Source organism: Tauraco erythrolophus, chromosome 1 (assembly GCF_009769465.1).
Source record: "Tauraco erythrolophus isolate bTauEry1 chromosome 1, bTauEry1.pri, whole genome shotgun sequence".
NCBI classification, from domain to species: Eukaryota; Metazoa; Chordata; class Aves; order Musophagiformes; family Musophagidae; genus Tauraco; species Tauraco erythrolophus.
Genome location: NC_141465.1, coordinates 88362169 through 88506347, shown reverse-complemented (window position 1 = coordinate 88506347; position 144179 = coordinate 88362169). Strand labels below are relative to the sequence as shown.

General features: G+C 39.1%; 2 protein-coding genes across 4 annotated transcripts; both read left to right on the top strand.

Moving 5' to 3' along the window:
• Positions 1-29068: 29068 nt before the first annotated feature.
• Positions 29069-75416, top strand: SCEL (sciellin). Its single transcript, XM_086616048.1, has 17 exons — positions 29069-29111; positions 32812-32929; positions 33577-33639; positions 33934-34005; positions 40248-40316; positions 42254-42319; positions 43569-43634; positions 45801-45833; positions 46727-46798; positions 59310-59369; positions 60929-60985; positions 62267-62326; positions 63790-63879; positions 65960-66034; positions 67363-67471; positions 70353-70455; positions 75319-75416. Exons 1-17 carry the CDS (start codon positions 29069-29071, stop codon positions 75414-75416), a joined length of 1254 nt encoding a protein of 417 aa, XP_086472174.1.
• Positions 75417-84224: 8808 nt separating this feature from the next.
• Positions 84225-142271, top strand: SLAIN1 (SLAIN family member 1). 3 transcript variants are annotated; one of them, XM_086611538.1, is made up of 8 exons: positions 84225-84712; positions 87924-88063; positions 117953-118102; positions 120012-120161; positions 122390-122728; positions 132831-132995; positions 134731-135028; positions 142196-142271. In XM_086611538.1, exons 1-8 carry the CDS (start codon positions 84225-84227, stop codon positions 142269-142271), a joined length of 1806 nt encoding a protein of 601 aa, XP_086467664.1. The 3 variants fall into 3 exon arrangements, with proteins under 3 accessions (XP_086467664.1, XP_086467671.1, XP_086467680.1); XM_086611545.1 differs by lacking the exon at positions 117953-118102; XM_086611554.1 differs by lacking the exons at positions 84225-84712; positions 87924-88063; positions 117953-118102; positions 122390-122728 and having other exon boundaries at positions 120101-120161.
• Positions 142272-144179: the final 1908 nt, after the last annotated feature.

The following is a 144179-nucleotide window of genomic DNA, read 5'->3' as shown; positions in this document are numbered from 1 at the left end:
CCTGGATGTCTTATCGTGACCTCGTGTGGTTGGACCAGCATTGCTGTTGTGCAGCTCAGTTCTGCTTTGTGGTTCCCAATGAAGTGCTACATCATTCCTCCTTATTTCTGTGGGCTTTTACTACGGTTGCATTCTGCATATGGATTTTTCTGGAGCCAAGTCTTCCACAGTCAACACAATATCTAAAAGATGGCTATCGTCCAAAGCTAAATATCATTTCAGTTCTTTTTCTTGAACTGAAAAATTTTAGGATTATAACAAAGAGGATCTCATGACTGGGTTTTACAAAGGAGTAAAATTAGGGCGACTTTTCTAGCTGTGCTTTTTTATTGTATAAGCATGAAGTGAATGAAAGAAAAGCTTAAATTTCTATTTTCAGTGTTTGATTTTTTCAGAATCTATGACAAGAAAATGACAGCAAAAAAACCATCTCAGTCTAAGTATATGTTCAACAAAAAGTTTTGCAAAACTGCAAAAGCAATATAGAAAAATTGCTACATGTCTAATTCAGGTACTAATTTTCACTGAAATACTTGAGCAACAATCAATAGAAATGTATCTGAGCACTCTGAATACATGTATCCCAAAATTTAAAGCAAGTCAGCAAAGAAAGAAAATAAAGTCAAGTTTAAGAATTCTAGAGTGAATGTTTTCTTTTCTTCTTGTGTGCAAGAAACTAGAATGACAGAGGTCCCCAATCAAACGAAGCAGGTTTAAGCTGCTGTTTTCTCCCTTCTGGGATTTCAGTCGTGGGTTTTGGAGAAAGATCTTTCATTTGTTGTGCCAAAGATTCGATAACAGGTCTTATTTTCATTGCTCTATTTCCACCTAGTGCTCAAACTGCATATTGCACTAAGTTGTAAGTATGTTCTAGAATCGATAACTGTAATTAGTATCGGCCTCAGTTTTGAGGGAATCTGTGTTAAAAATAAGCAAATAGATATAGTAATATTAAATATGTCTTTTACAATAAAAATATTTTCAGTAGCTCCCAGACTCGAAACTGTCAAGTATATACTTTGCTGCATGATCTGTTCAGAAAGACGACTATCAGTTCTTTGGTTTAAATGTTGGAATCCCTCTTGTGGATGTAACTTTTGTTAACAACTTCAGTTCTGTTGTTAACTGAAGACGAATGAATATGAAGAAAAAGGGCACATCATGGTCACCGGGGGGCATTCACTACTCTCACAGGAAAGTGCGTGCTTATGATGAATTCTAGAAGGGGGTAGCTAAACCACCTGGAAGTTTCAAGGTGGACTCATCCAGACCATCTTTCCCCAGGTATCTCAAGCCATAAAGTGCCTTTCACACTTTATAGCAACCATAACATTTTAGTAACAGAACTAGAGGCTTCAAAAACTCAATTGTGCTGCAGGAAGAAAAAGGAGAGATTTTATGCTGAAGTTTATTTTTTTCAGGTGGCTGAGTAGAGCATAGCTAGAAGACATGACTTGTTGATCTACCTTGTGAAGGTAGAAGGTTTATGGACAGATACAAGTATACATAGACAGTATAGTGATGTTTTAAATCTCTTTCGTGTTCTAGGACAATATAAACTGGTCTAATACTTTGTAATGTGCTATATATGCCTATGAAAATTTAAAAAATACTGGTATTGCAAATCTTAAACAGCACTTCGTACAACACAAGTATGTCAATAACTTTGATACCTATAAGATGCATTTATTCTTGCATTTTTGTAGCAAAATCTAGATGCAGCTATTCTGTTTATTTACCTGTTCTTGCAACTAGTACAAAATACCTAAATGACTCTTAGTTGCACCACAGGCACCATTTGAAAAACGCAGGATGGTTATTTCTCCGAGCATCTGACGTGTAGGGAGATAGAACCTCCAGTCTTCAGAATTTGTAGTTTGGACATTTCCTCAGGCTTCAGCTCCTGCTTTTCTCTTGTTCTCTCTCTTTGAGCACATGCCAAATGTAAATGCAATAATGCCCAGACTAAGAACATGCAGTGTCCTTCACTCAGGACAGTGTACTAACTACTGGTTTATTAGATAGGAGGTAGCACAACGATGGCCATCTTCTTTTCCTGGATACAAGCACAGTACCAACCATTTCATGAATGAAAAAGCATGTCATGAACTATGAATAAAACAGGGGAGACCCCTTGTCACTGCATCAGCTGTGGACACATTTGTCGTGTAATAAAACATCTTCAGCAAGTCTGTTTTTAGAAGGGCCTGGCACTGATCACTGGGCTAGGTAAGCCCTAGAAACACATGTTGCACCAAACTCCTTTCAAGTCTTCATCACGAGAGTATCACCTCTGGATACTGCTTGCCCAGTTTAGACACCAGGCAGACACCAATTTGCTTGCTGCAAACCAGACAGATCACTACACAGAGGCATATATGTATCTGGCTGGAGAACTCCAAATACAATGACCTGCCTATGGAATTCACATTTTTCTACAGATAGGCAACAGATGGGCTGAGGTTTTTGAAGTTACAGCTTTGGATTTAAATTTCATTTTACATGACAATTTGTTTAACCTTTCAAAAGACTATGTGCATAGGCCTTTATAGGTAAGCGGTTGTCTAGCAGAACCTCCTTGCTAAAATACTGGATTATATTTACCACTGTGAGCATTACTGTGAACTCTGAGCTATAGAATGGCTCAAGACTAGACCAGTTTCTATTATCCAACCTTTTTGCCTGAATAATAAAAACATTATTTGCATTCAAATTCTTCTTATTTGTGATTTTAAAGGGGATTACATGGGGAGGGGGAAGTAAACATCACTACTTGGTTATATTCTCTGCTGTTGCCTGAAAGCCCTGTTCCTGAAAGAGAGCTTCCTCCATTGAAGCATTGATTTACTTCAGTTTGAGTCCTAAAATCATGTGGCAGGAGATGTAAATGAAGGAAGGGAGGATCACTGTGGATGTAGCTTTGCACTACAGAAAGTGGCCTCTGAAGAAGGCAGGGTCTGTATGTGGGGTCTATGGGCAAGTCCCACCCATCTTGGACCAGCTGCTCTTGTTTGGGACTGTGGTAAGGTGAGAGGCTGTTTTATTATCCATAGTTACCCCATCAGATGAAGACAATCTGAGTTGTTACGTTATTTTAGGCAGATTGGGAAAGACACAATGTCCTCCCAAGGGGACAGTAGCAGGACTTTGTTACAGGAAGAAAAAAAAAAGTAGTGCAGTGTCTTAAGCCAACTATAAACTAGTGCAAGCAGAATAAACGATTTTTTGAAAGTATGGGAAGCCTCAAGACTACCTGACATAATTAAAATTAATGTATTCACCTCTAAGTAATTATTTGTAATAATATGTGTAGTATTTCTTACCCTATCATCCTTCAAGGAACTGCTCTTGGCAAAATAAAAACAGATTTTCTTGGAGGATTGTATTTATGTAAATACTTAATAGATTGTGATTAAACTAAACTAGCACTATGTATACTCTTCAGCCTTGTGTATATTGTCCTGTCCTGTGATCTTTGGGCTAATAAGTATCTGGATGAAAATATTTATGTTTTTTGAGAGAGAATGTGGAAAATGAAATCAATTATTACAGTTAAAAGTGACGGAGAACCCAACTTTGATTTTTGTAACATTTCAATGCCAACGTCATGTTTTGAATCACTCTTTGCTATTGTGAAGGCTGGTAGAAAGAAGGGCACTTCTGCTTTTAGTGCTTTCCATTACAGAGATATGGGAACACTAGATCAGACCTGCACACCATCCAGGGCAGTAATTTGTTTCTGACAGAGCTCAGAGGCAGATGCCTCAGAGAAAGGTGCAAGGACCTGCAGTCAGAAGTAAGGGCACTGCTCACGCTCTAGCATGAAGATAATAAATCTGTTCATACAGCTTGAGCAGCCTGGTGAAGACTCATCTTGTGGTGCCAGAAATAATGAACAAACCCTCCACAGATTTTTCTGTCTACTGTACTCAGTGATTCTGAAATATAGCAGAAGGTCTCAAATCTGATCCTTCCTTGAAGCTTCGGTGTAACAAAATGTAATAGCTGCTGTGACTTGGAGACACCAAACAGGGCTGGGAGGCAGAGGCAGCAATAGTTAGGGCAGACCCCAGCCCAAGACCCATAGCAATTCACACCTGGACTTGCCTAAGCACGTGTACCAAAACTCCCTATCTGCTGATAAAGTACTATCTTTATTTTGGTAAAGTACTCTTCTTTATTTTCACAAAATTTTTACTAGTCATCTCTGTTGCAAAAGAAGAATGATAAAAATCAGATTCTTCCTTGTATCTGTGACATCGGAGTAATCTACCTCATTGCGTTTGGTGCTGTTTTGTGAGGATTTTAAAACTTGCATCTGTCCTTAGTCTTAGTCCTGAGTTTCTCCCTGGATTTATAAGGAGAACTTATAGAGGTCTCAACAAGAACATAGATAAGTTCAGAGAAGGTCAGACACACCCAGCGGATGCAATGAGGTGTCTGCCACTTACACTGGTATGCAAAGCTCTGAGTCAGGCTGTCTCTGCCTGCCTTAAATGATGCATGGAGTGAGAGACCCCTGAGTATGGAGCTGTCTGAAATTCCCTTTCCCTTTGTGCAGTGGGACCTAGGAGTCCTATGACCATGAACCCTAGGAGTTTGCGCAGACCTAGGAGTGGTCAATACAAAAATACCAAGGGCAGGGGGTGTCTTACACCTGGCTTGCAGGTGCCCTATTCCGAGCTCTGGACATCTGGAACCAGAGCAGATGGGTGTCCACCATCGTTACTTCAAAGTACTGACTAAGGACCACTCCATTAAACATGAATTGAGAGGAAAGTAATACATGGGACACGCGGCTACCTTGTGTTCAGAGATTCTGCATGAGCAGCCCCGGGGTCAGAGCTGGGACTCCTCCTGTCTATATTGCACACTGCCCATGACAACTAAGGAGAAAGCTTGTCATCTGGAACATTAATTTTGTACATGACCATATTTAAGTGCAGTAAACTAATATTTATTTTTTACAAACATGAAATTTACTGAGGAGTTAAAATATATAAAGTAGTGGTTAAAGTTTCCCTCATCTGTACGCTATCTATGATGTCTGCTTCTACTGTGTGGTTATGTATTTGCCTGAATGCATGTTCGGTACTTGTTGAATAAATCAAAGTTGTTACGTATTTTACCTTTCGTAGTACTGCTGCTTATGAGATACTGTGCCTGTGTATTCAGATTAGCTTGGATGTTCATCACAGAGTAACACTTTTAAACCACAACAAGTGCTTACACAAAACCGCAAGTGATTAAATGCTGTTTGACTCAGTGGGACCATTGCAATGCAATATGCCTATTTATTACGTTCATCTCTTTTGCTTCTAATACAAATTTATATTTACATTTAAAGAGCCTCCTGTATCTGAATTTCAGTTTTTGGACTTGTACTATTCTTTATTTTTGCAAACTTTTTAGTAGTCATCTGTGTTGCAACAGAAGAATGGAAATAAATCAGTATGGTTTAGTAATTACAATAAATTAATTAGAAAGCAGAAGTGGAGTTCGTTTACATTTAATTGACTTTATAATTGTAGAGTTGTCAGTGTACAGGTGATTACCTCCTTCCTTCTTGTTCATTATTAAATGAAGAGCTCAAGGAAGCCCTTAATCTTTTCTACCTACCATGCTTGTCAGAGATGGGATGTGGCAAGAATAGGAGAAAAAGAGAAAGGAAACAGGTTAGCACTGTCCTATGAAAATAAAATTCACGTAATTACAGCGTGAGTATGGGCTGCTTTTCAAAGTTATGAATTCTGGCTTGGTCTTCCCTTTGGGGAAGTGGCAATTTATATAGTGTATGTACAGCTTAGGGAGAAGAGAAGTTGTCACTCATCTTAAGAAGAAGGAAGGTCTATGCTTTATATGGTTGAAATCACTAGTGATGTACCCCAGGGCTTAATACTGGGGCCAGTACTGTTCATCATCTTCATTAATGACCCGGACAAAGGAGCAGAGTGCACTTTCAACAGGTTCACAGATGATACAAAACTGGGTGGATTAGTTGATGTGCCAGATGGTTGTGCCACCATTCAGAGGGATCTTGACAAGCTGGAGAGCAGGGCAGAGAGAAATCTCATCAACTTCAACAAGGGTAAAGGCAAAGTCTTACATCTCGAGAGGAATAACACCAGGCACCAGTATATGCTGGGGGCCCACTGGCTGGAAAGTGGCTTTGCTGAGAAGGTCCTTAGAGTGAAGTTATCCAGGAGCTGGACAACAAGATGACCATGAGCCAGCAATGCACCCTCATGGCAAAAAAGCCTAGCAGTCTCCTGGGCTACGTCAGTAAGACCATTGCCAGCAGGTCAAGGGAGGTGATCTTCTCTTCAGCACTGGTGAGGTCGCATCTGGAATACTGTGCCCAGTTCCAGACTACCTGGTAAAAGAAAGATATGGATTTACTAGAGCAAGTCCAATGCAGGGCCACAAAGATGATTAAGTGACTGGACCATGTTTCATATGAGGAGAGACTGAGAGAGCTAGGACTCTTCAGCGTGGAGAAGATAAGGCTCAGGGGGATGTCATCAAGGGAGGGAATGAAGAAGAAGCAACCAGACTCTTCTCAGTAGTTCCCACTGACAGGAAAAGAGGCATTGAACATGAATTAAAAATCAGGAAATCCGTCTGAACACAGCAAAACATTTCTTTACTGTGGCAGTGGTCAAGCACTGTAGCAGATTGTCCAGAGAGGTTGTGGAGACTCCATCGTTGCAGGTATTCAAAGCCCAACTGGACACTATCCCAGGCACTATACTCTAGCTGATCATGCTTGAGCAGGGGCATAGGACTACATGATCTGAAAAGGTCCATTCCAACCTCATCAATCATGAATTCTGTGATTCTGTGATTCTGTGATTATATGAACTAATTCTATTATTAGATTGAACTTTGTGTTGTGGGTTAACCTCAGTATGCAGTTAAACACCACACAGCTGCTTGCTCACTTCCTCCATGGTGGGATGGGAGAGAGAATCTGAAGGGTAAAAGTAAGAAACTTCATGGATTGAGATAAATAGATAAGCAAAAGCTGCATGCACAAGCAAAGCAAAATAAGGAATTCATTCACAGCTTCCCATTGGCAGGCAGGTGTTCAGCCATCGCCGGGAAAGTAGGGCTCCATCACATGTAACGGTTACTTGGGAAGGCAAAAAACATAACTCCTAATATCTCTCCTTCCTCCTTTCTCCCAGGTTTTACTGCTGAGCATGAGATCACATGATATGAAATATCTCTTTGGTCAATTGAGGTCAGTTGTTCCAGCTGTGTTCCTTTCCAGCTTCTTGTACACCCCCAGCCTACTCACTTGTGGAGCCTTGACGCTGTGTAAGCACTGTTCAGCAATAGCTTAAAGCTCTCTGTGTTATCAACACTCTTTGGTTCACAAATCCAAAACATAGCACCATACGAGCTACTGTGAATAAAATTAACTTTCTCCCAGCCAAAACAAGTATAATCTGTCTTCAATGGCAGTAGTGGAGAACCATGAAAAATATCTCTTTTTATCTTTTGAGTTGTTGACTACTTTGGAGATCAGATGACTTGCTTAATATCTACAGTGATAATGATTGTTGTCACTAAAATCCCATCCTCAAGTTTTCCCTTCCCAGTAGTGCCTGAAAGGTATCAAAGACCACTAATATGAAAACAAACGTTGAGATCAGAAAAAGTTCTTCCATGCAGAAAAGAAGATGTATGGGTAATAATTGGCAAATTACCCTATTACCCAATTATGTTTCTAATAGCTTTTCCTTTATATGTATGTGTAGAGATTTGAGTAAGATGTGGTTTGTAGATGAGAGGAAAGCTAACTTAGCACTTCAAGAACCGTAGGACATACTCTGAAAGGCCATAGATGGTTCCTTCTAAGAGTTGGCAAGTCCTTTCAATTAAAATCCTGGGGAGACTTCTCTTGTACTAAAAAACCTGTAGCTTTTAGGGCAGGGAAAATACTCTAGTGAAGGGATATCACTGGTAACAATAAGACTGAAGTCTTAACACAGAAGTTAAAATACTGATTTTGAGGTGTGAACTGTCCTTTTGCTTCAGTAGTTGCTAAATTAAGATGCTAGCTTTAAGAGCTGGTTTCCTGATTGGTGTAAACCACCTAAGAGCACACTACGACTATGGGGTAGTCTTGCTCTACCCTACATCTTTCTTTTCTTGCTGTATGCTTTACTTCAGTTCTTTTGATTATGAGACCTACAGTGAATAGGATCGGTTTACTGACCTGATTGAGGCAATCTAAGGGACTAGATGGAGAATATGGCCAAAGGCAGGACAGGGGAAGCAGACGTGTTCTTTTTGGTGGGAATGTGGTAATAGATCAGCTTAAACTGATAATGAAACCACACCTCTGATGTTCACTGCAAACCCTATTGTCAACATCCGTTTATTGGATCACCGCGCTGAACAGTTAGATAAGTAAGAGAGATCCTGATTCATAACAATCTCTGTGGTGTTTCCTGAAGGAGTAGTCTCTGTTGTTACACCTTTGACTGTTTAGGAGGCTGACCTTGCAAAACTCTGAGAAAAATTGTATTAAGAGCCTCTAACTGAACTTGCTCTTCTGCACGAACCTCTAGGGCTGCTTGTTTGTGCCACTGTCTTCAACCCCCTGAACTCCCTTGTTTGCAGCAGAGGAACTATCCTTCCTTATCCTGTATGTTTGCCTTTATTTGCTCCTTCTGCAGCATAACTCAGATGTTTATCTGCCCCAATCGCAAGCCATGTGGAAGGAATAGTTGACATGCCACGCATTGTTCATGACATAGTTCTCATGCAACATCACTGCTCATCCTGTCTCGTCATTTGACTGCAGCTTTTCTAAAATGTAAGATTTCTGGGGAAAGAGTTGTTCTATTTTTTACATAAACATTTCTGTCACTGCTTAAAAACCAGCAGGAAACAATCTTCATATACAAGGATACAGTTCTCAAAATCCCACGTGAGCACAGCTCGGTAGGATTTGCATTGTCAGTATATGAGAGCAGACTGCTATTTGACCTTCTAGATCCTTTTCTGCTTGCTTCCATTTTCTCTTTGCCATCTTCCTCCTCCATTTTTATTTCAGCTCCTCTTCAGCTACTTTGCTACCTACTTCCAAATTTTGATCTCCATCTGCTCTGCTTTTCCGAACAGTGGCACTTGCAAGTCACATCCCCACTCTGCTCTTTTCATGGATTAAGTTTTGATCTGCCTAACAATGATTTTTGTGTGTGTCATGGTACACTATTATTACCTTTGGAATGGGGGATTTAAAACATGTATTTTCTCACATGACTACATACTGAACCTTTTGGTGCTCAATGTTTCTATTATACAGAATGTTGCATAGAACTGTAAGAAATATAGTATAAAGCCATGGGAGAGATCCAAAATCTAACATATTTACCAGCTGGAGGAAGAAAAGTGGTTTAAAAATGTTCCCTTGACAGTAGGGTTGAATCCTTCCAAACAAAGACTTCAGCATTATTTGCAATAGTGGCAGGCTGAAGTTTGTATATACGTTGTGCTCTGCTAATGCTATTCGTCCATACTAAGCAAGGGATTGAAATGGATATTCCAGTCATCTCTTGTGAAATCCATTTAAGAAAGATTGTTCTCATTTTCAGTTAGAATTATCCTTACTTCCAGTAAGATACCCAGAAGGAGAAAATACTGAGTAACTCTCCAAGGCTCAAAGCCAATGCTATGTGTAAAAAAGTTTTTAAATTATGTCCATTTTCCGTGCAAGACTTCTGAGAAACAAGAAAATTCAGGTTCAAAATCATGTGACTTTTGCCAAGGTTCCTGGGAACTTGCAGCCCAGACTTTGGACTGGGGTATTTCAGACCTTAAAGTGGTGGCCCCGGCAACACTAGCAAATAGCTCTAAGTGGAGAACAGTTTGATTCGAGTGTTGCTTGTCCTCAACACAGCTGTTTTCACAGAAAACTGCAAGAGGTTACTGGCTGAACTCAATAGTATGGGAATTCTGTTCTCCAAGGAGTGCAAAGAACAGCAGTGCTGGCAGTTTCATTTCTCGACTCATGGAAAAAAAAAAAAAAAAAAAAGAAAAAAGAAAAAAAGACAGAAAGAGCAATCAGTGTGACACCTAACTGTTACACTGGATTTTGTGGTATCACTTAACTAGAGAGGCAGGGTGCAGCTCAGTTGTTTGTAACCACAGAAACAGAAAATGTTATTTGGAAGGAAGGAGGAAGTACACCAAATCTACTATGTCTCAAACCTGACAAGGTCTCTTTAAAATGTTCTTAAACCTGTTTAACACACCCCTACTTTTCACCACTCCCTGGGAACATGCACCTCTTATAGCAACTTGTAAATCAAGAAAAACCAAACCCAGTAATTTAGTCTCCAGAGTGCGGTGGCTATTTTCACACACCCAACCTGGCTGTATAATTAAGACACAACACAGCTTACTAACTTGAAGCTTTCTGCCTCAGCCTAAAATGAGTTTATCACTACGAGTTGAAAAGTTTCAATATTCTGGAGCAGAATTGTGTATTTCAAACTGAAAATTAAGGAAAGATAAAAAATTCAAAGATTGTGGTTTACGCAAAATATTATGGAGGTCCTGCTCACAGGTTCACAGAAGATGCCAAACTTCATTTATAGTGGTTCATCTGCAGCTCAGGGATCTGAACAGAGTGAATACAGTTACCTACAACTAAAGCAACTAAACTCCAAAATTCAAATCTTACTGTTGCTATAGCTAGAGGGTTCAAATTCAGAAAGATCTGACATATTCCTTCTAAAAATAGAAGAAATATTTCCATTGTACCTATAAATGAAAGGGATGGAACTGTGAGGAAAGTACAATGTTTTTTTGGTTTCTCTCTCTCTTCTTGTCTTGCAATTTCACTGTGGGTCAGACTCCCACACAGCCAGATTGCAGTTTTCTTGTTACATTTTCTCTGCAAGTGACCACAGTGCAGTAGGGGAGCTGTTTTCTACAATGCATCTCAGGACATGCAGTTTGTTTGAGAATGAGACAAATTTTGATGTAGTATAGATGTGGTACTGGTGAGGCTGCAGAATGAGCTTTGGAACTTGTATGTTGGCCAGACACAGAAAAAAAAAAATCTGCGTGCTTGTTTCATTTTCCTTTTAATTTGGCAAGAAGTCATTCCTTTCTGCAAGAGCAAACATTTTATTTGAAATCCTGCCATTATATGGGATTCATCTGACATGTCTAGATGTTTACAGTGTAGATATCTACGTCTGACTTGTCATCTTAGGTTCCCTTTCAGGACAGCGGAGAGAAATAGCAACTTCTAGAGCCCAATGCTCTGACCTACTTTAGCCATCTACATTAGAGCGAGATGAATTACATTAGGGGTATCTTGACTGACAAATGTAGAGGTAGGAGTGTAGCTTTTGAAGTAGCCTAGCTTTTTTGTTAAATAAGGCCTGTGATGGAAAGTCTCGCCCAGCTCTGAAGAAACAAGTGTTTGAAAAGAGCTGTCACCTGTTGGCTTCTCTTTTCATTGAGCAGAATTCAGATTATTTACTTAGACGATAACTGGTATTTCGTTTTCTTAAGCTAATAGTCTGCACAAGGATCCAGAGCAGCCCACACTTGAAATTACTGGGTTCTTCATGGTGTGATCCTATAGCGCTGTGGCAGGATCTGGAACTTCAGGAACTGATCTGGGACTCTATGATTACATTCAGATAATTATAATAATTCTGTACTGACTCTTTCCCTTGTAATATCACCCAAACTAGTTTGAAATCTTCCTGCTATAAAGCCTAGGCTTGTTTTCACGGTGCTTTAAAAGAGCAACAAAAAAAAAAAAAAGAAAAAACTTTCAGCCCGATTCTTTGTGTACTGAACATTAAACTCATGTAAAAGATCGTTTCTGACAATTATTATTTCCAAAGTACTCACAGCTTTCTAAACAATTATTCAGAAGAATATAATTTACTTGGAATAAAAGGGAAGGAGCCGTTGATATTTAAAATGTGCTAACTTCCTCACCATTGTAACAGTGTATTGGCCAGTTTATGTCAAAGCACAAGTATTTTCTAAAGGCAAGAGAGCTCAGTTGTTTCCTCAGCTTCTCAGCCCATGAAGTCCTGTTTGCAGGACTTGTTAATTTAGGAAACGTATTCTCCTTTCTTTCATATAGTTCTGTTTGTGATTGAAATCTGTACCCGAAATTTATTCCTTGGAATATACACGGAAATGCCATTAATCCTTCTATTTCTCTGGACAAGGAAGGACAATGACATAGCTGAATTGTTCTCCAGAGAAGCTGAGAGAGGAGCGTGGAGGGAAGATGCCACTTTCTATTTCACTCTCGCAGATGACCTACATTTCAACACATATCATAAATCTGTCTTGCTATTTTACCCGTTATTTGAACAGATGAGGAATTTTATTTGACCGCAAAGGTATTTATGAGTAAGGAAAGGGTCTGAAACATGTGCTGACAAAATATAGTGCTCTCCATATTTACATATATACGTACTCTCCACATTTGTCATGTAGCTAGAGAAGAAATTCAGTCTGAAGAAACTAAAATGACAATGCTGAATAACTCTCAGCTGAGGGGCTGAATGACAGCCCCTTCACTAAGGGGACTGGTTTATTTTAATACCTACAACATCAATATTCTACAAAAATTTGGTATCACCTTGATTGTATTGCTAATTGTTTACATCAACATCAAAGAGTTAGGAAAAAATGTGAATGCAATTTTAGTTCTGTGTCTTATAAAAATTTTGACCATAGGGGCATAAAATAGGAGTGGCAGTCCTTGCATTTCATAAACTGTTGGAAACACAGCTTTCTGCAGCAAGGACCTACCATAGATACTATAGGAAGTAACACTTCTTTTTCTTTCCTTTCTTTTTTTTTTTTTCTTCCTACTAGCTTAATTTTGATGCCAAATAGCTTTTGTACTGGGGAAGAATTGAAATACACCTTTCTCATACTGTTTGTGATTTTTTTAGACCACTTATACCTCCTTTCAGATATCCCTTCCCCACACTAAAACGGTCTTAGCTGATGCATTTGTTTCTTGTGTGGAGAAGTAATCTTGTAACTTTAATAATCTTTTTTTTGTCCTACTCCAAACCTTTCTGATTCAACTCCATCCTTTCTGATTCCCATTTTTGGATGCTGTCTTTTTCTGCAGTTATTGATTTTGGAATGCATTTTCTAACAACTTTTCTACAGGAAGTCATTCTGTGCTAACTATAACATAGCCAGCATCTTCCAGGAATGAGGAAAAAACCTACTTTTTTACCATGCTCATATTCATCTTTGATGTGGATAGAGAACATTTGTCTGGCATGCATAGCAGTTGTGTGCTGATAACACCAGTGCAGAACTCACCTTTCAAATGAAGATTTCATTATATAGGAGGGATATTGGTTCACATCTTTTTTATTGGTATAAAATTTCCATATGGGTTTTCAAATGACAATCAAGCTCTCAATCAACTAATTTGATCCAAATAGTAAAAGAAAGAATCATCATTACAAGGGAAAAAACTGCTTTGCCCTAGCAGATAACCCCTGCACAATATCAGGACAAGGACAGAAAACCAATCTATCAGATAAGTGTAATTTGAAGTTCCTCATATGGATATCATTTTATGAGGCAGATACATCTCCTTATCTGCCCCATATAAAGAACACCCTGGAGGGGTTGTCTCCTATGTATTTACAGTGCCCATGACCAATTAATTGCTATAAGAAAATTTCAGATAGGGATCAGGAAGACACTTTCTTTCCCTTAGCATCTGCCCCTCTAACATCTTTTAACAAGATGGCTTTCCCTGAGATCAGCACTCTTGGTTCTTTCCCAGAGCTCTCCCAGTGAGGATTTTTAGGAGATAGGATTATTATGAAGTCATCCTTATTCTTTAATGAAAAAAGCACATCTAATCATAATACTCACACTCCCACTACTATTGGTCAGGGTCTGATTTTCATTTCTTTAGCCACCTATGTGAATGTTTTTTGCTAATTCAGATGACAGTAAAACATTAACAAATAAGCTATTTATCAATAGCATAAACTACAAAACTGGTTACAGCCATTCAGCTGGTACCACACGTCATTTATCTTAACCAGAATTTCAGCACAATTTTCCTTAGATAACTGATTTTATCAGTAACTTTGTGTTCTTTAGCTAAGGTGGAAATGGCAGTGGTGCAAGATCAAGATGCACAAGTTCAGCATACTATAGACCAGACTTTCAGGGACTTCTGTAAGATATTTCACTCTTTTGCAGAGTAGAGAGGTATTTAAATTGTGGGAAGATCGGGCCCACTAACATTAAAGATTGTGTATCTCCACGAAATGTTCTGGCACCTGTTATGACTAGCATTTTTCTCTGTCAAGTGATTTTAGAAAGGAAAACAGAAGACACTGCTCAGCCATTTTCTGTAGCAACTATGAGCAGTGAAAAGGTTTAGACATTTTGCATACTATTCATAGCAATTTTTTCTTCCTTCTTTAGTTTATGAACTTCGCCACACCTTTTGGGAGAACAATGGGCTGCCAAATACATCTGCATTGTCACTAAGGTTTTCTTAGCATTTAAAAAATGCGTATGAAAAAGCTCTGACAGTGCTCCTTCCTGTACTCAGGAAGGTGTGGTTGAACAACCGGACTGCATACCTTACACTAACCAGCTGAAAGGTCTTCCCCAGGAAAGGCAACTTGCAACAGCAGTACACAATGTAAGCTGGGCTGGCAAAGGTTAATCCACAAAACATGACATTATCCTTGGTGCATTCTGGTGTTTCATATCAGACTTACTGAAAAGTCGTACTCGCTTTAACAGTAACATAATCTAGTGAAAGTGGCTTTAAGTTGTTCTGCCTCTGCACAACAGCTGTCGCTACATATCACAGAATTACACCTCTCTCTATCTATTTCAATCACCAAAGTAATAAAATTCTGAAAAGTACAATACAAATAGAAAAAGGAGAATTCCATATATGATATCTAAATATTCATTTAGACAATGGTGGGGTCAATATGATCACCTTCTATGATGGGGTGACCCGCCTGGCTGACGAGGGAAGGGCTGTGGATGTAGTTTTCCTTGATCTCAGTAAAGCCTTTGATACAGTTTCTCATAGTGTTCTGGTTGAGAAACTGATAACTGCTGGCCTGGATAGGCACACCCTCCTTTGGGTTAAAAACTGGCTGGATGGCCGGGCCCAAAGAGTGGTGGTAAATGGGGCTAAATGCGGCTGGAGGCTGGTCATCAGCAGGGTTCCCCAGGGCTCAGTGCTGGGTCCAGTTCTGTTTAACATCTTTGTCAATGACCTGGATGAGGGGATTGAATGTACCCTCAGTAAATTTGCGGACGACACCAAGCTGGGAGGCTGTGTCGATCTGCTCGAGGGTAGGGAGGCCCTTCAGAGGGATTTGAACAGACTGGATCGTTGGGCTGAGGCCAATGGCATGAGCTTTAATAAGGCCAAGTGCAGAGTCCTTCACTTGGGGTATAAAAACCCCAAGCATCGCTATAGGCTCGGGGAAGAGTGGCTGGAGAGCTGCCTGGCGGAGAAGGACCTGGGGGTCTTGGTTGACTACCGGCTTGATATGAGCCAGCAGTGTGCCCAGGTGGCCAAAAAAGGCCAATGGGATACTGGCGTGTATCAAGAATAGTGTAACCAGCAGGAGCAGGGAAGTGATCCTGCCCCTGTACTCGGCACTGGTGAGGACGCACCTGGAATATTGTGTCCAGTTTTGGGCCCCTCGCTTTAAGAGAGATATTGAGCTCCTGGAGCGAGTCCAAAGAAGGGCGACTAAACTGGTCAAGGGGCTGGAAAATAAAACTTATGAGGAGCGGCTAAGGGAGTTGGGGCTGTTTAGCCTGGAGAAGAGGAGGCTGAGGGAGACCTGATTACAGCCTACAAATACTTGAGAAGGGATGTTGGGGAGGTAGGGAAGGGCTCTTTACATTAGTGATGGGTGATAGAACAAGAGGAAATGGGTATAAGCTTAGTCAGGGGAGATTCAGGTTGGATGTTAGGAAGTATTTCTTCTCTGAAAGGGTTGTCAGCCACTGGAATAGGCTGCCCAGGGAGGTGGTTGAGTCCCCATCCCCGGATGTGTTTAAGAATAGGGTGGATGATCTACTTAGGGTTATGGTTTAATGGGGATTAGGGATGGTTGGACTCGATGATCTCTAAGGTCTTTTCCAACCTAGAAATCTATGAAATCTATGAAATATCCATATGCCATAGCAAAAGTGCTGTAGCAAGGGCTATTGTGCTGTTGCAAAACAGCTATTGCAATAGCAACAGTTAATCTCTCTCGAGTGAATATTTAAACATTAGAAAGATTGAAAAACTGTGGTAATTGTGTTCTCTCTCACAAAAAATATCTTATAACTTAGTTGCTAAGGTATTCTCCTGGTAAAAATGGGCTGCTGTCAAAAGGAGGAATAATTTGAACCTGGGTTTAGCCTTAGGCTGACTTTTCCAATTGGTAGGCTGTTACTTTCTCATCCTGTCCTTTGAGAGCATTAGGCATTCTTGGAGATGAGCCTTGTGTGTGGATTAGGCAGAGGAATTCTGATTTTCTGAGTACCAAGGGAGGAATAAAGTTGTTAAAAAGGACCCCAGGTGCTTGGCACTGCCAGTAGTTGACCTTTGCAAGGCTGCCCAGGACATTGCTTATCTAGCTTTAAGACCTGCGTCTTAGTCTGAGCTAGCACGACCATAGAGAAAGGGAGTTTCCTTTTCACATCAGATCAGTAGTTTAGTTTATTTTGAGATGTCTGTCTAGGAGCAGGAGGACCAGAATCTTCAGGGGAAAGTTACAGAAAACCCATGAGAGTCTAATGATAGAGTAATCTGCCCTTGGAAAGAAACCATACTCCTTATTTCTTCCTCTCGTTTCTGTTGCAGTCATGAATGCTACTGTGATTCACGTAACCATTTCAAGTCTGGTTCTGAGTCATATATACCTCTTAGTAAGGGTGTACCCATAGGCAATATGTTCCCTTGGTTAATTATTTTGACCAGGGATGAAAAGTACCTCTTTACATAGAGGTAGCACTATTCCCAAGCATTCTCTTATTTTATGTAGGGCTGAACTGGGAATTAAGGGAGGAGTAGTCCTTGTGTTAGTCACCTTCAAGAAGAAGGTGTCACCCTACGCATGAGCACCACTTCCTTTTCTATGTTAAGTAGTATTACATTTGCTGCACTGAATTCTTTTTTCCCTAAATGACTCTTCTCCTTTTGACTTTACCTGTTAGAACTGCTGGCTACATATGTACATGTTCTCAGACCAAGCTTAAGCAAGAAAAATGTGCTGGTGCAACCCACCTCCCAAATAAACATTACATTAACTAGCTGTGTCTGCCTGCTAAATTCTGCCTGGCAGCTGGCCATCATCCACTGCCGACACCAATCTGTATGTTTTAGAGTGTTTAGGTTTAGTCATCTTTTGACATGAGTTATATCGAACACAATTCACTCCAGAAAAATCGGGTCCAATGACTAGGACCATACTGGTTAACTAAGGACAGGTAGGATCTGGGCTTGAGCAATATCCTATGTTCATCCGTGCCATTATCATGCACACACCTTGACACAGTTTTGTTCCTGCCAATTAGAGATCTCTGCAAAAAAAACTGGACACGGATCTCTCCAGTACAAGCCCGAGGCTGTTTTCAACAGGAGTGTGGATGAGGCAGCATAGTTCTTTTTGGAAAGCAAGTTTATTGGTATCAGTGCAAACCATGCTGTGCCACTTGCCCTCAGGCCAGAGATTGGGCTTTGGTATGTTTAACTTAATAGGATAAACGTAGCTGTCTTTTGGACACACCAATAATAATAATAGCATCTGCTAACCTGGAAGACAATTTATTTACAAATCCTACCTGGAAGGTCTAAAGTATTAAAGAACCTTTCTTTTGGAGGACTGCATGTATGAAAAAAAATGTATTCAGTGATATATTCCTCCCTTTTTGGGAGGAGTCACAGGATGGTATTTGTCCAGAAAATTGCCTGCGGAGTCATTGCTCATTCCCATCTCTCTCTTGTGAATCTCCACAAAAGCTCAGTAGGCCTAAGCTACATTATGGTATTTTCATATGATGACCGTCTTATAAACCTTAATAACGATGTGGGGGTAGCACAATATTTTGTAGTGCGTTTTGTACTTAAAAAGGGAAATTCAACAAAAATTGTCAGAAAAATAATGTAGGGAAAATGCATCTTACTAGCAGTCAAGGGACATAGACTTTGTAGAAAAGTATAAATTAAAGCTAAGTACACAGAACACAACCGTCTCAGAACTGGGGAAGCACAATAATGTATTGCCCCTGTAGGGTGCTACATACATTTGACTTTAATAACACTAAATAAGCCATTCTGATGGCATTTCTGAACTAGTTATGTTCACTTTTCTCCCAGTGCTACTCTGTTTTAAAACAACCTCCTAAAAAAACAACTCCTACTGGCAGTTTCTTAGAAGGCATTTAAAGAATTCTTTGGATGACAAATAAGCCTAAGCCTCCATTGTTGATGAGATATTCAAAATGAGCTTGCTAGAAATGGCCTCCAAAATATGCTAGCTGTCTAAGCAGCAAGAGATAGTGTCCTCTGATTACTAATCAGTGATGTATCCTATTGCTTGTTACTAATAATTAATAAGAAGAGTTAATGTAGGGAGGAATTCTAAGACATTTCCTGTTTTCTCTCATAAATCGTGTCAGGCCATGCACTCTGCTAATAATAATAATAATATTATTATTATATGATAGTAAAGCAAACTATCAGAATTATTTCGGTGGAGTTATATCCCATTATATCAGCTGAGGATGTGACCATTTATGTTTGTATGTATTTTTCAGGCAAGTTCGTCTTTTTTCTTGAGAAAATAGAAAGCAAAAGTAGAGTATTTACCCACCTCCCAACAAGCAGATTACATATACATTATGGTGATAGGTAGATAGGAAATTAGTTACTGTCATCACCAAAGCACTTTACTGTTTGAACAAGAGCAAAAATCCTTCAGCTCTGACAAATTAATAGTAAAGTATGGCCCAATGTGGTGATTAGGTAAATTACATCCTTCGATTAAAAGACCTTGGTGAACAGTACAGAGGCATATACTCGCTTGCATTTTTTGCATTGCTCTTTTTCGACATTGCTGAAAAATCTGTGTCCAGAATACTATCTGTCTGTGCTACAACTGGAGAATTTTCTTGTGAAGAAGAAAGGGAATATGGGAGATGTATTTCTAATTGTGATACAGCCTGAGTAATTAAATTTCACTGAGTAATTAAATTTCACTGTATCTATATTTCTGTCCCTCCTTCAATTAATTAAGGACCTTAAACCAGAGAATGAAAGCAAAACTGTTCTCTAAACCTGACTGCAGAACAATTCACACAACCTGGGGATGGCTGGATTTGTGATACGACTTGTTTATACTGAGATCCAGAGGCAAGGTTTGAGTTCCTCTGAATTTCTGAAAGCTGAATTTTTTCAGAGTAAGGGAAGTTTGTTCATGGGAAATAGTTATGGATCACTTTCACTGCTTGTACCGAAAACTTTCAATTCTTAATACATGACACTGCATCCTATATTCTTTATTGTTTATTCAATGGATACAATACTTATATGTGATTATCATAGAGAAAATCTGACAGAATGATTAGCAGTTAAGTTGGATTTGCTTTAATCTGAAAAAAAAAGTGGGTTTTTTTTTATTTTTCCAGCTTTGAAATATTAAGTAATCAGCATAGTTAACATTAAAAATTCACCATCCATTGAATCTACTTCTTGTTGCAGGTCAGTCAACAAAAGATAGCTGGCCTGCTTTATTCTTAACGTGAGGTCAGTACCATTGTTGGAATTTCTTACATGTATGTATTTTCCTGTAGAGAGTCTATTCTGTTGTGCCAGCTCCTCAAGATTTTGCAAGGATTGTCTTAGAATAAGCTTCTGGCTTATTTTGAGTAGCAGAACTGGCTTGCTGTGCCCATAGTTTCTTCTCTATGTTCAGAGGCTATAAATATAGGAAAACATCAATTTAATTTCTCCAGACTGTATTGGTGCATCTCCATTTGTGTTTCTCAAACATTTGGGCTAAGGAAGGCAGCGCTGTGAGACAGGTTAAGCTTGTCTGATTTACTAGCAGAAGTCTTCTGGTTGAACGTATGAATGTAAAATATTAACAAATTAATGTCATCTAGCACCTGAACGGTGAAAGAAAAATGCTTCAAAACAAAAAGATATTCCTAGTCTCAGGTGTTGTTATTATAAATCAAAGCTATATGCCCATTTCAACTCAAGGCATATGTAGATTTTTTTTTAAGATAATTCTCATTGTGCATTGCTTATGAGGAAAGACATCTGTTTCATTTGGGAGGCAAGTGTGTTAAAACTGTAAAATTGCAATATATCTGAAAAGAGATGCATTCACAAAATTTTCTTCTTGATTGTAAAAAGATACATACAGTACGGTGTACCTGAACATGCCGGGACTGATATAAGTATTTTTCACTTTCAGAAACCCGGAAGACGAGATGTACACAGTTCAGAAATGTTTGCTTGTTTGTATTCATTAATTCTGAGACTTGTGGTAGTTCTTAGTTTATACTTGGCATTTTCTTGTCTGCTGCTCTGCTTCATCAGCTGCATTTCATCAGATATAACCCGTGTTTAGACAATAGCTTCATGCTACTAAGTACCAAGCCTATGAAGAGGTAACCATCAGCAAAAGTAAGGACTATAAATAGCTAAGGAGGCATGTACTAAGCTCATTTCTGTCAGAGTTTGCTTTTTTGTGCTGAAAGAAATTCTTCATTTTCACAAAAGACAACAGGACTAAGAGTTACTTAAAATCTTGTATAACCACAACTTTCATATCTCATTGCAAAAGCTCCCCAAATATAAAATAAGCGTGGGCTGTGTAAGATACTTTAAAAACAGACTCTGTATCTTAAACAGAACCATAGGGTCATATACAGCATTCCTATAAGGAAGTTTATGTTCCTTGATACTGTATTTATTAATAGCAAGGCAGTTCTTAGTCTACAGAGAAAGATATTGCAGCCATTGTAAAGGAAAAAAAAAATGAAAAGAAGTGAAGGCAGTATCTTCTTTCTGTTTATTACTGGCGGTACTGAAGGAGAATGCAAATGTGCACAGATAAGAGAGACTTGCAACAAGATCTCATGTGGGAGGGTTTTCCCCCACAGATCTTTTACCTCTGCCCACATACTCAAAGAGCACAAATACTTAATGCGTATCAGATTCCAGCGTGTGTTCCCCACATTACACTTCTGCAGAATTTTCCTTTGAGGAAATATAATGTTTCTTCCTGTTCACCTGTGTAAATACCCGAAACCCCCTATCTGAGAGGTAGCCCTGTAACTCTGCAACATATATTTCTGTGGAAAGTCCAAATGAGCGTAGTATATTCCTCCAAGTAATTGCTTCGTTTTCTGTTTCAAAGTCTGTGAAAGCATTTCTTTTGGTGAAACCCAGCCCTACTGCACTTGAAAAGTACAGCAAGTACAAAAGTATAACAGCTCACCAGTGCTTTTAATTGATCTGGTATTTCTACAAGGTGCCACCCTTTTCCACACCTCCTACCTCCTCCTTAAGTGACTCAGCCTCTGAAGGAGAAATCTCTTGACTTTTCAGACAGCTGGATGGGGAACGACAGTTCAGCTCTCTGTCTGCTTTGATTGTACCTCACTTCCAGGTATCTCCAGGTTGACTTATCACACTGAGCCGTGCCAGGACACTCACTTCTACCATACCTAGGTAAGAGAATTTACTTTTCTGGTTTCATATATCATGTGTGGAAAGTCCTACATTTTCAGATGTTTTGTGATGTCTTAGTGTCCATCTAAGAATTCCACTTCAAAGGATCTAATTTTCAAGAAGTGTGGAGAACTTGACTATGAAAACCCAGCTCTTACAGTGTCTCAGTTTAGATATTGAGATTCCCTGGACCTCTCTGAAAACTTCTCTGGACCGAACTATCTTAATTATTTCATTCTATACATCATATTGCTAATTGAGTACATAGGATGGTAAACTCATTGTTCAGACTACTTTTCATGAATAGCTTTTTTAATGTCATTTTTTGCTTTTTGTTTTGTTGTTTCTTTATTCTTTGGAATTCTTGTCTAAAATTAAAGAGTATTAAAATCTCATTTACCTGAATTTCCTTCAAGCATATGATTTTGGAAAAAAAATTAGCAACTTAGGGTTGCTTTCATTCCACCTTTGCAAAAGGTATAGCAAAAATATCCATTCTGCTTTGATAAAATGACTTATCTGTACCATGAACTAAACTGATGTATAAACAGGAAGGGTTCTTCATTAAAAGTCTAGCAAAGTGAAAGGAAATCGTTGAATAAAAAAAAATAAAATTATCATCCCACTTCTACACTCTATTAAAAAAAAAGCTATTTAAAACTGCTCATGTATTTCTAATTTGAAAACACATACAAATTTGGGTTCTCATTTAGCAGCTGATTTTACATTAGTGACAGTTCCAAAGTTTAATTTCTTTCAAAACAGAATCTCCTCCACCCACATCCTGAAAAACCAGTTTCGAGAGCTCTTTCTGCTACAAACAGATGAATGATTTCTGTCATACATTCATGTGTTCTCTAGTCCTACCTTGCCTGTTCTAACCTTGCCTGCTTTCTCTTGCAGGCACATAAACATGTTATTCTTATTCTCTGTGAGGGTTGTTACCAATTCTGTGGCCTAAACTGTATGGCAAAATACTCATTTAAACATAATGTATTATTGCCATAAGTTTACAAATATATTATATGACTATTGCTCTGATACTCTTGAAAAAGAAATTCATTCTAGTAACATGTTTTTGTTGTTCTTTAATATCTGTAAAATAAATGTAGTTATTTTTACACGTAGTTCTCAGTAAAAGGACAAAAAGATGAACTAGTTGCCAAATGAAGAGAACCATATTTATAATTTTGAAGAACATAAATGATACTCAAATATCTATTTGTTAAGCCCTGACCGCACACTTGGTACTGTGCTGAGTTAGCAACACCATTCTTCTTTCTATTTCATGTCCTGACCTCCAATCTTGAGCTACGATAGTGGATACTGGTGACAATTTTGTAGGGAAGAAAGTGCAGCACCAGTTACACATACAGATCTGCACCTGACGGAGTGGACTTTTAAAGCTATTTAGGAGATCATAGGTTTGGAAATGTGAAGGACGGCACAGCTTTGGGTGACTCCAGCTGTGATGGTGGTTTGAAAAGGAGCCTTTATCTGTGATCAAGAAGTGAAGTCATGTCTAGAAATACAAATTCTTATTTAAGTTCAAGTATAGGTAGCCAGGTCTGACAGCACAGTCACAGCCCTTCTGATATTTGAGAGGGAGAAATTATGGATGTAGAGAACATAAAAATTGGTGTTGACTTCCATATCAGCAAGATTTCACCTCACACACATACGGATGTCTATCGAGAAGAACAACTATAATGATGTGTCTTCCCAGTGCCTTATTTCTAAGGCCTGGAGATCTTTATTCTGTCTCAAGTCAGAATCACTTTAATCAGTTGCTTGCTCACACATCTAGGTCTTACTATATTCAAGAGCAATGACGGAGGAAATAACAAAGTCAGCTTGACCTGACTTGAAAGATCTTAACTGAAGGAAATACTGTAGTGTGCTTTGAAACTGTGATTAAGTGGAATCAAATGTTTTTTGTTTAAAATATCATGTTTATATCACATAAATGAGAGATAAGCCATGTAGTATAGAATTAACATTAACAGTTCCAATGGAAAAAGAAAAAAAAGAAATGAAGTAAAACTGAAGTAAGCCTTCATCTTATTCGCTCACCAATAGTTATTCTATTAAAAATTTCTCCTGGGCTGCAGTGAAAGCAAGCAAACCACAAAGGATGTGGAAAATCAGTTTTATTATTAGATTTATTATTTATTATTTATTATTATTTATTATTAGATTTCTATTGGAATAATTCTAAAATTCTAAAATTTTGAACTTTGATTACTCACAAGACGCTGAATGTTCAGTTTACATCAGAGCAGAAAAGTCCTTCAAGAGGAAGAACTTTTGGTGGAAAGTTTCAGATTTAGGATAAGGAAAGAACAAAATATCTGTTTGTTTTCTTTTTCAAATGGCAGATATTAGACATTTTTGAAAAGCTGGAACGTTAGGGATGCGTAGCAACAGCAGTCAGCAAGCTGTGACTGTGTAGAGCCATGTATAAGAAACTTGTTTGTTCTGGATGGCATTTTATGTGGACACGCCAAGCTCAGTGGCTTCTCTACAATCCAGGCTGCTTTAGCAACGCAGCACAAGAAGTCGGAAGACAGGAAAATTCTTAAATTTTTTGTTTTAAACTAGTTGCTAATCTACAATTTTTTGTATCACCCATTTCATTAATAATAGTAGGAACTTTGATATTTTAGGCATTCACATTTGGCAATGCTTTATATGAAAAACTTCAGTGTAAAAACAAATGTTTCGACTTTTCAGAGAAGAAGGTGTACCTCCCTCGACACTTCCTCAACATCTACTATGTTGAATTACTCATTACGTAGTGAGACAATATGCACTACCTCTAAGCTGTGGAAAGAAATATTGTTTATTAAAAGCAAAATACATATAATCTGAATATTTATAAATAAGGTCTTAGTCACTGTCGTTGCTACAAGCTAAAGAACAAAGACTTTTTTTGATTGTAAGTAGTTCAGTCTGACGTGAAAAACATGATTCTTACAGGAAATGTTTGTATTATTTTTAGGTATTTTTTTAAATACAGCAATACATATATGTGAAATCTAATTAGATGGAAAGCTACAGCCAAGAATAGAAGGAAGGAAGGCAAGAGAACTCTGTGTTGGAAGAATGGGTGTGTTCAGACCAGCTGAAAAATAGAAGGTCTAGCTTTGAGAATTTAAGCCAGGCCTGAGGTCTTCTGTCGATCAGTCACTGCAGGATGTGGAAAGAAGATGTAGAAGTGTGAACATGACTATTTGTGATAAAAATAGAATTGGATATCTGTGCTGCTTTCTGAATAACTTGATACCAGCTTGGAGGGGCATTTGACTTTCCCTGAAGTCATGTCTGAAGTTTTTTCTGAATTTCTTTGGGACTGTATTCAGATTTCAAAAAAAATGGGTGAGGGTCTGAATCCAGGATTGGCATGTCTTAAAACTTTTTGGGAACTGCTTATTGGACTGGCTGGGGCAGTTTTAATTTTCTTTTAAAGTTTCCTGACGCTGTTTTTAAATTCAAATTACACTGGAGCTGCATTCCTGTTTGTTTTTGTTTTGCATTCCAGCTGAGTTGTTCTGCTTCAGTGGTTGACATCTTATTAAGAATGCCTGAACATAATTTGCTACTATGCTATAGAAGTCTATAACTTCTCTTTCTCACAATTTCATTTACAAAGTTAAAAACTGGTTTTTTTTCCTCTTTTTTTAACTGAAAATAAACAGTTCACTGACCTGTGGGAACAATGTGATGGTTCCAAATCTTTATGAGCTGAAGTTTTTAAGCTAATGTGATCTTCCCAGTCTCCAATCCATTCCCCTTTCCACATACACAGATACACACATGCACACGCTTAGTTCACAATAGCGAAGGCTGAGAAAAAAAAGCTTTGATAAGTTGCATTCTGCCTCTTTATGCAAGATTCTTCTCATTTCCAAGATCTTGAAATTTAAATCTTAATGCGATTATTCTTGTCTATGCTAGAGATTAAAACATGAGTTTTTTTAAAAAAATTGCATTTAAAATGTTAATGGAGTAATCTTCGATACATAACTTAAAAGTTCTGAAGCAAGAAGTGAACCTTGAGGACAAAATGGCAGTATTCTCTAAGACTAAAATGCCTAGGTTTAAAATTCCAGAATACCTGGCACATTTTCAGTGCTGACTGTAAAAGGGAGTGTGCCTATTTCTTGTATTCATTTATGCATACTACTTTCAGGTTTGGAGACTAGGTAGTAGTTTATTCTGGCTGCCGTACATATGTGCAAGAGAAATATTGTTTTACCCTAAAAACATTTAAAAAAGAATATAGAACAAGAGACAAAACACTTTCAATTAAATGAGGGAGGATGAAAGAAACACGCTTGCTCTGGGCTGATTTTAGTTCTTTGCTGGAATTTCTTTTGTCATGCATGGATACAAATGAGAGTTGCAAGCCTGCTTTCCAGTTGCTTTTCAGGGTCTCAGTATCATAGAATCATAGAATGATTTGGGTTGGAAGGGACCTTAAATACTACCTCGTTTCAATCCCCCTGCCATGGGCAGGGACACCTCCCACTAGATCAGGTTGCTCAAAGCCTCATCCAACCTGGCCTTGAACACCTCCAGGGATGGAGCATCCACAGCCTCTCTGGACAACCTCTTCCACTGCCTCACCCCCCTCAGAGTGAAGAATTTCTTCCTTAGATCTAGTCAAAATCTCCCCTCTTTCAGTTTAAAGCTATTGCCCCTTGTCGTGTCACTACATGCCCTTGTAAAAAGTCCCTCTCCAGCTTTCCTGTAGGCCCCCTTTAAGTACTGGAAGGTTGCAATAACGTGACCCCGGAGCCTTCTCTCCTCCAGGCTGAACAGCCCCAACTCTCTCAGCCTGTCTTCATAGCAGAGGTGTTCCAGCCCTTGGATCATATTCGCAGCCCTCTTCTGGACCCGCTCCAGCAGCTCCATGTTCTTCTTGTGTTGGGGACTCCAGAGCTGAACGCAGTACTCCAAGTGGGATCTCATTACTGCATTTATAGTTATTCTGTAGATTTTAAAGACAAGCCTCAAAATGTATGGATTTTTTACTTTGAAGTTAATTTATATTTCAGAACAAATGTCTGAGACTTTCTTGTTTATTTTAAACAAAGGTATACAATACTTTCTTGCCAGTTCTGTAAAGAATTTCAGTTCCCATCATGGAAAGGAAGACTATAGTATATCATGAAGTCTACATAGCTGTCTTTTGCTATTTTTAATGAGAAATATTTAAATTGCAAAATATATATTTTTAACAAGATATTCTAAGCCACAGAATGACCATATTTGGTTTAATTTCCACAAAAGAAGGCTCTGTTTTCAAGGTTTTATGATTCACTTCTCTTAGGAAACGGCTTTAAAAGTCTTTATTAGAAAATAAATCCAAGTTCCTTCTGTACAAAACTACTGCTTTTTCTCCAGCTGAAGAAGTGCCAGCACTCATTGCTTGTGAAATCCACTGAAATGTCAAGCTTCCCATTATTCAGGGACTGACCAAAATAAAGACCAGTATCAGATGTCCAGCTGTTGCTAAGCTGAAAGCATAAATAAATCAGTCCTCCCTATCAGCTTGTGACAGTTCAGGAAAATCTACAGCAAGATTGGTTATTATCTAAAACTGATTGCTTGATAACCTACCTGAACAGTTTCTAGGCAAATCAATGCTTATCTGCTTAAAACCTTTTATCAGTAATTTTGAAAGCTATTTTATAACCTATTGTAAAATAAATAAGGCTCACCATAGCCCTGTGCATATTTTTATTGGGTGGGAACCAGATTCAGCAGTCACATGTTTTCTACACACACCATGCCAACACATGCTTGATACCAACAACTAAGCCTAAAAAAAAAGGCGTATGGATCAGAGCCTTGCAATCAACATGCTAGAATTTTAAACTCCTGTAAACATTTGGAATTTCAAACTGGGTAAGATACATGCGGATTTTTGGACTTCAATATTATTTTTGTATTTATATCTGTACTTTATGAAAATAACTGTATCTGCTTATGTCCAGATTTTGGTTTCCTGCTTTCTTTTCTGGGTAATCATAAGCTCTTGTAGCAATAGTCTGGCAGTAAAAACACAGAAAACAAAAACCTGCTCTAAGTGCAATTCATTGTGGCATCAACTAGTTTTATATGCTTCATTGTCAGCATTACTTTTAGCATTTTTGCTAAGTTTTTGCCAAAATTAAACATCTTCAGCTTCCGTCACTAAAGAAACAGCCACAGGCTTTGGTCTCTTAGTCCGCTCTATCTTAGGTGAGTGAGAATACACTCTACATCTGCAAAAAAGAGGACAAGTATGTCACTCAGATAACTGGGAATGTTTTTCGTTTTTAACAACTGCTTCTGTTATAAAAACTGTTTTCTGGTGCTTTTATAAATTTCAGCAGCCTGACCAGAAGAGCTGGTTGGGAGCTTTCCAATTTAACATTGCTTTCTTGGAAAATGTTGCTTTTCAAAAAGGAATCCGTTTGCTTAAGAGGGTCAGTTTTGTACACACTCTGTAGTCAATGTCAGGATTGCTTTTTCTTTTTTTTTACTTAAGAGGGAATTTTGTGTCATTATGTGTCATTATGTGTCACTTGATGCTTTCTCTAGAAAAGCTGATACGGAAAATCCAGTTTCAAAGCATAACATGAAATCTTTTGAGTAGCTCAACATCCAAATAATTATTATTTTTTAAAAACTCAGAAGTCTTGGAGGCTCATTTTTTAACTTTATTTGAGATAAGGGAAGAAGTCAGTGACTGGTAAACTGCTGCAGGGCAGAATCCCTTCTATCCCAGACCCTCACGTAAGCTGCAGAGCAGAAGAACCACCCCTGTCCCAGACCCCACGTTGGCTGCAGGGCACTGGAGCTGCGAGACCCGTCGGCGGGACTGGGTGAGCCCACATGGGCTCTAGGCACCGCTCAGAGCCACAGGCTTATCTCCTCTTCCCATTAAGTTAATTGCCTTACCCCATTCTTCATTACTCTCTTTTCCTCCGAAGGCTCTCACCACCCTGCACGTTCTTAGGGAAGGAGCTCCCAAGAAGGAAAAGGAGGGAGAAGCGGTGTGACAGGGCAGGAATACACACAGTCATCACCGGAGAGGGAAAACCCACCACCGCGCCTGAGGTTCAGTTCAAAGGGGGCTGCAGCCAGCGCTAAGTCATTCCACCCTATTGGACTAAACCTGAGCGAGGAGGTGACCAGAGTGGTAAATGAACTTAAACCATCTTCGGGTCTGATTGTTAATCTCACCGCCAACTCTCTTTTTTTTTTTTCATGTTTTCTTTTAGATTCCCACAGAAGGACACCCCACTGAACGAAATGTCGGCTTTCGGCACACGAAAACAGTCGCCCAGTCGAAGCGGTAACACCGAGTCTCCCTCATTTTCTGCTCTCGGGTGCACCGCAGCAGATGCGCGGCGGGAGCACGGTGGTGCCGGGCAGCGCGGTGCAGTGTGGGGGTCAGCCGGGTGGTGCGGCGCAGGATGGCAGCTTCCCCTACCGGGGCCGGCGGCTGCTGCGGGAAGCCCACGGGAGCACGGTGGCGGGGAGGGCAGTGGGCAGACAGGGCATCCATCCCCTCAGCGTTGTTGCTTTGGCTCGCTCAGGGAAAAGGAGGAGAAATTGCAGAAAATTAGAACTGGGGGAGGGAGGGAAAAGCTCTTTGATCGCTGACAGCTGCGATGGTTTGTTCCTCTGGAAGGACAAAACGTGATGAGGGCTGGAGTTGGCTTTCTATGCAGAGGAGTGACCGAAGCCAAACTGGAAACACAATGAAATTTTCCGTTTCCCTTGAACTTGCAAAATACTTCTAAAGACTTAAGGGTTCTTAGGCACATGAGGAGCTGGTTCGGGTGGGACAGGCGAGGCCTAAGCACACCGAAACGGGTGCAGCCATGGTGGGGGTCAGCTTGTCTCTTCCATGTTGAGAACATGAAGTTTTTATTGCCAAAATAAGAAAGGGACATGGCCTACTTGCCTGTGCTCATGTGACATGAACTGCTGTATCAGAGCTATGTTTAATTGTTTAATTGAAACCTGGGAGACAATTCATTAGACTAGAAATGAATACTCTTCAGCAAAGGCAAGGCCTCACACATCAGCAAATTGCTCTTGATGTTTCTTGAAAAGAAAACAACATATATTCCTTGACTATCTTTACAGGATATTTTTATTTTTTTTTACTTTTTTACACTGAGCAGTTAAGAAAACCATGATTCCTGTGAAATCCAAGTGATTTTTGAGTAGGTGATTAAGAGTTTTCCTAAAATTCTATTGGAAAAAAGCCAATATTGTATATGCAAGGTTAATTTTAATAGTTGGATAGCTACTGAGTATTTCTTGAATATAAAGAAATACATATATTATGTTTGTGACATTGAAGAGTTTTTCTTCAAGATTCAGAGGAGGTTACGGCTGACAGTAGAGCACAGATTAAAATGTATTGCAGATAGTTGAAAGCATCTTTGGCTAAAATGATTAGTATGAAAGGAATGCTGGAATCATTTCCACTCCTTTAGTTGCCATCAGCTATCCTTGCTGTAGAGAAGTTTTATCTCTGGAATGTACATACTTGAACTCACATTCTTCCTACTTTCAAAAATTAACTTTTTTTTTTTTTCAATGCAAATGATTGTGCCAAATTAAAAATAAGAAAATATTTATGATAATGGGAATGTACAGGTTTTGCTATTGGATCTTCATTCAAATACTTGATTACTGAATTTGCAAATTCTTTTTCTATGTATATATGTTCATCCAAGTCCCTTTTACATCCCAGTCATTTGCTAGCATTATCAGTGTATTCAAAACAGTAAATATTTAGAGCAAATGCACTTTATATAGTCTTGTTTGCTAATTACAACTATCTCCATTGACGGTGACTATGAGACAATGCTATTGTTTAAACTGATGGAGGTCCTTCCTCTTTTCAGTTTGCAAAATATCTATTTTAATAGATATTTTAATGAACCACTGGAGCTATGCAGACGAGCCTGGGATGTCTTCATTTTTTGAAATGTTTAAGGTCAAGTTTTCATAAATATTTTTAAGATAAAAACTAGCTCAATTGGCAGTGAACAGGCTGATGGAGAAAGCATGAAGTGAGGATAGATGACTTTTTGTTCTTAATCTATGATGATTGTCAGCACATTCTTAGAAATCTCATCTTTGATGTGCCTGTTCATTTCTTAATGATTTCAAAGGGCTGCTTTTATGCTGCTCAAAAAAAGACAGCCAAACTTTGACATCAGGGCCAAGAGACAGCAACACACATCCATGCTATCACAGCCATGCTTCTTAAATGTCACCTCTCTAGCAGCTCAGTCTTGGAGAGAGCTAGTCCAACATGGAGTCAGAGAATGTTTGGAACTAGGCAAATATGAATGATGAGTCCAGTCCTTTAATTCCTTCAAGGGCCTTCTTTTATTTAATGGTATGAACATACCTACAGTGAATTGCAAGAGATAAGAGCAGACAGTTTGGGTTACAGTCAGATATATGTTTTTAGACTGAATTTTATCTTTGTACTGTAGTGTTTTTCTTTCATGGGAAAAAGGTATTTTAAAAGTCAGTCTTGGCCATTGTCACTTAAATATTTTGGTGCTTTATTATGATTTGATCTTCCATTCACTGTAGCTATTTGTCATTTTTCGTGTTATCACTACAGCTGAAGTTCTTGGATTAAAAGCAAGAGCTACATTTTCTTATAAATCACAGCAGAATGCCAAAACAGAGCTCTGGCAAATGACATGATGCTAACTGCATGTATCTTCTGTGAAGTATGGTCTTTGCATACACAATATTTAAGGTCAAATGTCCTCACTGAACACCAGATAATGTTGTCTCCTGAAATCTGGTGGTGTTGAACTCCTTTTGTGTGGGTGCTCAGAGAGTGAGGAATTCATGGAGAAAATAATGAAGGTTTCTAACTCAGTATTCTTCATCAGTCAGTTCGTTTATTAATTGGTTACTATCGACAAAGGTTTTACATATTTAATTTTCCACCTTCTCTTGTCTGGGAAAGTTTGAGGCAAGTATCGTAATTAAAATAGGGAGCTCTACTTGGCTCAACTTCTAGTCTTCCATTTTAAAGCGGAAAGTTCAAATGGCACAACAATATTCTCCTTCACCTCAAACAGGTTGATGATAGGTGTGAAGAAAAAGAATCGAGAACACTGGACAATAGTCATTAAATATTTTTGCTTGCTTCTAAGTCAAACCCCTCCTAAAGGGAAACCAAATGAGATAAACATCAGCTTTCTAATACAGCGAGGCATATATTTTCTCACAAATCAATAGAACATCACATTGTTAGTTCTTCCATATACTAAATATCAGCATTGTTGGGCAAATATATTTTAAGTTGTTTTTTAAAATAAGGTTTCCATATTCGTACAAGGTGTGAGTGGGCATGTCTGTCCCTCCCAATAACCTTTGAAACCATACACCAATTTAGTCAAATCTGACCTAAAGATACAGGCCTTAAAGGTATTGCTTTCATTAAAAGTTCAGTAAAACTAGGTAGCTGGTTAGAAAAGAGACTTTATTCATACAGTCTGTGAGGAAAAATCTTCAGACAAAGTCTGACTCTTTGGAGAAACCTGAAAATCCACACATGTTGGACTGGATGTAGGTGGAGGACCATATGATCATCTCAAGATTAGCTTTCGTTTGAAATTTACATCCTGCCACACATCTACAAATACAAAAAAACACAGACAACACCCCAGGAAATAGGATTCATTAGTTTGGCTTTACTGGAATTCCTATTTTATGTATATCTCATGATTCCTTTATCACATCTGTGATTACATTAAAAATATTCCAAGTTGTTTCATATTAAGGATGAAACTGAATTTAGCTTGGTGAACTGGGCTTCTGCAGTCCCATCAGGTTGAAGGGATCAAGCCACAAACTTTTCAAGGAAATGATCTGTGCACGAGCAACAGCTGAAGAATCGATCTGTGCTAAACTTTTCGTATTTCAGCCTTTCTAATAGTGTTTTAAGCTCACAAAGTTATCCTGTATGTTCATTCTCAAGACATGTTTCTCTGCCTTTGCAGATAATAAGAGCCCCTCTGTTGCAATCAAAAGTAGACAACAGGCTACTCATGATATTAATAAACGACGGACTCTTTTGCAAGATAACAGCTGGATAAAGAAGAGGCCTGAAGAGGAAAGGTAAGAAAGCTATGAAATACATTTCTTCTGTATTTAGTTCAGTATCCTATGTACATTTTCTTGGAGTGTCTACTTTTTCATGAATGGTATCAACCAGAGTTACATAAATTTCAACAAATAACTATTATTTGCTTATCTTGATGAGGTATTGATTGCCTTTTGGAAGTATTAGTCGGCTGGACTTTCACTTTCATTGGGGCTTTTGACTGCTGAGCATTTAATGAGATGTCTCTGGCTTCTGCTCAACCAGAAAAATCCTACACTTCATATATTTAGATTGCAAGTCTACAATCTGACTTTTTCTTTTCACAAGCATGAAGACGATAAATCTTGACAAGTTCTTTTAAGGAGCTTAAGTCAGAATCAGTTAACATTTACTGTATTGCAAACTGTGACTTGTATTGTAGTAGAAATCCCATCTTGAGACCAGGCCCTCGTTATTTGGTCCATGAACAGCATGTAGGAAGAGATAGTTATTGCTCCAAAATGTCTGGAGTCATCTAATGCAGAGATCTGTCACTGGTGTGGTTACAGTGGTAGTGGACAGCTGTGAAATGTGATCAAGGACAGAAATATTTTGCCAAGAAACAATTTTCTATTTTTAATATTCAGATTTTAACTAACCATTGTCTTTCTTTTGCTTGAAGTGCTGATGAAAACTATGGAAGGGCTGTGCTCAACCAATACAAATCCCAAGATAGCCTGCACAGGTACAGTGGGGTATCTGAACACCTTTCTGATGATATTTCAGAAAAAAAAAAAAAGTAAACTGTATTCTGATTGTACCAAGAGCTTTCTTTGTTCAATTTTAGTCTATACGTATTTCCACTGTAAATCTGACTTTGATTTCAATAATTATTAAGTTGATGATTGCAATAGATGCAGAGTTGGATGGTTTGAAATCCTGTATGATACCTTATTTCAAGACTTATATATTGCTTTATTGGTGATGAGTTGTTTAATAGAAACAGTGACCAAAGTCACATTTCTAACGTTTTTTATAGCAGTAACACAAACGAAAAGGAAGATCAGAAAGCTGTACTTGGACGATACAGGTCTGACACTACCTTGGACAGGTAGGGCTTTTTTCTGAATGCATTGTATTTTGTGATTCTCATACCTGTGAGAGGTCTTAAAAATGAAAGCATGAATGAAATCAGTGGTGGTTTTTTTTTTTTTTAAATTTTGTTATTTACTAAGCATCTGAGTAGAAGACTTTGAATGATTTTTGCATGAATTGTCAATGAGACAAATGGAAATGTGATTTGATAAAAGTTTCTTTTGACATCTTACTCTTCTTTTTCGGTATCAATTTCTGTGTATTCTTGTCCTCATAAATTTAAGTATCTCTGCACAGATGATATCCACTCCTCCCCATTTTCCTGCTTTTTAAATAATAAATCAAAGTCCTATCTCCAGTAGTTAAGCACAATGTGGCTAAACCCCTAGTTCTTTGCAAATCCTTGCTGCCACTTCATACCACAGTCAGTACAAATAGAAGAATCACATGCTTATCATACAAGTGCTTAATTTGAATGTCCTTTTCAGGGTTGACCTCTGTTGAGTTAAGACATGACTATGCCTGTGTTTGCAGATTCTTTCTGCGTCGCACCTTGAAAATTCAGCCCCCGTTAACGTCTGGTATCCACAATGTTCTAAGGCTATGAGTACCAGCACTTAAATGCACACTGTGGAAAAAGTGCACTTGTTTGGGTCTTAGCACTGTGTAATTTTGTTTGATGATCCCTACTTCTGCTGTAAGAAAAACAAAAAAGTTATGTAAAATGTACCTTCTCCATAGACGTCTAGAATAGAATAGGCTACAGAGCTGGGTGATATCCCCTCTCCATCAATTGTTTTACTGGTGAATCCTGCTGTATTTGTTCACACCTCAGGAGGAAGACATTCTATAGCTTCCATTTACCTATTGCTCTTCTCTGTATCTTTTCTATTTCCATATCAGCCTTTTTGATCTAGGGGTCTAAATCTCCATGCAAATATTTAAGATGGGAGCACACCTTGTGTGTGTGTGTATATATATATAGGAGTACAACAACAGCTTCTGGTTCATTTGCTATTCCTTTCCTTGTACTTTATAAAATCGAATTTGCTCTTTTGAGTGCTGCTAAGAATCGAGCTTTCATTTTCATAACATTATCTATACAACTCTAAGACCTCTTTCTTGAGTGATAATAGCTAGATCAGAGATTAATTTTTTTTCTTGGCAGGCCTTACTTTGCATCTAAGAAAAGTGAATGTCATCTGCCATTTTAGAAACCTAAAATGTTAGCAGATCACTTCTGAAAGCCTTGCCAATCAGCATTTGTTTTGACTATCATGACTTAGTGTCATTGGCAAGCAGCATCATCTCATTCTCCTTCTTTTCCAAATAATTCATGAACGTATGGAAAAGTACAGGTCTTGTACAAATCCCTTCCTCCACTCTGAAAAATGGTCATTTATTCCAAACCTTTGCTTCCTACTTTTTAACCAGTTATTTATGCATGAATGGACCTTCTCTATTACCATATAGAAGATGAGTTTATGGAAGAGTTTTTAAAGACAATTTCTACAAAGCTCTTTGGAAATTCCAGTAGAATATTTCACACTCATTGACTTCAAAACAATTTCTAGGGCTTGATTTTCATACTCGTAAGCCCTAACTACTTATTTAGAAGTGATAGGACAATTCCAGTTTCTGCAGCATTGCGGAACAGTGTTATCCTTTTGTGTGGACACATCGCTATCTATCTATGACTTTCTGCTTTATGCCGAGATAATAAGAATTATTTTAGATTGCAAGCTGTCATGGGTTAGGCTGCTCCGGCAACCAAACCCTACACAGTCACTCACTCACCCTCTCCCAGCCCCAGAGATGAGGGAGAGAATTAAAGGAGAAATGGGAAACCCGTGGGTTGAGATAAGAACAATTTAATACAGATGATTTAATACACAGTGTAGATGCTCACCACCCCCTCGTATGCGAAGCCCGTCTCGTCCCGAAGCTGCAATTCTGGACAAACACAAGGCCCCGAAATAGAGAAGGGGAGAGAGAGAGAGAGTACTCCGAGAGTGGGAGTACTGGGAGAGAGAGAGAAAAAAAAAAAAGGCAATAGAGCAAAAGCACAGAAGTGCTAAAGAGTAAAAGTGGCAAGAGAGCAAAAGCAGCGAAAGAGCAAAAGCGGCAAAAGAGCCAAAGCGCAAAAAGCCCTTCTTTCCAGCTGCCCCTCACCTTTATACTGGGCATGATGCTGCATGATATGGAATACTAATTGGCCAGTTTGGCCCTCAATCTGTTCCACCACAAATCACAAGGGGAATCGTGGCCCCCTTGTCCCGGCTATGCTCCCCTCTTATCCCGCCGTGCCTCTGCACTCCAGCCAGAACATGGCGCACTGAGAAGTCCTTGGAGTCTCACTTCCAACCACAAACATCAGCTTGCTATCAACATTCTTCTCAGAGCAAGCCTCTGAGTAAAACCAAAACACGGAGCTCTTCTAGCTGCTAAAAAGAAGAGCTAACACTGTCCCAGCTGAAACCAGGACACAAGCTGACTGATTCCGTGTTCTCATATACACAAATATCCAACATAAAGGGTTCTTAATATGCAACAGATGACAGAGAATACAAAGAAAGGATTATTAGGATTATTATTAGGATTATTAGGTGTGAATATACATTTCTGATAACTAATGCAGAATATGTCCATAAATGGAGTCATGATGGTTCCATTTTGAAATGATTGCAGTGAAGAAACTGCAGTCAAGTTGTGTATTTTTCCTCATTCATCACTGGTCTTCTCAAAACTGTGGAATATAGCCATTTCAAGATTAATTTGTGCACACCCATTGCCAGCAGGCACTTCTGTAAGGGTGGACCACGTGTTCTGCATCTCCTCAAACTTGCAACCTAAGGCATAAAAGGGTGTGGATGTATTTTCTATTAGCACCTTTTTGTAGCCTGTAGTCAAATTAGTCCTGCATCCTGTGGAGGATGTTCTCCACCAGGTACAATTCCCTTATTTTCTTATAAATGATTTCTGGCAAGCAAAACCATAGTACAGAATTCTCTGAGCTTAGAATGGACCAATTCGCAGAACTGCTATATTATTTAACCGCCTGTGTAAAAAAGGAACATTCTTTTTTTTTTTTCTGTTCAAAACTAAAATGCAGAGTTGAAAAATGGAGCATGTTTTTGGATTATAGAATAAAATCTCAAGGACTGCTCCTAGTATGACAGTTTTTGAGAAGAATGACCTTGGTATTGGAGACGTCTCTGAGCTGTTTATAGAGTTATTGTAAGTCATGACATCTGTATGGAAAATAATTTTTGTCTAGCTAAGATGCTGTAAAATGGTAGTCTTGAATCCTGCAGAAGATCTGTAGGACTTAGCAGTTTTCAAGCCAGAGATCGGAACATCTTTCCACATTTCTACTTTGTATCTCTTCTGACCATGACTCTAATATTCCAAAAGACAAGTATTTAAAGAATCTGGATCTATCTGGATGAATGTCTCATCAATAGCTGGTTTTCAAAACAGCAAAATAGTCACTGAAGTTCCAATTGGAATTTTAAGAGTATAAGAGTAATTTTGAGTTCCTCATTGCATGTGTAAATGTGACAGTGAAAACATATCTAAAAGCCATTTTAAGTACAGCTTTTTGCTTCCTAGATACTGCCATATCCGTGTTCAAAGAAGGAGTTTGATATGAATTTTGCCTAACCCAGTATCTACAAAATTTGAACATCAGTTTCAGTATTAAGGACCCGAGAGTGGTGTTGGAGATGACTACATGCAATTGCACCATTGGCTTCAAGCATAAGAAAATACTAAACAGAGTTAAGCTGTTAACAGAAACCCATACCCTGATGGCAGTAGGTGCACACATACGTGTACCAGCATGTAGATCTACACGTTGTAACTCAAACAACAATTGGATTGTGCAGATGATCACAAATACCTTTCTAGATGGGAGGAAAAAATTTATTTATCCATTTATTTCTCTCTTATTATTAACAACTAAATAAATATTTGACAAAAGATGGAGAGACGTTAAAAATCAGACAATGACAATGAAAATTACATTGCTATTTTACCCAGTATTAAGTGCCACTAAGTCCAGAATAGCTTGCAGGCAGAATAAATCCTGATTGCATTTATAGCAATCGGATCTGAAGAGAAGGGACTGAAGCAAACAAGACACTTTCATTGTTGCTTTATTAATCATGTAATCCTTTGGAATGGTATGAATTATTAGAAAAGGAACTGAGAGCAAACCAGAAACCACTGTTCAGTTGTGGTGTGAACCTGTTTTGCACATCTCGAACATTGCATGTAGTGTTTCACTCATGTGAAGAAACTACAATAGAACCAGAAAAATATAAAGAGGAAGGTGAGAAACGATGGTCAAAGGGATGGAATAGCTTTCATATGTGGAACGTCTGAAGAGACAAAATTGCCTCAGCTTGGAAAAGTGTGTTATAAGGAAAGTGAGTAAGGAAAGAATATTTTCTGTTTGCTACACTGTAAGAATGAAGAGATACTGTATGAAATGTTTAGTTAATGATTTAAAGAAAAAAAAGAGGGAAAAATAAAGAAAGAAAGGAAGGAAGGAAGAAAGAAAGGAAGAAAGAAAGGAAGGAAGGAAAGAAGAAAGAAAAAGAAAGAAAGGAAAAAAGAAAGGAAGAAAGGAAGAAAGAAAAGAAGAAAGAAAGAACACTTATTTTCCCCTTATCACATATATTCCTTGTAGGAATCACTGCCACAAGATATTGTGGAGGCTAGAAATTTAAATTAGGTCAGAAAAACATTAGATGGGTACATGGATAATTGATCCAAAAGTGTCTGTTGGAGACAGCATTCTGGGTGCCAACAGAGGGTATTTTTCAACCACTGCTTATCAGAAGCTGAAAAGTTACACAGGAGGAGTTAACATTAAACTTACCTTTCTTCTTTCACTTTTTTCAGAGCTTCTGGAGTAGGATGCCAGATGAACCTTTTAAGTCTTTAAAATGAGCAAATACAAAACTACTTAAAGTATTGTGCTAAAATTTTGAAAATACATAATGAAATGCGAAAGAAATGCTGGTTCATTGGATAGCTGTGAATTAGAAGAAATGTTTGGATGTTTGCATCCACAGTAATGCTCGCGAGTTTAGTGAGACCTCTAGTGATCTTCCGAGTAACTGTAACTGCTGGTCACAGTCACAGGCTGCCCGTGATACGAGACAGTTATTTGCACAATTAATTTAAAATTTGAAAAAGGCACAGAGCAGATTGTGTCCCAGAGCTTCCTTGAAGGCTTTTCATTAAATACAACAGTGTTCTGTCATACTTGGCTGAAGGCAGGTTACAAAATGTTTTGTACATATTAGATTTTAGTTCTAGGATCAATTATTTTGTACCTATAGCTTCAGTTTCTAGATGGGAATAGATAACTAAAATTAAGTAATTTCTGTATGTAAGTAAGTTGTAGCTCAAAATATGTTTCAGCTGTTTTAGCCAAATATTTCAGATAACCTCTCAACTTAGTATTTGTAATCTATTTCAATGTACACCACTTTATCTTTGAACTTTTTGGAGTTCCCTGGTTCTTATTAAAGGGTATTCCATATATGGGAAGAAAGTTGAAATAAAATAAGTACTTAAGCTGTTTCAGGCACGATAGCTGCATGGTGCTTTCTGTGAAAATTTGGAAGAGTTTTAGGCAATAACTGTGGAATCCATACAGGGCTTGAAAAATCACATGGTTGTTTCTTAGCGTAAATTTCATGGCTTAATAAAACCAATTCAACCACAAATAATCTAACTTCTTTGACAGATGCTATTCCTTTAGGTCACTACTATGCTTTATCAGGGATTATACACCAGATTATTTTCAAATCACAGTGATCTCTAAAAGCTGTAAAGAAAACGAGACTCTTGCATCTCTCAAGGGATGGTGAGGGAGAGAAAAAGGAAATGGTTTGCATACTGCTTGACTGAAAAACCTTGCTTTCTTTCTAATATTCTAATCTAATTCAAAGGAGTTGTAGTAAATTAACTGTTAACGAGGATGAAGTTTGATACAGTATATCAATTCATGTTTGAAAGTAAACTTTTAAATGTTTTTTTTTCCGTGAGCTACTTAGTATATTCAGATATTAATGCACTAAATTTATAATAATTCAGCTTCTGTTCTATACTTATTTTGATACTGGGGAATTTCTGATCTGTACACAGGGCAAAGTAATACTCTATCTTTTAATTTCATGCAAGTGTGTTTTTTAAAAAAAGATCTAGAGTGTGAGTTAGAAATAATTTCTGTGTTTCTTACAGAATTCCAGCCAGAAGTGATACTGATAAAATAAATAAGTCTCCAACTCTGAATAATAAGCAAAGCAATAGGTATGAGTTTTGGAAACTTTATCCTCTAAGTATTATGCATTATAATTTATCATGTATCGTGTATCATTTATCATGTATTATCACCTAATAATGTTATCTAAGTGTTATTATAACGTATAACTTTTGGTTACAGGTACATACCAAGAATATATTATATAGAGAAATAATTTGCGTGGTATATGGCCTAATAGTAGGCTTCATTTCACCACCTGACATCTGGAATGCAGACATTTATATCTGGATATATTCTTTAGAATAAGAGAAATTTTCCTTAGAAATGCCTATTTCTCCACATAGATTGAAAGAAAGACCAGTTCAGATTACACGGTTACTCAGCATAGCAATTATTTAAGAAACACAATGCTTTAAATAAGAAAAAGAAAGAATAAGAGTGTTCTGAAAACAGTTTAGTGTATGTTCTAGACTTCTACATTTCTCTGCATGAATTCTGCCAAATATGATACATATGTCTGAGGAAAATCTACATGAAAAAATTCTGATTAAGTTTTTCAGTGGAAATTGCCAATGGAAAACTTGAGTACCAAAACATAAAAAATACTTTTTTTTTGATAGACAGGTTAACTGATTTTTCCAATGGAAAGCAAACAGAAAATACATGATTTATTTGAAAGCTTTTCTTTTGTCAGAAGGTCAGTCTTTTGTTTAAAACAGGTTGAAACCAATTTCCAATTTAAATCAACTTAGGACAGTATCTTTGACATGCTATAAAAAATTTATTATTCAGAGATGGACCCTTCATATATGTAATATGACTACACAACACTGAATATTTAATTTCTAAAGAACTTACAGCTCTTACCTACTTGAAATTTTTACTTAAAAAATGAAAGTCAAAACAGCTCAGCCACCGTACTTATTAATGTAAAGGGACAAGTATATCACTTTGTGCCTTCATCGATGTCAGTAATGCTCTATCAGTAATAAATTACACTGAATGGAGTTGCTAGAGAAGACTGAGCACAGCAATTAAATGTCATCTTGCAAAGTGTTGAAATATGATTCTGATGAGCAAATGAGTATCCTGGCATTTAAAGTTCAAGTGAGGTCATTCTTTTAAATTATGATTTTGTACCATTATGTTGTACGTCATGGTGATGATGACACATGAAACATCATATAAATTGGATTTTACATTATTTTGTCCAGAGATGATTTTTTAATAGACTTACCATGAATTTTGAAGTGGGACTTAAGTGAGACTTAAACGGTATATACTTTTTCCTGCCAGAGAGCAATAAAATGATTTGTAAAGCTCTGTTCTTTGGTTATTCTCGTTACATTAAGAATTGCAGAGGACAAGAAAATAACTTGTTCATGAACTATTTGAGAAAAACAACTAGCTTGGGATTTATATAGTTAGGAGTATGAGGAATACTGGCTCCTTTTACAGGCATATCAAAAAACAGAGCAGCATTGACATAATTGAATAAGTAACCAGGCACGGTTGAATTACACTTTAAGCAACCTGGTCTAGTGGAAGGTGTCCCTGCCCATGGCAGGGATGTTGGAACTAGATGATCTTTATGTCCCTTCCAACCTAAACCATTCTATGATTCTGTGGTTCTATGAAACATAAAATTTAAAGTATGAAAAATAAATATATTAATATTTTAGTGGTTGCAGACTGAAGTGTAGGTACAGAAGTCAAGATTTTAAGAAGTCAGTAATTACTTTGGATATCAAGTAAAACCACATCTGTTCTCTAAGCATCAGAATACCTTAAGGTACCCCAAATCTTGTACCTTTTGAGGTATTTCCAAAATTTCAGCTGCCATATACAAACATAGTCATACCACTTACCATACACAGTTGTATCAACCTGATAGCAGAAATATGATTTCTTATTATTGGTTTTTTTTGTTTGAAATGATACGTATTGAAGAATAATGGATTAATTAAGTATATTTCCTTAACAGACAATCTTGGACTCCTAATGCGTCATCCACAAAGACTGCTGAGACTTCTCCAATCAAGAAAAAAAGGTATTCGTTACCACCATTGCTTGATTGCCAGAGGGTATATAGCAGTTTATTAAACTTCATTAATGTATCATAATTACATACAAAAAATTACCAATTCTCTCCTTTAGCATGCTCTAACTCCTCAGCAAGCTTCAAGAATTCATCTTTTACATGCTATGACTTTTTCCATGGGAGTACTTTGTTGCAAGGTTGTCTCCATAGAGCCAGTTTTGCGATCGCAGTGGACACAGCACAGTAGATGCCAATTCTTCACCGCAGCCCTTAACTCAGCTAGCGTGTGCCTTTTCACTGTCTAAATTTCACAGAATCATAGAATCATAGAATTTAAAGCATTGTAGCTCACTGTGATTGTGACCAGCTGAAATCTGCGATGCCAAACCTTACCCTGTGCTGTTGCCGTACATAAGAACCACACTAAGATTTTCTGCAAGAAAAATTTTTATTTCAGATAGTAGTATCTGGGCAAGAGAAAAAACAGGGTGTAGAACAAAGAAAGAACTACGCTTTTAATCTAAAATGTACTGCTGTGAGAGCCATATTTTAATGTGTACTTCCCAGACACAAATTCTGCCTGTTTGTAATTTTTTTTCTGTATTTCAAGAGTAAAAATTGTGATCAGTAGAATTATGAAATTAGAAATTAAAATTCATCATTTTCATATTAAGACCCCTACTTGTTCAGGGAAAGTTTATGGTGGTTTCAGCCCAGTAGCTCTCTTAAGGTTTTTTGAAGACGTGAAAGGCCATCACGGAATTGCACTGGTTATGGTGCAGTTGCTTCTTCCTTACAAACAATTGCTGGATTGACAGATTGGAGGGGAAAAAAAAGAAAAAAAAAAAAAAGAAGAATTGAAAGTGCTTGTAGTGTTTCTGTGACCTCGAATATCAGTCTGAATGTGCTTCTTGGGTTGATACTTGACACCCTTTCCTTTGTGCATTCTATCTAGTTGTCCTCGCCATGAATGATCCATTTATTTGTACCATTCACATTGCAGAAAAGACCACCCAGAGGCAGAGAATACATTTTTGGCAACAATAATTAAAATTACCACATTATTTCCAATTAGATTCACTTGTCTGAAAAAAAAATGTTTTAAAATGTATCTCTATGCAGTATTTCAAAATACTAATAGTTTAAGAAAAGTTCCAGGTATTTCTGCATCACTTCTGATATTCTAACATTCATAGTACGCTGTTCAGCCACATAGCATTAAATTAATACTCAAAAATTTATTTGTTAACACTGACAGGCAATCTTGGATGCCTCCCTCAGTTTCAAGTAGTAAGACCACGACAGAAACAGCTGAAACCAAATGGTAAGTACTGATGATCGCTAATTGTTTCCTAATTCTTGGCTAGAGCTGATTTTGAGAGTGATCCAACAGGGCAATTCTTTGAGGGACTGAGTTCGACAAGTAAGATGACATGGGAAGAGAAAGCAGCCCATGCCCAAAAACCCATTCAGGCTCCTAGCACCTTGATGCCCAGCATTGACTGAGGTCTGGCTACGTGAAGTGCCAGCATCTTGAGGTTACATAAGTGCTCCCAAAATTTTTCTACAATGCTTCTATGCTTTCTTCATAGTTTTACTTCGGACTGCTCCAGTTAGCTCTCCACTGGACAAATCTGCTGTAGAGCTCCTAACCATGAGGGCAGGAATCTATTCGTGCCATATGGTCTGACAGCCAGGGGCTAACCATGGGCCCTTTTGGTTAACCGTGTAGACAAAACCTCAAGATCTGCTTAGTCAGCTCTCAGTAAGGTATCCAAGAAACTGTTAGAAGAAAAGCTCAGGCTAAAGTTACTTGCAGATGAATGTTTAACGTTTATTTCTTAAGTTTATTTTGCTTTCTGGCAGATCAGAAAGAGAACAGAGAATATTTCCTGTGCTCTCATCTAAAAGCAGAATATGGATGGTTTAAAACATTAATAAACGAACTTTCATTATATTCTTCACTTAGGTCTCCTATTAGCTGCAGCATGGCCTTGTGCTTCCCTAGTTTTAATCTGGGAAACTTCCAACATGAGTCTCATGCGTATCAATGATTATAATGTCTTCATTTCTGTTCATTTAATCTGTTCTATTCATTTCTGTTTCATTTAATTCCCATCATTGATACGCATGAGACTCATGTTGGAAGAAATGAAACAGAAATGAAGAGATACATTGTCGTATTAGGTATAATTCCTTGGTAGACCATTGACTAGGGAGTTTATGGAATCTCTGTCATTGGAAGACTCTAAGACAAATCTTTAAAACCAAGTTTAGCAATTATTTTTAATCTTATTCTGTATTTGCTACTGTCCATCTGTTTGGCAAAGATTCAAAGTCACTCACCATCCAGCAGAAAGAGAGCTCCTAGATGCTAAAGTTTATTTTCTTTTAAGTCAGTGCTTCCTAGGTATTTTTAATATGTCGACTGTGATGAATTTATCTGGCTTCATTTCAATATCTCATTATGATCACGGTAATTTTGAAAGCATAGGATAAGATGCATCTTCTAAAAGGCATCTGCTCAGCTTCCAACAAAATCCTGGGATTTCTATGTCCTTCTCAACACTAATTATTCAGTTACTCCTCTAGTCTCATAGTCTGGAAAAGACAGAAATACAGGCATATTCTTTATGAAGCTTTCATGACCCTTCCTGGATCATCCAACAACGATGTCACCAAGGACAGTTGGTTAAACAGTGATGGGCATTAAATGATTAATTTATCTTTTAAAAGTGCTTTGAAGATGTGAAAGCTATTTCAAATTTTGAATATTACTATAACTAATAATAGTCACCAAAGGCAAACCCTTTACACACTTGTGAATTTCAGGAAATAAAGCGCTATGCATAGATGCTAATAACCACAGTTTTAAAAGGTCACTATCAGTCTAAAACATGAGTCGAGAAAAGAGCTACGTGTTTTCTTCAAACATGAGAATGGCCAATCGTTCTGCTATCCTCAGGAAAGAAGTTCAACAATCATCGGTTTGTGAGTTTTTTGGTCAGGTTTTATTATTTACTTACTTTTTCTGATTCTGAGACCTGATTCTAGCCTTCTATAGACAATCATGACATGCAAACTTCTAGAGAGCTTTGCCTCAGTTCCAAGCTGATTAAGCACACTTTACAGAACACTGAAAAAAAATTGCAATTGAAGCTAAGAATGTAAGCAGCTCACTGTAAAAGAGTTTTTTGGTTGTGAATTGTATGCTGAAAACAAAACACTATTGATCAGAGTGATTGACTGGAGAATGTTAATTGAAGAATGATTGCCTTGGTAACAGACAAAGGATATGATTAGAATATAGTATTATGCTACTTAGGTTGAACATGTTATGTTCTACATTAAGAAACAAAGAAAACTACACTCTTAGAAGCAAGGAAAAGTAAAATTAATTGCTGATGATTGATCTAAAATCCTGCAAAATGCTTCAATATTAGCATTTCACTATTTGGTTTCTGAAATGTTTACCCTTTTCTTTCCCTAGGACTGCTTCAGAAAATTCAGAGGCTCCAACAACGTATGTCTTGTTTACTTTGCTTCTTAGTAGATTCAGAAATACAATACACTCCTGTGCATAAACCCTGATTATTATTTTACATTTACTTATAATAGAAAGACTGTATAATTTATCTGGGAGGGTTCCTCCATAGTCAATGTCACAGAAGAGCATGAAGAAGGCTTCCTTCCTTGTTGAAATGTAATTATTTTCACATAGCATATAACATTTAATTGGATGCTTATTCAAATTGAAAAACCAACTGTAACTGCATAAAAAAATCAAAAACTGCTTCACAATTTTAGTTCCACATTTTTATATGTTGGTAATGCAAATACTCCTTTACATTAAACTAATGCTCTGAAGAGAGCATAATAAGAGAACGTGAGCAAAGTGAAGAATAAGAAAGCAGTAAATCAAAAAGCTACGCACATGCAAAGGCCTGTAACAGAAGGCATTAACATAAGATGAACTGACGTAAAGTACTTTAAATTTATTTGAGTGTCTGCAAAAGCTGCTCTAATTTTAGAAAATAAATTTCTTAAATTAATTCATTAATTAAATGTGCATTTCATGTGGCCTAAATTAGGAAAAGATTACTTAATCAACCTGTGATTTCATGGCTTATAATTAAGACAGCTACAAAATTTGTCATGGTATAGTTGCCATCCTAATAGAAAGATTCTCTAAAGAGGCATGTTACTCTCATATCCAACTGTATCACTCACCTTCTTCCTTTCTTATCATTTGTTATTATTTTAGTATTCCCATAATGACCAATCTGTTCACACAAATAAGTAAAAATAGGAAAGTGTGATTGTTTACTTATTTAGCTGTTAACCCATTTAAATGACATAATGTGTTTCCAAATATCTTCTAGCGCAGTAAGTATGTCTTCACCATTCATATTGTAGGGCTACCCTTTCATCAGAACAGGTGACCTCGCAGAAATTAAAGACTGCTGTGGATGATCAAGCTACGGCAAGGTAACATAAGCAGATATAATCAAAACAGTGTTTTGATAAACATTGATCAATGCGATATTAAGTACTCAATTTGTTTGATTTCCATATTTGATAGCTCATTTAGACGTGGTTGGTGTGTGATAAATGCAGCATTTATCTAGTCCTAACGGTTGGCCTAGAAGTACCAATTTACAAAAGTTCCATCTCATTGACTTGCTAAGTTATTTCAGATGTTTCATTTTTAATTCTTTCAGTCTGTCTAGCCTGCATCTTAAAAAGCAGCATATAGATAGTTGCTGCAAATGATTGGAAATAGATGAATTGAACTAGTATGGAATATATAGTATATTTTCTTCCGTCTTCAGTAAATTGTGGGAGAGGTAATACCTACACACTACTTTGTATATATAAAAAAAACCCAACTTGTGCATTGTAGTGTTAACATTTTAAATAGTAAAGACCGAACATAGACTGTTTAGTGGGACAAAATTAGTATATTTAAACAGATGGACTTGTTCTTGTGGTATGAGTTAGATGGCATATGTAATAATGTATCTTGGAAAGAGTACAGAATACCATTAAAACTACTGGTGGAAAAGACATAGTAATTTGTTGGGTTTTTTTAACTTAAAATTCCAGCAAATTCTAAGGTTCTCTACTGATGGAGACGTTACATTTTTCAAAACAATCGATCAACAATAACCATGCAACAAACTTGACTTTGTGACCTTGACCAGAATAAAATGCCTGAATATGCAATTAAAAAGTGAGTGAATTAGAAACAGATTTCTAGATATGCACTGAGAATTACAGCAGCTCATTTTGCAGTTTTTACCCGGAAATATGAAATCATGCTAAGACTAATGTTAGTTTAAAAGAGCTGATTTTATTTAATTTGATTCCTAACGTATGTTTTTTTGAGGTCTGAATCATAGAATCATAAATGGTTTGGGTTGGAAGGGACCTTATTGATCATCTAGTTCCAACCCCCCTGCTATGGTCAGGGACACCTTCCACTACATCAGGTTGCTCAAAGCCTCATCCAACCCGGCCTTGAACAATTCCAGAGACGAGGCATCCACAACTCCTCCAGGCAACCTGTTTCAGTGTTTCAACAACCTTATTGTAAAAAATTTCTTCCTTATGTCTAATCTAAATCTACTGAAGCCACAGTCTATGTTATTTTGAATCATGCCCCCTTCCTCCAAAGCCCCCAGTATGTAAAAACAGTACAGAATAATTTAAGAAAAATATCCAAAATATATCTCACAATGTAATCCCTAGGAAATCCCTGCTGACAAATGTGGGAGATGTTAGAGAATTAAATACGCCACTGCATTAACTAGGGAAGTCACAGGCATTCTTCACTCCTAAAGGCTTGTTAAGGTCTTTCTTACTTAATCCCCACCCTCAATCAATTCACATTCATCATTCCCCAGTGGCTCTCATTACCATATCAAGCTTTGTATTCCCATCCCTCCATTGGTGGAGAGCTGGAGGAATATTTTACTGGTCTACAAGTTTCTATGGTAACATTGCACTGCTACAGCTATTTGTGTCAGTATATAAACTATAATCTGTAGCCTGTAATCTTAGTGGGCAAAATTCAGCCCTCTGTGCTACTGCTATAATTCCTTTACATTTGGCTGGTGCTTCAGATGTCATCCATCTGCTGCTGATGTGTCAGCTTCACAAAACTACAGATTTTTGTTAAATTTACGCTAACCAAATATGCATTAAGCAGCTGTCAGCAGAAGTGCCTTTTTTCTATTAAAGACATCATATAAATACTACACTTTAGGCAAAAATGATTGTGCCATGCAGAGAAAGTAAACAGCTATATGAAAAGTATTTCTAGTAATACCGACGTTATTAGAATAATATTTTTCTCTTACATCCTTTAATTTCCTATATTTTTATTTAGAATGGAAAGATTTTTCAGGTCATGCTTTTTAAAGTCATACTTAATTGACTATTTGTCTTTTACTCAGGATTCTGATAGGGATGTTAAAGGAATAACGAATTCATTTCAGTATAAATTAAGTGGAAAATGGCAATTGGTTTTCTATCAAACTGATCAGAGATACAAGGAAAATCTTTTGGAACGGATTTACCTGTTGAAAAAGTTGTCAGATGCTTTCTCTTTTGGCTAAAGGCATAAGCTTCACTGTGTACTGTTCCATGCAAGGCCTAAGCCTGATTCTGTTAATATAAAAAGCAATTTTTGCATTGTTTTCAGGCACAATAGTCAGATGTAGCATCCCTCTTAAAACACAGAGCATACAACAATACATATAGCATATCTGGAGGCATGGCCAGAATAGACTATTTCAGTTGGAATGAAGGGACCTACAGTGATCATCTAGTCCAAGTGCCTGAGCACTTCAGCTCTGAGGAGAAGTTAAAGCATGTTGCTAAGGGCATTGTCCAAATGCCTCTTAAATAGTGACAGGCTCGGGGCAACCATCACCTGTCTAGAAAGCCTATTCCAGTGTTTGACTACCCTCTTGTTAGGAAATGCTGCCTAATGTCCAGTCTAAACCTCTCCTGGTGCAGCTTTGAACTGTTCCCACGCGCCCTATTACTGGGTACCAGGGAGAAAAGACTAGCACTTCCTTCTCCCTTTTCCCTCCTCAGGAAGCTGTAGAGAGCGATAAGGTCATCCCTCAGCCTCCTTTTCTCCAAACTAGACAAGCCCAAAGTCCTCAGACATTCCTCATAGGACACTCCTTCCAGCCCCTTCAGCTTTCATGCCCTCCTCTGGATGCATTCAAGTATCTCAACATCCTTTTTAAATTGCAAGGCCCAGAACTGCACATAGTATTCAAGGTGAGGCCACACCAAGGCTGAGTACAGCGGGACAATCACCTCTTTTGACCCACTGGTTATGCTGTGTTTGATGCACCCCAGGACATAGTTTGCTCTCTTGGCTGCCAGGGCACACTGCTGACTCCTAGTGAGCCCGCTGTCAACCAGCACCCCCAGATCCCTTTCTGCAGGGCTGCTCTCCAGCCACTCCTCTCCCAATTTATACTTGTGAATGGCATAACTCTGTCCTAGGTGCAGAATCCAGCATTTGGTCGTGTTAAATTTCATCCCACTAATCATAGCCCAATGCTTAAATCTATGTAGATCCCTCTGCAAGGCCTCCTATCCCTCAAGAGAGTCAACAGCACCTGCCAGTTGAGTATCATCAGCAAACTTGCTAATGATTCATTTAACTCCTGCATCCAGATTGTTGATAAATATATTGAACAGAACTGGCCCTAGAGTTGAACCTGAGGAACACTGCTGGTGAGCAGACACCAGCCAGATGTAGCCCCATTCACTACAACCCTTTGAGCTCTGCCCTGCAGCCAGTTCTTCATCCATCCTTCAACGCTCTGGGGTGAATCCCACCAGGCCCCATGGACTTACAGATGTTCAGCTGATACAGCTGGTCCCTTACAATTTCAGTGTCCATTAATGTTAGGGTATCTACAGGTTCCCGAGACAACATAAATAAGTAGGCTAGGATGCAGAAAAAGTAAAGATAACCACCATCTAATAATTGCGTATTTTTCACAGCATAATAGGTCTTCCTCAAATCGGGTCTCTTGGTATGTTGGAAATGCAGCAGTGTATGAGCACTGCACCGGATACATACAGAGGCATTTTTCTGATTTACTCAATGGGTGTTTTATTAATTTCTTATCAAGCTCTTTTTGTGGTTTATGTCCATTTCAGTGGAGATCCAGAATTCTTACTCTGCTTTTTCCCATTACAGAATTGTAGCAACCATTAAATGTAGGTGTTTAAAAAACTGCTTTTTTATATAGAAGCACATTCTGTGGGCAATTTTAACCCACTTCAAACATCTCAAGGGTGTTTAACATAGCTTTAGTCAATCTTTCATTAATGATTACAGTTAGGAAGCAAAAATGTGTATTTCTATAAAATGCTTTTATATGAGGTTCATTTGTATTCAACTACGTTGTTTCCTTGCATATTATTTATACAGAAAGTATTTGGCACAGTGGGCCACATTTACCAGTGCAGCAACAAAGGTATTACCACCAAAAGATGCCGAGTAATCAGAAAGCCATATTTCCAACAGTTCATAAATTGTAGAAGTAATGAATTTATTTTTTATTTTGCATAGATATATCAGAATTGTGTTGGACGTATTTGAGGACAAGCTTTTGAAGTGACAGTAACAGGAGCTATATATGAACTTAGAAAGAGTTCACTCAGCTCTTAAAGCATCCATAGTGAGATTGTAGGCTACCAGTGAATGACTATGAGTCTGTAGAGGCATAGGGCATATGGTAGAAACTTATACATAAACATGTTTTTTGGTATGTCATCAAGAACAGAGTTAGGTTGAAGAAAATATTTCAGCTGTGTATTTGTATTTATGGGTAAGAGAAGCAATTTCTAGGGTACAGAGACAAGGAACTAGAATATTTTTCTAACATAATTAAGCAGATACTATATTCTTGGCTCTTTACCCTGAGTATTAGTTCTGTACAGAGTTTTCCTATACTGTACTGGGTAATTCACAATAATTAGTCCTGAGAGATAGTAGCAAATTTAGATGATTCTGTAAATATATTTGTGTTACGCACTTTTTAAATGATCTTCCTGTTTGACCCAGGATGTGTTACCTGTTTTCATTTTAAGAGATCATGAAAGAACAACACGTTAATTACCTGTACTCTTTTAACAAGGAAGCATTTTCCTGTGTCTGTCAACATTTGACAACTTTGAAGAGTAAAAGAAAAGAAGATAAGAGGTTTTTTCCAAAGTATTTTAAAAATATGAGTAAATTGGTATCAGCTTAGAACTTTCCAACTCAAGGGAATTAAATCATGTCAGGTCTCCCAGATGAACATTTACTGGTAAAAGTTGTATTGTTAGAGAGCTGCAAAGAGCACAAAACTGAGACAACACGTGCATTTTGAGGCATTGGCCAATTATGTGTTCCCATTACATGAAAAAGAGAAATCTGCTCTATGGAGAGAGACAGGCAGTTCCAAACAGTCACTAGAAACATCCTAGCGAATTATCTTAGGTTGGATTAAGGTCACCAAATGACAAAATTAATGACAAATTAAAGTGACTAAATGACCAAAATTAGAAGGCATGACTCCCACACCAGGTATTCCCATGTGACTTTTCCATTGTGATGTCTTTTGTATTTTCTTTCACTTTTTATAGACTATATAATGCTTCAGGAGACCTCTAAAATCTTCTGGAGGACACTTGTATCACTCAAAAAGTGTTGGAAGCAAGGATACTAAAACAGAACTTACGTAGGCACACCCATAATTCAGTAGTCATAACTGCAGCGAGATCTTGCTTTGGCTACAATGACAATTTTTTCCTCACGGTAACATGAAATGACTTTAAACTTTCTAAATTGTTTTTGATAATACAAATAAATACAGCCATTTTTGATGATATATTTTTACATTTCAGCAGAAGGCAAAAATATTAATTTACTTTAGTGACAGGAACCTTCTGCCTCCCAATTCTGACAGATTTGGCATTCAGTGGAATGCTGGTTTACAGCTTTTCTGCGTGTTGATATAAATGATTCGCTATTGCAGAGCTTATGTGAAAATATCCAAGCCCATTATTCCTAACTGAAAAGTTAATACAGTGTTTACAGGGTCATACATATCCTCCAAGCAAAACTGAGTAAGTTGTTGTCCTTTCTTCAGTGATCTTTCCCAGTCCACTTCCTATAAAACATTTTGATCAACAGCTTCTTCCTCTGTATTTAACTCCAAAATCCTCCGGGCTAAGCATTACACTGGTTTTGGCACAGTATAAATTGGCTTTCATAGTTGACTGCAGAGCTCTTCTGTTCCCTGATCCTTGGCTATTATTGATGAAAGGTCTGAATGAGGGCTCCTGGCACTGATCAGTGAGCATAGCGGTGTGGAAGGAAATGCACCCAGCTTCAGAACAAATGCCACTCTTTTCTCAAAGAACTTCTTTATTCATTCTCAGTTATACATGACAAAATCTGATATAGGGACAGTAAAGCAGCCATGGATGGCAGATCAAAATTCAGACAGACCCATAATGTTAAGAGATGCTTGACATAATACATTCTAGACCAACCCTTTTAGTTCAGATTTGAAAGGGCCAGTTGGCAACGTTTTTTTTTGTCTTCTTTTGTGCTGACATGACTAGGTCAGAAATGTCCTCAAGGTTTTAGCCAGACTTGGTTAGTGTGGTGTCTGCATATTCAATCATGTCAGAAGAAAAAGCTGTTCATCAGAATGCTTTGTAGGAGGACAACATGGAGAGATCACTGAAGAAAGGACAATAGGTGCAACTTGTTTGATATCACATTTAGAAATATTATATTATCTATTAATCTAAATATTATATAAATATTAATCTATTAGAGATAGAGGGTAATCTCAGTAGTTTCTATAATCTTGCTCAGGGCTTTTAATCAGAAAGCACATGGAGATCTATTAAAGATACTGTGTGTGACTCCCTTAATAGACCTGTCTGCTGCTGATGGTGATGACAGAGTAGATGTGAAAGCTCACTGGGTATCCTGGGGTTTGACAAGAAGTGTCCCACTGGTTAAAGACACTACAGTCCTTTCGTTTTCTGGTGCATAAAACAGCACCTACAATACTGGTGCTTGGGTATTAGGTGAACTGTTTGTGTATCAGCAAAAGGGGATGATGAAATTCTAGGCAACAAGGCAAGAATGCCTTCAGGAATTAGAGACATCTGGAACTAGAAATAGGCTCAGCAAACCTTTTATAGGTTAAGTAAGCATTCACTGAATGACTAGGAAGTTGTGGTCACATACTCTCCTACCTGATAGTTGAGGTTCAAGAGCATGGCTGGGGTCTGTTTAAAATTTCTTTTCTCACTCTTTCCCACACATGTCCAGGATCAAATTCAATTTGGCCTCAGCATAAGAACAGTCAGAATAATGTGATCAAATTTTTTAAAATTTATTTTTGATGATTGTTCTCCTCATTACCTTCAGAATTGAAAATACAAACATTAGAAAGGTTTTCACTACTGTCATCAAACAACCAATGACATCACTAAAGCTCTTTTTGTAGGTATGGTTCACATTTCCTATTTCTATGCCATTTGAAAGTTTATCTGAGTGTTTGCAGGATAAAAATACCTCAACTATTAGCTGTGCTTGAACGTCTGGATGAGATTCATTTGTGTTTTCCTTTTTGATGGTGATCTGACTTGTCACCAGTTAAACCAGAATTACAGAGCTATTATCCACTGAAATAAGTGAGATTCACAAACATGTCTGACAGAGCAGAAGGACTGAAAAGTATTAGAGCTTTATCTCAAGCGAACTGAGTTAGTAATCAAACGCAGACTGAAAGTCAAAGTAAAATGTAGGCAATTCAATTTTCCCTAAGTTTTTAATATAGAGCATAAAAGGGAAAAAATATCATACTTTGTGATTACATCACACATTCTTTTTTTATGCTTTTAAAGGTGAATTACTTAATATATCTATAGGCCTTTTGTGCATTAAATCAAGGAAGACATTAGATACTTAACATTTATAAAATAAGATAAACCAAAAGAGAATTGTTTTCCAAATGAAGAAACTTTTGCTGATATTGATTCAGGGTCAGAGATATCAAGCTTTTGAAACTTAGCTAACTTCTGGAGAGCTTGTTACACAAGCTCTAAATAATTTCCCTTTAGTTTCTGTCTGAGAGGCATAGAGGTCCAATATATGGCAGAATAGAAGCATCTGGTTAAACTAAGTCACAAATTTTGCGTGCAGCCTGCCTTGACAGTTTTTCCTAAACCTATTTTGCTTATCTTCTCTGCTAGTCTTTTATTCTGCTGGAGTCTCTTCATTAGTTGTCAATTTTCTAATCCTATTTTACACAAGCAGCTAGAAGCAAAATAGCAGACAGCAGCAGCAAAATCCATGGTTAACAAGTTTATAGCATGAGGCCCACAGTGGCCCTGTTGCACAAAGGTTTTTCTGCCCTTCAGAGTGGGGCTTTCTTGTACATTCATAGTGCTATTTTAAGCATTTTTCTGCAAGAGGATGTTAAAGACAGAATGGATTTTTTTTCTGGAGGTGGTCGCTTACAAAGGGAAAAGTAAAGTAATCGATAGAGTTGTCTTCCATACTTCAATGATGACAACAAGCACACCTAGATCTTAATCTAAGTCTTAATGTTTTCATTTTATAATAAATTCATTAATTTTGTCAATACTTGATCCTTTTGTACAAAACACGATACATAATCCTCTGTACTGCTGTTCCAAGTATTTTTATACAGGAATACAAAAATACATATTTGTTATCCTAGTTAGGTGTTCCTAAAAAAATCCAGTCGCGTCCTGAGGCTGCATCGAAATATTTCATCTTCTTGAATTTACAAGCAAAGAATATGTTCTTCTCCTGGCAGGCTGTCTAACCTACCTCTTTCTCATCCATTTTGAAAAACATTCACCCTAGGCAAAATGTTCACGGTGACGTAATGGCTGTCTCTGAAAATACTATGCTTGGAGGTGGCATCCTTTGGAACGACCTATGAAAAATGTCAGCATCTATTACAAGCCACCTACCATATTTGAAAGATATTTCCCCAAGTTTGTCTAAAGCACTTTGTGTAGAGGTTTTATGCTGCTGTTTTCCATCATCATCTATATTTTAAAAAATTGTTGGCAAATTTAAGAATTATGAATTCAATTCAGCCAGCCTTGGACACTGAAATAATTTATTTTTTCAAATGACAGTTATACCTGCAACTGGAAAGACTTCTCCACAACAGTCTTTCACTTCATGTGATATTCTGATATTCAAGGAGCTTCTTTAATATATGAATATATAGGTTAGTCTCTTCCCCACTTTAATACTTAAGATCTATTTTAAAATTATTAGAAAAGCTATAAATTGTGTTGCTGAATTTTAGCATGCTAACTCTTAAACGAAACCTAAACTGAAATTCTGTTTAGACTCTATATTGCACATCCACTCTAATTTTAAATATGAGACTGCCTTATGCTGTGATATCAACACTGATGCCCACTGTGTGCTATTGCTAAAGTAAACGTAGCTTTGCTAACAGTGAGAGATTTAAAATATCAGCAAAAGTATAGAAGTATGCCCTGAACCTAATCAGATAAATTCTGATTTATCCACTATGTCCTGTAGCTTGCCCTACTTTATATTTTATCCTTTTATAAACAATAGCTCTCAAACTTTAACTTTAGTTGCTAATAACCTGGACTGTGCTTGAACCAGTAGCTTGAAGGTGCATATCCTATGACCTCTCCTTTGCACTAGCCAGTCACCTCAAGGCAAAGAACTGGTAAGACGTCACCCCCGATGACTCGCTGCCGTCATGTCAAGCAGATGTTTCATGAGGATGAAAGTTTGAGAAGCGTTACCAGTGCAACAGAGTAATATCTTCCAGGGGTTATGTTTTACAGAAGTTTGGTGCCATAGGAACCATAAACCGTAGCTGAACAGGTCAGTCAGCACGTATTTCTGTGCTGTAATCTGCAGCTACAACTGTTTCTGTTCACTCATTAGGACTCTTTGGTGTCAGTGTTCTATAAATCAGGCTGCTAGTTGACAAGGTGTGCACGTGCAGCCTAGACTTTTGTTCCTGTTGCTACTGTCACTTCAGACAGCGAGGAAAATCTTCCTTGCAAGCCAGTCAGTGCATCGTGATAGCAATGATTCTGTCAAAGCACTGAAAATAATCTATGAGGAGGTAAAAAAACCCTGTTGGCTGCAAAGTCATGATGATTTAAAGTCTACAGCAGGGAACAAACTCATCTGTCTTTCAAGTTGCACCAAGGATTAATATGGGCCAGTAAATACATTTCTGAAGGAATGGGACTTAAATTATTGGACATTTGTAAATCTATTCCTTTTTTTTTTCATTATTTCCAAATAGGCAGTAGGTCAAGATTGAACTATTTTGATAACTGCTCTTTTTTTGTTTGAAAACTGTGCAAAATGAGTGGAGCAATTTAAGGTAAAGCAAATCAGAAGTTACCTAGGAAGAGTGTTAAAGTACATGTGGAAACTTAAAAAGATGATGTTTTAAAGCCAGAATCTTTCCTGCTGATCTTGAGGGAGTTTCTTCCTTCCCTGTCGACAGAAAAATATTACCTACAACAAGAACAGGTATATAAGTGATATAACTCCCCGGTATTCCACAATCAATTTCTATAGTATTATTCATTTAATTATGTAGTATTTGATAAAAAACATTATGATACTTTAACAATTCTTACAAAGATTGAAACAAAAAGATCTAGTATTTGGGCCTTGTTGTGGGAGCATATTTAAGCTGCATAGTATTTGATTATTTTTACAGGAAGCTGTCTTCAGTTAATTTCTCTGATTTTGAAAGAACATTAAAAAATAGGAAATTGAAAATTATGAAAAAGTGAATATGGTATTTTATATCTATACTGTGAGTAAAAATTTGAAACATATCTGTTTTACTGAGCTAAGTCTCATAAAAAGCATATTGGCATCTGGTCCTTCGAATGCTTATATTCCTTTGAAAATCAAACGTAGGAGCGTACCGGCCCGCAGGGCACAGCTTCGCTACTGTCACAGCCTTCATGTTGCTCCACGCTGTGAAAGTCAGCAGAAGCAAGCAGAAAGGCTACTGATAACCCTGCTGAGTAAACTGCATATAATCCCATGATTGCAGCCAGAATGAGCAAGAGTCTCGAATCTCCTGCCTCTGAGTTTTGGGTGAACGTGCAACACAGAGGCTGATGTATATGTGAAGGTTGCATAGCATATAAAGATCACAGCTGAGGTAGTTGCAATTGCAAAGCTTCAGTAGGCTTTATAGAAGACTTGAGATGCATATTTTAAATACCCCTAAGAATGTAAAGGAATGGAGGATGCAGGAGACAAATAATTATGTATATTTTACTCAAGCCAGACACATGCACAGCTGGAGGTTTTTTCTTAATAAAAATTGTGAAAACATAAGTTAAAAAAGTAACTACCTGAGGTCTTATTAGCCTTATTATCATTCTAAGTTTCTACCTCCAAGTACTGAGGAAGCAATTTGCGATCAGTTCACAAAGGAAAGGGTATTTTTGGATAACTGCAAGACTCCAGTTTCTGGAGGAAAACTGTGAAAAGTGTGAAATCTGTTATAGTATAAATATAATTTGCAAAAGCATATAACATGTAGATTTCTCATTTATTAATGACTGGTATGGAACTCCAGTTAACCAGCAGCAGACTCTCCTTGAATTGAACTGGTTTTGTTTCATTCTTAAACAAACTGAGATCTTGATAATCTCAACAAAGGAAGACCAAGAGCTGACAAATATGACCAAGAAGAAATCTGAAAAGGTTGTCTTTATCTTTCACTGAGATGTTGTTTCATGACAGAACTGTTCAGAATGAATGTCAGTAATGAGACATATGGAACATTGTTGACTACCAGGTTTTAGCACAGGTCCTACAGGGGAGCACTGTCATACTTATTGTGGGGCATCATTTTTTTCCCATGACTTTCTTTTTAAGAGTCAATTTTTCATTTTTTTGTAGTGAGTTAAAGTTAGTAGACGGTAACTTTTTAAGTAAAGTTGCTGCAGATTTTTCAATAGAGGATTTTGCAGGTGGAAATTGCATTTTCATGGAAATGAAGTGTTTTATAGAAACGTTGACACCAGTGCCATCCTTTGAAGGAAAATAAAGGCAGTCAAAGCAACACCCATGTTTTGACTTGACACTAATAAATGTTCCACTCAAAGAGTATAAAAGATACTGATTTACATTTTTATTGTAATAGTTATGTTACATTAATATATATAAAATGTTTGATGTTATTATATTGAAAAAAGAAAATTAAATAACTGACAAGATCTAATTCTAGGAAGATTTTTTTTTCCTTACATCAAATAATAATAGTATATCACATCCTATCTCTTTCATGGAAGTTCAAGATCCAGTGGATGTTACTAGTTCTCAGTGTCCCTCAATTTAAACATGAAATTTCTTGTGAGAAAGTAGAGTTTAATTGGGAAGGAGCTGGTCCAGACAGCCTACCAAATAGACTACTGGACTTTTTGACTGATTTGCCAGAAAGACTTAGTCTATAATTACTTTTTAGGTCAGAAGTTGTTCATGCACATATCAGGAATACTTGGCTGATTGTATTAGGTGGTAAAGATTCTTACTATATGTTAGAAGTCAGGCACTCTTTGAAGTTGTCCATGATGCATGCTCAGAAGGAATTATCCTTTTTAACAGAAGGTTAGATCTTGCTGTTTCCAAAACGTAATTTGGTCCTCTTATTCCAGGAAGAGTGTGTGATTATGTGCATACGGGGTCCATATGGCTGTATCTTTGAATATCTTTGAATTACTAAAATGATGTATGCTTTGAACTTTTAATCAGTTTAATTTTGTCTTTCATAAAGAATACGTCAATTATAATTTCTTTTTAAGTGAGTATTTAATTTGGCTAATTGACAGCTGGTTATACTAATTGTCATTTGATCTGGTTTTTGTTCTGTCTCTGAAGGAACCAAGATCTCGATAACCTCATCAAAGTCAATCCAAGTTCTTTCACAAGTGACAAGGAGTAAGTCTTCAAAGCTTCTCAGGCCCTGCTTTTCTAAGGCAGTGAGTAGTTTGTAACTATGAGAATGTCAGGAAAGGTAATGTTGCAAATCTGTAAAATGTGTATAGATTAAAAAGTGGCATTCCTATACAGAATGATAAAAATAAAAAAATACAGATTAATTAACTGGCACGTGCACTATCAGATGAACTTCTACGGCAAGCTTCCATACATGCCTTATATGCTTCCTCAATAAAACTATTAAAGAAATATTCTAATATAGTTAGAGAAGGGGCATTAAACAAAATATTGTAGAACTCATGGATGAGAAGTGTTGCCCCAAAAAGGTGTAACAAAGCATTTCAGTCAGCAAGGATAGTGATCCATAAAGAACAGTTGAACTTACATTATTGAACAGCAGAAACACACAGTTGGTGTGTTTGAGGCCAAGTTTCTTGTGTTCTGTAACTAGCCCTTCAGCACACAGAAAGGGAGGAACTGCCAAGGTACTGTGCTAGTAAGAGCTATGTAATATCTGTCACACCTAACACCGAAATTCTACAGATGACTTCAAGAATGATGTTCTAAACAGGAGCAGCACATAAATGCTGCCAACATATCATCATGTTTTACAGCTGATAATCTCACATATATTAATACATACTCACATATATATATACGCACTTAGCACTAAACTGTAAGTTGAGTATGATTTCTTTGCAAATTTTAATTTACAGAGAATTTATTAGGATGTGACTTTGACACACTACTAAATTTCAGGAGGCATCCAGAGTTCTAAGATTAATAAGCCTATTACGGATTGAAATGGCCAAGTTTTCAGTTTCACAGAGCTAACTCTTTTGCTTTTGCTCTCTATTTCTACCTAAAGACAAACAGGGTTTTTTGCCTTAGTTAGAGTGGTTTTCATGCCATTCTCTAATTCACTGAACCATATTAAAGTAATTAAAAATAAAAAATCCAGAAGAAAAAATAGTCACTAGTTTAACTGTATTTATGAAATTAAAAAAAATTATATTTCTTATATGTTAACTTTGTGAGTCTTCGGATGTCTACATAAGTACAGACATAGTCAATGCTTTAATTGTTAACTATGATGACACAGAGAGGTAATTTCTTGTCATTCTAGAAGCAGAAGTATGTAGACAATTTGACATATTTTTAGGTGTCATCTTAAAAAGTAGAAGTTTCTTAGTTTAAATAAAAACTAGTTGGAAATTAATAATGTAAACAAGGATTAAGTGCTGGAGCCTGTAAATTAATACTAAATACTTTGAAAAGTTCATGTTTCTCCTTCACTGTCTTCACTGGCAAAGAAGAATCTTAAACTATGGCATTAATATGATTAAACAAAGCCTTTTTATTTTCTTGGCTGTACTAGACAATCTTTTTTGTGTAATTGTAGAGGATTTTACCTTGCTAATGGAAAATTTTAAACATATTTTCTTATTATGGTCAATGATATAAGAGTTTGAAAATTCTGAACATAAATTTAATCAACAATACACTTTTCTCCCTCATAGGGAGAGCATTTTAACAGTTGTATTTCTTTTTTGTTTCAGAGGAAAAGACCTTGAAGATTTTGCTGAAATAAATACTGCTAGTCAGAAAAATCAGAGGCAAGGCTGTGATGATCTTTCCCTTATATACTTATGAAATGCTTGTGGTTGGCTAGATACTAGTATTGATAAGTTCTGTTCTGTAAAGATTATTAGAGGTGTCAAAATTAGTATTTTTATTTCATTTAAATCATAGAATTTAAACTTTTAAAAATTCCTCATTAAATACAGGCTAGTAAATATAAATAATCCAGTGTGGAAGAATCGCAGGTAATTCTTGACTTTATCTTATTGGAACTCTATATAGTCCATAAATGACCATCAATGTTCTTTAAATTAATGTGAAATGCTCCACCAAACTAAAAACTGTCCTTTAAATAAAAAAGAGGAGTGCCATAAATAAAAATTTTTTTAAATCCTCTTTTTTTTAGTATCATTCTCCATTTTCTCATAAGAACAAGTGTGGCCTTTTTTCAATCTTAAATAATTCTTAAATGGATAACATTATTATTATTTTTAATTATGGACCATTTAATACAAAATATTAATACAAAATATTAATACAAAATCAGCTTTTTCACAGTCAGTTACTAGCTACTAGTATAGATGTGATCATATGGTCCTAGAGATCATATACAGTCCTAGATAACAGTAGTTGTAAGAGGATATACCAACAAAGCAAATAACATACTTTGACAGCCATTGCTCATGGTATCGATGTCTGCATTGAATGAAATGATGTTATCAAATTAAAATGACAGAGCCATAGCCAGTTTAGAAGATGTAGGCAGGCTCTTCACCTGTAACATGGCAACAAAATGAGACACGGGGTCACAAATTGAAATAAGAGAGATTCAGACTGAATGTAAGGAGGACAGTCCAGCAGTGGAGCAGGTTGCCTGGAGAGGTTGTGCCATCTCTGTCCTTGGAAGTTTTTGAGATCCAACTAGAAAAAGTCCTGAGCAACCCGGTCTGACCTCAGATCTGGCCCTGCTTTGAGCAGAAGGTAGACTAGAGACCTCCTGATGTCCCTGAATTCCAACTTGAATTATCCTAAAATACTATAATGGACTTAGCATTTTTGAGTAGTTTGTCATTCTTTTGTAGTGTCACACTGGAAAGAAACTGAAAAACATTGAGGTTTGAATTGTTAATTCTTACTTTATAATTAACTAAATACTTATGATATGAAACAACTGTGATACATACTCAGTATAGTCAAGAATCCTTGTGAAATGTGTATAAATATTTAATCTTCAACATAAATAATTAAACTCATTTAATATGTTTAGGCTGAATCAAATAATTTGATTAATTCTAAGGTCTTTCTCTCTTTCACAGAGATGAGGACCTTGGTGATCACACTGAAGTAAAGTCTGCTGATGACCAAAGTAAAAAGCGGTGAGACTCAATTCATAGTTCTCTATAAAATTTAAGAGCTAATATCAAGACTTGTAGTTGTTTAGTGTGATACCAGAAAACGTTAATTCCTAATAAAAGCAAACAGAATTTGCGTAACTTAAGTAAGATATCTGTATTACTCTAAAACGTGCCCGATCAACCAAATATAACAATACAGCTGCATGCATTTTGAAAATAAGTAATGACTCAAACCTATAATCTGTTGTCATGAGTGAAAATGCCCGGTGACAAGATCCTCATAAGTATTTTTGTGCTTATCTAGGCATTTTGTGAACTCAGCCGTTAGCATCTCAAAGAAATATAAGTAAATGCATTCATAGTTTAAAAGATTCACTGCTACTAGGTTTCATTATCTGGAAAAACCAAGACCCATTTTGGTCAATTAAAATGAAGTTATTATTATGTTTTTAGATACCATCCTGAGTCTTCCATTTAGTTGTCTATCTAAGTGAAGGGGAAGAACTCAGCTATCTGTATACACAAGTACTTCTGCTATTTTTTAATATAAAATATTTTTATCCTAGCAGTCTCACTCAGCACTCTGATCAGAGAAGCATACAGTGAATGTATATGGTGAATGGGTTTCTCTTTTCCTTCTGAAAGGGGGCCTGCCAGATTAGGAGTCTAGCACAATAGAGGGTGCTGCTTCATGCAGCATGCCGTGCATATAAAACAGTGACCAGCTCTGAGCAAGGTTCGCTTAGCAAAGCTTCGGATCTTGGCAAGCTCCCTGAAATAAATCAAGCTGCAGACCAAACATCCAGATTTAAGGCTTATAATCATCACGTTGTTTCAGAATGCAACCTTTGGCAGAACCAAACAAGAGCAGCCTTTGTCTGAGCTGCTTTGTAAAATCATCAAAAACATTATTAGCACTTATTCCTTAAATCCTATAATTTGTCTGACAAGGTTTGTTTTTGTGTTTGGTTGCACGTCATGTTTGTGGCAGGAAAAACTGCAGGAGATAAGGTTTCTTTTGCTTGAATGGTAATCCTGCTTTTTGAAATAAGAGTCTATATATCTATTTAAGTGATCATTTCAAATAAAACCAAAACTTTAGTATGTCAAAAAAAAAGAAAATTGAGAACTAAAGTATCATGAAAACAAGAATAAAACAATATAGAATTCTGCCAAGAAAACGCAGAATGCTAGCAACCACTGAGACATTACTGCACAGTTGAAAACCTCAGTGGGCACTTTGAGGAAACAGAGTTCAATTAAAGCTAGATGAAGTTTTTGATATTAATATATTTACCAGCATAAACCAGAGGGCAGGGATTCCGTTTAATAACAGTAAGAAAAAGATTAACTTCTTTTATGTGCTGTTACTAGCCCAAGCTTCTACGTTTATGTCTGTAAGTGTAACTGAAAGCTGTGTAGCTAAAAATGATTTCTGAAAAGTGATTGTTTTCTTGTTGTGTTTTGTTGTTGATTTTTTTTAGGATAACTAAGCAAACATATGAAAATCCTCCAAGGGCTCAAAATAATCTCCCAGAAACAAACTACTCCAGTGACAGTGAAAGAAAGACCAGGTACCGTGGACAATGAATTGAGGATGATAATGTCTGAAGTGCCATTTCTTGAGGGGAAAAAAAAAAAAAAAAAACAACCAAACCATCTTTATGTAAGAAATTCCAGGGATATTTAGAAACCTCACACTGGTCTCTGGAAATCATGCCAGCCCCCTTGCGAACTCTGCTTCCAGGATCCCCTGAACAGAAATCCGCAAAGCATAGCTCCAGCGCACAGAGCACAAGACGTACCCTGCGTAGTTCTAGAGATGTAGCTGAGGCATAAAATTTAGGAGAGTAGTTAAGCCAAAATTCTTATATAATCAATAGAGTAAAGGCATTTCCTGCATATTAGACACACCATGCTCTCAGGGAGCTTATTTCTTTATGAGGCTATAAGGAAAACATTATGCTCTTCACTCAAGTGACTTGTTAAGTTCCTAAAACTATATGGGATGAATCTGAACCCATGTACCATCTCATCCCAGTCACTGAAACTATAACTTTTTGAACAGGTATAAAATATTTTTAAAACCAATGCTCTTGTAATACTCTTGCTCTAGCAGGATTCTGTCTTTACAAGCACATATATTGCAAATCTGAGTGAAAAATATGATATAGGGGTATTTAATAGAATAAAGTAAGCTCCAGGTCTGTTGGTAACAGGAAATCATTGAAATAAAGGAAGCAACGTGTTTTTCTTCACAGTCAAAATGTTTTTTCAAGAAATATGATAAGAAAAACAAGCACGAACAAGCCCATACTTTATAGGAATAGAGAAGTGATATTCCTATGCCACTCTTCACTACAGTAAGAAGCCTTAGGCACTAGCACCATCAATATACTCCACCCTGTGACATGTGTTGTCCATACGTCTATCTTGGTTGGGGCAAAATAGCCAGAAAAAGTCTTTCAAAAGTTTCTCACTCAGCTTCAGTTTTCTTTCCTACTTAGTAAGCTTACTTTCATCTTGCCTGAAATGTAAATGGAGCACTGAGTGTTCATTTGAAGAGATAATTTCTCCGTGGTGAGCAAACCCAGGTTTGCCACATTACTATTAAATAACGAGCATATTGTTATGTTCTATGAAACATAAACAAAACATTTATCATTTAAGCTTCCCAGTAATTGTGCAATTTTAATACATTTCTGATGTTGCACAGAGATCAAATGAAACATGTACACATTACAAAATACAAGTATGTAGAGAAATGTATCTGGACCGTGTAACACCTTGCACATGTCTGTTACGAGTCTGTTACACTTTCCCTGAAAATAAGACATGTTCTGCAAATACACATGATTATAAAAAAATTGCTAAATATAGCAATTTAGCATTGCTAAATATAATTTGATAGTGACATGAAACATGTAATAATTACCATATAGCTTATGAATTTCTGGAGGAATAGGATAAATAAATCAGTTCAGAAATGTTCAAAACACGTATGGCAACATGACTTCTTCAGCTGCCACATACATGCTTATCCCTTCCATGCAAACAAAACTGACAGGTAATCAACCAAAACTGGGACTGATAAAAAAAGAAGATTTAACTTCCCTAATAGTTAAATTCAGTATATTCCTTCCTACTCTGATTCAAGGAACAATACAGTTGGTGTAGTGAACACAAATCACGCACTGAACAGCCTGTCTTATAAAGATCCTCACTATAATTCCAGGCACAAGTTGTAATTTTGTTTGGCTGTTTGACAGCTCTTTGAGGACTAATGAAAGAAGGGGGGAAAAGGGGGAAAAATGCGGTCCTGATACGTATCATTTGGGCTGGGATATCAGCGCAGGTAAACTCAATACCATCTTGTAGGTTTTGCTCAACGTGCTTGTGGATTTAATTTTGAAATGTTGAAGAATCATTCAACAACAGGACACAGTCTAAAGACCCTATATTTTTAATTTATGCTTTTTTATTTTATATATTTTTCTCGATGGTTGTGAAAATACAGAAAAAGAACTCATCACCAAATATTATTTTTTACAAGCATGTTACATTGGTTTAATTCACATATTATCATCAGTGTAGTGAAACCTTTAAAAATAAAGAGTACTGTTTAGTGATTGGTATGCACTCACTGCTTCACAGCAAATCATCGTACGGTGCCTATGAAGAGAATATAACTGGAAATACTATCAAAACTGTTTACTCTACTTCTGATCGGTAAGTACACATTAATAACATCGTAGAGTATCAAAGGGCACAGACATTCTGCATAGGCGTTCAACTATTCAGACAAAAGAGAGCAGTGGAAGTCACCATTAGGCTCGTCAGGCAGCTTTTCATGCAGAGCTGCCTTTCAGTGGGATCTTGCCATCAAATCATTACCACAGTTCAGCAGCCTAATGTTATGTTAGGCTTGTCACAGCTGACATTTTAAAGTATCTATAGAAACAATAGCCAATGCCTTAAGTGAAAGAGTTGGCTTTGTGATTCTGTAGGTTTCTACCTCAGGCAGCTGCATTACTCTGCAAAATTTCCTTCCTTTGTGAGAATGGTGTCTGTAATGACCAACTTTGTGTACAGGTGTGGAGGAATAGGTTCACACGACCGTGCTCTTAAAAACTTAAAATTTTCACACCGATTAAGATATTCCCTAATATAAGAAGGATATTTGCTCAATCAGAAATATCTTACATCATGGGAAAAATAAATTAAATGTGCCCACTATTTTCAGTTCAGATAATTTGGACAGTCCCATTACTTGGAAATACTGAATCAGAAAAATTTGTATTCTTTCCAATGTAAGTATAAGGAACTCTGGGAATGGTTTATCATTGAGTACAATGGTACAATGGTGCAATGGTTTATCATTGAGTGGAAAGGAGCAAGATCAGTTGATTTTGTAGTGCAAAACCACCAACAGTTGTGTCTAGAGAAAGTACAGATTGATGTCACATAAGAATGCAAAAAGAGCTGAGAAAATTTTAAAAAATATTATTGTTATGAATACCAGGTAGGCTGTTCTATACATGTGTTGACTGTAACTGCCATAAAAGTAGGATTTCTGTCTGCAGTGCAGAAAATCAAAAATGTTTTCGGGCATTTCCACAACATAGAGAAGAATTCTATATCAAACTGATCAAGTGACGGCAGTTTAAATTCAACTATCAATTTACTTTTGTGATTAAAACACTAAAATCATTACCTTCCACTTCCTCCCCGTTTAGTACACACGCTCCCACACATTCAGCAGCTTAATACAGTCTCATTGCTATTTGAAATCCTTAAGTTCACCAAAGACGACCATTCTTTCTATCGAGGTATTTTTGCTACTTGACAATTATGCTCAGCAATTTGCCCATCACAGCAGCACGTATATTACACCTGTCAACTGGAATGCAGGGAATATACACGACACTTTTCCATACAGGGCCATTGTACAGTATACAAATGCCTTTCCCGCGTAGCACACTAAGTTTATCAATTTTCCCCTTGCGATTTCAGTGGTAGCTCTTTTTCTGACAGCTGATGTTATATTATATACACAGGAGTATAATTGGAAAAGATATATGTACATACTGCAGAAAGCCCTTGGGCATAGATGCCAAAATGATCTTAGATGCCTTGCAAATTTGCTGTCATTCAACTTGCTTCAAGGTAAGAAAATTTCACCTGCTACTAAGAAATATAACCTAAATGTAATACCTGCATTATATTAAACATACAATAAGAGACTATTTAGGCCTTAGGTCTTCCGCACCTGGGAGAAGAGGAAGGCTTGCTCACTGGAGGAGAAAATTCAAATAGGAAATTCTAGTCCCTCTCTCTCAGCCCTACACAATCTCTTCCTCTTTCTTTCCATCTCTCCCTCTCCCTCTTTCCCTCCTCTCACTCTCCCTGCCTCTCCTGCTCTCTCGCAATCACAAGGAGGATAAAGGATGCAGTGGAACGTATCCTGAATGTCCTGCTCATTTATAAGCCTTCAGTTATACAGGCTTCCAGTCTGATATAGTGAATTATATCTTACTTACGCCTTCTTCATATTGTAAAATTTTATTATATTTCTTTTTTTATGAAGTTTTGTAGATGTTCTTGATTAGGTGACATCTAAAACTATGGCTCGTGCAGAAGCCACACTCAAAGGTATTAGTAAGAGGTATTTAAGCCATAGAGGTGAAATCATTTTACCCACTGGTGTCAAAGATTTGGTTAAAATTCGGGTCTTATGGATAGTTTCTAATGTAGGATAAAACAGTGTTGAAATTGGATATGTCTTTGCCTCAGTCTTATTTATTAAAAATTATGTAAAAAATTTTTTCTTGTTTCCAGTAAGAATGAAAGCACAGAATACATTTTTTTTTTTTTTGCCTGTCATTCCAAAGCCTAAGTCTCGGCCCAAAATTTGCTCTTAAACTTTTCTCAGAGTATGCCCACCAGTGCTCAGCCCCCTGATCTGTTTTCTTTCTGCCTCATTTGTCTTAATTCTGCTTGCATCTCCACACAGAGTTTGTTGTTCTAACAAACAATACTCGGCAAAATAACCGCATTAGCATAGCTCGTTTTTCTGCCCAGTCTTGCATATCTTTTGCTTATGCTTCTGACAGCAGTTCTTTTACCTAGTTATTGCATGAAAAGTAACCCAAACCAGAATACAGCGGCAAGATGGTACTTAACATGTATGAAGTTACATAGGGTTTTTGTCTCATATGGACTTTCTGAGCTCTGTGAGCACTAGAAATGCAATTTTGTCCATGGAAATTACTATGTAATACTTCCTCAAATCTGTTATTGCAAGTAAATACAAACTCTGGTTTGCTTCCATTCTTTTTTAGATGAATCAACCCACATAAAGAGGAATGGTTTTTTATGCAGTTAGGAGTGTTAATATGTTGGTATCGGCTGAATTAGCTGTTAAATATTTAAGCTTATTTTTTAAATTATATTGGTTTTGCTACCTATTCCCAAGTGGGGACCAGTCTAGTCAGCAAAATTCAGCTTAAGTTTTATGTAACCACACATTTATGAAAGCATTGGCAAAAAATTAAAGAATTAATGTAAGTCTGTGGTTCATGCTTGTAGTTATGTATTTAGCTAAGTAGTGCAATTTCTCATCATTAATATTCATTTAGCTCCTTGCAAATACCCTGTATCCATTAGAGATTTGCATGTAGCTGACAGCAGTATATGGTCTTTGTTTCCTTGTAAAGGAAAGTTCTGTGAGTAAACAATCGAAACTGTAGGGTTTTTTCTCTGTATAAAATGCTAACTAATCTTGGTGATCAAAGCTTGGAAAATATGTCCATCCTTTTGCTGATTTATACAAGGCAACATAAAACAAGTGAAGAGAGCAGACTGTTTTAATAGTACCTTAATACTAGCAGCTTATGTAGAAAAGATATAGAAAAAACATAGTTCTGTAAAACGGGGAAAAAAAAGTTCTCTAGGACTCTAACACATTATACTAATCAATACTGAGGGCTCATTTTCAATTCATACTAGCTCTAATGAGCATGTGTAACATAAGGCAATTGTATATTGTCTGGACCTTGGATCTAATAATTCACAGTGCCTTCAAGTCCATGGCATTGACACCACAAAATTTCTTTACTCATTTAGCTGCAAAGGGATGTTCTGAGTAAGACTGTTAGTTTCTAATTTTAATAAAGACTTTCAATCCAAATTTATCTAAATAGACAGCCATTCTGAAAATTATGGAAATGCTTACAGCCCTCTGGGATGGCTGGCAATTTGGTTACTTAATTGCACATAAAAGTAATGCTGATTTTAATTTATGAGAGGATAAAATATCCAAAGATATCAGAATTTGCCATTCTTTTATTAGGTTGCAAAAAAAGGGATGATCTGGGTGTCAAGATTCTGGTTTATAGATCAAACTGCTTTGCTCACTGTAGGCTTTCCTTGTGATCTTGGGAAGTCAGCCTCCGTGTGTCTCTATGTATTTTCCTATGTGAAACATGGGAGATACTTCTCTGTCTCAAAAGTTACCTTTTTGAGAAATTTGTAAAAGTAGTGTCTAGATTACGCAATAATGGGAGACATATTTAATGGTTAAGATAAAGTATTATAAAAACATTTTTAAATAAGCAGGTTTAGATCCTTTGAGATCTACTCTGAGTTGGATGATTCTGATCATGATTCTTCTATTCAATGAAGAAACAAAAGAATCTCAAAAGTGCGATTCATCTTATTTTAGAATAAATTTCTAAGCTGAGACAGAGAAATTATACTTTGGAAATGTCAGGGGAAGGAAGGGGTCAGTGAGTATGAAGAGAACTTAGGCAAACAGTATAGACTTAGATATCTGATTTTTAGATGTCTAAAGGTGAGATATTCAGATGTCTAATTTAATGTTCATGAAAACTACACTTTCAGAGTTCATATTTGATGATATTGCAGTACTCATAACCTCTGTTCTGGTCTGGGATTGCTTACTCCCTAAAGGACAACATACTGGGAATGAATATTAGAGAAGGGTTTTGTTTTATTTTTTCTTGTTACTTTTACGTGTGTGTTTAAGTGTGAAGTATGCAAAAGACCACTGGAAGATCTGAAAGCAGGAGACAGCATTTGGATTTACAGACAAACTGTGCATTGTGAGCCTTGCTATTCCAAAGTTAAAGGTAAGATGCAAGATGTATTATATTGAACATAAGAAAAACAATGTAGAGAACTTCATTCAAATAACTTCAAGGTATTACAACACTGTTATTGCTTTTGCTCATTTGTGTGTGCTTAAACCTTTATAAATATTTCGTTCAGTAAGACTGGGTTGCTTAGGATGATATCCAGCCCCAGGCCCCAGACACAATAATTATTCTGTACCTGTGAGGGAAGTCATTTAAGGTCTCATTGTAGAGTCTTACCTGTGCAGTCAATGGAGACACCTATAGTGAGGCAATGGCATCTTGCCCTGAAAGTCACAAGAATAAATTGCAAGACCATCTCAGAATCAGTTTGTTCTATTGAAGTAAATAAGCCAGGGTTCAGAGATATCTTCGCCTAATGTAGTCGTTGTCACCAATGAAGAGAAGATACAAAATCTATTAAATCATAATGAAAATATTATACCATGAGTACCATTCTTACCCTTGTCAGAAGCATAGTGAGTAAACAAATAGGCAAGGCAGTGAAGAATGAAGTTTTTTTTAATCAATTTTTCTAGAAGTCGCTAGATTTTAAGTCTTCTCTGTTCACAGCAATTATTAACTCACACTACTATAAATCAGCACCTCACTACCAAATAAAGACAAATGGAAACGTAGTCGAAATGTTCTGATAAGCTGGTGCTCAGCCATGTACTTCTGAGATACAACCATGTTAACTGAAATTATATTAATCCTTTTTTTTAATGCTTATTATTATGTGTTATTATGCTATTGCAAAATTTGATGGGAAGAGTGAATTTTACAATTAATCAGATTATAAAATTAATAAGGCATTGTGACAATTATAAAACTATAAAAAGACATACTAAGGTTCTGTATATTAAGCATTATAAATTGACATATCCTATTTCAGCAAATGAAAAGATGGGACAGTCAGACTTCAGCAGATTTTCTAAAAAAATAAATTGCTTTAAAATTTCCTTATGTGACATCTAAAGAATATTGATTTGCTTGGCATTTCTGATCAATCTTTTCTCTCTTGCAGAAAAATGGATCTACTAATTTTGACATTCTGAAGGCATCATAAAGAAGTCCCACTAGTGTTTAGTTAAGTGTATTGGCCTGTTAGTTCAAACCACTATGGAAAATGATTAATTTTTTATTGCTAGTAACAAATACTTTAAATGCAGTCCTACTGCATGGTTCCCAAAGGAATCAATTTCATGAGAATTCAGATGCTTTTTCGTACATACATTCCAGGAAGCACACCAAGATATCGTTCAGTATATTTGTCAGATCTGTGAAACTGCTAAACTGTATGTAAAACTAGACAAAAATTTTTAGAGAGTTTTAATTAAAAGTATCCCACTCCATGTTTGTAACTCTCATAACTATTGTACTACTAATTTTTTTTAAGAAGTGCACACTTAATAGTTGCCATGAAATCATGAAATACGTACTTTGCATGACATTATATTGTTGTATTTATCTTTCCTACTTTATTAGGCTGACTATCTCAACACCCTGGATGGATTCATCTTGCCTAAATTTAAACACCTACAGTGCGGACATCTACTTCTAAGTTACTTGATCTGTTCTGTCTTTATAGTCATATGGAGAAGTAGACATTTTTAGGAAGTTATTCAACTGGTCAGACTCCAAACATCTATTTTACCATGACGTTAACCATGCTCTGAATGTACATCTCACTTTCCATGGTTTGCAAAGGAATCTGAAGTGAATAGTTCAGATTTCTAGACATCTACATTAGGCCAGATAAACTCCTTCCTTCAAGACTACAGTGAAAGCATTTTTGTTTTTCCTTTTGGACAGCACATGTGTATTAAAGCATAGAAAATGAAAGAAGAGTTCATGTTTTGTTATACTATGTTTCCACAACACTCAATAGCTACCTGCCTTATTTGCCTAAAATAATAAATAGTTCAGTAGTTTACTGGACAAACAAAGGTGTTGATTACGAGTCTTTGCCATGATATGTTTTAGATTGTGGTTATCCAGAACTAATTCTTCTCCCTTGCATCTCAGCTTAAAAGGATTTCTTGGACACGACCATGACAGAGTTAGTGTTCTTGGAGGCTTTCTTGGAGGCTGCTAGATCTGAGCAGGAGCTTAGGAGGGTGAAAGGTGCCAAAGACATAGATGAATACTAGACTTGTTGAACTGCTATCCCAGCCAAACTTTCTCTCCTCGTCTGCACGTTTAGTAGTGGAGACAGGAGGTATGGATGTCTGTGTAATTTAAACCATTAGGCCTGCAGCTGAATAATGATGTAATCTGTCTTGCCTGGCTTAAAGGATGTTCAGACTGATACGCAAAGGAGCCATGAAACAGTAGATACTTTGTTTTGTTAATTTTATGAAAATTTCTTATAACTTAATGGCAGTAGCTTCAATAAACCTGTTATTATAGATATTTTTTTATGGTGTGTGTCTCTTGCTGATGACATATTCTAGTTAAATTACACTTGTTATTACCCTGTGCTTCACCAGGAAACAGCGAGACTTGCACAACAGGTAGAGAAAAGTAGTGTTGAAATTTTAATGTTGGGGTCACAAATTTGGTCCCGTTCAGAGGCCAACAGTTACTGCCAAGGCTCAGTTACAATGAAAGATGTTAGGTGTTAATTTCAGCCAGCACTTTAGAATCCAGGACTTCCTAGTGTTTGAGGGGATGAGAGATTTTAGTTCACTCCACTAGAGACCAGGAGGAAACTCTGGATGGAAATATCTGCTACTTAAATGCTCACTGACAAAGAAGTAGCAATAAGAAACAACAAATAATAATTCTGTGCTCATTAATTCATCCTTGCTGAACTGCCCTGGTAATTTTGCCATGTGTTTTTTTTTTGTTATTTTTAATTATATGTTGTAAGTTTACTGAAAAGAAACACCAGTTTTGTGATGCTTCATATTTACCATATAAAAGCCGGTACGGCAGTACTCATTAAAAAAAATCATATTAACATCTCAATACCAATGTATCAAAACTTAATTGTTTTTTGTCCTTTTTGCATATAATTAACATGTGGTGGTTTATTTCTCTTTGACTACTGCTTCCATGAAACAATCTAAATGAAGAGTTTGCTGGCAGCTGTTTTAATGAACGCGTTATCTTCAATAATGCATTAAATTAGACTGAAAAGCTGTATTGAGAGATGATGTACTAAATTATGTGGGGGTTTGTGATTCATCAGGCCCATTTTTTCAGTGTGTAATGGATACGTTGTTTTACAAAGCTGGGGCATAGCTCTACAGGGGGGAGAATCAAGCAATAAGAGGAAAGGAATGAAATAATGCATGTAACACATTGATGCATTTAAATGTGTCGATGGCTTCAAAGCTACTGCTATTTACAAGAACAAGGAATGTCACAAGAACAGCTTTGCTGTATTAATATATTCTGTGGTATCCTGCGGAGGTTCTTACAGACCTCTCAGTCTGAGCATCCCCTCCCTAGCACTGCTTGACACAAGGTGACAAACATCCAAAACGTTGTTCTCTCATCCTCTTCCTCTTTAAAGAAACAGTCTTCCAGTACCTGAAGAGGGCCTACAAGAAGGCTGGAGAGGGACTTTTTACAAGGGTATATAGTCATAGGACAAGGGGCAATGGCTTTAAACTGAAAGAGGGTGGATTTTGATTAGATATAAGGAAGAAATTCTTCATTCTCAGGGTGGTGAGGCACTGGAACAAGTTGCCCAGAGATGATGTGGATGCCCCGTCCCTGGAAGTGTTCAAGGCCAGGTTGGATGAGGCTTTGAGCAACCTGATCTAGTGGAAGGTGTCACCGCTCATGGCAGGGGGGTTGGAACTAGATGATCTTTGAGGTCCCTTCCAACCCAAACCATTCTATGGTTCTATGATTCTATGATCTCTGTGAGTCTGACAAGACATGCCCTCCATTACTTCAGAGACTCCTTAGCTAGGGTTGTAGAGAACTGGCCAACATCAAAGGGGCCTTGCTTCTATTCAGTAGGTCAGCTCTTTTCCTTGCTCCTTGGTATAGAGATGCGTGTCATGTTGGGATAGTTTCCTGTGTTCAGTTTATTTGCTCAGAACATATATAGGTCAGAGCTCTGCTACTCCGCTTGCCTTCCCTGATTTTAACATAATCCTCTTGTCTAGAATGGAAAGTATCCACTTTCTGAGTTGGTTTTGCTTTCTGATCATACTTGCATGTTGGTCACTGTAGCTATTCTGTTACACCAGAGCGTGGTTTTAGCTTCCAGTCAAATTGGTATGAGCTGAGAGGGAGAAGTGTAGCCTCTTTTTCTTCCTTCTGCTGCACCAAACCACTTGATTTTTCTTCACAGCAGTATAACAGCAGAGACATCCTTCATTCCAAAAAGATAAAGACATTCGATACTTAGGTAGGTTTGATGTGCTGGAGTCTGAAATCGTTGACCAAAATAGCTCTGTTTAGCTGCTTAACAGACGTAGAATCATTGAGGTCTTAAACTCATGAGATATTTCCTTCTTTGACTTCAAAGACCTACTGTCCTATTTTGTGCTTTGCCTGGTCTGAGCAACTCAGCTCTAATTTCCTGCATCAGTAAAACCGGGACTTAGAACCCTTCCTTGCATTTCAGGGAGAAGAATCTGCAGATATCTCAGAACATGTCTGGCACACAGTGCTAAGATCAGACCTCCTCAAAAATTTCTTGGTAACTACTGCCTTTTAAAATCATGGGATGGTGATCTCTCTGAACAGGTCACTGGCCTAGAAAGTAGGAGGGCCAAGTTCAATTTCTTTCCCAACAGATCTATGTTTTAATCAAGTGGTGTAACACAATGGAACAGATTCATCTAAAAGAGATGTCTCCATTAATGTTTTTGGGATGTTCCCTGACCTGTGCAGGGTGGATCTTCATGGCTCATGGACCACAGGACAGCTGCACTGCCTGTACGTTTGCCATCTATGTGCCTATTGACTCCTCAGGAATAAATGCTGAATAAAAATTATAGACAGTCCCTGGAGCAAAGATCAGATCCTGGAATGTCTCCATCTCGTCTGAGTGTTCTAATTCATAACTAAAAGCAGTTTGAATGATTCTCTGTTTATCTCTGTTAATGCCATGTTCCTTTTTAGCAACATTAGAGGAGCTGTCTGCACTAGATTTGGCAGGAGCAGGATGGCGAGGGAGTGGAAGTGTGGGGTTTTTCATGTGAGAATACTAGAAATATCTTCTATGATGATCTCTTCTTAGTATCTTATTTGTCTTTCTGGTCTCTGAGCTCTTTTAGACAAGGAATCCCTCTGTTTGTGCAGTGCCCAGCATACCAGTGGCCTCTGGGTGGTACTGCTGTATCTGTGTAACTGGCCAAAGAAAAAATCAGATTTTACCTCCCTTTCCAAGCAAGCTACTTGTAAATTTACTATTTTCATGGAGTTTTTATAACTCTGCCAGTTATAAATTGACAGCTACAGTCTCATAGCCTGTGCCAAGACTTAAAACTAGTTGGTTATGTCCTGTTAGAGTCAATATCGGAGTATAATCATGCCAAAAGCACTTGTCTGAGTCTTGGCATTGCTGTGCAGTCATCAGACATACGTTTAGGGAGCTTTTGACAGCTATTGTGGTGAAAACAATAGGCAGCCAACATTTTAAAACTACCTACTCAGGAAAAAAAAAAAAAGGAAACAATCATTTCTGGAAAGAAAATGCAAAGTTTTTCTGGCCTTCAAGTAGTTTTTCCTAATGGGGAAAAAAAAAATTACTGTTCATATGTCAAACTACCCAAAAGAAGCAGAAAAAGGAGAAAATATTATGAAAAAGATGAAAGTATTATGCAAAGAAGCCAATTAAGGACAAGTAGAATCAGTGATTTTGAAAACTGAGCATAGGAATTTAAAAAGGAATAGTGTTGCCATAAATAATGGTGCCATTGAAATCAATAGTCAAATTTGACTGTAAGATGAATTTTCCAGAAAACGGTCTATCTTCATATCTTTTGGTTCCTCTATGGAGTTTCCACCCATGTAACTTTAAATTACGCTATTCTTGAGTGTACTTCAAATCTTAACATTAGGAATGGGAACCCCGCCAGCCGCACTTGTAGCGTTACAATCTTAAACAGTCAAATATTTAAAATGCTAATATTTGGAAAATCTACAAAAGTCTACCGTTGATAACGCATTCGAACATTGCTTCTATCCTTTTACCAAAGTAACAGAAAAGTGAAAGTAGCAGAAAAGCCCTTTGTAGTAAAATAAGTTTTCTCACAACAAAATTCTCCATGGGAGCAAGCGTTCCAGTTTTGACATGAACGACATCTGTGTCAAAAAGCTGGAGGAGGAAAACAGGGAAGGAGCAGTATTTTTTCTGCCTCTTCCACTCGAGTGTGAGACATCCCAGATACTCAGTCAGAGGAGAGCACATGCTTTGAGAACTCCACTTTCTGGTTTTTAACTCGGAGATCAGCAGGACTGTTTAAAAACTCCCCTGCCTTCTAATTCAGAATCAGGATCTCCTCAATAGGAACATGAACAGAAGCAGGATAATGGAGGTAGGAGGGACTTTTGCTTCTCAATTTTCGTTCTTCAATAAAAAAATTGGAACAAACACAAGGAAAAGATCTAGCTATGAATATGCTCTTTTTGGTAATATCACAATTCACACGTCCTTCATCAATCCAGTGAGTGTACTCAAAAAAATGCCTTTGCTGCATCACATTTCTCCTATTTCCAGATTGTCCCAGAAAGGACGGATAATAGAGCAGCTCTCCTCCAGCCTTGGAGGTGTGTCTGACACCCATCATACACCTGCAGAATGCACAAAAGAGACCTAGAGCAGGAAAGACTGATCAATCCATCGCTGCCCAGACCCAGGAGACCTGGGCATGGCAGGAGGAATGGCAAAGGTTTTTATGCTGATCTAATGACCTGTTGCAGGAAAGATCTCAAGTACTCTGCAAGTTATACAGTACATGGATGAGAGGGTCTGGAAAACAAGTTTGGATTTAGGTTTTCTAACTGTACCTAAATTCCCTTCCAGGTATCTTTGCCATCTACTGGATCTTTTGTGATTAAGTGGATTACAGATAGTGCAAGGACAAGTTTTTGCATGTTAGGCTTTTTTTTTTTACATCCCAATGGGAAAAAAGAAATCACAAAAATAAATTACATGGGCATTTCTGGGTATTCAGCAAAGATTTTTGCTCGATCAAACTGAACTTGGATGAAAGTTTGGGTACTTATTTTTTGAAACCATTCCCCATCTGAAAATTTAAGACGCGAGCTTTGCCGCAAGAAAAACCTTCCAAGCAACTGCAAACTTGCCATGCTCTTTTGACATTCCTTCAAGCATGGTATCAGTGCCGTTCAGATGTGCCTTCTCAAAAAAAGTATTCACTGCTGGCCTGAGGGGTTTTTGCAATATTTATTTTTTCCTAGATACGTCACATAACCAATGCACAGCATATCACTGTTTAGTTTTTTAACATGGTAGCTTCTAAACCATTTTACAGTATCATAAAGCATTCAGCCTGTTGGTCCATACTTAACGAAAATGTTGCAAACTGTAAAAAACACTTAGTTATCCATCTGATGGAGTTGCTAACATCAATAGCAAATTCTTTTCCACTTTATTGCAAAGCTGCTGAATTTCTTGGATCTGCTTTTCCAAACACATCAGATAGAAAAAACTAAAGATGACAGAAGACCAAATGAAAAAGAAAAAAAAATGACCAGAATTAGTTGAACCCTCCAGTATATTAATGTCATCATGAAATAAGGCATTTTTCCTGTGTCAATGGCCACTGCTCCTTGAAGATAAATCAAGCTGAAACCAGGAGTCTTGGCAAAATATATGTCATGGATTTTCAGTCTCTTGGACAGAAGCTGTACTTCTGTCATTACGATCTCCAGCATTTTACATTCAAGCAGCCCAGCTGCTATTTCAAAACCTTTACTCTAACATTATCAGCTCATTTATTAACAATCCTGAACTCTACATCTGCCCTTCTACTTTCTTCTTATTCATCAGTGGTGAGGTTCTGGGAACCAAATTATATTCTCAAATATACATGTGTACTGGAGACAATGCAAATGTTCAAGCTTCTTTGAAAGCATAATTAGTCTTTGTTCTTGATGAAGACTCACTAGAAAGAAACAACTCATCCTGAAAGCTTCAGGCCTGATGCTTTCTGACGGAAGGAAGGGAAGGGAAGGGAAGGGAAGGGAAGGGAAGGGAAGGGAAGGGAAGGGAAGGGAAGGGAAGGGAAGGGAAGGGAAGGGAAGGGAAGGGAAGGGAAGGGAAGGGAAGGGAAGGGAAGGGAAGGGAAGGGAAGGGAAGGGAAGGGAAGGGAAGGGAAGGGAAGGGAAGGGAAGGGAAGGGAAGGGAAGGGAAGGGAAGGGAAGGGAAGGGAAGGGAAGGGAAGGGAAGGGAAGGGAAGGGAAGGGAAGGGAAGGGAAGGGAAGGGAAGGGAAGGGAAGGGAAGGGAAGGGAAGGGAAGGGAAGGGAAGGGAAGGGAAGGGAAGGGAAGGGAAGGGAAGGGGTTAATGCATTTGGAAGCCAGAGTGATTGATATGGAATTGATGAGTCAAAATAGAATAACAAACCATTAAATTAAAACTGTCATCTATAGTCTAAGAGACTCTAAGCTTAATGCACAGACAATATCTTTGGATACTATCAACACTGGTTTTCTGGAGCAACTGGGGCTCACAGAAAATGATGAAATTTTGGATTTGATCCTATAAAAAATCTACTCTAATAGTGATCATACTATGTACTATGTACATCGAAGATGTACTTCAATTTAATATTAATTCAATAAGGAAAAAGCCAGAAGGCATCATAGTAGTTTAAAAAAGGAAATTGTATAAAAAGGAGAAAGCCAATTAGCAGGAAATTAGCAACAGCTAGGAAGTAAAAACATTTGCAAGAGACATTGAGAATGAAGAATCTATGATGTAACTCCAGGAAAATGTTTAACCACTCAAATATTTCAGAACAAATTTCTAAATCTAACAGTAACAAATTGCTAGGACCAGGTACTATCTGTGCAAAAACTCTGCAGCAGCTGAAGTGTCACATTGTTGAACTTGTCACAGACATTTACCCTATCATTCAAAGCAGGCTTGGTGCCAGACAAATTGGAAGCATCGGCTGGGGCATCAGTCTTGAAAAAACAGGAAAGCTGCTCTGAGGAACTACATTTCAGTTAGTCTGATTTTCTATCAAGCCAATTTGTACAAATTACAATAAATAACAGAATACAGAGGCATCTGGATATGTATGATATATTGGAGGAGAGTCCATATAGCTTTTTTAAAGCAAGGAATGTTCATGAATATATGAGCGTTTCTGAAGGAGTCAACAGGCTTTTGGTTAAGCTGATTTCTTTCACTGAGTGTATTTGATTCACAAGAATTTTGTGTCAGAGTCTTTCTCTAAGGTATCACGATGAAAGAAGACATGAAGTATTAATAAAAAGAAAACAATGGGTTAGAAAATTCAGTTTTCATTATGGAGGGTGACATGAAGCAACGGGAGGCTCAACCCGACTCCTGTAGGGGCAAGGCTACATAAATTAGGGCTTGTCAGCTTGGAAGAGAAGTGACTGAGTTTTATAAAGTCATGAATGACAAAGAGAAGCTGAACAGACAGTGATTAATCATTCTGTCTTTCTCAGAAAACCAGAATTAAGGGATACCCAATTAAATTACTAGGCAGCAGATTTAAAGTAGATAATAGGAAGTAGTTTTTCTTACAATACATAATGAAATTGCAGTGCTAATTGCCACAGGGTGTTGTAGAGTCCTAATGTTTAAATGGTTTTAAAATAGGGCTCAGCAAATGTAATATTATCACACATTGGTGACTATCAAAAATAAATGGTCCAGATGTCTCAATTCGGTGATTTCTGAAAACTGGAGAAAATCTCTCAATATTTGTCTTGTTTCCAGGATAGCTGCCTTAGGAAGCTACTATCAGGCTTTGTTAAAGACAGAATACTGGATTAGACGGACTTCTGCTGGCATGGTAGTGGGTCTATTTTTATAAAACTACTTTCACAGGCATTTTTCAGGCTGGAACTGCACTTTAAAATAATCTCACCAGACTTGGAGTTTACTGTCCGTGCTCTGACCTTATTGTAACATATCTTTTGTACAGCCCAGACTGGATCACTGCAATTAATTCTTTACTGGCTTGCCTGCCTGAAAGGCAGGTCCAGCCTGCAGCTATTGCAGCATGAAGCAACAGACATTAACAGAGAAGAGCAGATGGGATTTGTAGACTTCCTCCTTCTTTGTTCTCTGCATTGGGAGCCTCTTAGTAACTACATTGATTCAGAAATTTCTACTATAGGATACCATGTAAGTAGCATCCTATAACAGGTCTCTACTGATTTAGGGCATATAATTTCTCAGGTCCAGGAATAACAGGTTTCATGGGCACGTTAGGATGTTTGGGGTTGACATTAAGCACGTTTTATTAATCCCTTGAAAAAAAGAAATGGAACCATCAAGTCTTCTTTGTGGTTTGTAAAGAGCTTATGAAGTTCTGGGTTGAACAAACTCATCAGCTAGTGTTAGGATACTGAATGGAGCTCATTAACAATTTATTAGTAATATCAATACTGGGAGGAGAATAATTTATGTTTAGAAAACCAAACAATTAGATCAAATATTTTAATGACTAAGATGTTCAAACCATTTTTGCAGAAGACCAGCAGGCCAGCACAAAGACCATGAGACACTGTGTTCATGAACACACATTTCATGTGTCAGCATCACTACGTAAAGGTACATTGCTAGTGAAATTACGAGTTAGTGAAATTACATATACATTTAAAATAGAGAAACAAATACAACACAGTGAAATGCATTTTTACCCTCTACTGGATCCACCTGTCCCAGGAAATGTCTGGAAAAAAGACAGGGTCTCTCACACTGACTGCGAGCATGGTAGTTAAAGAGTGTGCAAGTTTAAGCTGTTTTCTGCTCACGCTGCTGGATGGAAATTGGGCTCAAAACAGTCCCATACAAGGAAGAGCCAACCTTCTGGACGGTTTTATTGGGGATAAGATGTAACAAGCCTGATCCTGTCTGTGATCAGTTGATCTGACCGGTCTGGAAAAGCTTTTGAACCCCTACTAAGGCCCAGACTCAGTCCTAAGCTTTTTCTCCTTGGTAACTCAGCCCAAACAAGTGTCTGCATGCAACATTTGCACAGGCAGCACACACAGCAGAAGGCAGTTGAAAACTTGCAACTACTTTTACTTATAACTGAGGACAAGCATTTCCATGACTCTTAACATCCTGTGCCACGCTGTGCCATGCTGTCGTGTGTCTCCAAACGTTTCTGCCGATGTATTTCCAAACTAACGTCTGCATTAGATTTTTTTTATTGATGAAATATCCTGACCATGGTGTCATGTTCCTATCCTGGCAATCGAAAAAATCAGATACCCGTTTCCTGTTTTTTTGTTGGTACACTAAACAATTTTTCCTAGTGTAAAAAGTAATTCCATTTTGAATCCCTTTTGAGTATTTCCTCTGTCTAATTGCATCACCCAGCACTGACATTACCATAAACTTCTCCTTCAGTTTTTTTCATTGTATATTACTGATGTCTAATAAACTCTATATAACGTACACTGCTAATTATCTTTTTTATCACTTTACAATCTTACTAGATTAGCATATGGATTTCTAAGAATTAAGGCTAGTACCATTATTAGTGATAACAACCTGAGATATATGCCTTTTGCTCAGGGCTAAACATGTAGAAACTCAATTCTTCTTTTACTTCTGGGAATAAAGATTAAAGCTATCTGTAGCAGCAAAAACTGGATTATGTTACACTGATGACACATGGCAGAATTGGGGCCAGACGTTTTCTACACTTTCAACATTTTTCCACTTCTTTCTTCCAAAGAGACAGAGGAGACCAAACAAAAGTTTGAGATTAAGCGCTATCTGGTTGCAATCCAGTACACCAGGGGCTACATTTATTCTCTTCAGTGATAAAGGTTATGCTATTTGGAAGTCAGCGCTTTGTGCTGTGCTGTATCTTCCTTTCCAGCCATTCTTGTAGTACCAGTTGTTATTATTTGCGCTGCAGGAGTGCTTAAAAGACTGATAAGCAAGAGCGACCTTGCCCTACACATGTGCAGAGGAGTTTCCAGTACCTAAAGGGGGCCTACAAGAAAGCTGGAGAGGGGCTTTTGCCAAGGGTGTGTAGTGATGCGACAAGGGGCAATGGATTTAAACTGAAAGAGGGGAGATTCAGATTAGATATAAGCAAGAAATTTTTTACAATGAGGATGGCGAAACACTGGAACAGGTTACGCAGGAGCTGCGGATGCCCCATCCCTGCAAGTGTTCAAGGCCAGGCTGGATGAGGCTTTGAGCTACCTGATCTAGTGGAACGTGTCCCTGTTCGTGGAAGGGGGTTGGAACTAGGTGATCTTTAAGGTCCCTTCTAACCCAAACCATTCTATGATTCTATAAACAAGAGAGGAAACTGTGACAGGCTGGATGACTTCAAAGTTGAGTTATGCCCTGCACAGAGAACTGGTGCCTGTGCCTCCTTACATAAGCAACCTGAGACACGTGACGAAGCACCATGAAGGCAGCGGTGGCTGTTATTGCTACTACTCCGTCCATAGCTGATGCTCAAGAATTGGGTAGCGACCAACTCATAGCTATAGTTCATGGCTGCCTGAGCAACTTACACACTTCCTGGAGATTCTTTCCCTATTTCGTATCAAAGCTTAAGGAGACTTCAGGCTGGTAACTTAGGAGGTTGTCCCCTGTAATTGTAGCCAGGGAAAATGATCGCAACGAGGGTTGTGTGATGGCTGAGCTGCCTTGGGCAACAAGGAATTTCTGCTCACCTTCCAGGCGAGAGGAAGGGACGCAAGCAATGGTTTCTTTCAGTAACGGGCAATGAAGGACAATGTAAAACCACTACCATGAGTGAACGCTATTCATCTCTCAAGCAAAGACTCGAAAGTTACAAACCCATCTATGTATCTGGACTGTGTCAAAGGAAGTCCTTTTAATAACAAGGGCATCTTTCATCTCAGGGATTCTCCTATACATAAACAATTCTGTAGTTTTCTACTACGCTTGGTTCAGCCTTCTTGCTTCACCAGCAACGCGTCCTCAAAAATGAATCAAAACTCCTAGGATCAGCACGTTTCAAACCCTCAAACGCCTGCTTTCGGCTGAATTCGTCCCTTTCAAGCCCAACAAAGCCTCTATTTGTGATCCCCATTCCCATCACACTTTCCATCTGCATAATCACAACCCCGACACCACCAGGCTCTAATTACACGGCTCACGAGAGGAGCGGCGTCCTGGGCCACCTCCAACCCGCGGGTGGGGGGAAAGCACCTTTGTTCAAAGGCCGGCGCTGAGGCGGCCCCGCCGCCCCCCGGGGGGCTCCCCGCGGAGCTCCCCGCCGCGGCGGCCCCCGCCGCCCTTCCCCCGGGCGGCTGGCGGGGGAGCCGAGCGGCTCTTTGTTCCCGCCGTGTGCGTGTGCGCGGCTCTCCGGCTGCCGGAGTGGGAGGGGATCCCACCCGCGTCCTCGTCGCCGCTGACGGGAGGCGCAAGAGCGGCGGCGGAGCGGGGGCGGGCGGCGCAGCGCAGCGCAGCGCAGGGCCGGGCCCCCAGCGAGGCGAGCGGCGCTCCCCGGCGCTCCCGCCTCCCCGCCGCCCGCGGGGGCCGGGCGCTGCCCTCCGGCGGCGCGGCGGAGCAGGTGCCGCGGCCGGCGGTGGCGGCGGCGGCGGGCCGGTAGGGAAGCAGGCAGGATGGAGGCTGCCTTGCTGAAGCCGGCGATGATGGCGGAGGTGAAGGGGAGCGGCGCCGGCCCCGCCGTCAGCGCCGAGCTGGAGGTGAAGAAGCTGCAGGAGCTGGTGCGCAAGCTGGAGAAGCAAAACGAGCAGCTCCGGAGCCGCGCCGCCGCCGCCGCGGTGGCCGCCGGCCCGCCCAGCCCGCACCTGCTGCTGGCCCCGCCGCCGGCCGCCGCCGTGCTGCGCCCCGCCAGCCCCCCCTCCGCGGCGGGCGGCGGCGGCGGGGCCGCTCCGTGCATGCCCAGCCCGGTGCCCACCTTGCTGTGCCCTGCCGCGCTGGGCCCGCCGGAGCCCCTCGCCTATTTCAAGCCCTCGCCCGGCCTGCCAGCGGCCGGCGGAGCGGGGCACGAAGCCGGCGGCGGTCCGGGCGCGGCGGCCACGGTGCTGGACGAAGTGGCGGTGCTGGAGCTGGAGGACGGCTGCTGCGGACAGGACGAGGATACATGGTACATGCGGCTCGGCCCTGCCCCGCCCCGCCCCGCCCCGGCCCGGCTGTGCCCCCCGGACCCAGGTGTCCGTCGCCCCCCGGTCCCTGGTCGGGCTGGCGGCCCCCGCCGCCTCCCGCAGCGCCCACCCCGCTGATGCTCTCCGGGCTCTGATTAGCATTAGCCCCCAAATCCGCTTGATCTCGTTCTGCTTAAACTTAAATCTGCTTTTTTTTTTTTTCTTTCTTTCCTAAAACGTGGCATCAGTGCGGTTAACCCTACCGACGGACGGGGCCTGTGTCCGGGATGGGGTTCAGGTGGGGGCTTTACCCCCCATCCCCCAAATCTGCCGAGGGGGTCGCGCTCTCGGCTGGGGATTTGTGCTCGTTTTCTGCTTGGAGGAAGATCGTCTCTCATTAATTTCAGATCTCAGCCTAGTTTCAGCCTCCTGTTTACATAAGGAATTAAAAATAGCGGAATTGTTCCGGGAAAGCCTTTATCTGAGCAGCGCTGCCTCCCCATCCTAAAATCTCGGCCCAATTGTCTCTCATCTTCAGGGATTTGGGAGGGCTTTTGTCTTTTAGACATTGATCTAAATGGTTGGTTGTGTATCTTACGCACCCGTGTAGCTCCAAAAGGCACGGTTGGGTGCTAGTAAATTGAATAAAGCAGAAATGAATAGGAGATGAATACGGCAGAAAGAAAATCGACCTAGAGGAATGATTGCAGTCACTTAAATAGATATTATAGACTAGAGATGTAAATAAATAAGTGAGCCTGGTGCCTCAAAACTTGTCTCGGCAACGTGGACGAACATCGCAGGGACACTGCTGAAATACTATGGAAATCATTGGCTGCATAACCGTGTTAAACATAATTGATGCTCAACTGCTTTAAAGCGTCAGTAATAAAATATAGATTATCTATATTTAAATAACTGTTTTAAGTATCTGTCAAAGCTTCAACCTAGTTTTTTGTGTGGTTAGTTTTTAAATCGAGCTGAAGTTTAAGTCAGCTGAGAATAAAATACAGTCTAACGCAGCTGAGATGCATTTAAACATCCTTATTTTTGGTAGAGGAGAAAGGATTTTAAAAATTGATCTAAATATCATCAGTATTTCTCGAATGCTGGTTGTGTGTACTTCATGGTACAAATAATACCATGCTGCAGTTTCGGAAAATTGATTTTGAGAATCGTCAACAAATTGTACGGAAATTTTTGTCAGTGTTGTTTCATTGTGTACCGTTAGTCTGCGCAGGGCTCTTTTGGGGTTGTCAATCCAGACTTGAATCATATTTTACATCGGTCCTAAGCCCTAACTTTCCTTCACGTTAAGGAATATAAAATTTGTTTGATCCTATCCTGTTAAACAAAACGTTTTCCCTGTTTACGTTTCAGGATGGGAGAAAGTCATCACGATTTTATGTGGCTTAGTAAAATTTCCTATTTGATTTTTCCCCCTGGAAGCAATCCTAAATGCTTTTTGGGGGCCAAAACTTCACTCACAGACTTTATGTGGCCACAGGAAGAATTTCATGACAGGGATTTGTTAACAGATTTATTCCACAAAGAGTGAGTTGGTTTAGCTGTTGCATGTTTTTAGTTCAAGGCTAAATCTCTGTCATTGTCCATGAAAGGTCAGCTATGTGATGCCAGCTGCTTGGGGCTTTTTTGTAATGTCAGTCTTTAAAGAAAACTGCTATTTGAAAAGCCAAAGACCAATGCAAGTTGTTGATTAGTAATTTTAACCCTTAAATACCTCTGTGGGTTTTTTTTTTAACTGCAGTTACAAAAAAAAACGTAGAATTAGCATCATTGCAGACAAGTCAGACTTCTTTTTGCTGTTCAGCTTTTTACACAAACGTCAGTCAGATGTTTGTCTTTTGAAGCACTTCTGCAGGTTGACAAGAAAGCGGAAAGCTTTTATGTTTTTTTCTTTGTTTGTTTTTCTTAGTATCATTTTTTTAAATGTGTAGCTGAGCACCACTCCTCTCAGAGAAATTCAATAGTTGATCTCTGCTGGGATTGCCAAGAGAGATAGCAGTCGCAGTGAGGAGGGTGTTTATTCCTTGTGAGCTGGATAGATAGTGCTGGTTGACCACAGGAAAAAAAAAAACAAGAAAAACAACATTGAGCAGACACTGGGGAACAGTTGCTCTCAGCGGACTTGGGTAACTGTTGGGCCAAAACCTTGAAAGTGAAAGGCGTCTACCTGTCATTTTTATTATTGTTTATTTTTTGGCTTGCCTTTTGCACCCCGTGGGTGCAGGCCAGATTCCTTTGCATCCCGTGGAGCATTTTGCTGGAGCCTGAGAATCTGCCTCTGACTGCCTGTGGCCCCGTCGATCAGAAGCAGTGAGGCCAAGGAGCTGCGAGCCGTCTCCGACAGCCAAGAATAGTTTCATTCCCGGGAGATTTGTGCTCTCCCAGGTGAACTGGCGTCTGCTTGTGTCCACTAATCCGTAAAGGCAGCAGCAGCAATGGGGATCCAGTGTCAAGAATTTCCCCATGAAATCTGCTTTGATACCTGTCTTCCTAATGTGCTTTCCAGCTGATTAGTTGCCTACTCTTGTCTGACGATAATGCATGTACACTAGCTTTTCTGGCTGTTTTTTTTTTTTTTCTCTGCTGGAATTGAGTATCGAAATTGGATTTTCATTGTTTCTCAGCAAATGTTTTCTAGTCTTTAAAGATCTGACGTACAAGCTTTGGTTCATCTGTGTGAAGATACTGTATATGAAAATTAAATTATAATCAGTACTCTGATAAGTTGATTAAATTGTTATAGGTAAAAGTGAAATAGATAACAGTGAAGTGATTTAAATGTAAAATCAAATACTGAAATTATCTAATCTACAGTAAAGATAAATATAAAGTGGAAAACTGAAAGCAGCTTTGGCGCGTGTACAGCACCTAATGCATTTGAACTTTGGGCACTGCTGAAATTCAGACAGTCGTAAGGAGGAGATGGAAGATTTTTATGAGAAATCTACTCAAACTTTGTTTTGATGTGCCAGACCTTTACAGTTCGTATTGTGCCACATGCTTTTCTGAGGAGAGAAGAAGGAAACTAATCTAAACTCTTCTACTTCGGGATATCTTTTGTTATTTGATATCACATTTCAGGGCTTTGCACTGTCGTAAGGTATTAATGGGCAGGAAAATGAGAATACAGAAGTAAACTTTTAAGTACTGCGTATCTTGCTGATATTTGTGTGTATTTTGGTTAAGGTTGTACGTCTTGCCTACCAAGACTCTCACTTCTCAAGAGAAATCACTGAGTCCTCTGCAGTGGTGCAGACGTGTTCTGGATCATCCAAGTCCTGAGATAGAGGCTGCAAAACGTTCCCTGTGCTTTAGGTTGGAACAAGGTAACCTTATTCTTTGAATTTCTTTGCGAATAAGTTGCTGGTTTTGGTCTGGCAATTTTGCTCGTCTTTCGTGTTTTTCACTCTTTAGCAAGCTTTACAAATGGCAGACAATGCAGTTTTTTCCTATGTATGCAAGTCTTCCTCCGCTACGTAAATACTAACAATTGTTTGAATTTTTTTTTCTGATCATGCATTTTTGAAAGTGTTCTCCTCCTTTGTTATCTTTTTATTCCTCTGCATAACTCGTGTCTTTCAAACTTGGCAGTTGTCATCTGTTGCTTAAAATAGTGGACCTCTTGACAAGAAAACTTTGATGCTAACTTTACTGTTGGTATCTCTATTGAGATTTGAAAAATTGGTTTGTTTTTTTTGTAATGTCAAAATTATCACAGGGCTAAAAATTTTTAAAGGCATATTTGACCACACCTAATGTGGTATCAGGACTTATACTAAGTATAGGACAGACCAAGAAGAGCTGTAACTTGACTGCTAGCACTGCTTCGTTGGACTTTCGGTAGTTTCGAGTACTGGGGTCAATCCGATGGCTGCATGGTCAAGTGAACCTGTAGAGTTATATCTGGGTGTGCTGAATTTTGTTCTAAATAAGTATCAGCCAGCATGTTTTTACTTTTTTACCATCTAGGGTCCCATTAAGATTGTAGTAAGTGTTGTAGAAGACAGTGGTTAAGGTAGCATGTTATCTTAAGTCTTATAACTCACTAGGAAAGAAGCAGCAAATGAACAATATAGGAAAACGAGGGGAGAAGGAAATAAAGCTAATGACATTATCAGCATATGGTTGTATAAGGTATCTACAGCCATCGTTAAAAGAGATTGAGCGTGTTCCGATATACTTGAAGGATATGGGTAGCTGTGGATTAGTCTTATCCAAAATCAGTCATTTAACTGAATCAGTCTCTGAAGGCTTCTGTCTCTTTGCATTGACTAATGATTATTGTTCTAGTTATATTCAGTTGAGCTTGTTTGCCTAAAATTAGGTGGGCCAAACTGAGGTTCCTATGTTGGCGATCATCCCAACTAGCTTTAGGGTAGAATTTGGCTCATGGTTTGGACACCTGAGTTCGAGAGTCTGTAATGTGAGCTGAGTATCTGTGTTTGGCAGTCAATGGGAGCTTTGTCCATAGAGTCAGAGGAACCTGGGGAACTACTCAGGTGATGAGGTGTAAGTATTGGCCTTAGGATGAAGTCAATAGCTCTCTTGAGTCCACTGACAGCAGTGGGTGCTTGGCACTCAACTCCAATGTGGTCACCTGAAGGTATGTCTGTGTGGTGTAGGGCGTCCCAGTCTGGAGCTGAGTCCTGGTGTAGAAACTCCATTTAGATTACCACACACAGGCATCTGGTGCCAGTTGAGATGGCCTCGGTTACCCTGTCTGACCTCCAGCTTCCACTCAGGATGGATACAGACCTTCCATAGGTCCTGTGCCCTATCTGCTATTACTTTAATGATACCTTGGCCTACCAAGGGCCTCTCAAATGGGCCAGCGCATCTCAATATGGGCAACTAAGTCTAGTCCATAATCTTACTGTAGAAGCATGCAAGAGGAGTGTGTGACCCATTTTCCCCTTACAAGGCGTTGTCTAAATTTAATAGGCAGTAAAGACATTAGAAAGGCAAATTTATTGTTTCAAATTTAAATTACTCTATGGTTATCAGTTCAATCTCTCTCTGTGCAGAAGTCACAGCGAGTGATGTATGTCACAGGGTTATGTTGATAATGAGTTGCTTTGATCCATACATTCTGCTCATGGTGATGGGTTCATGAGTTTTCTCTATAGAAAGTTTCTGAGAAATTATATGCCACATGTAAAACCCATTATGGGAGCAGTATGTTCAAGGAGAGGATGGACTCGTGTTTCTACTGCAACAGTTCTGTGCTAAAATTGTTTTAATTAATAATTCAATTAGACTTGATTAACTCTTATATTTCCACAGATTTTTTTTTTTTATCATCTATACCTTTACAAAGAATATGTAATGAGCAAGTGTCATATTTCTTACCCTAGTTTTGTAGAAGTGGGTTTCACAATATTTATTTCTTCCTCAGTTTTTAAACCAGATGTGCAATTTGTGTAAGAATCTAATAATTCTCTTTTAAAGTACAACAAACTTCCTGTAATCTGACTTCCCTGGGTTTGTTTTGCAATCCACTCAAATCAGGAGATATGAGTATAAATATATTACACATAATTTTATCCTAATTTTAAAAGTGACTCAGTAAGAATGGCGTCTTCTTTTCTGGTACTAACGTTTCAGACTTTGTACTTGTAAATTGAACAGCATTTTCCCCCTTTAGCCATATGCTTTGAAAGGGAAATTTACAGGGATTTTGAATTCTAGTCGTGCCTTTTCTATCTGGCAGGGAGTCAATAGTAACACTGATGTACTTGAGGATTATTAAATATGTAGTCAAAAAACATTTATAATGTACCAACCTGTGATTTCTGAAATGGCTTATAGGTAGAATTCTCTTAGAAATTTTGTCCATGGTGCATTAACCAAAAATTAATCCATCTTAGATTGTCATAGCTCTTTAGGCACTATAGTGCGCATAGAAATAAAAAGCAGTAAAAATTGATTTTTGTCTGCAAAGTCAGCATATCTGAATGAATGCACGCAGAGAGAAGAGCTGTGAGCCAAAAGAAGTAAAATTTTGTCGTCAGGCTGGGTTTTTTTGACTTTTGACTAATTCCTACCCTCTTCTATGATTTTTAAATCTGTGCTCATTTATTTCTGCTCATGTCATTTTTCTTATTACATTATATCCTTATTTTCATAAAAGTATTCATTTGTTGTCTGAAATGGCATGGCGTTAGGGTAGCTCATCACAAGGCCTAAAGGTCTTGTGAGAGACTTCTGCCAAAGCAATCCTAGGTGATGAAATAATACAGTGACTACTTGGTATTTCAGTCTAGAGAGTCACTCAGATGATGCTAGTTTACTTTTCACCTTGTGCTCACCAGCCTGTTTCTTTTCTAGTGAAAAAATATCTGTTTTCATCTTGGCATAAATCTTAAAGGATGTAAGCCCAGTGTTGGTCTCCAGCAGGTGGTGGCTCTGTGAACCACTGTGAGAACTTAGACAGGCTTCTCAGCGTTCCTCTGGTCCACCATTAAGTAGGTAAAGCTTATATCTAGTCTGTAATGAACAAGGCTTATTACAAGCCCTGTTTCTGTGGATTAAGCATGCTAGCTTTAAGGAGGATGAAAGTTCAACGTAACCTCCTAAGAGAAGATCTTTACTTGGAATTGTTCCTGTTTTCTGTGAGCAATTCTAGTGCTGAGCTAATATTTGTTTGTGGTTTGTTTGTTTTTTTTCTTTTTTCCTCTGTGGCCTGACCTGGATCACTTCTGTCTTTTTGCTCTTCTTCAGTCGTCTTTTGTTTGAAACCTTTCTGTTTTCTTTATAGCACTTCTCTATCTACTGTAGGCTCAGTTCCCTCTCCCTTTGGTTTTTAATCTTGCCATCTATTTTATTTCTTTAGATTCATTCAAATCAACAGGGCCACTTCACAGTCTTAACAGTTCGGTGGAGCTTCTTCTGTATTTTCTTGTTAGTACTTGGAGGTGTTGGGACATGTCAGTATTAAGCCCAACAAGCAGAGAGATGCGATGTGTAAACTTCTTTGCTCGTGCAGATGGGTATAACTCTTCCGAAATCGATGAGATGGTGTTGATTGACGCCCTGTCAGAAGATAACCTTATATAGCTTCACTTCTGTAAAATATGGTGGAGAGGGCGAGTGGATAAACTGAGGAGTTAAGAGGCTTAGCGAAGAGTCAGTCTGTAGGAGCTCAGCTTTTATGCAAGCCTTCAAAGCGTATCTCGTCCAATTCAGCCTTCCAGACAGAAAATTCCTCTTTCTTGGAGAATATGAAATGTTGGCTAGATTCAGCATTTGGCTTGAATGAGAAATTTGACTCAGAAATGCTGCTTCAGATGTTTAAAAGAGTAGGTAACAGAAGTTTGTAACTTTTGCAATTGGCTGTAGTAATTTATGTTTTAAGATTAAACTCTGCTTTGTTTCTTAAAACGAGTAATGTGCTTCAGGATGAATGCTGTTATGTCACCAGTGGATGGTAAGGTGTTTTGTGTAACAGATCCACTGTAGTTTCTCTCCAGTTGCCTATGATTTCACAAAACCCAAGAATCTCAACAGTGAAATTTTAGCTTTTATTGTGCTGGATCTAGTGTCACATGTCAATTAAGTTTGATGTTCAAACATATAACATACCCAGACGAAAAACTAGGGGAGGGGAGGAAACCCAACCCAACCAAACCAATTTAATTTGACAGTACTATATTCTTTTTACCTGTAAAAAAAATAAATCTTACAGCTAGTAGAGCCCCAGGCAGAAGGTTTTACCTGGATGTGGAACTTGTTGCTTACATAGAAAGAATCTAGGTTCTGTCCTATTCTCCTAATTCTCTTCCACTTCCCAAAGGTTCATAGTGAAGTAATGTAGTTTGGAGTCTTTAAGATATAAAATACATGGCATCAACTGTTAAGAATTGCTGTCATAGAGACCTTCTACGCTGTAGTCTGTTAACAGCAGAAGCAAACAGAAAATACTGTAAATGGATGAAAGCTTTTGTTTTGTGTGCTGGAGCTGGATGCAATGGTGCACCCAGTGCAAGGCGGGATTTTTTTATTATTCCAAAATTGGTTTAAGTTTACTTTGCATTATTATGATGCATCAGAGATGTATGTTTTGGCACTCAGGACTGGATTAATAAAATTTAATACAGCTTTCTCATCCTTATTTTTCATATGTAATGGAGATTAAAGTTTTATGTAAAATGCTTTTGGGGTAGCAAGTGATAGCGTGCTGAAGCTACGAGATGATTGGGTTGTTGCTGCCAACATAAATAATAAAATTTCTAAAGCTCTAGAAGGAATAAAAGACATGGCACGACTGATTTGGTTCCTTTCTGCATGTGTTTGTGACAGTAAAAGGAGGTGAGCAACTGTAACTTATATCAGCATCTGAGCACCTTTCAGGGAATGTGACATCTCAGAGGAGAGAATGCATAGCAGTCTTCTGCTGCAGTACGAGCTTAGTGCTTGGATCACACATATATGTGCACAGGAATTATTTCCTATTAGAATTCACTTATTTGAAGTAACCTATTGTAACAGCTGCATGGTTTGAAGCAGTTCTTAGAGGTCTTGCAAATGCTGATATCACTGGATTTTCTAACACAGCTGCTGAGGATGATTTGTATATTTCAATGGGGAAAAACTCAGGTTTTATATTCTACTTAGAAGCGTGTGCTCGCACTTCAAACAGACTATTTCTCTCTAGCACTACAACAGTTTTACTTTGCAACTACACTTCAAGATAGAAGTGTTTGACTGAAAACCCTTATGGCAACAAATGCACAGAACATCAGACACTTCAGTTTTTATTCACTTCACAGAGATCCCTGGCCTTTTTAATAGGACTCTTAGATACGATTTCTACCTTTTATTACATTATAATACGCATACCATTTAAGAAATTAATTTTATATTTGGGCATTTATTGATTGTGCAACTCATAATTAAATATTTTCTTAGAATTGGTTATCATGATTACAAGAAGATGCTGAATTTGCAATCCAAAGGTGTCGGTTCCTACCTCAGTTGAGAAGATACTCATCCTGTTTTAGAATATAAATATTTTACTAATCCACACTAGCTACTGAGCTAGGATTATCAGCTAATCATGAGTGGTAGAAAAGCTAGAAACACTGTCAAATTTTATGTGAGGATTTCAATAGGCTTATTTAAAACAAGAGAGTAATTTACGCTTGTAATATAGTCTCAAAGTCTGTAATGCAACATATGTCTAAAAGCAATAGCAGTAGCATCAGCCCTGACAGATGTGCTAAAAATACAGGCACAATTAGTGTTATTCAGCAGAGTACCAATCACTGGTTTTGTTTCCAAAGTACACAACTACTTTCTTGGTTTTTTTTTTTAATTTATATTTTTTTATGGAAAAGAGGATATCTTCAAAACTGGGCTGTTCTAGAAGCTGTCATTTCATTTTGGCTCCTGATAGTCTATGCGTATTACTCATTGCTTGCTAGTCCCCAAATTATTGTTGCAGCTTTTGTCTTTGTATTCTGACTTTCTTTCGCTGCCTGTTTTTGGTGTCTGCAGAAGGGAGCTGGGTAAAATATTTCAGAATGTAGACGAGCTTCCCCCACGTGGTATATAGAAGTAGCACTGCATCTTTGTATAAATGTTTATTTCTATATTTTTTTACTTTCAGTGGGTGCTTTCGTTCTTGTCTTGATAGCATTGCATCTTTTGGGAAGCTTTTGTTCAGGATGTTTTATGTCATGACCCCTAAGTATCTTTTGAGAGTTGATTACTTCTGGAACATAGTCCACAGTCCTGTAAATAGTCTGTATAGGCTTTGTTCTTAGCAGCTGACATCGCATTTTAATCTATTAGAAAGAGGTTTGATTATCTGCAGTTGCTTTAGCATATCTCTGCTCATGTTTTGTGGAAATCTAACATTTACAACAGTAACTTGTTTTTTACGTAGGCATTGTGCAAAAATTCTTGTAGTACCCTAAAACTTTTTTGACTCTACCCGATAATGAAGTGTATTCAGTAATCTCTAATCTGAACGCTTGTGAGCACAGGCATGCACAGATTTGCTTGATCTTTTTATGTTGCAAGACAGAAGATACGTTAGTACAAACGATAGAGACATAGGAGTTTAGGAAAATAAAATTCCTGAGTGTGTTATATAATTTTTCTTCAATGAGCCTCCCCTAAAATACTATTTTCTGAATTTTATTTCTAGAATGAGACTTATTTGTAAAATTTGTAATTACAGAAAATGCTTTCTTGTGGAATGTTCACTTTAGTGAGGTCTCTAAGCCATTCTTAAAGTCTTTGAATGTGGCTTGATCAAACACTGTAATGAAATGATTAATTAAAAGCTTCACACTTCTGAGGAGACTGGGTGAGGATAAGTTGCTTTTGTCAGCAAACCTAGGTAATTCTTGTTCCGAAACGCATTTGCAGCAATTTAAAGATTACATTTTTACTGATTTTAAAGAATCAAAAGAAAATAAGTCACAAAACATACATCAATATGTTCTTGAATATTTATTTTATGATTGAAGTATTTGGCTATGAGATGTTACGAAAAACTGGTATGAGATAACAATTGATTTTTTTAAAGTGACGCTGAGCTGATAGCTTAGATTTTATTTATTTATTTCATTGTTTTGTTTATTTTAGGTAATTTTAAAATTTATTTATTTATTTTATTGTGTTGCCACAATAAAAAAGTCACGTAAACTAAACCGAAAGATGTATTGGGTCACGTTCACTGGTGAGATTGGACCACCATTACCGCTTCTATAATGTAAAGTACGTGTAAACCAAGTCTACACAGCTGGCTGAGCTGAGCTTAAACCCACGTTGTAACACCAGAGAAATCTGTACAATAACACCATTTTGGGATAGCTTTTTTCCTGAAAGCAGATGGCTGATGACTGAACATACTCAACCCTGTGTGACCCCCTACCACAGAGGGGCATTGCAAATGCGTTCTGACTTGGAACAAAAAAGTTTTCCCACTTTTGGGAAGAAAGCCAGCTTCTCTTGTGTTCACTTGTCTTCCCCCATTATGTAGTACGAATGTTGATCTTGCTACCTGTGCTGTATGAATTCAAGGGGAGATGACTCGTACCTTGAAATGCAGGTTTCCAAAATGGTTACACATAGAGGTAAAGTTCACTGACGTTGGTGAAGATGTCCTCATGCAGACAGATAAATTCCACTGTCAGAGCTGATGAGTTGTATCCTCTGCTGCGTAGATCAGTTAATTTCTCTTTGTGCTTAGTTTTATCTGCAGCTGCTGGAGGACAGATTGTTTCTAACTAAGTATGATACGGATTCGTAACTAGAGAGCTCTTTTTGGTACTAAAGGTTATGAATAATTTCACCCAACTTTAGTAATTTAAGTTAGGTAACGGGAAAAACTACCTGTCTGTTGACTCTGAAGAAGCCAAAGAGCAATTCATCCAACCTGTCTTACTCCATTCTTAAGAAGTTGTCTAAACAGAGTCTAGAGATACTAATTTCTCTCCACTAGTTAGAAAAAACTTTGGAGTACTTGGCATCGGAAGGGATTAGATGGCAATATTCCTTTACTTTTAATAAATCTTGAATACCCTCTGCGTTTTTGCAGGAATAGCCCTGATACCTTTCATTCAGAGATGGTTTCTCCTTGTCTCCTCTTTCTTCAGTCCTGGCACTTCAGACCTTGCTCATAATCATTTGTTTAGATGCCTAAGTTCAGTCTTCAGAATGGGGACAGGTAGGACGCTTGGGTTGGATTTTTTTGGTGTTTTCACATACTAGTAGCTGATGTGAATCTTTCTGTGATAGGCACAAAAATAGCCACTGGTGAAATAGTCGATGTGAATACTATAATATGTGTCTGATAGTCTTAACTGAGATACATGGGATATTACTTTGTCTTGCATCTGAATCACAGAGGAAAATCTGAGTGATTGAATCTCCCTTGGAAATATTTTATTTTTGGTGTCTCAGGTACCAGAGCCAGACATGGAACTGTTTCTGTTATGTGTGACTGTAAGTACCTTGTAACAAATGCCTGAGACCCAAGGATGTGAATTCATAGAACCTGAATGGCCCAGATTTATTCCACCTAATTTTAGGCATGTGTCTGATATACTTAATTTAACAGCACAATCACTTTGACTGTGATTCATTTACCTTAACAAGGGTGCTAAGTGTAATTTGACATGGTCTTGGGTCGAGATACCTTGATGGGGCAGACCTGCGCAACAGCCTCACTTAACTGGACCAGCTGGAGCACCTCAAATGTCACTACACTCTGGTTTTAGAGAACTGAATCATGCCCCTGCTGTTTTGTGCTGAAGGGTGGGCTCTGCTCCATACTGTAGGTGTTTAAATGTTTAGAGTGGCCAAATCTGGTGGACTTCAAGATGCAAGGAACCGCGCTGATCTGTTTCTCCAGAGCTGAAGTTCTGGGAGTCTCAGACCCAGGAGATTCCTCTTTTCCAGTCCACTAGATGTGAGGCTGCTGCAGTTCCCTATTCCCTTGTCCAGCCAGTTGTAAGACTGAGTCTTGCTAACGGATCTCATACCTGTAGTTGTGCATACGGAGCCATGTGAGTCCAGACCTATGGTCCCTCCAGCATTGGACCCCAGAGCCCCACTCTCTGGTAGCTGACCCCTAGATCCATTGTCCCTACGGTATCCAGCCCCCAAACCTCTGGTCCTATTTGCTGGCTAGTCTGACTTCATGTTTGTTGGCATCTCACGTGCGTACTCATATGGACTTCTGTTAGCTGGCCTAGACCTGAGTCCCTTCAGCATCCAGCTTATAGCTCTGTAGTCGCTTAATAGCAGGTTCCCAGAACTTGTGTCCTGTTCACTGACTGGCGTGGTTTGAAGTTTCCTGGAATCTCTCACACACACGTGTTTGTGCACTCACACACGGCACAGAGAACACCCTTTGTGCAGAAGAATAGAGACTGATCAGGTGCAGGGCTGGCTCACACCAATGGCCTGACCAGCAGTGTGTTTGCACATGGCCAACTACTCTCATCCCCTTCTCCCATTTTCCATGCATGTTCCTTACCCATTCGTCATGATTCCTCACTTTCTTTGCCCTTATCTCCTCCTGAACAAGCGACCTGACTCTAATTCCTTTTCCCCATTGATCCCAGTTTTGCTACGTCTGTACCCAGATTTGGTATTTCTGGTACTGTTACTCAGGTCATCTCTGCCTTACATGGTGTCACAGACGGGGTTACCAAGATGCTGCTGAGCAGGATGCTGCTCCTCGAAGATCCCTGGTGCTCCCTTTCAGCTGCCTGTGATGTTCAGCTGTTTCTTATGTAGCCCCCCTCAGCCCCCCATGAGACCCGGCCATCCCTCACTCACTGTCAGTCACTTTTGGTAGTTTCACAATTTATTCCTTGTTATGTTGAGCAACATCTCGTGTCGGTCTGTAGTTCCTCATGTTGCATCCAGTTACCTCCACCTCCGACCAAGGAGGACAAGCCATCTCTTGGCATACTTTCACACAAGCAGTGTTTAAATTTGTGTTACAGCCAATAGAAAGACAGGGCTAGGTTTGATTGTCCATGTGTAAGGCAGATAGAGCTGTAGATCTCCATTGACTGTGGTGTGTAGTGATAGGACAAGAGGCAAGGGTTTTAAACTGAAAGAGGGTGGATTTTGATTAGATATAGGGAAGAAATTGTTCTACAAGGAGAGTGGTGAGGCACTGGGACAGGTTGTCCAGAGGAGTTGTGGATGCCCCATCTCTGGAGGTGTTCAAGGCCAGGTTGGATGAGGCTTTGAGCAACCTGATCTAGTGGAAAGTGTCCCTGTCTATAGCAGGACAGTTGGAACTAGATGATCTTTGAGGTTCCTTCCAACACAAACCATTCTATGATTCTATGACTACTGTCAGAGCTTAGGTGCAAAACTTACTTGTGGATGTCGTAGACACTCAGAAGAAATATCTACAGGATAGCGATGAATGCCTGAAACAATTCTATGACAGAAGGTTGATTGCTTTTTCTTCTTAGGGATATATGTGTTCATGTCTTGCAATTTTTAGTAAACATTGTTTTTTACTGGTAATGAAATTACATTAATCTCTTAGATGATACAGGTATTATTATGCAGGTGACTTTAATATGTAACCTGTTAATTTGAAGGAATTATTTTGAGAGTTTTGGAAGGAAAATTCATAATTGTTTTCTAATTAATTCTGGATGTAGAATCATAGAATCATAGAATGGTTAGGGCTGGAAGGGACCTTCAAAGGTCATCTAGTCCAACCCCCCTGCAAGGAACAGGGATATCTCCAACTAGATCAGGTTGCTCAGGGCCCTGTCCAACCTGGCCTTGAACGTCTCCAGGGATGGAGCATCCACCACCTCTCTGGGCAACCTGTTCCAGTGTTCTACCACTCTCATAGTAAAAAATTTTTTCCTAATATCCAACCTGAACCTACCTCCCTCTATTTTAAAACCATTACCCCTTGTCCTATCATAACTGGCCCTCCTGAACAGCCTCTCCCCATCTTTCCTGTAGGCCCCCTTGAGGTACTGGAAGACCGCTATAAGGTCACCCCGTAGCTTCAGGCCAAGGTTTTTCATGTGTCAGATAGCAGTATGTATCCATTATTTTGTCTTTTCCATTTAAGTTTGCTATTTGCACGTGAAGAAATTCAGTATGCACTTTATATTGATGCTATCATGTCATTGAAAAGTTATCAGCACACAAGGAAAGTGAGTTGTGCAAGATAACTTGCACTTGCATGTTTTTAGCACGTGAACAGACTTTTAAGTAGCATCAACTGCTCATCACTTCTTTTAAAGTCACTTGAAAGCCATGTGAAGATTTGTGTTGGAAATGAAAGTCAGCTGTTAGAGCTAGAGGCTCTCATTTGGTTTATCCTTCAGGAGTGGCTTGTATAATGTAATTCCAATTTCGTTAGGCTCAAGGTACTACCACAGTATAGCCATAGTAAAAGAGCAGGATTGAGTATTAAGTCTTAAGAATTTGCATCTGACTGGTAGCATATCTTTTTTCTTCTTTCTTTTTTTTTTTTTTTAATTTTAGAGTTATTTGGCACTTGATGTATTTGTGGTTTTTGGCTTCAGACAATTTTTTCTTCATAACGTATTTTAAGCCTGTTATGGGTGCAAGGGAGGATTTTGTGGCCAGTAGTGTGTGGGTGGTAGCAACTTAGTCATCTGTTGTGGCATTGCCTGCAAACACAGAGGACTGGGCTCAGCATCCTAACACCTTAAGGTCCTTTCTTCCTAGAAGTCCACCACATCCCTCGAGTAGCTCTGTGAAACACTAGCAAACTTTCTCCATGGTCCTTTTTCCTTCTTCCCAACCCATAGGGTAGGTGGGGGAGAGAGCGATTTGTAGGCCAGCATGAAATAGGGCAGGATGGAGTGATGGATGGAATCACTGCTTCAGCCTGTGCCTCCATGGTGTCACCAGTTTTCTTTTTTGTCATTTCTGCTTTATGTGTCGCAGTTATGTAGCCAAAGTCAAGAGTGCCTCATGGTTGTTTCATAACATCTTTTGAAACGCTGGGTGTGAGATACTTCACTGTAATCACAAAGGGATCTTTATTTATAAATAAAAAAATAAATTTCAGTTTGTAAGTAGGCACATATGTTGTTGTTGTGTTGGACTTAGTCCAAAAAAGACTTTATTATTTTTGGCCTATGTGGGTGCTGATAAATCTGAGATAATTACTTGGAAGAAACAAAACGGTTTTTATGGAGAAGCTTGAAGAAACATCTCAAACTTTGTTGTCCAAGCCCATTTCTGCTTACTGTGGTCATGATAGGTTCTGGTTGGTGGTGGAAATACTTAAAAGATACTGGAGAGTGCTTTTTGTCCTGAAAAGTTAAGATGTGGGCAGAAGGATGTTGCAGCAGTGTTGTAATTGTATTGATGGTGCCACTGCAACTTATGTGCTTTGACTCTTGTCTCTTGTGCCATTCTCATGCTTTCGCTGTTGTACTGTACTCTTAGTTGATAACTTCGTGCTCCTCTCTCCTTATCTGTCAATTGTACCTGTGCTACTTGTTTGCGAGGAGCAAGGATTGCCTCTTATGAAATGCTTGTACAGTTCTTGCTGCCGTGAAGGTACCTCTGGGGTGAGGTACTAGCAACATGGAGTTTACTTAGGCAGACTCTCGAGGTGTTTGAAATCACCTCAGGGGAGCTTAAATTTAGGAATGTTCTCTGAGTTAATGCCAGGACAAATCAGTCTTTCTCTAGGGAGTCTGAAGAAACTCATCTACTTAAGCTAAAAATTGTCATTGCAGAAGCCCTGACCTCCATGACAATAATAATAATGGTAGTGGCATCTATATCAAACATCTATATGTCATTTTGCCCATTTTCCTAGAAGTAACTATTTGGTTAGTACTTCTTAATTTAACTTTAGGTTGGTGTTGAACCTTAATTCTACACGAGGATACGTATTCTGAAGACTTTATTATATTTGGCAGTCACTTAAACCTCTATCAGAACGTTTCTTAATCCTGAACTTTCATGATTTTTTTCCCTGTTTGGAGTTTTAGAAGTATGAAAATCCTATTTTACAGTATCTTTTATTTTTGAACGGTTTTGTAACTTTTCTCTGCTTCGGGTAATAGTGTTAACACTTTCTCATAATAAGCATGTAACTGTGGCACCTGCTATTTTTATCCAAAAGCCACAGGGATCCTGGAGGGTAAGTGCTGCTTTTGACCTTGATTTGAGGCTGACTTTTAGCTTTTCCAATCTGATTCGATATAGGCAGTGGTTGTACTAGTCCAAAGAAAAAGGAGTGTGGCATCTTGGAATAGGGTCAAGAGTCAGGAACTATAGACAGAGAAGCTCTCTTGCAAAACCTTACTGCCAGAGGTTTGACCTGTGAATAAATATAGCAAGTAGATACAGTCATAGGGGGAAATATAATGTGTTTATGTGTATTTCTTGGATGCAGGGGAAATTCAGGACTAACCAGTAAGGTTAGAAAAAATGCAGTTTAAAGTTAATGTTGGAATTATCTTTTTTGTATTATGATAAATGATCAAGAGAGTTATATCCCAACAGACACATATATTTGAATTCCACCTGGTATGTAATTATTATCCTATACTGTTAGGAGAAGGATGGGAAATTGTCCCACTTTGAGTCTGTTATTTACAGAATCAATCCCTTACCCTTTAGGCTTACCTCCCTTGCAGATGGTAATGTACAAAAGAAAAAAGAAGTATGTATGCTATCATAAATTTTAAATTTAGGAAATGTAATTAACCATATTTTTCCTCCAGCCGCCTGTTCTCCTGGTGAAAAACTTACATCTTTGATTCAAATTGTTGCTAGCATATCTGCTTAGCAGTATAGTACATGTCCACTTGGGAGAACTGTCGTACGTCCTGCGTGGCATGTGGAAATGAAATTCTCCTTTATTAACTGAAGCAAAACCCTAGCTACCTTCTCTGAAGTAGTGCATTAACCACTGGATAATAGGATTATTTTTTTTTTCTGTTTTTCCTCAAGTCCAATGAATAGACTAGAGGAATAGGACACCTTCAGCAAAATAGCATGAGAGCACCTTGTGTAGTAGCTGAGCTCTCATCTGCGAGGGAAGTTGAACTAATACCTGTTCTTTAAATCAAGCAGAGAAGGGTTTAAGTAGCCTTGCTCCTCATCCTAGAGGAATCCCCTAAGTGTGGATTTACAGAGTGAAAGGGTGAAAGCACCCTTCATCTTCCTCCACTTTGTGAATGGCAGCTGAGCCCTTCTTGAAATCTATATTAAAAAATCTGGTTTATCCTCTAAAATCATTGTTTCAACATGGTGGGCTTTTTAAAAATAAATTTGTTTACACTGTGGTTGAATGTTTGCCCTAGTTATTACATATTTGTGAAGAGGTTTAATTGATGTGATTTTATTTTTTCTTTTTTTTTTTTTTTTTTTTTGGAATGGCACTTTTACTGCTGTTTCCTCCCATCTTTTATTGAACTCCTGAGACCAAAGCTGCAGAAAGAGAGGCTGTCCAGTGGAGTTCTGTGGCACTGCTGTGAATGCAATGACTCAGCTCCTGTACTGAATGCACAGGAAGATAAATACGATGGCACTGACAATCTTAGACCTACCAATACAAAGACACAAAGACTGAAGAGATCACAAAGCAGCTGTTGTTCTCTAAGGGATGAAAACAGCATTTCCAAAAGAGTGGATGCACTGCTATCATTGGGCTTTTAAAACTGCTTTTGGCTGATTAAACTAGAGATGTCTAACATACAGTTGCAAGAGATTAGAGACATTTATTTCTGCACAAAAAAAGCCCTATTAGGTTAACTGGTTTTGAAAACTGGTCTCCTCCTTAGATTGAAGTGAAGAAAATACACAAAACCTTACTGTTCTGCTATGTAGAAAGCAGCTTGCTGACAAGATAAAAGCATCTCATGTTCTTAGTAGCCTTGATATACAGGCCCACAGAAGACCTCACCCCTCCTTGTTGTGTTATCAAAACAGAAGTGGACCTTAAGAGTTGATCCTGTCAATGTATACAACCTGTCGACACCATGCAGAGGCATGTCAAAGAGTCTAGCTCCAATACATCCACACACTGCAGTGCAGTGCCGCGTGGATAATATACATCAGCCGCATGGATAATATACAATCCCCTAAGTGTGAACTCACAGAGTGAAAGGGTGAAAGCACCCTTCATCTTCCTCCACTTGGATCCAACTTTAATGAATGTCATGATACTCCTTGTATTTCAACTTTCAGGTCACATTTTCTCTAGCTACCATATATGTCTCTCTGTGTGTTAAAAATGCTGTAAGTGCTTTGAAGTTAAGGTTCATACTACTACATTTAAGCCATCTTAAACCTCAGGCTTGAAATCAGGGACTAGTTGAAAAAACGAGACATCTCCAGAGCATAAGATCTGTCTTCCTTCAGTGACAGGGAGGGACAGAGAGAATCATGGTTGGTTAAGTAGAACGGGAGGTCAAATATGAACATTGAGTACTAGTTGAGGTGAATACAGACCACAGAGTTTATTGAAGAGGAGGAGGTGCTGCATTTTGCAAAATGTTCTTCCTCCATGTTGTGGTTTTAGGCTGATCCAGCAACTAAAACTCACACAGTCTCTCCTTCTCCAATAAAGTAGAGAGGAGAGAAAAAAAAAAACAAAAGGACTGAGGGTTGAGGCAAGAACAGAGGGAGCACCCACCAACCATGGTCCTGGGCAAAACAGGCAGCGCTTTTCTCAAAGCAAAACAGTTTATTAATGATTACTTAGAAGGACAAAGGGAAATAAAAACCGATTACTTGAGAGGACAGAAAGAAACAAAACCAGATCTTAAAACCGACACCTTCCCCCCCCCACCTTCCTTTTCCTCCCGGCTCTACCTCCTCCCCCAGCAGCACAGGGGGCAGGGACTGGGGGAGTGCAGGTCAGTTCATTCCGTGCTGTTACTGCTGCTTCTTTCTTAAAGGAGAAGGAGTCCTTACACCCTTTTCCCCTGCTCCAATGGATCCCCTACCCACGAGTCAAAAATCCACAAATTTCTCCAACGTGAGTCCAGCCCACTGGAAACAATCCTTCCCCACAGATTGCTCCAGTGTGGGCTATACCACAGTCTCGGGTACTTAGGGAGCTGTAGCCACTCGCTCCGGCGTGGGTCGTCACGAAGACTCCAGATGCCTTTCTGCCTTGCCGTGCCCCCAACACGACCATCCTTGGGCTCAGGCATCTTCTCCCCACGGGCTGCGAGTGGGTCGCTGCTCCACCGAGGCCGTCCTGGTTGCAGGGGGGCAGCCTGCTATCTCACCATCAGCCGCAGGGGAAACTCGGCTCCGGCACACCTCCTCCCGCTCCATCCTCACTGACCTGCTGTCGATGCGGCTGTTTCTCTCAGATCTCAGTCCTCTCCAGGTGAACTCAGCCCAGTGGGCACCCTGGGAGTGGGATGCCCCCGAGTTCCCCAGCTGGCTCCGCCGCCGCCATTCTCCGTGGGCGGCGCCGGCCCGACGCAGGCAGCCGCCCGGCCGGGAGCCAGGGAGCGGGGGCAGTGCCCTCCTCCCTTCTCTCCTCGATCCTGGGCGAAGCACCTTTTCCGGTTCCCTTGTCCTGACTTAAATAGGGCAATTCGCAGAGGCGCCCTATTGGCTCAACCCCGAGGGGGATGGCAGTCTGATCCGGTGGCCAGAACTAAGCCTAACCCGGATCCAAAACCGGGGAGGTCGCAGGGAGCAAAATCCCTCTCCTGCCACCAGAACCACCCCCCCCTCCACATCAAACCATGACACTCCACCTCTCCCCTCTTGTGTGGCTAAAAGTCAGATTGGCTTCCATACCATAGGTTTTGTAAGAATTTTTAGTCATCCAACAAAATTAATTTCCAGCCTTTACTTACACTGAGGTAAACTTGAATTAATTCTGTTGAAAGCAGACCACTGTAAAATTAACCCAAGACAAGAATCAAGTGAAGTATCTCCAGTCTTCTGGTAGGAGGGAAGGTAACTAAATAAATAGTATTAAAAAAATGATGTTATGACAATCTTTTGTAATTACATCTCATGTACTAGATAGAAGTAGTGGAAAACTTGCATAGTAGAAATGTAGTAGGAAAAAAAACATGTTGATCCAAAAGCTATTGAAATCACTGGAAGTCTTTAACTGACTTTCTCATGGTTTGTGCATTGTCCTTACATTAGCTCCTTAAGGTGTTTCACCTACTAATTGTATGCTTTTTGGAGTGAATGTCAAATAACTTTTAGAGGGATCTTCTGCTTTATATTTGAGGTTAAGAAGATGATAAGTGGAAATTCAGTATTTAGTGGTCCCCACGTGACTGAAAATACAGTAAGTTCACGCTCTTGATTTGGCTGACAGTGATCAATGCAAACTGTTTAAAACTCTGGAACTTGATTCCCCATAGTCAGAGGTTTTACTTGAGGAAGACTTTGCAAAGCTTGCTTTTACACTGCAGGTTTCTTCTAACACACATTACGGAGCTACACATGATATTCTTGCCATTGTGCAAGTGTTAGGAAGGTCAGGTCTGCGCCGAAGACCTGAATGTAGCATAGTTTTGTTCATGAAGAATGTGAAAATATGCGAATCCATGACCTGCTTTGGCAGAAGTCCCTGATACATACATATGGTTGTTCAGGAAAGTTTTCTTTGTATTGGTATAACTTTATTTCATCACAATGCTTATAGAATGTTGACATAAAGAACAACTTTCTTCAGTGGTATAAAAGTCATTGCAAGTCCTACTATACCATATTGGCAAAATACCTGCACCAACAAACAGGCTTACTTGCTCTTTATTAATTCAAAGCATCGACTGGATGTGTGGAGTAGACTGGTTTGGGGAATTAAGTGAGCTGCAAGAGAGATGCCCAAGAAAAGCATCATTGTCATAAGTAGTAGTTCAAGGAGTAATCTGACAGAGAACTGTCCAAAAATGAATTTACCTTTACCAGATTACTGCAGCTGAAAAAGATGGTCACTGCACCTACATGGCTTGTACAAGGGTGGATCCATATCTTCTGTGAACAGGGGACATGAAACTGCTTCTCCTTCCCCTTGGATGCTGAGGCAAACTCCATACATAAGAGTAACCCCACGGGACAGAGCTGCGTGGCTGGGGAGAAAGATGACCTGTAACAAGAGTCACATACCCAGTATGTGTACCAGATGGATTAGTAGCTTGAAAGCTTGCTCCTGAATAATGGATAACCATGTCCAAAGGAGTGGCAGACCAGATTTCTCTTAAGTCAGCTTTACCACCAGATACTTTTTAGGATGATGAAGTGCTTACTTAAGTGCACAGATTTATGATCATGGGCCGGTATTGCAAGCAAACCCCCCCATCCCAACATGCATTATTAAGTTTATATATGATACTAGGTTTCTCTCTTCATTAATCCCGAATCTCAGCTAGCGAGAGTGGTGAGTTAGAAGGTTCAGCACAGCCCAGGAGACATGCCTGGGAAGGTTTGTGGAGTTACAGCTCCTCAGACCCTTTCGGTAAAGTGGTTTGCAGTGTCTCTCAAAATAGGAACTCTGGTAACTACTCTCCATCTCAAAGTGGAACGACCCATCCTTGTGATTTGGTACTGGGAGAGCAGGCTCTGCTTCTGGGGCACAAGAAATTTCTGCATCCTTCCCTGTTTAATTACCATTTTTGTTGAATGTCTTGATTAGATTATGGGCCTGGCTTTAGACTTCAAACTCCCTTTGTTTCTTTACAGCAGACCTGAAACTTCGTGACATAACAACACATTTTATACAGAAACGGGAAATGTTAACTGTGTATATTCTGGTCAGCACTCTATTGCTGTATATGACCTTTGCACAGGGACAACTGTAAAATACAAGCCCTACAAACAACCTGATTTCAGGTGGAGTTGCCAAGACTGTACTTCTTTACCCCTCCATGAGTGTGTCGTTCATCCCATTAGAGATAAAGGCACCTCTCTGAGAGGTGATGGCAGTGTGGCAGTTTTGAGTCAGAGAAAACAGATTTAAGTCCTCGTTCTATTTTTGATAATGCTGTGCTCCACAGAACTGTGATGTTAAGAATCTAGCACGGTAGCTATCAAACTGCTGTTCACTAGCATGTAGCTGGGCGAGAGCTGCGCTCTTGGCAGGCATCTCTGAGGAGGATGCTGCAAGCGTTGAATTATGGAGGCTGAGGAGGTGACTCCTGTAGCAGCATGCTCCTCACTGCTGCTTATCAGCAGACATTCACCTGACTCCTTCAGATTCTCCTACAGAAAATATGCCACGGTGCCCTACAGAGCAAATGTCCACTGGGTTGAAAAGGTGTGAGTTATACGGTGGACAGAGGTTGCCAGGGCTCTGCAAGCAGTAGGCAGTAAAGAGATGTCCTGAGACCCAAAAATACTATTTCTCAGACCTGGAAGGACAGTTCAGACCTGAGAGATAGCATTTAAAAAAAAAAAAAAAAACACAACAAAAAAAAGCCAAAAAAGACATGTTTCAGTTCAAAATTTAGTTGATTTTGCTATTTGTGGAGTATTGTTAGCAAATGGACCATTTAAACCAGCACTGAGTGATTGCAAAATATACTTCCCACAGTACTCTGTGGGATTGTACTGTGTCATTCCGTCACTGAAATATAGACAAAGCAGCTACCAAAGGTAATGAATTCAAGAATGAAAGGTAATGAATTCAACCAAAGGTAATGAATTCAATGAATTGGGGTGAGTTTCATAACGTGATTACTCAATGTGCATGAGATTTCTGATTTTGCTTCTGATGACAATATAGAATATGAATGTCTCTTTCACAAGGGTCATGTTAGAGGGCATGTAAACAATGCTAGACCTGTGATTTGTAAAGGCAAATGTAAACTATTTCACAACTGTGCCAACCAAAATGTTTTCCTTTTGGATTAACAGGTAGTGCTAGGAAGGTGGTGAGTAAGATGTGAGTCACGCTGATCATTGTGCTCAAATGACATTAAAGTGATATGTGTGTCATGACTTCTGATCCAGCTCTGCTTATGTCTAAGGCTTTTCCATGCTGTAGACTGCAATAGCAATGTCTGCGTGAGGACACCCTGTTTCACATCAGGGGAGGGAAGCCACCACTCCTACATTAGTATGGTGTGGAGCTTTGTGCAAGGTTATCTGAACTATTTGAGACCAGATCAGTTATACCCACTAGTCTGGGTGCAGCTAGCTGCTAGTGAAGCTATGCTGATTGTGGAAGCCACAATAGTTTCTTGTCACAGTCCTACCTTTCTCTAGGTAGACGCACCAGCCACCTCAGAGCTTGTTCAGGGCTCTTGTACACTCTGCCCTGCTGTATGTTATTGAACCTAAAAGTCTCTTGTGGATCCACTAAATTTGGAATAAGATGGTCTTAAGTTGCTGTGATTGAGTCTTCCTCTCATGTCTTTATATGGGAATGTAACTTGCCTTCTCCTTGGCAGGGATATACGTCCTGTTCTAACTTCATTTGTGCTTCCAGGAGTTGCTGCCCCATCAGATTTACTAGCTGAGATGATTAGCTGATGATTTCCTTGCCCATCTCAGTATGTGCTGCGTGAGCTTACCCAGAGACCTGAATAGTTGCAGTCAGACCAGACTGAGGCAGGAGGTCTGTCCAGCTGGCTTGGCGAGAGCTGGACTGAGATATTTCTGGAGGAAGATTGTCTGTGCATCATGGTGGTAGATCTTTCTTGACCCTTTGAGTGACATTGTAAGATGGCTACCATTTTGTTCCCTTTTTGCTAATTGTTAAAATACGATGAAAGTGCTGTTGTTTTCCTCTGCGCTGGTATATGTAAGTAAGCAATCAGTGTCAGGCATTGAGTTCATCTCACTGGCTTTCAGACTCGTTGCAGAAGCTTTTCTCTGATGTGCGTTTCTTTTGGAGACAGTGTTGGGTTCAGCCGCCTCACCTTTCTGCTGCTGTTTTCTGCTTCTCCTTCTCTCCCTTAAATGCCCTAGTACAACTGACTCCATCTTCTTGGTTAAGAAGATTGAGGAATTCTTCCTTGTTGAAAAGAATAAATTAACAAAAAGATCTTTTGAATACAGATTAGCTAATTGATCTGATTTATTTAGCATCAGTCTTGCTAGTATTGCAAAGATGGTTGTACTTGCTGGTACAGTGTACCGGTACAGACGAGAGGATGGTATGGGGAGGACTGGGGTAAAGCATTAGCCTGTAGGAAGGTACAAAGGTTCCCTTTTCAACTGGAACTGCTGCCAAGAAAGATGTTCCAACGACTTTAATTGGATATCTACAGCTAGGATGGATGCAAGCATTGCAGTGCTCTAGCACTGGAAGAGTTGTCTTTTTCAATTGCTTAGAAAAAGGGAAAACTGAAAGCAGTCTCTGAAATCTGTTTTTAAGCTCTGTTTATTGTTCCCTGTAATGAATGTTGTCAGAGTGAGTTTTGTTTGAATATACACAGAGTTCTGTATCGGAGCCAGTCACACTGGGCTGCCTTTGTAGGCAGCGCAGACAAACAGGCACAGCTCACGTCCTTTTAAAGTGGAGGTGAGGTGGTTGTGCCCCCTCCTTTCTCTTTGCATGCCATGGTGACTCGGTCAGCCATTGATGTCTACACATAAGAGCATCTTCATTGTGTCTGTGACACAGGATTCTGCTTCCAAAAGCACCACAGGTGCTGGAAGAGAGTGAGAATATAGCATCCATGCCTGCCCCAACACCCTCCCAACTGTATTTCCAGTTCAGAGACTGACTGAACCAGATGTGAACTCTGATTTAGATGTGATTCATTAACCTTTGGTGGATTCCTTTTTTGTGAATTCGTGTAGTCTTCCCATGTAAATTTTTGCATTCACAGTGCACTTTGGTAAGAATTCCTTGTGTGGAAGGCTCCTAACTCCTTATTTGAAGGCTCCTAAAATTAAATGAGGTAAACACTCTCCGTAGTGAATCAAATGCCAATAGTTTGGCAGAAGAATACAGGGCTATATATTTTGTTCCAGGTTCCCTTATGTGGTAATACATAAGAATGAGTCTTCTGCTCAGAAAGGTCTATCTTACTTCAAACTAGCTGAAATGTGAGAGCTGTATGCTCATGGGTTCTGGTTAGGAATCCACCAAATAGAATGAAAACGCATCAGACTGGCAGTTTATATAAAATGGCACTTGCTGAGTAGGGGAGCTGGGGAGGCAACAGACGTTTGGGCCCCAGGTCATGCCTAGGGCGTAATACTTCAGCATAATATTTAGCCAGTTTCTCAAGAAAGGGAAGCTGGCAAGGCAAGTTTTACTGTTCACTGTGCTCTGAAAATTTGCTTTTGGACCTCTGCATGCAGGAGCAGTTGTGCACACAGGAAGAAAAGGAATGCTGAGACAATTACATTTTTCACAAAGCCTCTATGCTTGTCTGTTTATGTAGCTGGTGGGTAAAGTTTGCCTTGAAAAAAAACAGGCAAGTTTAAAACAAAACAACAAAACCCACAACCCTCCAAAACATGTAGCTAAGGTGTAGTATTGTTTTTTGCAGAAGTTTTGTCGGACGTAACTCATACCTCTCAATTCCATTTCATTTCTAGTCTTTTGAATACTTTGAAGTCATAAAATCCTTTTTGTGACTCAGTTGAGTTGGGGAATGGTGGCTAGAGTCTGCGGTGCACTGCATTTGGAAAGCAGTGTTGTCATTTTTCCAGTATACAGTGTGTCCAAAGACAATTTTCAGGTCAGCCTTTTGCTGAATTACATTGAAATAGAGTAGTTGTGCATCTATCTTGAAAAATATATGTCTTCCCTGCTGGCACTGATAGGTAATCATTGGCACAACTGGAATATGTCAGACAAAGTGCATCGTTCCTGAGTCTTACTTAGATTTACATTTTTGTCACCGATAGCAGCATGCCAAGCACCACAGCTGATAGCATTGCTTTGCTGTGCTAGCTGAAAACCCTAGAAACTACTGCAATTTAGATGGGCTTTCTGATTGTTCCTTTAAAAGGTACGCTATTTTTGCTGGGTCAGCTCTTGAAATATATGAATCGTTACGGTTCTATATACCAAGCAGTTGTATACTAATACGTACCAGCTGAACTGCTGTCTCATTCTACACTAATATTAGATCCTTTTATGATTTTTCAAAAAGGACTTGCTTTATATGAATGAATAGGGGAGAAAAACTTTTCAAGTGCTCCTAGTTCTCACATACTCTTAAAACGAACATTTTTCAGTTTTCCTAGGCTTAGAGGAAAGTAGGCAATCTTTATTAATTTTCTCAGGTCCTCCTAATCTGTCACTGTGTGCCCAAACCATAATAACAGTTTTCATTAGACATTTTAAGCTGAACTTGATTGCTTTTTATTATCTTAAATTAGCATTAGATGAGTATTTAATCTGTTTTTACTTTACATGGCAATCCTGTATATCGACTACTAAAACCACTGTGAAAACTTAGAATTTTGTAGAGAAATTACACTCTTGCAAAAGAAGGAATGAAGCCATTTCATTGCTATGTCGTTTCTCACTAGCTGACCTATGCTAAGGGCTTGAGAAGCCATAGGATTTAGTGTTGAAAACCAAAATCAAAGGAAAATGTTGACATGCATTTGTTCCGTTGTTGTAGTGTAATTATGGAGGTTCAAGGGTAAGGATGTACACTCAATTGTATTTTGGAGACTCCTATTTACTAACTGTTGAAAGGAGTCCCCTTATGCAGTCTACATTGAGGGGATTTCTCTGTTAGCACTGCAGCTGTGGAAGAGGGGATGCTTCGCCTCTCTTGACCAAGAAATCAAGGGACAGAAAGAGCAAGCAAGCCCCAAGAACATTTTGTGAGCCATGTGTGGCGGTGCCGGGAAATAGTTTCAGGCAATGACAGATTCGATGAGACTGCAAATGCGCATGGAGCATATGAAGTGTGGCTCAGTGCTGATGGCAAAGTTTCTACCACTGGTTGGGTGGCTGAGGGAGCTACAGCTGTGGTTAGGAAACCGTACGTGCTGGAATGAGCTGTTGAGATGACCGTGGCTGATGGCTGTGGGAGACTGGAACAAGGAGCATGCTGCTTGAAAAGCCGGGACGTTCACTGTACGGTAGCATTCAGCAAACGGCAATTCGTACACGCCCCAGATTAACTTCCAGTTTTGCAGGTACAACTTCATGCTCTTACAGTTGCTAGAGCTGATGACGTTGCTGCCTTGGGACAGAAACTGGTAATCTTGTAACTAATAAACCACAAATTTTTCAAAAAAGTAAGTTTTTAGGACTTGTAATCGCAAAGGAAAGCTTTGAAGCACTGGGTTCGAATAAACCCTGGAAGATGTTACAGTCCTCTTTTCAGCACAAAAGTTGAACGCCTCGTCTGCAGAGTAGACCTAAGGTTTGTACGTGCTTTTAAGGTCCATGTGTTTGGAAGCTACTGAGGTACTTAAAAGACAGTATCTGCTTAGGCTTTGCTTTGAAAACTTAGCTATCAGAAGAGCTGTTCCTGCGCAGTGGCACCACAGCGTTGGTTGCAGTTGAGTGTCTAGCACCTCTCTTCTACCTCAGACTGCTTCAAGTTCTTACAGGAGCTCTGGATTTTCAAGAGACCTGAGTACATCTCTTCAGGCTAGTGAATAATAGGAGCCCACGTTTCCTGCTTCTAGAGCAAGGGTCCCACCAACGGCACTGTTGAGCAAGCAGTGGGAGCTGCTTTCATCTCCTGTTCCTCAGTCTGTCTTTTCAAACACATTAGCCACTTGTCTGTTCCCAGACGTACATGTTACTACAAGAGTTTTCAGACTCTGAATCACTGTTTTACAGGGACCAAAAGGTTAAATACCTGTCTTTGGGAGGAAGATATTAGATATGCCTCACTGAGGTGATACCTCCTAGCTTCTTTAGATATTCTTATCTACAATAAGGAGGGGGTTTTGAATTCCCTTTTAGCATTCTTGAATTTCTCCAGTGATTAAGGATTAAGGAAACACTTCTTTTTCCTATGCAGGACTGTGCATTTTACTCCTGAGAGAGATATGTTGCTTTTGAAGCGTGGCTGTTGTGCAACCGTGCATACGCAGGATGCACTGGGGAAGTGGTTTGAGTTTCCTGCTCTGAAGAAGATGTGTTGGTGGGAAAGTGCTGTGCATTCAAAACTTGCAGTTGCTGGATTGACAGTACTGTAAAATGTTCCTTCAGTTGCTGGCTCAAAAGAGTGTTTTTGTTCAGACTGTGTAATTAGTACCCATATTCAAATATCCGCATACATGCAGTTTGATTTATTTTTAGCTTGAGCTTAAAAAGTATTTTTGAGTCTGACCTGAAGGCCTATATAAAACTTAAGCTAATTGAGTGGATAAACAAGCTGGATAGCACCTCAGATGTAATTTAGTATGGTTAGTCAGTAGTACTACACAGTTATTTATGACTTTTTTTGTTTTCTGTTTTTAAAGAGAAGAAACATTTTTAGTTTGTGTTGCTTAGAGTGTGAAAATAAGTTACCATGTTAGAGAACTCCACCAAACCACGTTCACTGAGTTTCCTAATGGAGTTATGAAAATGAAAGGTGTTTAAAATGTACATGTTCTTATTTTGCGTTCTTGGAAACCCTGATATCCTTAGCTAATGTTACGTCCTACATATATGTGGTGCATCAAGCACAGGACTTATTCTTGATCTGTCCCTGTTTTACATCAGTGTAACCTCACAAAATTAAAACAACATAATGAGAATCTATGAATCTACGTGTTTTTTACCTCATGTCCCAGCTTATGAACATTCCCATTAATTTGAATAGCAAATTTCATCTTCATTGTCAAAAACATGCTTCTGTATATATTTAGAAATTGTATACTTTATGTAGCTTAAATGAAAAATTGCTTGTAGTGAAGGAATTGCTTTAGGTATGGTACAGCACACTGGTTTTGAAGGGTGCTCCATTCCTTTTGAGCCATGCAATGCTCTAGATGTTTACTTGTTCAGGTTTTCATGTGAAATTTTCCATCGGTTCTTATCAAATGCTGATTATTCACAGGAGTCAGTATGATGAATATTTGGTTTATGTAGTTGCTCACATTTTTCTATGTGAATTACCATTCTCGTCTATTGTAGCATTTTGGTATGTCCAGGGAAGTTATAAAAATAAGGGCTTAATTAGTTTTTAAACCTTCAGTTGTGTTAGTAAATATTTTAAAGTTGTAAACAGGCTCAGTTGTTGCTGATTTTATATTTTAAAGGAAAGGTTTTGTTTGATTGATTATGTAGTCATTTTTAAAATATCACAGTATGCATTGTGTAACTCAGTATATTATCAGTGATCTAGTTATTAAGAATTTATCAAAACCAAGGAAATCATACACGAAAAGTTGGGCCCTTCTGGTCTAACTGTAGACTTTGACTGGGTCAATTTGTGCTTGTTGTGTTAGAGAATATTAGTTCCTTTGTTGGTGTGAAAGGCCAACAGTGTCACGCTTCAAGAAATCAGATTATTAATGCATTTAACTCTTTACCGTCAGTAAATCAAATGGATTTTTTGGCTTCTTTTCTCTTCATGATTCTTTAGATGCTCCTGCTTTGCTTTCTAAGGCTGATACTTTTTCTTCCTTCAGTGCATCTTCAGTATGAAGTACTCAGCAGGGTTATTCATGTTTCTATTCCGCTGCAGATGTTAGAACCGTCCCTTTTTTACAAAAAGTACCAGAGTTTCTTAATTCATCTGTGGGCAACTGGAGTTGGGGCTTTAGGAAGCAGCTACAAATATTGTAAAATTCACAGCTTAACAGCTGGGCTTTTAGATTTAAAATAAAAATCCTAACAATGTTATCTCATTCTCTGGAAACAGCCTACAGGGAACTGATAACAAAGAGCAAATCCATGCATACCATAGTCGTGTTTTACCACGCAAACCAGGGCAGTCTCACAGTCAGTTTGGAGTAAAATAACTATCAAGATGACTATCCCTTGCATAATTTTTGGATTTTACAAATTTTACGTTAATTTATGTATTTGCCTAGATATCTGTAGCACTTGTTTCCTACATACCTTTTCATGGTTTTGGCATTAACACAAGACTTCTATAAGTCTAATTTTGCTGTCTGTGTTAATACTGTAGGAGTACTCAATGTGTACTTCCATTTGAAACCTAATGACAACATTTTTCTATATTTGATTCTAAACAGTGGAGTTAATCGAATGTTTAAAAAGTGTCAATCCTTTGCTGAAGCTTAAACACTATGAAGTTGTATTTTGGGCATGGTGGCAAAAGTTCTAGAATTGGGGATAATTTTAGATTAGTAGATCTAGAGATTTAGTATATAGATTAGTGTAGATAGGGTTTCTTGGCTTCTTCCTCCATCTTTCCTAGAGAACACATACTATTTGAAAGAGCAGTTTGGAATCTGATTTGCCATAAATACTAATTATATTCTTCATGTGGGTTCTTGCTTGCATAGTCGTGATAACTGTTGCTTTGTGCTTAGTGGGCCAGCTCACAGTGGTTATTGTAGAGGGTAATGAATGATGTTTTATTTGTGCTGTACGGTTGACCACATCTGGGGGTGAGAACATGCTGGCAGCTAATTGGCCTGGCAAATGATCAGGCTGCTACAAAACAGGATCTTGTGTTAGGGAGAAAAATAAAATCGCAGTCAACTGCCATCCTTTGCTACTTCTGATGGTTTCTAGTGGAAATGACGAGCATTAGCTGTGGATATGATATTGAGATCTACTCTATCGTGTGCATTTCTTTAAGTCAATGCCTCAAATCAATTTGCAGTTACTAACTCCTTGTGTAATCTCATCCCCAGTGGTCTGTGTTAATTACTAGTTTGTAGAGTTTTACCTGTCTGCATTTGCTCTCCTTTTTGTCCTGGAACACTTGCGTACTTGACTTCTGAATTTATCACGTTAGTAAACATTAAGGACAAATAGCCCTGCCTGGAAGTCAGTGTCATCTTGGCATCAAGCAGTTCTGCAGAAGTGGTGCTGATGATGCTCCTAGTTACAATCTCAGAACTTTAGGTTTCTTTACACTTGAAGGAACTACAATCATGAAAAAAGAGGGAATTACAATGATTCTATTATGAGAGGACAGCAAAAATGAAAATTTGTATTTTTGTATCTTACTAATGTGTAGTTTAGCTCCCTGCCACAGAGACTGAGCCTTGCAGGTACTCCTCTTCCCCAGCAGACTGCTTTGTGCCAGTGCTGGAACCAGGCAGTTGCCTTCTCTCCAAGCTTAGTAGCACTAGTGGGAAGAGAAAAAAAGGCTGCTTATTCCTTACAAACCCAGGGGTACCTTTGAGTGAGTCAAAGCCAAAGGAATAGAGGGGAAATAGCATTTTTTGGACTGGTGATGAATGAATTACTCCAAAAGGTTGCAAGGATGCAATGAACAGGCCGCCAACGACATATGCTTCCCTGCTGTTCCCATGGCCACTCCGTGTTGATCTTAGCAAGAAGGAATAAAGTTCATGTGTCCTGCTAAATCGTTTTGGTGACACCAAGGTTTTAAAATAGAAAGGGCTTGAACATTATTTGAATACTATTTTAATATCTGTGAGTGTTAAAAATGACTGGATCAACAGGTCCAAAAAACATGGCAGATTTGTTGTATTAATGAGCCATGTGATGAAAAATAGATTTTTGAGAACTTTTAACCCTTTCTAGTTTTGAAAACTGATTTGCAGCATCTGACACAGCAAAGTACACCTGCTAAGCATCAAGGTTAAGCATTGATTTCTAAGCTAGATATAGGTATGTTCCTAGCTCCCCCCCTTGTGTCACTGTACATAACATCTGTCAGGACAAAATAAATTCTATCACAAATAAACATGAGACACTCTCACTTGTTTTTCATCTGTACAAACTTTGTTTCTGAATGGGTTCTCTGAAATTTATGTTTTTAAAATTTTGCCTTTTCCTTCCACTTGTATAATATTATTATACTGTTATATATTATATGTATTATATATATTATACTTCCACCATTATATAGTATAATAACAACTTTCATATTTATTTATTTTCTGAAGAGCATGTGGATATTGTTTGTTTTACCTTTTGAACGCATGTTAAAAAATAGGCAAACCAGAAGACAATTGTATTGATATGTTACTGGATGAGCTAAGCAAATGTAAATTAAATAAACCTTTAGCTTTTTTGCCTACTCTGAGCTCTTTGGGATGTTACTGAGCAGACTAGATGCCTTGCAAGCTTCTTGTAGGCAATATGTAGAAAAAGAGGTTCCCTGTTCTATTATTCTAAAAACAGTGAAAAAAAAAAATCATGCTTATATAATCAGGAATTTGATGGTGTAAAAAGAGAATAAAAAAATATAGTAGCTTAAAAGCTTGCTGTGGGATTACAGTTGTTTTTAGCACTTGATGGTTAAGTGTCTTTTACTGCTGTGTCTCTGAACTCCCGTAACTGATAATTTAACTGCTAATTCAATTGTGTGATTATTGATTGCCATGTACAATTCCTTGAAGAGCACCACAAATTTAATCTGTTTTTCTCTCTTAGCTGTAGTGGTCTTTCTTCCTCTGTTACTTTGTGTGTTTGCACACAGTGATGTATGTAATAAATATACACCAAAATGGTGTATACAGAGAAAATGGTAAACAAAACATACTTGCCAGAATTTTAGAGCACACTTTTAGATGTAGAAGGCTGTGCTGATCCTCTGTTTTGGTGCTGGACTTTGACCATTGTTTGCCTTTTGCCACGAGGAAAACCTGTGTAATGAACAGATTAAGATGAGATGATTTTTCTCTCTAACAGCACAATTCTGTTTATAACTGTAAATCTTTTTTTTCCCCCTCCTCCCTCGCATCTGTAACAGCTAGCCGATGGCGGAACCTCTTCTCTACACCTGTCTCCTTGGCTTTTCCCTATAGTCCCGTTGCAAGACTCACCCCATATACCAATGGCTTTAATAGTCCCAGCTTCTCTAAAACCTCCAGTAAAGCAATACTAACACCTGAACGGACAGGTAATGCTTATCTTTTTATTGATTTACAGTGCTTACAAAAATGCTTAATTTAATCTAATCTTGCTAGCGTATAACAGCAATGCACTGTTCGGATTATTGTATCGACTCTCGTCTCAGAGGGAGATTTTTTTTTAAATCACCTAAAATTTGTCAATTAACTAGTAGTATAGGTTATCTTCTGTGTTACACAGCATGTTATAGGAAAGTGATGCTAGTAAACAAAGCCTGTTTCTCAGTAATGGTTTCCTTGAGAGTATAGTTGCGACTGTGTCAGCTTAAACAGTCTCCAGCTTTGTCTGCCCTTTACTGCTCATTTCTGCCCCACCGTGCCCCTTCTTCACGTCTACATAAACCTTCGTGCAGCAATGTAATGAAGTTGCAGGGAAAATTTATCTAAAATAAAAATAGCCAGCAGAATCATGGCTGTTTTCAAGCTGGCATTGTTGCTACTATCCAAGATTTATGTTTGCCACGATTTTCAGGGGACAGAGGAGTTTTAGAAAAAATACAGACTTTCTATGGGCTGTAAATTGCAGAGAGTTGTATTTTTCCTTCTTCGCTGCAGGTATCAGGAGTCAATGTATATCTGTGACTTCTCTTAAGCTGGAGCAAATAATCTTCTGGGGAAGAGGCATTAACATTTTATTTCTGGCAGGAGCAGGTGTGGTCCAAGGAAGTTAGCATCAGTGTCACACTGATCTGTGCACCATTTTCTGTACAATGTGTAAAATCAGTGCAGAAGGCCCTGTTAGGAATATGGGAGCTGCTGGTGAGATACAGCTCCAAACTGAATACCTGGCGTAGGTGTCTGCGTGAGCGAGATGTCTAAGCCCCTCCATTCCATGGGATGTAGTTCAGTTCCTAAATGAAGGCATCTCGTGCTAGCTGAGATACTGTCAGGTATCTTGTCTGGCTTCCCACTGCTGCTCCAAAAGGGCACAGCCATTACTACCTCTGCAAAACCTTGAGGACCATTGTAACTTGCAAATTTAAAAAAGCAAACACGTTTACTCCTTGTAATCCCTCTGAAACAAAGTAATCCCCTGCGTCTCCTTTTATGTTGGAGATATTATTAGAGAACAGCTGAGTTTAGGATGAATTTTAGGTGGCTGCTTTGAGCAGCGCTAGAGGATGCAAAAGCATCTGTGATACAAGCACAGCTGATGAGCCATTGTCACAGCGATTCTCTCCCAGCAGGCTGTCCGCCTCTCGTGGACCAGAGGATATTAGAAAGTGATTTACTGTTGTATTTGAAGAATTTTTTTGTTAAAGTTGGGCAACAACTAGCTCATACAACTAACTGTAATTTACTTTATATTTTACTATCATGCAGGGAAAAAAGTAGAATCCAGAGCCCTCTTCAAAAGGTAGCTCAGTGAAGGAGACAATGCTTTCTCTGTTGTTGCATAATATTCAGTCATAATTGTTGTAATCAGTGAATTATCTGCTGATTATAAACAATTAAAAAAACAGTAAAATTTAGATAAATGGCTCTGATGTGGAATCTGAGTGCTGAGCAGAAGTTGGTGACACATACACACTTGATTTTCAGAACAGAATAAGGAGAACCAGAGTCTCATAAGAAGGATTAAAATGCAAATGTGTTTATAGACTACACTAACTAATGTGAGCTGTATCGGAACTGTATTGGGTAAATTATTCATTGTCTGGGCTGCGTGATGCTATTTTGGGAACAAGCAAAGGAATTCATGATCCGTTACTACACTTACTACTTCTCACAAGTATTAAAACCCTTTGCTAATTGTTAGTCGATCACACTACACTACTGAATTTTTTTTTTCTGTTATACAGAACATATTTTAAGCAACTGTAACATAAAGGGCGGATAGTCATGAATGAAAGATGGCCAGATGCATTCACAGACTAAAGGCTATGTTTTCTTACACAGGTTACATTTCTAGGAGTTCCCCTTTGAGCCCACAGTCATCAATAGACAGTGAACTGAGCACCTCGGAGCTGGAGGATGATTCCATCTCCATGGGATACAAGCTGCAGGACCTCACCGATGTTCAGATAATGGCTCGTCTACAAGAGGAGAGTAGGTGGCTTTTTTTCATTTTTCAAAATAGTCTGAAGATTTCCTGTAACAGTCAAAACTGCTCCAGTCTGGTCTCAGTCAAGTGGATCTTTCTTAAAACGGTATTGCCTCTTGGGTGGCAGGTGGAAAATCTCTTCAACTGCAAGGAGAAGATCTGCACATTGGGTTCACGTTAATGGTACTGGATCTTTAAAAGCCTGATACTTACGTATTTCTGAATCCTAACTGGTAGCTCCATCCCCCTTGACTACATTTAAATTTAGAATATTTATAATGTCTTACCACATTAATTAAAATTTATTTCTGGGAAGGGAAGATGCTGAAGCATTTTTCTCATGCATACATTTGATGAGAAAGGTAAAAATAAGCAACTCTCATGGATTTCTTTACCCCTACTTTGATTTTCTTAATTGTCGGATGAATTTTGAAATTAATTCCTCTTTAAATCCTGAATTAGGGCATTTAAATTTAGCATTTTGGTTTGAGACTAGTGATCATGCACAACACTGAGTGCAAAAGCTGGTTTGACATAGCTTATAGTTTGGGTTGATAGAAATTTTTGAAAAATGTCTTTATTCATAAATAAAGGACATTTGACTTAGAAGGCACTCAGACAGTAAGCGCAGTATCTTTCTCACTTCGTATTAGTGCCAAGTGAGACATCAAGGAGGAAATGGTTCTGTGAAAACCAAGAGAAATTCAGAGATGGTGACTGAAGAAAAATGCCAAGTCATAAGTGACTAAATGAAATAAAGGAAACATGAAGAAGAAATCAGAGCTGTGGTCTGGCTGCAGCAACCAGGCCGGAGCAATCACTTGTCAGCAGTCCAACTTGCTGAGCATCTGGTAGCACTCGTGATGTTCAGCATAGAAATTAGCAAGTGTGAGACTTTCAAGATAGCTGAATTCTCAGCTGACAAATGTGTGTGGTCACAGCTTGGAAAATTTCTTATATTATGTGGAAGTTATAATAATTTAAATTAAAGAAAGAATTGTGGCTATCAAAGATACAAAAGATTGCATTACTTAAATGACAGCTGCACTCATCTCCTTCAGAGTGAGGTTTAAAAAAGACTTCAGGTACTTCGCTCTTTAAGGAATGAGGTCATTGGTAAACTGGAAGGAAAAACACTGTTTTTCTTCTAATCTGTGTCAGGTGCAATGATTATATCTCATCCCTGTAGTAGCAGCTGGTACAGAATGCTTGAGCACGTGACAGTTGTTGTCCACTTAATCCCGCAGAAAGTGGTAGTATTGTACGTGTACGCAGGCACGCTCTCTTCACGGCCATGGATAGAAACTCCCACCCAGCGTGGGTGGGGAAGCATATTAAGAAGTTTCCATTATGAAGCAAAGACATCTGTCAAAGCTGAGGGCTTTTTGTAAATCTAGGGAAGTTGTTACCCGCAGCTATCGGCGGAATTACTCAGCTTCTGGAAATGCGATGTACATCCCCTTTTTCCCTGGCTACTGTGCAGCTGGGAAAAGGGGGGATGTACAAGGGATGTGGTTGTTTCCCTCTGACTTGACCTGGAGCACACATGCTCTTCTGGGGCAGTGCTAATAGTGGGATGGTTTTCAAAACCTGGCGTTCTGGGAATGGGGTAGGAGGATGTGTACCTGCCTAAAACATGGTCGTTTTACCACTAAGCCTTGTCCGTGAGTCGGCTACTAGCAGGAACTAGTTCTGGTTCAGGGAGGTTGGAGAGCCAGAATATTTACATGACTTATAAGTTTAGGAAACGTCAGCATTTTCATTGTGTGAATATAAAGCTCTAGTAGCAGTAACTTGGAAAACTAATAGCGAGAGTGTTAATTCCTCTAATTAAGAGTGTTTAAAAGTTATATACTTAATACTCATGTAGTCTTTCTGTTGGCAGAAAAATAGGTGCCTCCTGAAGGCAACTCATCTTATGTTAAGAGAAGCATCTTAAACATCTCACAGGTACTGCACTTTGGAGATGCCTGTATTCTTTTTTATTCTTTTTTGTTCTTTTTTATTAAAAGGGAATCTTGAGGGAAATAATTCAGGCTGAGATGCCTGAAAGGTAGACACTGAAAGTTAGATCAGATGAATCCTACCTCAGATCTTCAGCCTGATGACACTGTAAATTTCATTTTTGCTGTAAAATTGCATCTGCTCACTTGCTTAGTTTTCAAGATTGAAGTGCATGTTAAGAGTTAATCACTTGACAGAAGACGAATCATCCTCTTCTTGGAATTTGCAGGCCTTAGGCAAGATTATGCTTCAACTTCAGCATCCGTGTCAAGGCACAGTTCAAGCGTCTCCCTGCATGCGGGAAAGAAAGGGACCTGTGGTGACCAGGAATACGATCGCTATAGTCTTGAGGACGAGGAAGAGTTTGACCACCTCCCGCCTCCGCAGCCACGGCTGACTCGCTGCTCCCCCTTCCAGAGAGGGATTCCTCACTCACAGACTTTCTCCAGTATCCGGGACTGCAGGAGGAGCCCCACCTCCCCACACTTCCCTTCCAACGCTTATCAGCAGCCCTACTACTCTCCTCAAGCCCAAACTCCAGAGCAGCAACCAAACAGGATTAATGGAGGTGGGTCGCATGCTTTTCTGAAAAGTGATCTTTTCTCTGCGCCAAGTGCTGGTGCCCTTTTAAAGACCAAGTGGTGTCAATCGAGTGAAGTGCGTTTAGTTCTTTGGGCAGCCTGGTGTAGTGGAGGGTTTCCCTGCCCATGGCAGGGGGGTTGGAACTAGATGATCTTTGAGGTCCCTTCCAACCCAAAACATTCTATGATTATGATTCTTTAGTGTGTGGCAGCTAGATCAGGCCGTGAATGGTGACAAGCAAAATTTAAGACCACGCAGAGGTATGTTATCGTTAAGTAATTTGCTACAAGATGTCATCTGTGACCTGGTCATGAAAGTTGTTGCTTTAGTCTGTTTTAAAGCGCTGCATGTGCGACCACAAGTGAAGAAAGAAGAAAAAGGAAAGATGAACGTCTTTTAGCAGGTTAATGGCTGGTTAGAAGAACTGATCAGGCTTTCAAGCTTGGCTTATGCGTGTCCATTGTGGGTACAGTAAAATACAAAGTAGGGGTTTCAGGTTTGCATTCCCTTTCTTACTCCTGACTTTGCTATTGAGGCAGCTATGCTGTGAATTCGTGATGAATGCCTACAGCAGGGGTGAACACTCTGCTCCTCTTCCAGGTGTGGTAGGGCAGACTGTTAAAGTCGTGGGAGATAACGTCGCTTCCAAACTATACTGAACCATTGCCACTTTTTGCTCTGAGTTTGAGATGTGTTCCAGAATCTCTGGAAGATTTGTCTCTCAGTGCTCACTCAAGACTTCAGTTTCGCTCCGTTGTTGCTCTTACCTTCCTTTCATTTCTTGTTGTGATCACCATTTTCTTCCTCCTGCTGCATCTTACTTTCCTACTCCTTCAGTCTTTTCCCAAGCTAATTCAAAACAGTCGGTTTTCAGTCAGGGTCTTGTTTGTAACATTACAGGTTACAGCTCACCCTTGGGCAAGAAAATAAATGTGCTGTTCAAAACAACACAAAGTTGCTATTTATAGAGTGCTGCAGGTATGCATGTTGCTTTCCTGACAAATAAGATGTGACAGGGCGGTGCCAAAAGCGCTTGCGTTCAGAGTGAGACATGGCGTGGAAGTACAATCGACAAGTGGCAGTATGTGAAGAAGGCTGATGTTAACAGAGGGTAGAGCAACATGGGTGCTTGTTGGTACAGCATATGTGCCATATTAATTTCAATGTCAGTTTTCTTGCTGGTGAAGTACAAGAATGGGACAGCACTGATGCGCTTGCAGAAATGTTGAGGGAAGAGAAAGGAAGGTCAGGAATAAGGACAGGATGTGGTGCTGCCATCTTTTTGTATGGTCCCCGAATACTTTTTCGATGATTTTTTTTGTGTTCCATGTCAGTGGAGCTTAAGCGTTGGATTCCCACATGGAAAACTCAGAAAGTACTTAGCAGGCACAAAAAATACTAGACTCCTAGTGTATTAACTAGAAGGTGTATAAATTTAGAACCTGGCAACGTGGTTACCACGTGCTTGCCTTTTTTCTCAAGAACTTTGAGGTGTTGGATAATCTATTTGGTGTTGCTCAGAAGGTGGACACGTGACTTCAGTTACCTGTTTGCTGGGATGGCAGACAGTCCTATAATATCCAGTACCACTATAGAGGCGATTTATCTCTTCAGCTTCTGCACCTTCAGCCTCTGACTCATGCAGCACAGAGCCACATAAGTGGCAAATACTGGTGGTGAGGAATGTTTTACTTTGGCTGTGTTCTGTTGGCAGACAAGGAGTCAAGTGTTTGATCTATTGAGTATGTCTGAGTAGTATTAAAACAGCATCTTCTCATTGGCACTTCTCATCAGCTTGGCAACAATGTCACTGTCTCTCAAGAACTCCTACACATCCAAATGGAAGTAAACTGCAAAGAAAGACTTCGTCTGACACTCGATATGATGGACAGTGTATTTCCACACACAGTTTACTAAGGCAAATGAGAAAGAGGGTTGTAATAGATGGAAGGGCTAAACTGTTCAGTTACTGCTTTCGATATACGTGGAAAGCATCATCCATAGTTAATCAAAACCACACAAGCCACATGCTGTGCTGCTTTCGGCCATTCCAAGAGTCTTCCCAAATCTCTCTTCCTCACTCTTTCCCCAAAGAGATCACTTGTGCTCTTGTATGTGCAGTCAGCAGTCTGGTCACTGGTTCGTCTGATTATTCTCCATAGAAGAAGAGTCAGTGGCAAGTAAATGTTGGATTTTGGCACTCAGTTTGTGTGAAAAAGCAGTGCTTAGCTTTGACACAATGTCTCCCCAAAACTTGTCTATGTGTTTAGCTCAAGTACAGTTTTTTTTGCCTTTAGGAACAAATGGTATCAGGGGTGCTGTCCTACCTGCTTTTAGTGAAGTTTGGTATGGCATTCTAGTTGAGGGACTTGAATGAGTAACTTTAACTACCTGTACTGTAACAAATATGCTGAAGGTGTGATAAACTTAGAAAACATTAATAATTCTTTTAAGAGTCTAATATCTGTCACCTGATGAGGAGCGCCCACGTTTAGATGCTGAGATGTAGGTGCCCACATGTGTATGAAGGGCCCAATTCAGCTGCCCACATATAAGCACTTAGTGCTGTGTGAGGTACTCTGATACACCATGCTTGGCTTCACCATCACTATGTGTCAGTGTTCTATAGGTGGCTTAGACAACCCAGGGTCTCAAAAGCCATGAGGTACCTACACGTAGGCGTGGAATTGTGCAGTAAGTGTCTGATCTCTCACTATAGCCAGTGGTTTGCTTGTTCTCCATCCACAGGATTGCATTTTAGGTAGCAGAGAGATTGTCTGGTGTTCTGCCTGTGCTTGGGGTGAGAATACTCTCACAGATGTTTTTATTCCAGCTGTGTTTGAAGCCATAATTTTGAACTCACACATTGTTCTTGACAATGTATTGTAGCAAAGTGCTGCTGCTGCTGCTGCAATTTTGATGCTCTGCCCTGTTTTAAATTGCTGTACATGTATTTTAAAATAAAACACCATACATCTGTTTTAAAACACCACACGGTCTAGCCCCCACTCTCAAGCCCGGGTTCTTTCTCTTACATTGTCCCACTCATGTCTGAGTGAATGGTACCGATCCCATTTACTGCCAGTCCCCAACAGCTTGCTCTACGGAAATGTTCCTGGTAAATGCTAGCATAAAGTGGAAGATGAGTGCAAATGTAAATATGTTAAGATGTGTTTAAGCTGGATTTGGGGCCACTTGTGGCACAGACTGTGGGCATACCTTTTGGTACCTCTTAAACAATGTTTTTGCAGCCATCACCTGTAGTGTGTATGTTATCTTTGCTTCCTAATAAATTTTATTTCCTGTTCTGGCAAGAATAAACTACTAGAAAAGCTTTGCATGAAATCTTTTAAGTTTCTTTTTCCTTATTTAATTACACCCTCTCCCTAAATCAGCTGAATTGTCTGTGATGATGAGTTACATCAGAAAACTCCATCTGCAAACTTTTTAAGGCATTCTGATTTTCAGGGAATTTGTAATCAGTTAGTGGGTTGGAAATAGATGATTTAAAGAAGATCTGAGAGAGATAGGAAGCAAATAGCTTTTGAGAATCTGTTGTAATTAGCTAGAATCTGTCCTAGTTAGTGTGTTTTATAATTTAAATATTTTAATGTTGCTTTTAATATGTTGGCAAAGGAACAATTTATGTTTATGCCTCTCTCCCCTTCCTCTAATTTGAAGAAGTTCATGGTTAACAACTTAAAATGTTGCTAACTCTATTAATATCAAAAATACTTTGTATTTAGTCATTTTCATGTAAGAAATACCACCAAATTTCATAAAATCAAGCTGTTTTCTGCTTTATGTTGTCTATAAATGTACACTACTTTTTTTTTTTTACTGTGACACAGAAGTAATCTCTTTCATTTTAACTTTTTTAAAAATATTTTTTAGTTCTGTTAGGTCATTTTATTCTTTTTGAATAGATGTTAATATTTATGCCCTTTATTACCTTCTTTTATTTATTCCCTCCTTTATTTTCTGAAACCAGAAGTAACAGAACTATAGTGCTGTGAAATCATCCAGAGTAGTCAAAATCCAGGATAGACAAGATAATGAAAATAGGATTGATCTTTTTGGTGTTCAGACCCACTTTCCAGATCTTGAGATAAACCTACTCATAAACTTTTATCCTGGCATCCCTTATTTCCTGTGCATTTTAAAGTGTCGATTTTTATAATACATGAAAATTGGCAACTTTATATTTTGGACAAATTATTCCAGCTAAAGAAGCTTATTATAATTCAGTAGGAAGGGGCAGATGAAAAATGCATCCTTCATTGAGTCACAGTGCATGCAATCTGGTTATTTTTTAATGTGCACTTTCCATTACCTTTTCCTGTTGATTTTTAAGTTTTTTTGCTTGGTTGATACCTTCATAAACAGGCCGCTGACTTTAAAAATTTTGCTTTTATGTTCCAGAAATTACTAGTTATGACTGACTTTATTGCATACACTTCTGGGGAATAACTTTTCTTAGGCAAAATATTATGAACATTATTGGCTGTTTCAACACCTTTGCCTCTTTGGAAAGCTGAAAATGTTGGTTTTGTGTTTTTTTTAAGCAAACTCCAGGCAGATACAGAAAAGCAGCATTTCAGGGACAGTAGGTTGGTATTTAGATATCAGTTCAGTATAGACTAACATGGATTTGCGTGTTTGGAAAGGTGGGAAAAGGTCTGTTCTTACTGATTGGCAGAGTATTTTTCTGCTCATAGACTCTGTCGTTCGGTAAGGAAGGGAGAATTTACTGTGGGAAATTGGTGCAGGCTTTATTAAAGAAAAGGAGAAAAAACCCTTACTTTGTGACCTTCGAAGTTACATTGAGAATAGCGATCAGTGGAGAGAAGTCACGGAAGGATCATGGAAAAATCTTTAATTTGCTGTAACTATCTGTGGATGGAGACATATGCCTGTGAAGCCAGGGTGAGATTAATAATTCTAAATAAAATGCAAGTGTTCAACATTAGCAAAATGTAGGTGTTGAAAGTCATGAGGAATGGTATCTCTCACTTGACTCACTTTTGGTTCTTAATCTGTATTTGTGTTTTTACATATTGGTGTCTCTGTTCTATCAACTGATGATTCCACAGACCTTTAACTAGACCCTGGTGTATTTGAGATGTCACAAATGTTATAACAAATACAGTGCAGATACTGAACTCAGGTCTTCAAAGATGAAGAAGAGAAATTAATCCCTTAACGTGAAGTCGTAATGGAGTCTACAAGCTTGCTAAGGATTTCAGAACAAGCTCTGAATATCTACATAATATATAACATAATATTTAAAATAGAGAAGCACAGATTTCTTCCTTATGTTTTTTTCCTGACTCGTTTGTGCATACAGTACAGATAAAGCAAAGTTGAATTTGCAGGGGTTGTATGAAGGATTTAAATATATCTAAGAAACTACTAGCTTAAATGGTGGTGTAGATTTTTCTGAGACGCTACTAATTATGATTCATTGTATCACATTCTTCAAAGATAGTGCACTTTTGGTGAGGTTTGTGAGTCCTTCTGTTCAAATAAAACATTGACAGCACTTGCAGAGAGTAACAGTGAATGAATAAGTGTGTTTTAAGACGCTTGACTGTAGAGTCAACTTAAGCCCTCCTTGCAAGGAGAGCCTCACTGGACGAGGCATTTTGGCAGAGAGAAGATGATACTTGTCAAGAACCGCTACAGAACTCCCAGCCTGGCAGCCCACCAAGAGCGCACCTCTTCTGGGGCAGCTTTGCTCCAAGGGCAAGGTCTGTTTGCATGCGACATGGACATTAATCTTTGGCTGGTGATAGTATTAGGTCAGGGAAGGAAAGAAAAAAGCAGCAGTGGAATGGGGACAACCACCAGTGGTGCTGGGACCAGAAGGCAGGTGCTGCCACTTCTGGAGTCCTGCCAGAAGGAAGCTGGGCCACCAATCCCAGGCTGACTTCAGAGAAGAAACGGCATCGCGGGAAGAACTTCATGGAAAAAATCAGAACTGAAGCAGCTGGATAAGAGGTGAACTGCTGTCTTGACTGTAATTTTGAGGAATATTTGACAAAGTAAGGGACATTTTTGCCTGCTTTTTGACCCATTTCTCAACAGTAGTGAATATGATCTGTGCTGTGGGCTGGTTCTTTCATGCACATTTTCATTTGAGGGCAGAGGACCCTGTGTTTCACAATTCCTAGGTTTTTTCCTGTGCTCTACTCATCATGCAATTCAGCATGGACACCACATGGGGAAAAAAGTGTAAACATGCAGCAGGCAATTTTTTTGTGGATTATTCTGCTGTAGATAGGTGAAACAAGGGCAACATATGCCAGATAAAGAACACTCATGAAGTGACAAGCCTGTGTGTATATGCATGAACTATTCCGACAAGGTGATAGTAACCGGGAACTAATTATTAACTCCCTTGCATGACCTGTCCTTGCATTTTGTTCTAATAAATATCTCAATAATACAATGTCTGTAGGTCATGCTATTGCATCTCAAAGAAGGCTGGGAAAGATGAAGATACATCTGTGATGCTTTATATGTCTGCATCCTACTTAAACTGTTTACTTTGCTCTAGATTGTAATTGAGACTTAGTAGTGGGTCACAATAACTTTGGATGCTGTAGAAGGTGCAGGTGCTTTGGAGTTCCTGGTGTTAATATCCACATCTTCCTAACAGAATGAACTGTAAACAACCAATGATTTTTTTAGGCTTGCTGTCAAACCAGATTAGTGCAGAACAGTTAGCAGAAACTACCAAATTTCAGCATTCATCATAAACAGAACTATTTGGGCGAATTACTTCTCACCTGAGAATACATCTCAGCGCTACTCCTCCTCTATGTTAATTTTCTCGTCAGTCTTAGGAGAGCAAAGAGCTCTAGAAAGGGAAGGTTTACTACTAGTGGCTTGGAAAAATATTTTTGTTTTCTTCTTGTGTATTTCGAGCAAGTTTGTATCTAGTCATACCTCAGCAGCCTGAAACGATGCTAAAATCACATAACTTCCACCTTCTGCTTCTATAGATCAAGCTCACAAGAGCCAGCGTTTCATTTACAAAGCATCCGTGAGACTCTTTCCACTGTTCTTAGGAGGGGAACAGGTGACAGAACAAACTTCAAGAAAGAGATGAAAGAGAATGCATCATCCAAGGAGATCAAAGCTGCAAAATGCTATCAAGACAAGCATTTCTGGGTTTTCCCCAAACACAAAACTGACCTGCTATTTTCATTGCTTTTCAGGACCATTTATCTCAGCAGACACAAGGACCCATCAAAGAAGTAACACACACGCTCGATGGATGAGAATTTGCAGGCGCAGCAGGAATCTGCTGCCAAAGGACTGAATCAGCAGCAGAGCATGCTGCTGGAACGAGAAGGGACTAATGAACAGGAGGCAGAAGACGTGGCCGCCCATGACATGAAGGAAATTCAAGCTACTTCTCTACCTATTTTTCCTGATATTGTAGCTGCATGCATTGGATAATTCAAGGAGCAGATCGTGCCTGCAGTGGCTGATGCAGTCTCTGAGTGGAAGAGCATGTAGAATCCAAGGAATTCTGCTTATATAGCGTGATAGTGCATAATATTAGACAAAAAGCTATTTTAGGCAGTGCCATCTTTCCTACCACCATCCTGCTCCTCAAAACTATTTTGCCAAGTGCTGTAATGTTAACCTGGGATTTCAGGACCTAGGATTTTGAACAGTAGGCTAGGGCTGCAAAATTAACAGTAGCTGCAGACATCCCATACTCATGAATTTTCTGCCACTCTGAGCCAAGGCTTGCACCAGAAGAAGGCAGTTCCCTTTCCAGTTTGCAAAATCATGAGTGTTTCATAAATAGGGATAAATAGTAGCTGTATGGATGCCATTGTTTGCATCCCCAGGACAGTGTTGGAAGCCTGATAACTGTTTTATCGTTGTTATATCAGTGATATTAATACTTACCACCTGACTGAACCACAGTGGTAATCCCTTTGCTGATGTTCATTGCTGTACCACTGGCAGTTTCAGCTTGCCATAGTCAGTGATGATTCACTGAAGCACCACACCTCTAACTCCTTGATGAAGGATTACCCTTAAACTCGTTCTTTATTAAGATTGGCTGTACTCTAGTTTCTGGGAACTCAAACCTTGCATTTCCTTTACTTGCACTGAACTCCTCCCTGTCTCACCTCCCATACCTACTGTTTGATTTCAAAAATATGAAAATGTAATGTATTTAAGTCATGGGAATATTTAAACTATTTCCTAGACAGCGTTGGTTTGGGAAAGGGGATGGAAGGGAAGAATGTCTCATCATTACAGGACAAGTGTGCATGATACAGTGTCAAGGGCAGGTAGGCACTAGTAATTGGGACTAATAATTAGGAATGCTGGACCTTTGAAGTGCAAGGATGTTTTTGACTATTTGCAGGATTCTGTACCAGTTCTTGTCATGAGAACCAGTCATAAAAAACAGCTGGAGTTGTAGCCTTGCTGTGACTCAGTTCACTGGGGGTACATAGGCATCCTGTACATTAAAGTTACTGTTAGTGAGTACTGATACATTGGATAGATGGAACTGTACTGTCACTTCGTATTACTCATCAGTTGTTAGCAGCTTTAAGGATTAGAAGAGCTCATGATGGTGCTAAATAGGTTATATATTTATGTGGACTGACAAACAGAGACTCCTAAGTCAATTCGTTGTTTCTGTGGAGTGAACTTGCCCTGTGTGAGCCAAGTGGTCGACCCAAAGCAGTAATTGCAAGCCCTGTGTGATGTGTCGTTCCTATGCATGAATCCGAAACATCAATCTTGAAATGTCCTGCTTTCCATTGGAGAGAGCAGTCCTAGCTGCCTGTCAGGAGACAAGCATACCCCTGCTTTCTGTTGTAGTGTAAGAACTGGAGGCAGAGGTCTGCCTGGCGCTGAAACCTATGGCAGGGGCAGGGGCTGGTGGCCTCCATGCTGACCATGGTATCAGGAGGAATGTAGCCACCTCAGCAGAGCACAGCATTTGTACTCCTGAACCTAGCCGAGAGGCCAGCTTTACTGGTGGTGTTGATGACAATTTAACAAATGACCTCTTGTTTCCCCACAGCGATGCTTTACTGAAGTTGGTCATGTCACAGGAGGCAACTCAGACCAGGTCATTCAGTGTCTGCTTTTCTGCCCCCGCCAGTCTCTTCTGATTATACAGAACTGAGTCATCTCCCTTTGGCCCTGCAGCAGAAGAGACCAAAAGAGCTTCACCTTAGATTACCTAATGCTGTTGTGGTTGGGAAGTTTTCTTGAGATGTCAGACTTGGTTTCGTCTTCTCTCTCCAAATCAGCTAGTGTGAGTGGGGTTGCAGACATCTTCTGACCTCTTAGACACTTACCTTAGCTGTTGAACCTGCCCAAAAACATTTGGGTCATTTGCAGCTTGCTTTTTGTGAAAGGCCCTACAGACCTGTTCTGAAAATGCCCACCAAATCAGGCACCACAAGTTGTGTAGGAGGGAGAATCAACAGATTTGAAAATCCTGATGTCAACGCAGGGCTCCAAGCAACTGAACATCATCAAGACTTGGCAGGTTTTGCACATGACCACCTGCAGAAACTTAACATGCTAATAAGGTTGGGTACCGAATGGAGTGTTTTAGCATCTCATTGGCAGCCGAAAGCAAGACTTTAGTCACTTCAGGATGCATTCGTCTCACCTGTCTTTAGACATCCTCTGCGTAGATACCTGTGTCTCACTTTGTGACTGCAGCCTCGCTTTGTATTCACTGCAAAGAAACAGGCACATTTAGGGCATGATTCGTCTGACCTACTTTACACATTTACGTGAGACTCATCCTTATTATGACACTTCAGTGTTTAAATCCTTGTGATTCCAAAAATGTACTGCCTCCTGGTGTCTTTAAAATTATTTGTGAATAATCGTGCTGTCACAGTAGTCAGAAGGGCTCCATTAGTAGGCTGTCAATAACGTATTAATATTCTTCCTGCAGAGCAAAACCTTTCTTTGTGTTGAAGTAATTGGTTTTAATTTTGATTTCCTGCAGAAGTTGTTCAGAGGCTGCATGTGTTTGTTGGAAATTCTGACGTGATTATGGATATTGTCTTCTTTTGCTTCAGATAAACTTCGGAGAAGCATGCCTAACCTTGCTCGGATGCCAGGTACCCCCACCGTTAACAATAACGCTGGCTTTACTAGTTCTCCAGTCACTGTGAGGAACAGTCAGAGCTTTGACTCCAATTTGCATGGAGCGAGTAATGGGATTTCAAGGATGCAGTCGTGTAGTAAGTACTCATGTTCTTTGGCTGTGTGCAAGGCATCGATAGGGTGGTGGAATACATGTCCCAGGCACTGATCCTCTGCTTTATGAAAAATTAAAAGCAGACTGTGTTCCTTTTGCACCAGATTTTAATACAGCTCAGGATTTTTGAAGTTTTTGTTTTGGAAAGCAAATTCTGACGATCTTGTTATGCCATATTGAGAGTTTCATCACCTCATTGTTTTTTTTCTTTGCCCATTCATTAGTGGTAGTAATAGTCTTGTAGAAGCACCAGTAATGCAATTAATTCATATAAGCTTACATTTTTAGTTTTGATACTAGAATTGAAAACTTAAAATACACGACTCATCTCCTACTGAAGTTGAGCCACTTTCTTCCAAGCAAATGTGGTAAACAGAGGGTTATATTCTCAAGTATAATATACTTGTTAAGTGGGGGAATTAAAATGAGTCTTTAATTAGTTTAATTTAGATGACTTCTTGATGAAGGGAGTATTGATCTAGTGGCTGTTGAATTATTAATGTAGAATGTGAACAAGATAGGTCAACATCCAAACCCGTCTTTTATAGCACAGTGGTTGAGGTACTCTGAGACAAAATGGAGAAACTGGATTTAATTGAACACAGGCAGAAGAAAGGATTTAACTTATGCCTCCCATGTCCTTTGAGGTTTTGGAGGGAGAAGTTGGCAAAACCTTTTCCTGTGTGTGTTTTCTTTCAAGTTTGAGCAGAATTTGCAAATGTCTTCAAAACTGTTAAATTGCATCTTTTCTGGAAAATACACATGATTGCTGTGTTAACTAGATGATCTTTAAGGTCCCTTCCAACCCAAACCATTTATTTTGTTTTATTTTTGTCCTGTTTGAAGAGAAGACTGGAACTGTAGTTGAATGGAGGCTGTACTGGGATATTTAAGGAGCTGTGTTATTAGAAGAATTCCATAGCAATATATTGCCAGTACTGTATAATTGAATCACACATCAGTATATTCTCCTGTGTCTTTAAATGATTTTAAGATGTCCTTTTTCAAAGACTTGGAAAAGGATTGGCCTGTATGTGGTATGTTAGTTTATGTGCTTCAGGCTTTTGACAGTTTGCTTTTGATATGTGAACTCTGAAACAGATGCGTGTCCGATGGACACCAGAGGGCAGGATTGTGTAGAAAAATCTATATATAAAGCTTCTGGAAGCCATGGCATTGATTTAAAATGATAGTTTACATAACATTGGCCTTGGAATATGCTGTTATATTCAAGACCTTTTAATAGCCTTTTTATTGTTTTTATACATAAAGCTTAGACTACTGTGATGTTTTATTGTGCTTTAATACAATGTTCCTTAAACTGCATGTGGTTATTGCAAGCAACCTTACAAAAATCTAAATGATCGAACTAATTAATTTATACCTTCAGCAGTTTCTCCTGTTTAAAGCTCTAATTGCATAGGTGGAACTAGTGTGCTTGTAATGGCTAATGAAAACTCTTTGAGGGGAGAAAGAAAAATGAATATGGGGTGGGATTTTTGTTCAGGATGGGGATGGAACAGGGTATTTTATTTCAGTGCAGTGTTAACTGGATACAGTATTGGATCCAAGGAGTTTTTCAGCGGTTTATAATTAGCAAGTGAATTGTATAATGATGTGTTTATCCATATTCCGATCTGTCTAGAAATGAGCATTGCTACCTGGCCTCGTCTGTTGCATACTGACCTTCTTACTTCCTTTTCTATCACTCTTTACAGTTCCATCACCAGGACAGCTTCAACACAGAGTTCACAGTGTGGGACATTTTCCAGTGTCTGTCAGACAGCCTCTCAAAGCTACTGCCTACGTAAGCCCAACTGTACAAGGTAGTAGTAGTAGTAGTAGCAGCAGTATTCCGGTGTCCAACAACTTGCCGTTATATTCTAACACTGGGATCCCAATGCCAAACAAGACTGCCAGTCAGGGGATTGTAGGGCGCAGTGCTCTTCCAAGACCATCGCTGGCCATCAATGGGAGTGGCATACCCAGAAGTAAAATTGCACAGCCAGTTCGAAGGTAAGAGTTAAGCAGGCCTCCTTCCCTACGTGGATGGCTTTGGCTTAGGTTGTGGGATGTTTTTCTCCTGAGTATGAAGCTAGGCTATAAACCAGAAGAGTTTCTAGCTCCCAGTGCTGAGTTGCTGAATGTGCGAAGATTTCTTTCCAGAAATAGTGGTGGACAATGCTTGCTGGTAGTTCCTAGTAAGCGACGATAATCAATAGAATGTAATCACATATAAATAAGAATGGATTGTCGCCCATCAGTAAGAAATCAAAATAGATGAAAAACCTCATATCATTAACATATGTGGCTTGTCTTCTTCCAGACTTGTGCCAACTGCTGTTTCAATGTCACAGGATGAGCAAATCTTAGAGTACTCAAATAGGAAGAGTTGCATCCTTCTTGTTGTAAAGGACAGTATCATAGAATGATAGAATGACATAGGCTGGATGATCTCTGGCTCAGAGATCATCTAATCCAACCTCCCTGCCATGGGCAGGGACACCTCTTAACTAGATCAGGCTACTCAAGGCTCCGTCTAACCTGGCCTTGAACGCCTCCAGGGAGGGGGCATCCACAACTTCTCTGGGCAATTTATTCCAAAGTCTTACCACCCTTGTACTGAAGAATTTCTTCCTGAGATCTAATTTAAATCTGTTCTCCTTCAACTTAAACCCATTTCCCCTTGTCCTAACAGTGGACACTCTTGTAAGAAGTCCCTCCCCAGCCTTCCTGTAAGTTCCCTTCACGTATTGGAAGGCAGCTATTAGGTCCCCCCGAATTCTTCTCTTTTCAAGGCTGAACAATCCCAGCTCCCACAACCTGTCCTCATAGCAGAGGTGCTCCAGCCCTTGGATCATCTTTGTGGCCCTCCTCTGAACATGCTCCAACAAATCTGTGTCTCTCTTATGGTGGGGACACCAGAACTGGACGCAGTATTCGAGGTGGGGTCTCACGAGAGCAGAGTAGAGGGGGAGAATCACCTCTCTTGACCTGCTGACCATTCTTCTCTTGATACATCCCAGGATGCAGTTGGCCTTCTGGGCTGCATGAGCACACTACCGGCTCATGTTGAGCTTCTCATCTATAAACACCCCCAAATCCTTCTCTTCACGGCTACTCTCAACCTACTCTGTGCCCAGTTTGTATTTGTGCCTAGGATTGGCCCGACCCAGGTGAATGACCTTGCATTTTGACTTGTTGAAGCTCATGCAGTTAGCACTGGCCCATTTCTCAAGCCTATCAAGGTCCCTCTGGATGGCATCTCTTCCCTCAAGTGAGTCCACGGCACCACACAGCTTGGTGTCGTTGGCAAACTTACTGAGGGTGCACTCAGTGCCGTCATCCATGTCGCTGACAAAGATGTTGAACAGACCCAGAACAGACCCCTGAGGGACACCGCTTGACACTGGTCTCCATGTAGACATTGCGCCATTGACCACAACTCTTTGAGTGCGACCATCCAGCTAGTTCTTTGTCCACTGAGTGGTCCATCTGTCAAATCCGTGTCTCTCCATTTTAGAGACAAGGATGTTGTGGGACAGTGTCAAACGCCTTGCACAAGTCCAGGAAAACGACATCTGTTGCTTTACCCACGTCAACCAGTGCTGTAGCTTTGTCGTAGAAGGCCACTAAATTAGTCAGGCACGACTTGCCCCTAGTGAAGCCATGTTGGCTGTCACCAACCACTTGGTTATTTTTTATGTGCCTTAGTACAGCTACCAGGAGAATCTGTTCCATGATTTTACCTGGCACAGAGGTAAGGCTGACTGGTCTGTAGTTTCCCGGGTTGTCCTTGGTCCCTTTTTTAAAGATGGGGGTTATGTTGACCCTTTTCCAATCTGTAGGAACCTCACCAGACTGCCCGGACCTCTCAAATATGATGGCTAGTGGCCTAGCAACTTCAGCCGCCAGTTCCTTCAGGACCCATGGATGTATCTCATCAGGTCCCATGGACTTGTGCACCTTCAGGTTCTCTAGATGTTCCCAGACCCGATCTACTCCTACCCTGGGTGGTTCTTCACTCTCCCAGACCCAGCCAGCATCCTCTGTGATTTGGGTGTTGTGGCTCGAGTGGTTGCCAGTGAAGACTGAGGCAAAAATGTTGTTGAATATTTCAGCCTTCTCCATGTCCTCAGTAACCAGGTCACCCGTATCCTTCCAGAGAGGCCCCACATTCTCTCTCATTTTCCTTTTTTCTCTCACATACCTATAAAATCCTTTTCTGTTATTTCTAATATCGCTGGCCAGATTTGACTCTATCAGGGCCTTAGCTTTTCGAACCTGGTCTCTGAGTACACGAGCAACTTCCTTGTAATCATCCCAGGTTACCAGTCCCTGCTTCCATGCTTTGTGTATTTCGCTTTTGTATTTGATTTTAGCCAGGAGTTCTTTGTTTATCCATATAGGTCTCCTGGTGTTTTTGCCTGATTTCTTCCTTTTAGGGATGCAATGCCTTTGAACTTGGAGGAGATGATCCTTGAAAGTCAACCAGTAATCTTGAGCTCCCAGTCCCTCCAGGGCTTTATCCCATGGCACACTACCAAGGAGGTTCCTGAAGCGGCGAACGTCAGCTCTTCTGAAATTGAGGGTTTCAAGCTTGCTGAGCTTCCCCCTCTTAGCTGCCCTTAGGATCTCAAACTCCACCATCTCATGTTCGCTGCAGCCAAGGCTACCCACGAGTTCAACATTACCTACCAGCCCTTCCCTATTGACGAGAATGAGGTCTAACATGGCACCTCTCCTCGTTGGTTCCTCTATCACTTGGATAAGGAATGCATTCCAGGAATCCCCTGGATTGCTTGTTCCCCGCCGTGTTGTTTTTCCAACTGATATCAGGGTGGTTAAAATCCCTCATGAGGACCAGGACTTGTGAACGAGCAGCAACTCCTATCTGTCTATGTAGGGCCTCATCCACTTGGTCCTCCTGATTGGGTGGTCTGTAGCACACTCCCACTGTAAAGTCTCCTACCCTTCCTTTCACCCTGGCCCACAGGCACTGGGTTCTTTCGTCATCACTTGCCAGGTGGAACTCCATGCATTCTAGCTGTTAGTTGACATAGAGGGCAACACTCCCTCCTCATCTCTGCTGCCTGTCTTTCCTGAACAGTTTATACCCGTCTAGTCCAACACACCAATCGCAGGAGTCATTCCACCATGTCTCTGTGATGCCGATCAGGTCATAGCGCTGCAGGCTCACAAGCATCTCCAGCTCCTCTTGTTTATTGCCCAAGCTGCGGGCATTCATATAGAGGCATTTGAGTTGGGTCCCTGATGAGGTGCCTGGAGCCCCCTGAAGATGCTCAGATGTTTCCACAGTAACCAACCCCTCAACAACCCCTGTGCTATGTCTGTCAACCGGCATGACACCTTGATCCCTTGCAAATTCACAAGACAGTAGACTATAAAAATGCAACTTGTGATATTACGGTATTGTGAGGATGGAAGTATTCTCGATAGTACAGTCTTGGGTCCAACCAGCATCTTTTCAGTTCCAGCTGGGAGACAATAAGCAAATAGGGAATCCTGAAGTACTACATACTTGCAACAAGCTATGCTGTTAAGCAAATGCATTTTTGCATTTTTCCAAGAGAATTTAATGTCCAAATGATTTTATTTTTTTTTTTTTATTTAGGGCTAGCAACAAAATAAGCTTGAGGAAAGAGACTGTGTTTTAATCACCTTCTCACAGCTGGGAGTTAAACTCACAGCTGTATGTTCTGTGATTCATAGGTGATGAAGTTTCTCAAAGAGAACTTTCTATCGACTTGTGTCAACTCTTCCAACTATTTCCTCCCATCGCATGTATCCCTCCTCTTGTGAGGGTCCACTGCGTGACCACCTGGTTTTCTGTTGGATGAACTGTCACTGTTTAGCTCTCACCATTTTATGCTTTTTACTAGATACTGGCTAGATCCAGAATAAGTTCAATTGCTCACATTCTCTCTTTGGTTGAGTTACTCGGGGATTACACCGATGTGACTGACAACAGATTTTTGACCAACTGCAGTGAAACTTTGATAAAGAGCTGTCAGGTTTCTTCTTTGATGAAGACTGTGCATGAGATTTCTGTTACAACCTCCTTTGCTCTCTGCTGGAACTCTCTCTGTTAGAGTTCTTTGTAGGAGAAGGTTTTCTTTCTTTTTTTCTTTTTCCTTCCCTCAACTTGATGTTCTTCTGCAGAGCTCTTAAATCTTTCATAGCAACATGTGAGGAAGACAGAGACATTCTGGGCCATGAAGACCAGTCCCTTGCTATTTGTAGCTTTTCATACAACAGGCAATACTAAAGAAAAACAAAATTAAGAGGTTGCAGTGGGAGGGTGAGATACTGTACTCTCAACACTATTTTTATTAGAAACTGATTCAAATCAGTAACAAACCTATTTATAGTCCAGAAAGTCGGGGCTTCTGGCTTCTCACCTTGAAATGTACTTCAGCAGCATCATATGTTGCTGTAGAGCCAGACCAATGATCCTTGAAGACAGATGGTCTTTGCACTGTGGGAATTACAAGTTTATAGGACTCTAAAAGCACAGGCAGACTGGACTCAGCCTACAGTTCTTTAAGACCCTTGTTTCACTTTATTTATTCATGTGGAAAATAAGGGCGGTTTCAGTTCAAATGAAATTTTCTTGGAAAGATTTCAGCCATCAGCGGCAGATTTTCTCACTGTTGATTTTTGTCTCTGTGGTGATTTCTAAGGAATGGTATTTCGGTTATCAGTTTAAGAGTTTAGCTTCTGTTAGTATACTGAAAATTAAAGTGATGTTAGTCATAACAATTACAATTAGAAAAGGTCTTTTATGTTGTTTTTTTTTTAATCAATCAGACGTTCAGGGAGAAATGTACATTCAGAGCAAAGCTGTGTCTTCATGCCTATGGCCAGACTGTTAGGCAGCCAAGTTATTGGTAGTTTAGATACTTAAAATAGGTTGTTAGACACTTTATATAGGGCCTGCATTAGGGAACTTCAGTATTTACTGCATAGGATCAAGCATGTGAGGGAGTGCTTTTGATAGTTCATAAATTAAAATGACAACAGCCAAGATAACTGACTTGGCTAAATATTAATTGCTTTTCTCCTTGCCATCAAAGATTCATGCATCCAAAAGCAGTATAAAGAAGTTTTAACAGTACAGTCCATCTCTACTTAGCCTTACAAGTGAGGCAGCACTTTTTGTTTTTTTTATTCCTGTTGAACAGATCCACACAACCCTCAGTCCTTTCCAACTCCATGCTCTGGGCTTCTTGCAGACCTGCCTTCTCACCTCCCATGCCCTATTTGCTGGTCCTCCACTTTCTCTTCTTACTCGAGAGCTTGATATGAGGGGCAGCAGGGGCAGCTTCCAGTAAGGCAAGGTGAGCCGGGAGCTGAGTGAGACAGCCAGGCTGCCCCACAGTACCCAACCAAGAAGAGCAGTGGTGGTGACTAGGGTCAGCCAACAATCCCAGTCTCTAGACAAGTCCACAGTGATGAGGCAGGTCCCACCTAAAGCCAGGAAGTCAATCGGCAGGTCAGGGTCTGGATCATCCCAGGTACCAGGCACAGACACACCAGCAAGGTAAGCACAGCTCTGGAGCCAAGGTGGGAGGCTTGCTTGTTCCTGCTGCCTTGTGCTGGAGCCAGTCACTGTGATCTAGCTGGTGATGGGAAAGTAGAAAGGGACTACAGACCCTCGAAAACTCTGTTATCTCAAAGCACATGGCATCCTACTGACAGCTTGTGCTTGTTTGAAACAGTTTTCAATGCTGGTGCGTTTTCATGTTGACTGCCCGGTAGCAGAGATTCACCTCTGGATACATAGCAGTGTTCTTACAGCTATTTTCAACTTAGTTATCTATTTTTTACTTTTGCCCTGTCTGTTTTTCTTGAAGATTGTTAAACATACTTTCCTCTTCTTTCTGGGAAAAAAAAAAACAAACAAACACAACAAACAACAAACAATTGAAAGCAGCAGTTGAAGAAAACGGCAGAGGCAGGTCATGCTTTATGCCTCAAGTAAATGGATTTATATCAGAGATAAGTGATCCTGCAACGAAGTGGACCTGCACAAAAGCAGCTTGGCTGAACCTAAGCTTAACCATTTTTTTTTCTTTAAGTGCAATGTTTTTGTCACTAAGAAAGCAATTGTAGCAGAGAGGTGAGAAGCTGCTCTGGTGGCTGCTTTTAACTTACGGGCTCTGCCTGCCTTACAACATAGCTCTCTCTCTGCCTTTTTCTAGCCAAGGGCATTGGAAGCGAGAGGAGGCATCAGTAGCTCACAGAAAAAAGCAGAGAAATGTGAGAACAAGGCTTGAGACTGCTTTTATAAGAACCAGTTTCACAGAATTGAGACACTTTATGTTCAGCCAATTCTGGTGTAACTAAAATATGGTTGCCGCAGATTAGAGCTAGCCTGCCTCATCACCAGTGAGTTGGCAGTCAGATCAAGTCAGATGGTTGTTTTTCCTTTTTTTAATCTTATTTGAAACAGTTACCTTGGTAGTACATGGAGGGTTCGGAAAATGGTCAACAAGCACTTTATAATAAGTCATTGTTGATTATTGAGAAACGCAGCCCAGGTGTGAGGGTGGGGGCCCAGAGGACAGTGAGTTCGCTGCAGGAGTGGTGGTGCTGGGACTGACAGCTCTCCAACTTCGGCTGTGGGATGGAAACACATCAACACGTATCTTGGATAAGAGGGTCTGGAGCAGGTCTTGGTAGAGTTCTTCAACTGATATGATGCCAAAATTCTTTAGTGCTTGCATAGTGTCTTTATAAAGTGCTGTTTTTTCATGAGCATGTTGAGCACAACAGCTTTTTGGAGAATATTTTGGAGGTGTCTGCTGTCTGTAGTGACAAAAATGGGTTTTTATCTTCTTTAGCCCTGAAAAAACAAATCTTCCCATTTAGAGGGGTCTCATGTATCATGACAGTTATTCGCCAAATTCCTTTTTACAAACCTTTTACCCTATTAAGACCAGTAACAGTAATGGGATCTCATTGGAAGTGGCCTTAATTTCTGCATAGATCTTTACATTTGCATTAGTGTGGAGCCAGAAATATACCAGAGTGATGTCTCTAAGGAAGCCACAAAGCCAGTGTCACTGCAGAAGTAAATGACGTTTGCTACCTTGATCTTTCACATGAAATATGACTTCCTTTACCTTTTTTTTTTTTTTTTGTCTTTGGTTAATACAGTTTTCTTCAGCCTCCAAAGCCACTTTCCTCACTCAGCACGATGAGGGATGGGAACTGGAGAGACGGCTGCTATTGATGAAGGATGCCCATCAACAGTGGAAAATAAATAATGTGGATTTCATTACCCAGCTGGCTGGGTAACAATGATTTGGGAAAGGAGGGTCGCACAGTATTATTTTGCCCAGGATTTTAATATGTAACCATCCATAATGCAATGTCATTTTTTAAAAATGAACGTCTTCTCAATTACTAAATATTGCACTTAATCGGTTACCTGAACACCTGCGTTGTTGTCAGACTAACAACGGCAGTGTTGGCATTTGGAACTGAAGAAAGTGGTATATATGTGCAAAGTACCAGAATATTTCCTTGGAAAGAACTAGGAGATAAGCCTTTCAGGCAGCTTTGCCGTGTTGAAATTCTAAGGTAATTTATTCAGTGTAAAGGCATCATGCATTTTATTTTGAATTTGGGGGGACTTAACGTATGTGCTTGAATTTTTTTCTAGTGTTTCCAGTACATTTTATTTTGTATACTTAAGTTCATTTAAACTTGCCTGAACCTTGAACAACAGAGAGATAATTTAACTTTTCTGTGCCATAAATAATATTTTTGGGGTAACGTACTTTTTTAGCGCTAGGAACATATCTTACAAAATCGTACCATTGGCAATACAAAGCAGTATATTTATGTTGCAAAAGCACAAAAAAAGTAGCATTCACTGGAAATCACCATCCAGCTGCGTCAGCGTGGTTTTGTTGGTCTTTCACCATTTGTTCAATTGTTAATTTATTGTCATAGTGTTTTGTATTTAAAATGGCAGCATAAGTCACATTGCACCTACAAAGATACAGTGATCTCTAAAACTACAGTTGATTTTCGGTACTTTATTACAAAGAATAAAATTGTAATGTTTTATTAACAGTTGCTTATGGAAAAATGAGTTTTAAGGCGAATAAATCTTTTTGATAGATCTTTTACAAAATCCAATTGCACTAATCAATGCTTTCTTATAATGGCATATGACTTAATATTTGATTACAACTGTGTATACTGCTGTTTTGGAATGTTTCAGAAATAAAGAATCTATTTCAGCAATAATGCAGTTCTTGAGTGTGCAATGTAAACATTGTCAGAATTTAACAACTGACATCTACTTAGCTCCTGGAGTTTTTATTACTTAGCATTTATAAAGATTATGCTGGATTTTTGCAAATAGTAACTAAGTTGATCTGAAAATTTCTGATTTTTTTAAATTGTGTTGTGAAGCCATAGTATGCATAAAACACAAATGTGTCTTATTTTTAAATCAATCTTATTATGATCTTAAGAATTTTTTACAGTTTAGTGTTCAGATTCTGCTATTGCATATGTAGCTTGCAAAGGGAAACAGAGATTGTATACCAAGTGAATCTTTCACCGTGGCTCTGAATTTGCTCTCAAATTTTGCTCTGAATTTGCTCGAGGACCTGCTTTTCTTAAAAGGGCAAGCTAAAATAAAAAACAAAGGAGAAGCATTTAGTGGTGAGTAAAACCTTCATTACTCTGAGAAGCGATTGTATAGTAGTGCAGTAGTATCCCTGCACAGCATCACATTGTTTACAGTGATAAACAATTCATTCCTCACACTTTAGTTCTTTTAATTCAATTAAAATCCATTTTTTTCCAAAAAAAAATGTGAAACTGTTGAAGAGGGTATCGAGAAATATTCCAACAAGGAAATTACCTGTGCACAGGTAAGTATTTCAGCAGGAGTGTGCCAAACTCGTCTTTTTCTTAAGAAGCTTAATTGGAAGAAATTTCTGCTGGTTAAAGCAGTCGGTCATTTGTGGACAATCTCTGTTGTCTTGAACATTTTACCTCGCTTACAGACTGGTTGTGGTGGGGTGCAGAGCCACCTTGGGGGTTTGCTTTCCTATTTGCGTGTTACAAGGAGGGCTGCAGAACCTCCCAAATTAATAAGCACTCCTGGCTTCTGGTGCTA

Coding starts and splice junctions, on each gene's coding strand:
- SCEL (XM_086616048.1), top strand. CDS start 29,069: ATGTCGGCTTTCGGCACACGAAAACAGTCGCCCAGTCGAAGCG. Junction 46,799..59,309: donor GATGATCAAGCTACGGCAAG/GTAACATAAGCA, acceptor CTGTCTCTGAAG/GAACCAAGATCTCGATAACC. Junction 67,472..70,352: donor GTCATTCAACTTGCTTCAAG/GTAAGAAAATTT, acceptor TGTGTGTTTAAG/TGTGAAGTATGCAAAAGACC.
- SLAIN1 (XM_086611538.1), top strand. CDS start 84,225: ATGGAGGCTGCCTTGCTGAAGCCGGCGATGATGGCGGAGGTGAAGGGG. Junction 88,064..117,952: donor GTGCTTTAGGTTGGAACAAG/GTAACCTTATTC, acceptor CATCTGTAACAG/CTAGCCGATGGCGGAACCTC. Junction 132,996..134,730: donor TTCAAGGATGCAGTCGTGTA/GTAAGTACTCAT, acceptor CACTCTTTACAG/TTCCATCACCAGGACAGCTT.